Source organism: Cetorhinus maximus, unplaced genomic scaffold (genome assembly GCF_964194155.1).
Source record: "Cetorhinus maximus unplaced genomic scaffold, sCetMax3.hap1.1 HAP1_SCAFFOLD_105, whole genome shotgun sequence".
Classification (NCBI taxonomy): Eukaryota; Metazoa; Chordata; class Chondrichthyes; order Lamniformes; family Cetorhinidae; genus Cetorhinus; species Cetorhinus maximus.
This window is the reverse complement of record NW_027596119.1, coordinates 1,113,837-1,258,015: the sequence shown is the minus strand read 5'-3', so window position 1 is coordinate 1,258,015 and position 144,179 is coordinate 1,113,837.

The window sequence follows — 144,179 nt, the reverse complement described above, 5'->3', positions numbered from 1 at the left end:
ATGGTAGTGGTCGTGGGTTTGGAAGGTTCTGTCTGAGGAGGCTTGGTGAGCTCCTGCAGTGCATCTTGTAGCTGGTACACACACCGCTACTACTGTCTGTCGGTGCTGGAGGGAGTGGACGTTTGTGGATGGGGTGCCGATCAAGTGGGGCTGCTTTGCCCTGGACGGTGTCGAGCTTCTTGAGTGATGAGGGAGCTGCACTCATCCAGGCAAGTGGGGAGTATTCCATCACACTCCTGACTGGTGTCTTGTAGATGGTAGACAGTCTTTGGGGAGTCAGGAGGTGAGTTACTCTCTGCAGGATTCCTAGCCTCTGACCTGCTCTTGTAGCCACAGTATTTATATGGCTGGTCCAGTTCAGTTTCTGGTCAAATGGTAACCCCCAGCATGTTGATAGTGGGGGATTCAGTGATGGTAATGCCATTGAACATCAAGGGGCAATGATTAGAATGTTATTTACCAGTTGCTCAGACAGATGGAGAGATTTTGCAGTCGAAACACATTGATGGATTCTAAGAGGAGTTAGTTCTAGTTCTCCGCACTGTAGTGGATCCCCAGGTTCGCTTGTTAAAGAGCGTACAGAAGATTGTGCGGACAAAGGGTTGTCAAGGAGCCTTTGACAGTGTGGAGGCTGGACTGAGCACTGTAACAGTTTTAGCAGAGCTGAATTAGGGGAAGGCATTGAAATCGCCTGTTGATGCTAGTGAGGTGGGTGTCTGTGCAGTTCTGTGACAGGGATTTGAGATGGGGAACAATGGGCCAGTTAGTTACTATTCTTGGAGACTGAACCCTCGCCTGCAAATGTTCCCAACTGTGGGAATAAAGACATGGATTTCGATGTTGCCTCTACAACATTTTGAAATCTACATATCTCAAAACTCTGCAGAGACTATTTTTGATACCGACGAATAATCCTCTTACCCTCTTTATTAATGTTTCATCCCAAAAATCTGAGAGGATTTGACTGGAGTTTCGTGTTACAGCCGCATCATTTGGAAATTATTTTTGAAGCAGGAAGAGGTAAAATCGTAGCGGCTGCTTTGTTATAGATATTATACAGCCCCGGCCATGTATTTACCCTCACTCAACATGTCTAAAGTGCATTGCATCCTCTTAAAATCCCCCTCACCGCTCATGTTCCCACCTAGTTTGGTGATATCAGCAAACTTGGAATGATCACATTTGGCTCCCTCAACCAAATAATTAATAAATATTGTGAGTAGCTGGGGCCCAAATATTGATCCCTGCGGTAACCCACGGAACACTGTCTGCCACTCAGAAAAAGACCCATTTATTCCTACTCTCTGTTCCCTGTCTGCTAGCAAATTCTCAATCCATGTCAATATGTTACCCCCATCCCATGTGCTTGAACTTTGCACATTATCCTCTTATGTGGGTCTTTCTCAAAAGCTGTGTGAAAATCCAAATACACCACATCCACTGGTTATCCCTTAGCAATTCTGCTATTTATCCCCTCAAAAACTCTGGTAGGTTTGTCAAACATCATTTCCCTTTCATAAACCTATGTTGACTGTGACTTGATTTAGGTGTACTAAATGATGAGGGGAATAGATAGAGCGGACAGGATAACATTGTTTCCCTTGGTGGAGAGTTCGAGAACCAGGGGACATTGATTCAAGATAAGTGGCAGAAGGTGTAGGGGGGACATGAGGAAGAACTTCTTTTATGCAGAGGGTAGTGAGTATCTGGAATGCACTGCTCAAGTTGGTGGTAGAGGCAGAAACTGTAAACTGTTTTAAAAAGTACCTGGATCTGCACCTTAAGTGCTGTAAGCTGCAGGGCTATGGGCCGGGTGCAGGAATGTGGGATTAGAAATGGCACCTGGGTCTCCTCGGGCTGGCAGGGACAAGATGGGCCGAATGGACTCTTCCTGTGCTGTACCTTTTCTATGGTTCTATGGTTCTAAGAGAGAGAGATTGGGCAAGAGGGAAAGAGAAAGAAGGAGACAGGACAAGAGAGAAAAAGAGAGCGAGAGCAGGAGTGAGAGAAGGAAACCCTCTTTAAGTACCGTGGGATGTAGATTATCAGGCCCTGGAGGTTCATTAGTTTTCACTCCCATTCATTTCTCCAGTACTATTGCTTTAGTCATACTAATTCCCTTCAATTCCTCCTTCTCACTAGACCCTTGGTTATCCAGTATTTTTGGGAAGATACTTGTGTCTTCCTGGGGAAGTTGTTTAATTGCTCTGCCATTTTCTAGTTCTCTGTTATAAATCCTCCTGTTCCAGACTGCAAGGGACCTGCATTTGTCTTCACCAATTTTTTCTCTTCTTACATACTTATTGAAGCTTTTTACAGTGCTCTTTTATGTTCCTTGCATGTTTACCCTCATACTCTATTTTTCCTCTCTTAATCAACCTCTTGGTCCTCCTTTTCTGTATTTTAAACTGCTACCAATCCTCAGGCATGCTATTTTTTTCTAACAACTTTATATGGCTCCTCTTTGGATCTAATACTACCCTTAATATATTTTGTATGCCCTGGTTTGGCCACTTTTCCTGCTGTGTTTTTTTTGTGCCAGGGAGAAATGTGTAGCTGTTGCAATGCATATATTTGCTCCTTAAATATTACCCATTGCCCATCATGACTTTAAAGATGTTCCCCAATCTACCTTAGGCATCCCACGCCTCATACCTTCCTGGTTTCCTCTGTTCAGATTTAGGAACCCAGTTTCCAATTGGTCCACTTCACTTCCAATCCCGATGAAGAATTCGATCAAGTTATGGTCACTGTTCCCCACAGGACCGGCAGAATAATGACTGACCAACCGCTTCTCTTTGTACAATACCAAGCCGGGGAACACCTGCTCCCCAGTTGTTTCCTGGGCATACTGGTGTAAAGAAAACATCTCGTACACACTTCAGGAATTCATTTGCACGCAGTATTATTGTTAATTTGTTTTGCCCAGTCTATATGTAAATTAAATTCACAAATTTAATTGAATTATGTAAATTGAATTCAATTTGAAGTCACACTCTCTGTATTAGTAGCTCTGTGACGTACTGACTCATCAGCAGGAGAGTGGCTGGATTTCTTGGTACGATATTGACATCAGCTTTTTCTCTCGATGTTATTTCTCGTCAGTTCGTCCCACTCTCGCTGTGTAATCTGTACAACTATCAAATGTCAAGCTTGCAAGGGTCACATGTTTGTCTTATCATCCATTGACAGGGTGGAATGAGCCAAGGTCAACTCAAACGAAACAAACCATATATCAAAGTCACTAAGTGAAGTCCACATCATGTTCATTTGCTGCTAGTGATCATCAGCACAATATTTGACGCCCTGTTATCTACCAAGTCCATGGGCCGCAGTTTGAAAAATGCTGCCTTCAGTGGGTTTGTTGCGTTCGCTCTCACCTCAGCCCAGCTGACATTATGCTCCTCATCCATGTCTTTATCTGGTGCAGACTCAGCTATGATAATGTGCACCTAGGAGACAATCATCACTCTTTCCGTTATTGATCCAAAGCCCTGATTCCCTTACCAATTTTTTTTTAGGAAATTACTGATCTCCTTAATCACCTACATTTTATGGAGCATACTGAAAGCATCGCATTTTATTTTACTCCTTCCCTGTATTTAAAACACAGGAGGTACTATCCCGTCCTACATACAGTACCTATTCTCTTGATACTGTAATCCTTCACATTATTGCTTCCTGGTCAGTCTCAGTGTTGCAATTCTCAGTTGATGGCAGTTTTTTGTACAGTACCTTATAACCTCTGTGCGAATCTACAGTTTCTAACGTCTGATCATTTAAGAAATAATGTGATCCGTCTATTTTCAGTAGAAAGTAGACGACATTACACGTTAAAAAAAAAATTATGCACTCTAAGTGTCGCTGGCCAGGTCATGATAACTTGTCATTTTCGAAAACAATATAAAATAAAGTTACAATTCGAAAGATTATGCAGCTACACCGTGACCTTTCTGTACATATGCACTAATTCGTGGGGAATTTGGAAAGGGGTTGAAAAGGCTTAATAGCTCATGATGTTTATAACTAGAGGGAAACGTGGGAATATTCTTCATGAAGTAATTGCCGGCCTCAAATGGTGTTTTGCATCCAATTCCTCTCCAAACTTATAAAAGAGTAGAAGGGAAAGCAGATTGAAACCATTTGAGCTGAGATTAATCCCTACGGATCAAAAGGTGCAATCTCTTTTGGTCCCGACAGATATAGTTCCCAACATGAATATTTCGACCTTTATTTAATTCTCTATGCCTGATTGCAGCGAATATTCTTTTAAAGCCCGCATCTCAGCGGGCAATCTTGTCCATTGCTATTTCCTAAAGCCCTTTCCCTGCGAAATTAATCATTGCACTGAATGTTTTATTGAGCATCTCAATGTAATTAGTTTTTTACTGTATAAATCCACCCTTTGCTAATATTATTCCATCTTAATGGCTGATTGAATTGTGTGTATTTTTGAGTCACCTGGTTTTAATCCTTTTCTGATACTTGCATTTTTTGGCCACGATTAAAGATTTAATCGCTATTCTTTCCGAAATCACGTTTGCCAAAGCTGGATTTGAACAGGCGATAGGCCACTACAACTGCTTAGCTCTGTCTGTCACCATAGTGTTAACCGTGTGGTCTGAATTTTTGTAGGTCGCAGGGACATTAATACAATCAGTAATGCATCTACTTATCCTTTTTTCCAGCTTTCCCTTTAACTATATCCATCTTGTGGTAAATTGTGGTTAAGTATTATTTCTCCCTACATTTCAGTTCCTGAACTACAGATTCCACATAGTTTTACCTCTAATTTTTTTTTTTCCCCCTGACCATGATCATCATAAGATTCTTTTGAGGGCATGTTCTCTCTTGGCTTGATCGTTTATAATGTTTCCTTGCTCTTTAGGCAGTATTAACTACTCCGTGTCAATGAGGATCTATGTCTCCTGATCTTTGCTTATCTCCCCTGTGCAGTTCCAATGTCGCAGCTGATGGCCAGATTATCAAATTCAGTTCCCTTAAAAGAGTTTGTATATTGTGTCCTCTTTCCCTAACTCTCTCTCCTACTTGCCTTATTCCATTTTACCCATACAACAGACTACAATCTTATCTTGTTCCGATCTGCGGGGAGAATTTAAAATCCAGTAAAGTATTCTCATAATAGTTTTAAAGCAGAAATCGGGCATTCACATGTTTTGGTTACTTATCTTCTTCTCAAAAATCATTTTATTGTCCCAAACGTAAATCACTAAATTATGTTTAGCCCGTTTCCATTAGAATTATCACAGATTCTTTAACTCGGTCAAAAATTGGATTTCTGCCAAACTATTTCAAGGCCTTGAGCTTATCTTCATATTTTGGGAATAGACTAAAAAATACAAAAGTCCGCAGGATTTGAATCAGTGCCAATTGTTGTCAAACCTTTCAAACTAATAGGGTGCAAAATGTTAATACAGGCCTTGAAACTAATACAGAGTATATGACTAATGTAGACGCTGAAACCCAGAGAGCCGATGACACAAGTGTGTCGCTGAAATATTGCAGACAAGGAAACTGATATGGACCATGTAATTAATACAGGTCCAGAAACTTATAGCGCCAATGAATCACTTACAGACCATGAATCTAATACGGCTACTTAAACTAGCACAGGCACTTAAACCAACACAGAGTTAAACTAATATACTCCATGTTAGGAAATAGAGATAGTTTAAGTATGTTATATTTTAATTTGTGGAGGTTAGGATGAGTTTTAGCATTAAAGTTTAATTCTGATATGTATTTCTGTATCTGTGTGTTTTAATGAGGTCAAATGGACGGTTTAGTTACACTTTAAAAGGTTGCTTGCATTTCAAACCTGGAGTTTATGTCTGCTCTAATTTAAAGTTAGAGACAGAAGATTAGAAAAACAATGCTGTTGTGTAGCACCAGGGAGCCAGCTAGACAGGATCCTCCCACAGACATACACACAGAAATAAAGAAACAGCAGTTTAAAGTGCAGTTGAAGCCAGGACCCCAGAGAGACTGGGCACCGGGAGAGGGAGCTGCAGGTTCCCCAGAAGAACAAAAATGTAGGAAGCAAAAGTAAAATCCCCAAAAGCCGGGAGAGTGAATGACAGAAAGACCAAAGGAGAGGTTATAGCCAAAGGAACTTGTGGAACCAAGGAAACGGTCCTGTTAATCATAGTTAAGAGTGAGGGGCAGAGAGGAAGGCTCCAAGATTTAGATTTAAAGTGAGAGAACTTTGCAAAAAAAAAGTTTCAAAGAGACAACTGAAAGTCTGTAAATCTCTGCTATGAGCATGTGAAGCAGTGATGTACTGTTAAAGTTGAGCATGTGAGAGAGATGGCATGGAAAACAGCTTGAAAGCATGTGGTGACCAAGGGCAGAGGAACATTGAAAGTATTGTTCTAAGCCTTGGAGGTGAACCATTGTCGAAAGTTTCTGAGATAAAACGCCAATTTGGGAGAAGATTCCAAGGCGAGGGATTGGAGATTGAAGATGTGAAACCCTCGTCAAAAGGACAGAATTCAGTGAGACTAGTTGGCTCACGCAGTAACAAGTGTCTGGGGGGAGTTGATGAGGGAAACATAGCATCTGGTTGAGAAATCATCTATCACATGAGGTCAGAGTGTGGTCTGCCTGACCACAGGGCGCCTCAGGTTTACATGGACTGAGTAATTACTGTGCGCATTAAAGCATAAGATAGCTATTTTCAACTTCTGTTATCTTCATAAATCTATACTAATCTTAAAGCTATAGTTGTGGGTGAAGGTGTAGTGTAGTATGGTTCATCTTTTCTTGTTGAATAAATGTTTCATTCAATTGTTGAATGATCATCAGCTGGCTCCTGTGACTCTGTTTAGTAGCTACTCTCCACATATATAAACAAACAATTAAATTACGATCGATCAATCTGTGCTCCACACTGGGATCACGCTTATCCACGGGAAACCTTGGCAAGGGATCATAACACACCCTGATACGAGGACCAAGCATGTACCTAAATTAGAAACTGAATGTAAAATAGACACTGATCCCAGTATAGGGTCTGAAAACTAAGAAACGAACTCTGAGCCCGAAACAGATTCTGAAACTATTTCAGTCTCTGTAACAAATACAGAGCTCCAGCGCATGTCCATATATCTCCTCGTTCCCCCATTAATCTCATACAAACGCTGCCCCGGGGCAACTTGCATATTCCCCCCAACTTTGCCCTGTAAACGTAAACCTCCCTCTGTCCCCGAGGTATATCAACAACCTCCCCAGTGCACATCGCACAACAACCCCTCTCCTGGTGTAGCTGGTACATTTATCCTTGCCCCTCTATACCTGCTATATCAACCTCCCTTGCACTCCCTCCGAAATTAATCGCGCCTCCCTGCTGCTCCCGTGTACCTGGCCTATTCCTCACCAGGACCGAGTATGTACCTTGTATATCACTCTGCTCCATTCCTACAGCTGGTATATCTCTCCCTTTCCAAGATTCAACTGCAATATCCACACCGCCCCCCAGCTTCGCTCTCTCCCAGAGTGCCTGGCATATCACCTCCTTCCCCCGCCTATCTGGTCTACAACTAACGATGCGTGTACCTCTTCAGTCTACCTCCTGGCCTCGGTGAATTTGGTATACACCCCCAACCATAATGCAGCATGTATATCGGCCTTCTCAATGGGGGTCATGAACATCCTCCCACCCAGTGAAGCTGGTGCACCTCCCCCTATGCGAATCCCTGTGATATCAACACTCCTCCCATGTCCCTGTGACATCAGCGCCTGCCTGCTCGTGTTCTGGTTGGACTCCTTTCCTGGTTTCTATGGATACCATACTTGGAGGGGCAGCTTATGATCACGTGGCCGAGAAGGGCTGTTCCACTCTGCTTCAAAAGGTGAGCACTCAACCCATATCCACACCCACTATCTCACTGCAACAACAGGCCACGCCGAACAGTGACATCACAATGGCCGTGCCCGACACCTCGCTGACAAAGGTAGAACAGGCTCCGCCCCCGCTATGAAAATGAGGCTACAGACCGCGCCCCCATTCTGAGAATGCAGCAACAATCCCCGCCCCCGTTCTGAGAATAGAGCAACAGGTCCCGCCCCCGCTCTGACCATGGAGCAACAGACCGAGCCCCCGCTCTGACAATTCAGCAACAGGCTCCGCCCTGCTCTAAAATTGAGGTAACAGGCCCCGCCCCCTCTGACAAGACAGCAACATACCACGCCTGCGATTAAAGGAATGCATGCCCAACCTAAGCTGGCAGCTCATCGCCACTACTGCTCTTTGCCAGACTCAGAGAAGTTCAGTTACTGCATGTCTGCATCTGTAAGCAGATTAATGAAGTGTGAATATTTAACATTACAATAAGGGATTGAAGTTTGCAGCAGGGTGCACAGTTCACTCGGGTGGGGCATTCGCTCTTCTACCAACTGACCCTGTACATGAACTTTCTCCTCATTCTCCATTGGAGATATTGGCTGGAGATGGTAGTTTGTGAATATTCCAGACAGCAATGTACACATTCGATATAGTTATCAGACACTAATCCCATTCAGAATGGGAGTAGATGAACTTTGCTGTGCTCTGTAATTCCTCTGCAATATTTTGTCAATGTTCAAACAGACACATTGCATCTTGCTAAAAGTTTCTATTTGTTTCCAAGATCGTTTTCTCAATTCCTCACATTGATTATTTGGCTGTAGAAAATATATTGAAATCACAAACAATATATGGGACAGAATTTAGTGTTACATTTATTTTTATAATAATCACCCAGTGATGCAGCTGTTCACACACCCCATTCCACCAATTTCCTGCTATGTTTCACTCTGCCTCAGAAAAATTCAGTAGAAGCAAGTTCGCGCAGTCTACCTGGTTTGACATCCCCACTTGCTTTTCTTATTTCTCTGCAGGCCGACGGTGGCATTACCCCCAATCCCCACCCCCATTCCATCCAGGCTCCAATTTTTGAGGGCCCAAATGGGAGGCAGCGGACGCCAGGATTGGGATTAGGCTACGCAAATGATGACAGGTGCTAGATTGGCTCTGTCTCCAGAGAGGGAGCGCCCTTCCCATTTTGTTACCATGGTCAGAGACTCCGCTCGCCACCCACCAACACCACCCCCCCCCACCCCCCCCCCACACACACCTCTGTCAAAAGAGCTAGACGGAATGCCTCGCTCTGCCCACCTCAGCGACAGGCCCTGCCCCTCACTGACACCAGAGCGCCAGGCTCAATTCACTCGTCGTTTCCTCTGCAAAGCCACGAGCCTCTTTGTCCCCATGGCCGCAGGGCCCTCCCCACTCTCTAACCATAGTCACAGGATCCATCATCCCCTCTGTCACCAGGGCGATAGTCGGCAGCCCGCTCTGCCGTGACAGGGACACGCACTGGCCCCCACATTTTACAATGGGGACAGGGCTGGTCCCCACTCTGACACAACAGAGGCAGCCAACCGCCCCGCTGGAAGAGTGATATTAAATTGAAGAAAAGTAGAAACACTCACAGATTAATTTCTTCAAATCATCGAAAGCATCGAAGAATTGGAGTAAAGGGATATTTCAGCACATTCATCAACTGCTCCATGAAATTAGTCTGGGTCACAGCGTAAATCCCAGTGTTTGTGCAGCAGCTCAGGAGCTGCAACGTGAAGCCCAATTCCTGCACATAGTTATCCATCCATACGGAATAAGCCTCCATATAAATCATTCGCCTGCAGATAGAATACACCATTAATATCGCCCACAACAGAATGAAATTGGCCGAGATAACAAACAGTAAAATTATAGATTTTCTCCGACTCGCCATCTCTGGGTCTCTGGGACTATCCCCACTGCTGTGAGCGCGGAGTCTCCTGCTGGCTCTGGTGCTCATTAAAATGTGTCTGACGGTGAGCACATTGAGCAGCAGAATCAGGACAAATGGGACACAGGCAGTAAGAATGTGATGGAAGAATTCGATGATTATCCAGATCGGAGTATCCTGAACTTTGAATGTTACAAAACAAAACCAGGGTTTGTTCCTCAGCGTATACAAACCTGATAGTATAAAATACCAGAAAATATTCTTTAAGAAGCTCAGCACAGACACTGACCCTAGAACCACAACGGCCGTTTTCTCAAATCAATATTTACTTTTTAGCATCTGGAAACAAATGGCCACAAACCGATCAAAAGTGAAAGTGACCGTGAACCAGACAGAACAGTAAGTGGGAGCATAAAGCAGGACGTCATGGATATTACACATCATGGATATTACACACACGCATGGCCTGCAGGAAATTAAAATATTCCCAATAAGCAATAGGAATGTGCCTCAATAACAGGTCCAAGTTAATGACCAGTAGATTCCCTGCTGCCATGGACACCAGGTAGTGAGTGACACAGTTGGAGAGACCACAATTTCCCTTAGTTAAGATCACAATTGTCACGACGTTCGCTGTAAGGAACAGAGAAAACAGTGGAATTATGCATCAAGATTAAAGGAAAAATAATATCAGCTTGGCTGTAGGAGCTGAATTGATCCATGATATTGTTGCATCCAGTGAATTATTGAAATTGCTGTACATGCGACAATAACTTGAAATGTCTGTGATATGGTGGAAGAAAGCAGATATTAAACAGGAATACATATGATACTGACATTTCTGAACAAGTTGTTAATCATTGAACTGTCGCCCCAGCTCTCTTGGACTAGTTAAGACAAATTTGCAAACTCGAAACAACTCTAATTTTGGTGAAGAAGATTAATGCTGTTAAACATGGCTTATAAAATTGAAGGTCGGACACAATAAGACTTACAAGGGACGCCAATAATACCGAGGATCGGATAGTAAAATGACAGAATAAGCTGGATTGCCCAATAGATCCGGTAATTTAATGGAATTCAATTATAAAACGTGGAAAGCTCATAAAGTGCTTCCGATAAACTCCTGCTTATTGTTGTAACATTCCAACATGTTGTTCTCAGGTTCTGATCCATTGTTGTAACTTTCCAATCCATTGCTCTCAGATTCTGAGATCGCCTCTCCCTCTCTTGAAATTGTAATTCCCTGTTAGTGACAGGCCCAGGCTCGCGCTGACAATGTCAGGTAACGCCTTGAAGGGACTCCCTGATAAACATGAGTGGGAAGCTCTCCATGTAGACAATTAGGGGACATGGAGACTGCCATTAATTCCAGCCACAGAACAAACAGCTTCACATAACCCTTTCAATACAATTATTCTTGCACCAATCTAAAGGGGTAAAGTTTACCCTCGTCCAGTTGAGATGTACGATGGTTTCAGAGGGACGGAATATTGTAAATAGAGGAGTGTAAGGTAGAAACATTTTGGCACTGCCCAACAATAAGTTCTGCAGATATAAGCAAATCATTGAAGAAGGTAGAAAAAGCTTTTTAGTGCATTAAAACAACAATTCGTGTTTATTGATCAAGAGAATCAGAGTTTATAAAAATAAGAATTTCAGACAAAGGATGCATAAATCATAAAACCTTGGTGAGGCTTGGTGAGTATAATGCCTAATTCTGTTGTGCGCATTTCAGGAAGGATGTTATAGTCTTGGAGAGGGCGCAGAGGAATTGTACTGGAATTGAAACAGGGCTGAGGGATTTGAATTGCGTGGAGAGGCTGCAGAAGCTGTGGTTGTTTTCCTTCGAGCAGAGCAGGCAAAGGGGAGGTTTAATAGTGTGATTTAAACTCACGATGGGTTTTGATAAGGTAAATAACAAGGAACTGGTGATCCTGGAATATGGGCCAGTCATGCGCTGACAGAGTTTTAAAGGGATGAACAAAGAAGCAGAAAAGGAATGAAGAATTGTTGGTTCAAAAAATTCTGCAATGTACTGTATTAAACTAATACAGATCCAGAAACTAATACAGATCCTGAAAATAATACAGATCCTTAAACCAATACAGATCTTTAATTTAATACAGATCTTTAAATTAATACAGTCCTTTAATTTATAACAGATCCTGAAACTAATAGAGATGTTTAAATTAATGCAGATCTTTAATGTAATACAGATCCTGAAACTAATACACGGTCTGGAATTAATACTGACCCTGAAACTAATACATGGTCTGGAATTAATACAGACCCTGAAACTAATACATGGTCTGGAATTAATACTGACCCTGAAACTAATACACGGTCTGGAATTAATACAGACCCTGAAACTAATACACGGTCTGGAATTAATACTGACCCTGAAACTAATACACGGTCTGGAATTAATACTGACCCTGAAACTAATACATGGTCTGGAATTAATACTGACCCTGAAACTAATACACGGTCTGGAATTAATACAGACCCTGAAACTAATACACGGTCTGGAATTAATACAGACCCTGAAACTAATACACGGTCTGGAATTAATACTGACCCTGAAACTAATACATGGTCTGGAATTAATACTGACCCTGAAACTAATACATGGTCTGGGATTAATACAGACCCTGAAACTAATACACGGTCTGGAATTAATACTGACCCTGAAACTAATACATGGTCTGGGATTAATACAGACCCTGAAACTAATACATGGTCTGGAATTAATACTGACCCTGAAACTAATACATGGTCTGGGATTAATACAGACCCTGAAACTAATACACGGTCTGGAATTAATACTGACCCTGAAACTAATACATGGTCTGGGATTAATACAGACCCTGAAACTAATACATGGTCTGGAATTAATACTGACCCTGAATCTAATCCAGGCCCAGAAACCAATGCAGACCCAACACTAATACTGGACCCGGAATTAATAGAGACTATGAAAAAAATGCAGACCTGGATTAAATAATCTAGTTCCAGAATCGAAATCGGGCATTGAAACTAATGGAGCCCCTGAGACTAGGATTCACCATGAAACTCATTTTGGCCCTGATCATTAGACGGTGCCTGAAACTATTACTGAGCCAAAAAATGAATCTGCTCCCTGAAATTACAATGACACAAGGGCAAATACAGACCTTGAAATTTATTCAATCACTGAAACTAACAGAATCCCTCAAATCCAATATTAAACACTGAAACCCACACGGGCCGTGAAATAAATATTCATAGAGGCCATTAAAGTAATACAGACACGATGGGCATGATGCCTCTCCCGCCGATGTATGAATTGTTGGGTGTGAGCTAACAGAGGCCAGCGGAGGCCTGAGGCCTAACAGAAGCCGGGGGCCCTTATGTCTTGGTTAAGGTTGTGCTGAACAGTTTCTTTGTGCCAGAGGCTGATCCTCCTTGGGCGGTAATAAATCAAAAGCAGAAACAAATCCACCCAGCGACAACTGAATCCCCCCCAAACTGATCAAAACCATCAAACAAAGACAGGCCCCCAATCTAATAGAGACCCTGAAAATAATGCAGAATTGATACCGTTAAAGGATAATGATCCAGGCCGTGAATCGAATGCAGACCCTGTGAGTGTTACAGGCCCTGAAACTATCACTGAGTAAGAGTGAGCAGAGATAAGAGAGGCAGGAAGAGGTGGAGGGATTGAACTCGATGGGATTAGATTGGGCTCTCTGCAGCACCGTGTCTCAACCTGGATACCCCTGAGTAAAACCCCCATTCCCCAAACCCCACCCCCCCACCGACACTGAACCCAATCGTCGGTGTGAAAATTCCACACGTCCTTTCTCCGGGTATAAGAATGAGCGACAAAGGCACGGACACATTTTTATTATTTTTCTCTCCGGTTACAGCTCTTGTCCGAGGATTCCTCGCGGCAAATCGATTCTCTCTCTGCATCGTCCGAGCTGCAGCTGCCAAATCCATTCTCCTTGGGGGGGAGAGGGAAAGAGAGAGAGAGAAATGGAAATTGATTAAAATAAAGCACAGAATTTTAAAACACAAGACACAGCAAGATCCCAGGGCTCTTCTCACTCACTCACAACCACAATCTCAATCAAAAGAGGGAGGTGGGCGTGTGGGGCCTTTACTCTGAGGCTGGGGCTGTGACTAAACACTGGAGACCACCCCAGTGCCTCCCCTGTCCCCCCAACTCCCAGAGGCTGCGTCTCTCCCTCTGTCTTTAACCTGCCAGCTCCAGCTGTTTTACTGCCTCATTGTAAAAACCACACAAACACTGATCATTCCCCTCTCGCCGTCCCTCTCCCATTCACTGTCCTCACCCCCTCTACCTGCTCACTCCAGGGCTGCTGCTGTTTGCACACTAAATATTCACATTGCACTTTCCGATTCTAACACTGTCACCTCTCTCCCTCTCTCTCTCTCCCCCTCCCTCTGTACCTATCTAGCCTCCTCTCTATCTCTGCTCATCTTTACCTCTCTAATCTGTCGCTATCTCTCTTCCTTTTCTTTACCTCAGGATCAATCTTGACTGAAATGCGCTCAGAAAAGCTTCTTTCTGACCATTTGAAATAATGATGCACTGTGGCCATGTTTTATATTTATCCAGGGTTTACTGAGAGAAATGACAGGGGGGGCGGCGGGAAATGGGAGCAATCCTCAATCAGCCCGTCACTGAACTGAATTCAGGGGGAGGGCAGCCACAGGGTTGCAGTGCAGGACAGGCTGCGGGTTGGACACGCACAGCAAGATCCCACAAGCAAGGTGATGTTAGCCAGGTATCCTTCCGCCACCCCCTATTCCCAGAAAATCTTCCTCTTTAAAACTGGGCCCGGGGTTGGGAACTAATTGATTTACAAAATATATGAAAACTGCAGAGAAATCAGTGATGGGGATTCAAGCCCCCACCCTCCCTCCCCCAGTCCAATTCATCATCTGGCCTTCCACACAGGAACTAGAACAATAAATAAGCAACATAAAAATAACAGGCCTTTACGCAGCCTCACATTTAGAAATTCAATTCCAGGACCTCCGAAAGTCAACACATCAATGTTTACAATTGCAGCGCACAGCAGGATCCCACAAACAGCCCCACGAGGGACATGGACTGGACAAACCCCAGATCCTGTCTGTCTCTCTCCCTCATGACCGTCCCCTCCCACCATCTGTTAACCTCCCCACTCAATAGTTCCCTCAATCTTTCCTCTTTCCCACCTCTCCCTCTCCCTCCCTCCCTCTCTCCCTGTGTCTCTCTCTCTCTCTCTGTTTCTCCCATGCCAGAATATAGAGGCAGAGAGAGAGAAAACCACAATCAGGGCCTCAATAAACTCAATTCAAAATGATTAAAATAAAGCAAACATTACTGAAACAAAAAAGACACAGCAAGATCCCAGGGCTCTTCTCACTCACTTACATCCACAATCTCAGAGGGGCGGTGGAGTGGGGGTAGAGGCATCATTTAGTAAACACACCCCCTGTTAGTAAACACAGACAATGGGAACAGATTTGAAATGAGATGACGGTGTAAATGCCTCGTGACCAGCCCTCTCCCTCTGTGTTTAACCTGCGAGCTCCAGCTGTTTTACTGCCTGATTGTAACCTCCCCATGATCTCACCCTCTTTCCCTTTAACCCTCCCGTGATCTCATTCCCTGTCCCTTTAACCTCCCCGTGATCTCACCCTCTGTCCCTATAACATCCCCGTGATCTCACTCTCTGTCCCTTTAACCTCCACGTGATCTCACTCTCTGTCCCTTTAACCTCACCGTGATCTCACTCTCTGCCCCTTTAACCTCACCGTGATCTCACTCTCTGTCCCTTTAACCTCGCTTTGATCAAACTCTCTGTCCCTTTTACCTCCCCGTGATCTCACTGTCTGTCCCTTTAACCTCCCCGTGATCTCACTGTCTGTCCCTTTAACCTCCCCGTGATCTCACTGTCTGTCCCTTTAACGTCCCCGTGATCTCACACTCTGTCCCTTTAACCTCGCCGTGATCTCACTCTCTGTCCCTTTAACCTTCCCGTGATCTCACTCTCTATCCCTTTAACTCCCCGTGATCTCACTCTCTGTCCCTTTAACCTTCCCGTGATCTCACTCTCTGTCCATTTAACATCCCCGTGATCTCACTCTCTGTTCCTTTAACCTCACCGTGATCTCACTCTGTGTACGTTTAACCTCCCCGTCATCTAACACTCTGGCCCTTTAACCGCCCAGTGATCTCACTCTCTGTCTCTTTAACCTCCCCATGTTCTCAATCTCTGGCCTTTTAACCTCCCCTTAACTCACTCTCTGTCCCTTTAACCTCCCCGTGATCGCAATCTCTGTCCCTTTAACAGTCCCTGTTCTCACTTTCTGTCCTTTTGACTGTCCCCGATCTCAATCTCTGTCCCTATAACATCCCCGTGATCTCAGGGGGAGGGCAGCCACAGGGTTGCAGTGCAGGACAGGCTGCAATTTGGACACGCACAGCAAGATCCCACAAGCAAGGTGATGTTAGCCAGGTATCCTTCCGCCACCCCCTATTCCCAGAAAATCTTCCTCTTTAAAACTGGGCCCGGGGTTGGGAACTAATTGATTTACAAATTATATGAAAACTTCAGAGAAATCAGTGACGGGGATTCAAGCCCCCAACCTCCCTCCCCCCCAGTCCAATTCATCATCTGGCCTTCCACACAGGAAATAGAACAATAAATAAACAACATAAAAATAACAGGCCTTTACGCAGCCTCACATTTAGAAATTCAATTACAGGACCTCCGAAAGTCAACACATCAATGTTTACAATTGCAGCGCACAGCAGGATCCCACAAACAGCCCCATGAGGGACATGGACTGGACAAACCCCAGATCCTGTCTGTCTGTCTCTCCCTCATAACCGTCGCCTCCCACCATCTGTTAACCTCCCCACTCAATAGTTCCCTCAATCTTTCCTCTTTCCCTCCTCTCTCTCTCCCTCCCTCCCTCTCTCCCTCTCTCTCTCTCTCTCTGTTTCTCCCATGCCAGAATATAGAGGCAGAGAGAGAGAAAACCACAGTCAGGGCCTCAATAAACTCAATTCAAAATGATTAAAATAAAGCAAACATTACTGAAACAAAAAAGACACAGCAAGATCCCAGGGCTCTTCTCACTCACTTACATCCACAATCTCAGAGGGGCGGTGGAGTGGGGGTAGAGGCATCATTTAGTAAACACACCCCCTGTTAGTAAACACAGACAAATGGAACAGATTTGAAATGAGATGACGGTGTAAATGCCTCGTGACCAGCCCTCTCCCTCTGTCTTTAACCTGCGAGCTCCAGCTGTTTTACTGCCTGATTGTACATAACACACAAACACTGATCATCCCCACCTCACCGTCCCTCTCCCATTCACTGTCCTCACCCCCTCTACCTGCTCACTCCAGGGCTGCTGCTGTTTGCACACTAAATATTCACATTGCACTTTCCGATTCTAACACTGTCCACCTCTCCCTCTCCCTCTGTCTCTCTCCCCCTCCCTCTGTACCTATCCAGCCCACCCCATCCCTGCTCATCTTTCCCTCTCTCTCTCTCTCTCTCTCCCACTTGATAATCTGTCGCTATCTCTGTTCTTTTCCCCTTCCTCAGGATGGAACTTGATTGAAAACCACTCTGAAAAGTCTCTGTCTGACCATTTGAAATAATGATGCAGTGTGGCCATGTTTTACATTTATCGATGATTTACGGAGAGAAATGGGGGTGGGGGGTGGTGGGAAATGGGAACAATCCTCAATCAGCCCGTCAGTAAACTGAACTCGGGGAGGGTAACCATGGTTGCAGTGCAGGCCAGACAAGCACAGCAAGATCCCACAAGCCAGGTGATGTTAGCCAGGTATCCTTCCTTCCCTCACCCCCAGAAAAGTCTAATCTACCTCTTTTAAACTGGGGTCGGCTGGGTGGAACTGATTGTATTGCAACTTTTTGAAGGCTTGAGAGAAATCACTGGAATTAAACACCCCACTCCCCACCCCTGTCCAATTCCTCATCTGGCCTTCAACACAGGGAATTATAACAATAAACAAACAATATCAAACTAACAAGCACAGCCTCACATTTAGACATTCCATTCAAGAAGCTCAAACATTCGAAAATCAATGTTTAAAATAGCAGTGCACAGCAGGATCCCACAAACAGCCCCACGAGGGATATAACCATAAGACATAGGAGCAGAAATTAGGCCATTTGGCCCATCGAGTCTGCTCCGCCATTCAATCATGGCTGATAAGTTTCTCAACCCCATTCTCCCGCCTTCTCCCCATAATCTTTGATCCCCTTATCAATCAAGAACCTATCTATCTCGGTCTTAAATACATTCAATGACCTGGCCGCAACAGCCTTCTGTGGCAACGAATTCCATAGATTCACCACTCTCTAGCTAAAGAATTTTCTCCTCATCTCGGTTCTAAAAGGTTTTCCCTTTACTCTGAGGCTGTGTCCTCGGGTCCTGGTCTCTCCTGCTAATGGAAACATCTTCCCCACGTCCACTCTATCCAGGCCTTTCAGTATTCTGTGAGTTTCAATCAGATCCCCCCTCATCCTTCTAAACACCATCGAGTATAGACCCAGAGTCCTCAAACATTCCTCATATGTTAAGCCTTTCATTCCTGGTATCGTTCTCGTGAACCTCCTCTGGACCCTCTCCAGGGCCAGCACATCCTTCCTGAGATACGGGGCCCAAAATTGCTCCCAATATTCTAAATGTGGTCTGACCAGAACCTTATAAAGCCTCTGCAGCAAATTCCCTGCTTTTATATTCTAGTACTCTCGAAATAAATGCCAACATTGCATTTGCCTTCCTAACTACCGACTCAACCTGCAAGTTAACCTTAAGAGAATCCTGGACTCGGACTCCCAAGTCCCTTTGCGCTCCAGATTTCTGAATTCTCTCCCCATTTAGAAAATATCTATGCCTCTATTCTTGCTACCAAAGTGCATGACCTCACACTTCCCCACGTCCAACCAGGCTGCAGGTTGCATACGCACAGCAAGATCCCACAAGCAAGGTGATGTTAGCCAGGTATCCTTCCCCCACCCCCTATTCCCAGAAAATCTTCCTCTTTAAAACTGGGCCCGGGGTTGGGAACTAATTGATTTACAAAATATATGAAACAAAAAAGACACAGCAAGATCCCAGGGCTCTTCTCACTCACTTACATCCACAATCTCGGAGGGGCGGTGGAGTGGGGGTAGAGGCATCATTTAATAAACACACCCCCTGTTAGTAAACACAGACAATGGGAACAGATTTGAAATGAGATGACGGTGTAAATGCCTCGTGACCAGCCCTCTCCCTCTGTGTGTAACCTGCGAGCTCCAGCTGTTTTACTGCCTGATTGTACATAACACACAAACACTGATCATCCCCACCTCACCGTCCCTCTCCCATTCACTGTCCTCACCCCCTCTACCTGCTCACTCCAGGGCTGCTGCTGTTTGCACACTAAATATTCACATTGCACTTTCCGATTCTAACACTGTCCACCTCTCCCTCTCCCTCTGTCTCTCTCCCCCTCCCTCTGTACCTATCCAGCCCACCCCATCCCTGCTCATCTTTCCCTCTCTCTCTCTCTCTCCCGCTTGATAATCTGTCGCTATCTCTGTTCTTTTCCCCTTCCTCAGGATGGAACTTGATTGAAAAACACTCTGAAAAGTCTCTGTCTGACCATTTGAAATAATGATGCACTGTGGCCATGTTTTACATTTATCGATGATTTACGGAGAGAAATGGGGGTGGGGGATGGTGGGAAATGGGAACAATCCTCAATCAGCCCGCCAGTAAACTGAACTCGGGGAGGGTAACCATGGTTGCAGTGCAGGCCAGACAAGCACAGCAAGATCCCACAAGCCAGGTGATGTTAGCCAGGTATCCTTCCTTCCCTCACCCCCAGAAAAGTCTAATCTACCTCTTTTAAACTGGGGTCGGCTGGGTGGAACTGATTGTATTGCAACTTTTTGAAGGCTTGAGAGAAATCACTGGAATTAAACACCCCACTCCCCACCCCTGTCCAATTCCTCATCTGGCCTTCAACACAGGGAATTATAACAATAAACAAACAATATCAAACTAACAAGCACAGCCTCACATTTAGACATTCAATTCAAGAAGCTCAAACATTCGAAAATCAATGTTTAAAATAGCAGTGCACAGCAGGATCCCACAAACAGCCCCACGAGGGATATAACCATAAGACATAGGAGCAGAAATTAGGCCATTTGGCCCATCGAGTCTGCTCCGCCATTCAATCATGGCTGATAAGTTTCTCAACCCCATTCTCCCGCCTTCTCCCCATAATCTTTGATCCCCTTATCAATCAAGAACCTATCTATCTCTGTCTTAAATACATTCAATGACCTGGCCGCAACAGCCTTCTGTGGCAACGAATTCCATAGATTCACCACTCTCTAGCTAAAGAATTTTCTCCTCATCTCGGTTCTAAAAGGTTTTCCCTTTACTCTGAGGCTGTGTCCTCGGGTCCTGGTCTCTCCTGCTAATGGAAACATCTTCCCCACGTCCACTCTATCCAGGCCTTTCAGTATTCTGTGAGTTTCAATCAGATCCCCCCTCATCCTTCTAAACACCATCGAGTATAGACCCAGAGTCCTCAAACATTCCTCATATGTTAAGCCTTTCATTCCTGGTATCGTTCTCGTGAACCTCCTCTGGACCCTCTCCAGGGCCAGCACATCCTTCCTGAGATACGGGGCCCAAAATTGCTCCCAATATTCTAAATGTGGTCTGACCAGAACCTTATAAAGCCTCTGCAGCAAATTCCCTGCTTTTATATTCTAGTACTCTCGAAATAAATGCCAACATTGCATTTGCCTTCCTAACTACCGACTCAACCTGCAAGTTAACCTTAAGAGAATCCTGGACTCGGACTCCCAAGTCCCTTTGCGCTCCAGATTTCTGAATTCTCTCCCCATTTAGAACATAGTCTATGCCTCTATTCTTGCTACCAAAGTGCATGACCTCACACTTCCCCACGTCCAACCAGGCTGCAGGTTGGATACGCACAGCAAGATCCCACAAGCAAGGTGATGTTAGCCAGGTATCCTTCCCCCACCCCCTATTCCCAGAAAATCTTCCTCTTTAAAACTGGGCCCGGGGTTGGGAACTAATTGCTTTACAAAATATATGAAAACTTCAGAGAAATCAGTGTTGGGAATTCATCACAGGAAATAGAGCAATAAATAAGCAACATAAAAATAACAGGCCTTTACGCAGCCTCACATTTAGAAATTCAATTCCAGGACCTCCGAAAGTAAACACATCAATGTTTACAATTGCAGCGCACAGCAGGATCCCACAAACAGCCCCCCGAGGGACATGGACCGGACAAACCCCAGATGCTGTCTGTCTCTCCCTCATAACCGTCCCCTCCCACCATCTGTTAACCTCCCCACTCAATAGTTCCCTCAATCTTTCCTCTTTCCCTCCTCTCTCTCTCTCTCTGTATCTCTCTCTCTCTCTCTCTCTCTCTGTTTCTCCCATGCCAGAATATGGAGAGGCAGAGAGAGAGAAATCCACAGTCAGGGCCTCAATAAACTCAATTTAAAATGCTTCCCGCACATTTCATTCAAGCCTCGATTCATCGCAGTGTCTAATACAGCAGCATTATTCGGGGAAACAGCCTCACTTGAACAAGTTTCACTTCAGGCCCTCCCGCCTGCTTCACCAGTCGGGGAATTAATTTTCAAAGTGTGCTCCCTGGTGGTCATTTGGGAAAACCTGTTTGGTATTTGCGCACAGAAAGATCCCACACACTGCAGTGTGCTCACAGTCAGATCAAATTGGTTTAGACTGAGAATCGATGGAAAAGGCAAAGGCAGAGAAATATCTTGAAACAAACTGGCACAGATTGGCCCCTCAGTGACACAGTTTCTTTTCACTAATCCAAACTTCTGGGAGGCTGGGAGTGAGGGTCTTTTCTCCAGAGGCTGGGAGCTGGGCAGTGACTGCACGCCGGAGACCCCCAGATCCTCGTCTCTCCCCTCCCTGTCCCCCTCTCTCCCTGTTTCCCTCCCTCTCCCCTTTCTCTCTCCCTCCCTCCCTGATAACTCACAATCGAGAGAGAGAGAGAGAGAGACAGCAGGAAAACGCACAATCACATCCTCAATCAAATGAATTCAAGAGGCTGCTGCACATTTTGTTTCACCGTCACATTCATGGCCTGAAACACGGGCCTTTATTGGGGAGTTCAGCCAATGCACAGACCCTCCCGAGGGGCCTGAAATGAGGCCGTGAATTGGGCCTAGTCGCAGAGGCTGCATTAAAGCTCAGGGACAGGAAGAGGCCCCAGTCTAACAGAACATTCCTCTCCCTCCACAGCTCAGCCCAAACCTCACAGGCAGGGCTGGAAGGAGTGAGAGGGAAATGGGACCCACTCCCCCTTAACCCCCCCCAATTCAAATATCGACAAATCACATTATGACTTTCCTGTCAGTTTACTACAAGATGAAGCAGAGAACGAAATGTCTGGAAAGAGAGAGGGAGAGAGAAAGCTGGAGTGACAGAGACAGGGAAATGCCACCCCCTCCCCCAGAAACGTCGTGTGTTCCCTGTTGCAGTTTAGGAAAAGCAGCAGGCCGTTTCTGCACAGGGGGATCCCACAGGCAGCAATGTAATGCTATCCGGATGGGAACAGGGAGACACATTTCCTTCCCCATCCTCATGCCTGCTGTAACCCTCCCTCTTCCCCCTCTCTCCCCCGCCCACGGGCACCATGTGTGCTCGGAGTCCGGACACATCCCCAGAAAGGCCTAAACTCCTTCTCTTCAAACCGGGAAAAAGCTGCTGCTTCCTGGGGGAGACTTTTTGAAATCTCCGTCCCAGCATCGATTTTTACAAACCAGGCGTCCCCGGGAGGGTGTGACTGAGGCTTTTCTGCAGAGACTGGGAGCTGGGCACTGACTCCACACTGGAGATCCTCCCCTAACCCCCACCCCCCCAGACCCTGTGTCTCTTCCTCACCCCCAACCCCCTGCCTCTGTTTCACTGTCTTTTCCTGTTTCCCTCAATCTCCCCCCTCTCTCTCTGTTGTAACGTAGGGACACATCCTAGAGAGACTGAATTCAAATGACTGTTCCACCTCCCAATTCATCGCCCTGCCTAAAACACCAGCATTATTCAGGAATTAGCACAAACTTTTACACACTCTCACAGTTAGGACTTGGTAAAGGGCTCCTGAGGGACAGGAAATGAGTCCAATCAGCACTTTTTTAATAAATTAACTGGTTGTGGCACAGTATGGAGAGGGACTAAGACAGTGAAGACCCCCGACCCCTTCAAAACCTCAGAAAGACTGAGCGCTTTGCAGTGAAAGAATGAATGTTTAAAATGCTCTCATTGTTAGTGAGTCACTTGCTTCACTGTCCCTGGATTCATTTTCGCAATTCGGCCTTTTCTAAAAGATGTGACTGGGAGCTGGGCAGATTCTACACATTGGAGACCCCCAGATCCTGTGTCTATTCACACCCCCTCCTCTTGTTTTGCAATCTCAGCCCCTCTGTTTCACCTCACTCACTCCCCCCTTACTCTCTCTCTCTCTCTTCCCCCATTGGAGAGACCGAGGGGGAGAGAGGAGACTGAGAATTTGACAGTCAGAGATCGGTGAAGTGAATTAAATTGGCTGCCGGGCCTTTACCTTTCACCGTGACATGAATTGCTCTCAGACACGGGCCCTGTGCTCTTGGTGAATTAGACCCGGGTACAAGTTCCGGCCTTTTTAATTCCCCGCCCCTGTGAGTGCTGGATAGAAAGGGCACTCTGTAAAGTTCCTGTCTCACCATCGACAAAAAACCACACCACACTGGCCATCTTTTACATTTATAGTTCCACAATCACATCCCCCAGTCAATCAAATAGTTACTAGAGTTGCAACTAAGACAATTTGCACAGCAGGATCCCACGAGCGGTCCCACAATGGAGGGGGAGACCCCCAGACCCTGTGTCTCCTTCCCCTGCCCCCGAGGCCCCAACATCCCCACCCCCTCTCTGTCGAAGTCTCCCTCATTCTGTTCCTCTTTCTCTCTCTCTGCCCCCATCACTCCTCCCTCTGCACCCACCTCTCTCTCTGCCCCCATGTGTACACAGCAAGATCCCACTCCCCACCTGCTCATGACCGGTTAAAAATGTATTGGCTGAGGATAGCGGGACAGTGAGTGGGGAATGGGCCTCACCCCCTCTCTCTCTCCCCCTCCAACACCCTCCCCCACCCCCAATCAAAGTAACGACAAATCACATTGGTGTTTTTATACATTTTATTGAAAGATGAATTATGGACAGAATTGGCTGGAGAGAGAGAGGGAGAGAGGGAACAAGCTGGAGAGACAGAGACTGGGGGCTGCTCTCTCCCCACCCTCACCACCAGCCCGCACCCTCAGATCTACATTAAACTCAATTGAAATGGCTGCTGCCCCTTCCATTTAACCCAGGAAAGCCCGTGGCCCGGCCTGTCTAACACACACCGACATGACTCTGGGGGGTGAGAAGAAGCCTTCGCACAGGCTCCAGGTTCTCATTTCAGGCCCTCTCCCTCTCCCTCTCTCTCTCTCTCTGTGTCCGACTGCTTCACCCTCCATGAACCCATTTCTATCAAGTGTGGTCACTGATGCAGTTCAGGAAAGGCTGGCGGCCTCTTTGTTTTATTTTTTTACACAGCAGGATCCCATGACTTTCCCTATCTCCACACCTGCTGTGAAAGCCTCTCTCTCCCAATCTTCCCCGTGGGAATTCCCCAGTCTGGGGGCCATCCCCTCAGTTCCCTCCCTCCCCACCACCACAACCCCCTGAAAGGGCTGAAACTCAAACTGGGGAGCAGCTGGATTCTCTCAGGAGACATTTTCAAATCACGGCCTCGGGATTTCAGTTGGGGGTCAAATCCCACTTTTTGGAAGGCCCTGACTGGGAGCTGGGCAGTGACTGCACACGAGGAGCCCTCTCTCTCTCCCCCCGGACCCTGTGTCTTCTCACCTACCCACACCATCTCCGCTCTGTTTTGTTATCTCTCCCCTCTTTCCCCTGACCTCTCCTTTCTCTCTCTCTCATGTGGGGAAAGGCCACAGGCCCCTGTGGGCACAGCAAGATCAGGAGAATGGAGAGAGAGAGAGAAATCCACACACAGAAGCTGCGTAAACTGAATTAAAATGGTTCCCCCTGTCCCACCCATCAGTCTCCAGAAGGTGCTAAACTCCCTCTCTTATTTTGGAATTATAACAAGCTTCTAAACAGCTTCAGATTTCAGATTTTCAATCTCCTCTTTGTCACACACCAAAGGGTTAATGTGTTTGTGACTAATCGCAAGGCTGGGATATTTTAACCCCAGGCTTTCAAAATCCAGCACCCCATCATCTAACAGAAAACGCTTCATCGATGAACCAAAAACCAGGGTCCCTCCCAGATTAAAATTAAACCTCGGGGTCATAAAGAGACACAACTCACGTGGGTGGGTGGGGGGTGTGGAACAGGCCTGAGTCCATCCATCCAAGCTGGGGAAAAGCTCCTGCCCATGGATTCATAGTCACATTGCAGTCTTCAAACTCCAAATTCCTGGGGAAAAGAGAGAGAGAAAAGAATTGTCTAAAACACAAAGCAAGAACATTTCTAAACAAAATAGCACAGCAAGAGCCCAGGATTAAACACCCCCCTCCTCCCCTCCCCTCCCCTTCACAATTACACAATCTCTTAGCAACATCCAAATACAAAAATATCTCAGTTATAAACCAGAGGCTAAAACAGATTGAGAGACCTTTCCCATCCCCTGTGTTTCTCTCTGTATCTCTCTTCCTATCTCACTCACATCTCTGTCCCCCTCAATCTCTCTCTATCTCTCTCTGTCTCTCAGAGATGAAAATTAAACCTCGATTGGGGAAATAAACAGACACAACTCATGTGGGTGAAGCCTGTGGACCAGGCCTCAGACTATCCCCCTCTGGAAGAAGCTCCTTGTCCTTGTCCCAGACTTTCCCTCTATGGATCCTCACCTTCCAGTTTTCAGAATACAAATTTCTCAGGAGAAAAAGAGGTAAAATTGGTTAAAAAGACAAAAGCAAGGACATTTAACTGCATAAATTGAATTAAAATGGTTCCCTTTGTCACCCCATCAGTCTCCAGAAGGTGCTAAACTCCCTCTTTCAGTTTGGGAAGGGGCTGCACATTCCTTTGGGACACTTTTTAAAATTACCATCCCAGGATTTAATTTAAAATCTCATTCTATCTCAGAGGATGTGAGTGGAGGTGGCTTGTGACTACACACTGGAGACCATCAGACCCTGTCTCTCTTTCCCACACCCCCTCCTGTTTTTACACCTCCACTCGCGTCGGCTTCCCTCTCTCTCTGTTTCAATCACTCCCTCCCTTTTCTCTCTCTGCTCCCGTCTCTCACATTCAGGGTAAAGATGGATGCTCCTATCTAGGCCCTTGTCCCTGTCCTCTCTTTCTCCATCCCTCTTTCTCGCTCGTTCTCTCTGTCCATCTTTCTATTTTCCTTCCCTCTGTCTCATGTGCTCTGCATTGAAATGAGAGATGAAATGTTCCTGTCTCCCCATTTAAAATAATGACAAATCACATTGCTGTTTCTGGTCAGTTTTTGTTGATTAAAGTTTAAAATGGGCACAACGAGAGCTGGAGAAAGAGAGAGAGAGAGAGAGAAAAGCTGGAGGGAGAAAGACACAGAAAATCACACAGGTAAAACTAAAGTCAGAATGTCAGTAAACTGAACAGTAATGGCCCCTGTGAATCTGATTGAACAGATTCCACTTCATCGCACTGTCTCCCCACCTGTCTTATTTTGGAATTATAACAAGCTTTTAAACAGCTTCAGATTTCAGATTTTTAATCTCCTCTTTGTCACACACCAAAGGGTTAATGTGTTTGTGACTAATCGCAAGTCCGGGATATTATAACCCCAGGGTTTCAAAATCCAGCACCCCATCATCTAACAGAAACCGCTTCATCGATGCACCAAAAACCAGGGTCCCTCCGAGATTAAAATTAAACCTCGGGGTCATAAAGAGACACAACTCACGTGGGTGGGTGGGGGGTGTGGAACAGGCCTGAGACCATCCATCCAAGCTGGGGAAAAGCTCCTGCCCATGGATTCATAGTCACATTGCAGTCTTCAAACTCCAAATTCCTGGGGAAAAGAGAGAGGGAAAAGAATTAACTAAATACACAAAGCAAGAACATTTCTAAACAAAATAGCACAGCAAGAGCCCAGGATTCCACCCCCCCTCCTCCCCTCCCCTTCACAGTTACACAATCTCTTAGCAACATCCAAATACAAAAATATCCCAGTTATAAACCAGAGGCTAAAACAGATTGAGGACCTTTCCCATCCCCTGTGTTTCTCTCTGTATCTCTCTTCCTATCTCACTCACATCTCTGTCCCCCTCACTAACTTACTCTCACTCTGTGTCTCAGAGATGGAAATTAAACCTCGATTGCGGTAATAAACAGACACAACTCACGTGGGTGAAGCCTGTGGACCAGGCCTCAGTCTATCCCCCTCCCTCCGCACCCTCCTCTCTCTCTGACCCCATCACCCCTCCCTCCGCACTCTCCTTTCCCTCAACTTTTATTTTGAAAGTGTTGTCACTGTTGTGGGGGGCAAGGAACAGGGCGGGGGGGGCGGTGGAGACCATGTGTACACAGCAAGATCCCACTCCCCACCTGCTCATGACCAGTTAAAAATGTATTGGCTGAGGATAGCGGGACAGTGAGTGGGGAATGGGCCTCACCCCCTCTCTCTCCCCCACACCCAACACCCTCCCCCACCCCCAATTAAAGTAACGACAAATTACATTGGTTTTCTTAAACATTTTATAGAAAGATGAATTATGGACAGAATTGGGTGGAGAGAGAGAGGGAGAGAGGGAACAAGCTATAGAGACAGAGACTGGGGCTGATCTCTCCCCACCCTCACCACCAGCCCGCACCCTCAGATCTACATTAAACTCAATTGAAATGGCTGCTGCCCTTTCCATTTAACCCAGGAAAGGCCGTGGCCCGGCCTGTCTAACACACACCGACATTACTCTGGGGGGTGAGAAGAAGCCTTCGCACAGGCTCCAGGTTCTCATTTCAGGCCCTCTCCCTCTCCCTCTCCCTCTCCCTCTGTGTCCGACTGCTTCACCCTCCATGAACCCATTTCTATCAAGTGTGGTCACTGTTGCAGTTCAGGAAAGGCTGGCGGCCTCTTTGTTTTATTTTTTTACACAGCAGGATCCCATGACTTTCCCTATCTCCACACCTGCTGAGAAAGCTTCTCCCTCCCTGTCTTCCCCATGGGAGTTCCCCAGTCTGGGGGCCATCCCCTCAGTTCCCTCCCTCCCCACCACCACAACCCCCTGAAAGGGCTGAAACTCAAACTGGGGAGCAGCTGGATTCTCTCAGGAGACATTTTCAAATCACTGCCTCGGGATTTCAGTTGGGGTCAAATCCCACTTTCTGGAAGGCCCTGACTGGGAGCTGGGCAGTGACTGCACACGAGGAGCCCTCTCTCTCTCCCCCCGGACCCTGTGTCTTCTCACCTACCCACACCATCTCCGCTCTGTTTTGTTATCTCTCCCCTCTTTCCCCTGACCTCTCCTTTCTCTCTCTCTCATGTGGGGAAAGGCCACAGGCCCCTGTGGGCGCAGCAAGATCAGGAGGATGGAGAGAGAGAGAGAAATCCACACACAGAAGCTGCGTAAACTGTATTAAAATGGTTCCCCCTGTCCTCCCATCAGTCTCCAGAAGGTGCTAAACTCACTGTCTTATTTTGGAATTATAACAAGCTTCTAAACAGCCTCAGGTTTCAGATTTTTAATCTCCTCTTTGTCACACACCAAAGGGTTAATGTGTTTGTGACTAATCGCAAGGCCGGGATATTTTAACCCCAGGCTTTCAAAATCCAGCACCCCATCATCTAACAGAAACCGCTTCATCGATGAACCAAAAACCAGGGTCCCTCCCAGAGTAAAATTAAACCTCGGAGTCATAAAGAGACACAACTCACGTGGGTGGGTGGGTGGGGGGGTGTGGAACAGGCCTGAGTCCATCCATCCAAGCTGGGGAAAAGCTCCTGCTCATGGATTCATAGTCACATTGCAGTCTTCAAACTCCTAATTCCAGGGGAAAAGAGAGAGGGAAAAGAATTGTCTAAAACACTAAGCAAGATCATTTCTAAACAAAATAGCACAGCAAGAGCCCATCCACCCCCACCCCCACCCCCTCTTTCACAGTTACACAACCTCTTAGCAACATCCAAATACAAAAATATCTCAGTTATAAACCAGAGGCTAAAACAGATTGAGAGACCTTTCCCATCCCTTGTGTTTCTCTCTGTATCTCTTTTCCTATCTCACTCACATCTCTGTCCCCCTCACTCATTCACTCTCTCACTCTGTGTCTCAGAGATGGAAATTAAACCTCGATTGGGGTAATAAACAGACACAACACACGTGGGTGAAGCCTGTGGACCAGGCCTCAGTCTATCCCCCTCTCTCCGCACACTCCTCTATCTCTGCCTCCATCATCCCTCCCTCCGGACCCTCCTCTTTTCCTTCAATCTTTTATTTTGAAAGTGTGGTCACTCTTGTGGGGGGCAAAGAACAGGGCGCTGGTGGAGACCATGTATACACAGCAAGATCCCTCTACACATCTGCTCATGACCAGTTAAAAATGTATTGGCTGAGGATTGCGGGACAGTGAGTGGGGAATGGGCCTCACCCCCATTCTCTCTCCCACCCCCCCACCCTCTCTCCCCACCCCCCACCCCCCCAACACCCTCCCCCAACCCCAATTAAAGTAACAACAAATCACAATTGAGAGGGAACAAGCTGGAGAGGCAGAGACTGGGGGCTGCTCTCTCCCCACCCTCACCACACCACACTGGCCATGTTTTACATTTATAGTTCCCCCTGTCCACCCATCAGTCTCCAGAAGGTGCTAAACTGTCTTATTTTGGAATTATAACAAGCTTTTAACAGCCTCAGGTTTCAGATTTTCAATCTCCTCTTTGCCACACACAAAAGGGTAAATGTGTTTGTGACTAATCGCAAGGCCGGGATATTTTAACCCCAGGGTTTCAAAATCCAGCACCCCATCCTCTAACAGAAACCGCTTCATCGATGCACCAAAAACCAGGGTCCCTCCGAGATTAAAATTAAACATCGGGGTCATAAGGAGACACAACTCACGTGGGTGGGTGGGGGGGATGTGGAACAGGCCTGAGACCATCCATCCAAGCTGGGGAAAAGCTCCTGCCCATGGATTCATAGTCACATTGCAGTCTTCAAACTCCAAATTCCTGGGGAAAAGAGAGAGGGAAAAGAATTGACTAAAACACAAAGCAAGATCATTTCTAAACAAAATAGCACAGCAAGAGTCCAGGATTCCACCCCCACCCCCACCCCCTCTTTCACAGTTACACAACCTCTTAGCAACATCCAAACACAAAAATATCTCAGTTATAAACCAGAGGCGAAAACAGATTGAGAGACCTTTCCCATCCCCTGTGTTTCTCTCTGTATCTCTCTTCCTATCTCATTCACATCTCTGTCCCCCTCACTCATTCACTCTCTCACTCTGTGTCTCAGAGATGGAAATTAAACCTCGATTGGTGTAATAAACAGACACAACTCACGTGGTTGAAGCCTGTGGACCAGGCCTCAGTCTATCCCCCTCCCTCTGCACCCTCCTCTATCTCTGCCTCCATCATCCCTCCCTCCGCAACCTCCTCCTTTCCCTCAATCTTTTATTTTGAAAGTGTGGTCACTCTTGTGGGGGGCAAAGAACAGGGCGGGGGTGGAGACCATGTGTACACAGCAAGATCCCACTACCCACCTGCTCATGACCAGTTAAAAATGTATTGGCTGAGGATTGCGGGACAGTGAGAGGGGAATGGGCCTCACCCCCTCTCTCTCTCTCTTTCCCCCCAACACCCTCCCCCAACCCCAATTAAAGTAACGACAAATCACATTGAGAGGGAACAAGCTGGAGAGGCAGAGACTGGGGGCTGCTCTCTCCCCACCCTCACCACACCACACTGGCCATGTTTTACATTTACAGTTCCATTTATAGTTCCCCCTGTCCACCCATCAGTCTCCAGAAGGTGCTAAACTCCCTTTCTTATTTTGGAATTATAACAAGCTTTTAACAGCATCAGGTTTCAGATTTTTAATCTCCTCTTTGCCACACACAAAAGGGTAAATGTGTTTGTGACTAATCGCAAGGCCGGGATATTTTAACCCCAGGGTTTCAAAATCCAGCACCCCATCATCTAACAGAAACCGCTTCATCGATGCACCAAAAACCAGGGTCCCTCCGAGATTAAAATTAAACATCAGGGTCATAAGGAGACACAACTCACGTGGGTGGATGGGGGGATGTGGAACAGGCCTGAGACCATCCATCCAAGCTGGGGAAAAGCTCCTGCCCATGGATTCATAGTTACATTGCAGTCTTCAAACTCCAAATTCCTGGGGAAAAGAGAGAGGGAAAAGAATTGACTAAAACACAAAGCAAGATCATTTCTAAACAAAATAACACAGCAAGAGCCCAGGATTCCATCCCCCCCCATACCGACCCCTTCACAGTTACACAACCTCTTAGCAACATCCAAATACAAAAATATCCCAGTTATAAACCAAAGGCTAAAACAAATTCAGAGACATTTCCCATCCCCTGTGTTTCTCTCTGTATCTCTCTGTATCTCACTCACATCTCTGTCCCCCTCTCTCTCTCTCTCTCTGTCTCTCAGAGATGAAAATTAAACCTCGATTGGGGTAATAAACCGACACAATTCATGTGGGTGAAGCCAGTGGACCAGGCCTCAGACTATCCCCCTCTGGAAGAAGCTCCTTGTCCTAGTCCCAGACTTTCCCTGTATGGATCCTCACCTTCCAGTTTTCAGAATACAAATTTCTCAGGAGAAAAAGAGATAAACTTTGTTGAAAGGACAAAAGCAAGGACATTTAACTGCATAAATTGAATTAAAATAGTTCCCCCTGTCCCCCCCGCCATCAGACTCCAGAACGTGCTAAACTCCCTCTTTCAGTTTGGGAAGGGGCTGCTCATTCCTTTGGGACACTTTTTAAAATTACCGTCCCAGGATTTATTTTAAAATCTCACTCTATCTCAGAGGATGTGAGTGGAGGTGGCTTGTGACTACACACTGGAGACCATCAGACCCTGTCTCTCTTTCCCACACCCCCTCCTGTTTTTACACCTCCACTCCCGTCGGCCTCCCTCTCTCTCTCTGTTTCAATCACTCCCTCTCTTTTCTCTCTCTGCTCCTGTCTCTCACATTCAGGGTAAAGATGGATGCTCCTATCGAGGCCCTTGTCCCTGTCCTCTCTTTCTCCATCCCTCTTTCTCGCTCGTTCTCTCTGTCCATCTTTCTATTTAACTTCCCCCTGTCTCATGTGCTCTGCATTGAAATGAGAGATGAAATGTTCCTGTCTCCCCATTTAAAATAATGACAAATCACATTGCTGTTTCTGGTCAGTTTTTGTTGATTAAAGTTTAAAATGGGCACAAAGACAGCTGGAGAGAGAGAGAGAGGGAGAGAGAAAAGCTGGAGGGAGAAAGACACAGAAAATCACACAGGTAAAACTAAAGTCAGAATGTCAGTAAACTGAACAGTAATGGCCCCTGTGAATCTGATTGAACAGATTCCACTTCATCGCACTGTCTCCCCACCTGTCTTATTTTGCAATTATAACAAGCTTTTTAACAGCTTCAGATTTCACATTTTTAATCTCCTCTTTGTCACACACCAAAGGGTTAATGTGTTTGTGACTAATCGCAAGGCCGGGATATTTTAACCCCAGGGTTTCAAAATCTAGCACCCCATCATCTAACAGAAACCGCTTCATCGATGCACCAAAAACCAGGGTCCCTCCGAGATTAAAATTAAACCTCGGGGTCAGAAAGAGACACAACTCACGTGGGTGGGTGGGGGGTGTTGAACAGGCCTGGGACCATCCATCCAAGCTGGGGAAAAGCTCCTGCCCATGGATTCAAAGTCACATTGCAGTCTTCAAACTCCAAATTCCTGGGGAAAAGAGAGAGGGAAAAGAATGGACTAAAACACAAAGCAAGATCATTTCTAAACAAAATAGCACAGCAAGAGCCCAGGATTCCACCCCCACACCCACCCCCTCCCCTTCAAAGCTACACAACCTCTTAGCAACATCCAAATACCAAAATATCCCAGTTATAAACCAGAGGCGAAAACAGATTGAGGACCTTTCCCATCCCCTGTGTTTTTCTCTGTATCTCTCTTCTTATCTCACTCACACCTCTGCCCCCCTCACTCATTCACTCTCTCACCCTGTGTCTCAGAGATGGAAATTAAACCTCGATTGCGGTAATAAACAGACACAACTCACGTGGGTGAAGCCTGTGGACCAGGCCTCAGTCTATCCCCCTCCCTCCACACCCTCCTCTATCTCTGCCTTCATCATCCCTCCCTCCGCACCCTCCTCCTTTCCCTCAATCTTTTATTTTGAAAGTGTTGTCACTCTTGTGGGGGGCAAAGAACAGGGCGGGGGGGTGGAGACCATGTGTACACAGCAAGATCCCACTACCCACCTGCTCATGACCAGTTAAAAATGTATTGGCTGAGGATTGCGGGACAGTGAGAGGGGAATGGGCCTCACCCCGTCTCTCTCTCCCCTCCCAACACCCTCCCCCAACCCAATTAAAGTAACGACAAATCACATTGAGAGGGAACAAGCTGGAGAGGTAGAGACTGGGGGCTGTTCTCTCCCCACCCTCACCACACCACACTGGCCATGTTTTACATTTATAGTTCCCCCTGTCCACCCATCAGTCTCCAGAAGGTGCTAAACTCCCTGTCTTATTTTGGAATTATAACAAGCTTTTAAACAGCCTCAGGTTTCAGATTTTTAATCTCCTCTTTGCCACACACAAAAGGGTTAATGTGTTTCTGACTAATCGCGAGGCCGGGATATTTTAACCCCAGGGTTTCAAAATCCAGCACCCCATCATCTAACAGAAACCGCTTCATCGATGAACCAAAAACCAGGGTCCCTCCCAGATTAAAATTATAACTAGGGGTCATAAAGAGACACAACTCACGTGGGTGGGTGGGGAGTGTGGAACAGGCCTGAGTCCATCCATCCAAGCTGGGGAAAAGCTCCTGCCCATGGATTCATAGTCACATTGCAGTCTTCAAACTCCAAATTCCTGGGGAAAAGAGAGAGGGAAAAGAATTGACAAAAACACAAAGCAAGAACATTTCTAAACAAAATAGCACAGCAAGAGCCCAGGATTCCATCCCCCCCATACCGACCCCTTCACAGTTACACAAGCTCTTAGCAACATCCAAATACAAAAATATCCCAGTTATAAACCAGAGGCTAAAACAAATTCAGAGACATTTCCCATCCCCTGTGTTTCTCTCTGTATCTCTCTTCCTATCTCACTCACATCTCTGTCCCCCTCTCTCTCTCTCTCTCTCTGTCTCTCAGAGATGAAAATTAAACCTCGATTGGGGTAATAAACAGACACAATTCATGTGGGTGAAGCCTGTGGACCAGGCCTCAGACTATCCCCCTCTGGAAGAAGCTCCTTGTCCTTGTCCCAGACTTTCCCTCTATGGATCCTCACCTTCCAGTTTTCAGAAAACAAATTTCTCAGGAGAAAAAGGGATAAATTTTGTTGAAAGAACAAAAGCAAGGACATTTAACTGCATAAATTGAATTAAAATGGTTCCCTCTGTCTCCCCTCCATCAGTCTCCAGAAGGTGCTAAACTCCCTCTTTCAGTTTGGGAAGGGGCTGCTCATTCCTTTGGGACACTTTTTAAAATTACCGTCCCAGGATTTATTTTAAAATCTCATTCTATCTCAGAGGATGTGAGTGGAGGTGGCTTGTGACTACACACTGGAGACCATCAGACCCTGTCTCTCTTTCCCACACCCCCTCCTGTTTTTACACCTCCACTCCCGTCGGCTTCCCTCTCTCTCCCTGTTTCAATCACTCCCTCCCTTTTCTATCTCTGCTCCCGTCTCTCACATTCAGGGTAAAGATGGATGCTCCTATCTAGGCCCTTGTCCCTGTCCTCTCTTTCTCCATCCCTCTTTCTCGCTCGTTCTCTCTATCCATCTTTCTATTTTCCTTCCCCCTGTCTCATGTGCTCTGCATTGAAATGAGAGATGAAATGTTCCTGTCTCCCCATTTAAAATAATGACAAATCACATTGCTGTTTCTGGTCAGTTTGTGTTGATTAAAGTTTAAAATGGGCACAAAGAGATCTGGAGAGAGAGAGAGGGAGAAAAGCTGGAGGGAGAAAGACACAGAAAATCACAAAGGTAAAACTAAAGTCAGAATGTCAGTAAACTGAACAGTAATGGCCCCTGTGAATCTGATTGAACAGATTCCACTTCATCGCACTGTCTCCCCACCTGTCTTATTTTGCAATTATAACAACCTTTTAAATAGCTTCAGATTTCAGATTTTTAATCTCCTCTTTGTCACACACCAAAGGGTTAATGTGTTTGTGACTGATCGCAAGGCCGGGATATTTTAACCCCAGGCTTACAAAATCCAGCACCCCATCATCTAACAGAAACCGCTTCATCGATGAACCAAAAACCAGGGTCCCTCCCAGATTAAAATTAAACCTCGGGGTCATAAAGAGACACAACTCACGTGGGTGGGTGGGGGGTGTGGAACAGGCCTGAGTCCATCCATCCAAGCTGGGGAAAAGCTCCTGCCCATGGATTCATAGTCACATTGCAGTCTTCAAACTCCAAATTCCTGGGGAAAAGAGAGAGAAAAGAATTGACTAAAACACAAAGCAAGAACATTTCTAAACAAAATAGCACAGCAAGAGCCCAGGTTTCCACCCCACCTCCCCCCCCCTTCACAGTCTCACAATCTTTTAGCAACATCCAAATACAAAAATATCCCAGTTATAAACCAGAGGCTAAAACAGATTGAGAGACCTTTCCCATCCCCTGTGTTTCTCGCAGTATCTCTCTTCCTATCTCACTCACATCTCTGTCCCCCTCACTCTCACTCTCTCACCCTGTGTCTCAGAGATGGAAATTAAACCTTGATTGGGGTAATAAACAGACACAACTCACGTGGGTGAAGCCTGTGGACCAGGCCTCAGTCTATCCCCCTCCCTCCACACCCTCCTCTATCTCTGCCTTCATCATCCCTCCCTCCGCACCCTCCTCCTTTCCCTCAATCTTTTATTTTGAAAGTGTTGTCACTCTTGTGGGGGGCAAAGAACAGGGCGGGGGGGTGGAGACCATGTGTACACAGCAAGATCCCACTACCCACCTGCTCATGACCAGTTAAAAATGTATTGGCTGAGGATTGCGGGACAGTGAGAGGGGAATGGGCCTCACCCCGTCTCTCTCTCCCCTCCCAACACCCTCCCCCAACCCAATTAAAGTAACGACAAATCACATTGAGAGGGAACAAGCTGGAGAGGTAGAGACTGGGGGCTGTTCTCTCCCCACCCTCACCACACCACACTGGCCATGTTTTACATTTATAGTTCCCCCTGTCCACCCATCAGTCTCCAGAAGGTGCTAAACTCCCTGTCTTATTTTGGAATTATAACAAGCTTTTAAACAGCCTCAGGTTTCAGATTTTTAATCTCCTCTTTGCCACACACAAAAGGGTTAATGTGTTTCTGACTAATCGCGAGGCCGGGATATTTTAACCCCAGGGTTTCAAAATCCAGCACCCCATCATCTAACAGAAACCGCTTCATCGATGAACCAAAAACCAGGGTCCCTCCCAGATTAAAATTATAACTAGGGGTCATAAAGAGACACAACTCACGTGGGTGGGTGGGGAGTGTGGAACAGGCCTGAGTCCATCCATCCAAGCTGGGGAAAAGCTCCTGCCCATGGATTCATAGTCACATTGCAGTCTTCAAACTCCAAATTCCTGGGGAAAAGATAGAGGGAAAAGAATTGACAAAAAAAAAAACAAAAACATTTCTAAACAAAATAGCACAGCAAGAGCCCAGGATTCCATCCCCCCCATACCGACCCCTTCACAGTTACACAAGCTCTTAGCAACATCCAAATACAAAAATATCCCAGTTATAAACCAGAGGCTAAAACAAATTCAGAGACATTTCCCATCCCCTGTGTTTCTCTCTGTATCTCTCTTCCTATCTCACTCACATCTCTGTCCCCCTCTCTCTCTCTCTCTCTCTGTCTCTCAGAGATGAAAATTAAACCTCGATTGGGGTAATAAACAGACACAATTCATGTGGGTGAAGCCTGTGGACCAGGCCTCAGACTATCCCCCTCTGGAAGAAGCTCCTTGTCCTTGTCCCAGACTTTCCCTCTATGGATCCTCACCTTCCAGTTTTCAGAAAACAAATTTCTCAGGAGAAAAAGGGATAAATTTTGTTGAAAGAACAAAAGCAAGGACATTTAACTGCATAAATTGAATTAAAATGGTTCCCTCTGTCCCCCCTCCATCAGTCTCCAGAAGGTGCTAAACTCCCTCTTTCAGTTTGGGAAGGGGCTGCTCATTCCTTTGGGACACTTTTTAAAATTACCGTCCCAGGATTTATTTTAAAATCTCATTCTATCTCAGAGGATGTGAGTGGAGGTGGCTTGTGACTACACACTGGAGACCATCAGACCCTGTCTCTCTTTCCCACACCCCCTCCTGTTTTTACACCTCCACTCCCGTCGGCTTCCCTCTCTCTCCCTGTTTCAATCACTCCCTCCCTTTTCTATCTCTGCTCCCGTCTCTCACATTCAGGGTAAAGATGGATGCTCCTATCTAGGCCCTTGTCCCTGTCCTCTCTTTCTCCATCCCTCTTTCTCGCTCGTTCTCTCTATCCATCTTTCTATTTTCCTTCCCCCTGTCTCATGTGCTCTGCATTGAAATGAGAGATGAAATGTTCCTGTCTCCCCATTTAAAATAATGACAAATCACATTGCTGTTTCTGGTCAGTTTGTGTTGATTAAAGTTTAAAATGGGCACAAAGAGATCTGGAGAGAGAGAGAGGGAGAAAAGCTGGAGGGAGAAAGACACAGAAAATCACAAAGGTAAAACTAAAGTCAGAATGTCAGTAAACTGAACAGTAATGGCCCCTGTGAATCTGATTGAACAGATTCCACTTCATCGCACTGTCTCCCCACCTGTCTTATTTTGCAATTATAACAACCTTTTAAATAGCTTCAGATTTCAGATTTTTAATCTCCTCTTTGTCACACACCAAAGGGTTAATGTGTTTGTGACTGATCGCAAGGCCGGGATATTTTAACCCCAGGCTTACAAAATCCAGCACCCCATCATCTAACAGAAACCGCTTCATCGATGAACCAAAAACCAGGGTCCCTCCCAGATTAAAATTAAACCTCGGGGTCATAAAGAGACACAACTCACGTGGGTGGATGGGGGGATGTGGAACAGGCCTGAGTCCATCCATCCAAGCTGGGGAAAAGCTCCTGCCCATGGATTCATAGTCACATTGCAGTCTTCAAACTCCAAATTCCTGGGGAAAAGAGAGAGAAAAGAATTGACTAAAACACAAAGCAAGAACATTTCTAAACAAAATAGCACAGCAAGAGCCCAGGTTTCCACCCCACCTCCCCCCCCCTTCACAGTCTCACAATCTTTTAGCAACATCCAAATACAAAAATATCCCAGTTATAAACCAGAGGCTAAAACAGATTGAGAGACCTTTCCCATCCCCTGTGTTTCTCGCAGTATCTCTCTTCCTATCTCACTCACATCTCTGTCCCCCTCACTCTCACTCTCTCTCTGTCTCAGGTATGAAAATTAAACCTTGATTGGGGTAATAAACAGACACAACTCACGTGGGTGAAGCCTGTTGACCAGGCCTCAGACTATCCCCCTCTGGAAGAAGCTCCTTGTCCTTGTCCCAGACTTTCCCTCTTTGGATCCTCACCTTCCAGTTTTCAGAATACAAATTTCTCAGGAGAAAATGAGATAAAATTGGTTAAAAAGACAAAAACTAGGACATTTAAAAAAAAACACAACATAGCACAGCAAGATCCCAGAGTTACCACTCTCAAGTCAGTCTCTCAGCAACTTCCCAACACAAGCAAATCACAGTTCAAAAGCAGGTTGAGACACACAGAAACACACACACACACTGAACCAGAGTGGGGAGAGTGTTCACTCTCTCCATAGAGAGAGTGCACAGGGAGTTTGTTGGTTTGGGACTGGTTTGGGAATATCCTGATCCTTATTTATCCTGAGTGAGCTGGATACAGACCCCACCCCCTGATTCTCGCACATGTTTGGAATGTCACTCACTCTATCCCCTAGGAGCCCTGTCCATTGAATGTTAATCAGCGGACAGGACCCCTTGCTGATCCTGTCCTTTGAATGTTAATCCCCGGACAGGACCCCTTGCTGATCCTGTCCTTTGAATGTTAATAACAGGACAGGACCCCTTGCTGCTCCTTTCCACTGAGGGTTAACTCCAGGACAGACATGGTTTCAACAAGGGCCTGTCTTTATTTTTGGCTTAATAATACATCTATATTTCTTTCCCCTGTTGGTTGTGTTACTCCAGTTACAAACCCTGATCTCACACAAAATCCCAAAACACTGGCAGTAATCGCAGTCCCCAACCCACTCTCACTCTCACCTCAACCCACTCTTCCTCTCTTTCCAGAGTATAGAATCTGTTATTCTATATATCAACTCCCCAAACCCCTCGATTAGATTCCAGTCTGTAACATACTCTCGTGTATCTATGATTCTATATATAAACCCTCTGAACACCTCGATTATATTCCAGACTGTAACTCACTCCCGGGTAACTGTTATTCTATATATAAAACCCCCGAACCACTCGATGAGATTCCAGTCTGCAACTCAAGCCCGGGAATCTATTATTCAATATATAAACCCCCGAAACCCTCGATTGCATTCCACTCTGTAACTCAATCCCGGGAATCAATTATTCTACATATAAACCCCCTGAACCCCTCGATTAGATTCCAGTCTGTAACACAATCCCCCGGATCAATTATTCTACATATATACCCCCTGAACCCCTCGTTTAGATTTCAGTCTGTAACTCACTCCGGGGAATCTGTTATTCTATATATAAACCACCCCGAACCCCTCAATTAGATTCCAGTCTGTAACATACTCTCGGATATCTATGATTCTATATATAAACCCTCTGAGCCCGTCGATTATATTCCAGTCTGGGACTCACTGGGAGTGTTTGATGTAGACAGTGTAGAGGGAATTTTATTCTGTATCTAAACCCGTGCTGTACCAGCCCTGGGAGTGTATGATGTCCACAGTGTAGGGGGAGCTTTACTCTGTATTTAACCCCGTGCTGTACCAGTCCTGGGACTGTTTGATGGGGAGAGTATAGAGGGAGGTTTACTCTGTATCTAACCCTGTCCTGTTCCTGTCCAGGAGTGTTTGATTGGGACAGTGCAGAGGGAGCTTTACTCTGTGTCTAACCCCGTGCTGTAACTGTCCTGGGAGTATTGATGGGGACAGTATAGAGGGAGCTTTACTCTAAATCTACCCCGTGCTGTACCTGTCCTGGGAGTGTTTCATGGGTACAGTATCGAGGGATCTTTACTCTGTATCTAACCCCGTGCTGTTCCTGTCCTAGGAGTGTTTGATGGGTACAGTATTGAGGGAGCTTTACTCTGTATCTAACCCCGTGCTGTACCTGTCCTGGGAATGTTTGATGGGGACAGTATCGAGGGAGCTTTAATCTGTATCTAACCCCGTGCTTACCTGTCTTGGGAGTGCTTGATGGGGACAGTATCGAGGGAGCTTTACTCTGTATCTAACCCCGTGCTGTACCTGTCCTGGGAGTGCTTGATGGGGACAATATCGAGGGAGCTTTATCCATATCTAACCCCGTGCTGTACCTTTCCTGGGAGTGTTTGATGGGGACAGCATCGAGGGAGCTTTACTATGTATCTAACCCCGTGCTGTACCTGTCCTGGGAGTGTTTGATGGGGACAGTATCGAGGGAGCTTTACTCTGTATCTAGCCCCTGCTGCATCCTTTCTGGGAGTGTTTGTTGGCAACATTGTCGCCCAAAACAAAAACAATCCACAAATCAGGCCTAATAAATTGAACATCAGTTTCCTTGTTTGATTCTCCCTGGTCTGTTCTGATTCTCTGATAGATTCCTCATGTTTACCCTCCACATGAGCAGTCATCCTAATCCCGTCTACCTGTCCTGCTCCCAACGCGGCATCCGACTACAATAAGGCCAGTGATACAGGAGCGTCTCAGCGAGTGAGACAGGTGAGTCTTGAACCTGACCTGGGTGTATGTGAGTGACCCGGGTTAATCCGACACTCCAGGGACAGTTTAGACAGTTCGAGTGCATCACAGCTTTGCCAGAATGAGACCTGGATTCCAAGGGTTAAATTGCAAAGTGAGATTGCACCAACTCGGGTTGTATTCCCTGAAATTTAGTAGCATCAGGGGTGACTTGATCAAATTATCAAATCCTGAGAGGAACTGGGTGGGGAGATTAGGGGAATGTATGAGCTCTTGTCCTGAGTAACAATCTTTGTGAGGCATCTTATCGAATCCCTTTTGAACAGACAAGTATCCACCTGTCACTACAGGTTACCTGTATGTTGCAAAGTTATTCTGATAATTTTCATCCCACAGAGTCAAAATTTCTGCGATTCTGTGTCTGAGTCAGAACTTCAAATAGTTCAGATTCACTGTTTAAAATAAGCAGTCACTTTTCTGTGGTGGTTTTTGAGATTGAGTATGGATCTCAGAATCTGTCAGTGGAAGGGAGTTTCTACAGAGATAGGAAATGGGATTGATGAATAAAGGTGCAGGATTTTGATCACTGCATAAGATTGTGTCTGTTGCAGTTTCTAGACAATCACAGAATTGAAGTTGTGGGGCCCTCTCCTGTTTCAGAATGTCAGTTTTGATGTTTAACTGTGTGAAACTTGGTTAATGATTCTTAAAGCAGAAAGTTCCAATCCAATCTGTAACCTGCACTTCAAATTCCAAAGAGATATGTACACCTTAAGTGAATGAGTGAAATAGTGAAAGATGGATTTCATTATAGGCAAATGTGTGGCTGCCCACTTTAAAAAGGATGGAACAGGTTACATTATAAATGGTGAAAAGCTGCAAACAGTGAGGGTCCAAAGAGTCCCTATCCATTTGTGTCAAGACTAAGAAAACATCAAACAGTTCCAATGAGAAATTAAATTTGATATTTGGGATAAAGCTGGTTAAAAATTCACACTACCCATTCCATGAATCAGCCTCTGTAACCTGCACTTCAGCACATCACAAGAAAAATGATATTTTCAACTGTTCTTGATTCCAGTCTGTAACTCAATCCCGGATATCTATTATTCTCTATATAAACCCACTGAACCCTTCAATTAGATTGCAGTCTGTAACTCAATCCCAGGTATTTATTATTCTATATATAAACCCCCTGAACCCCTCGATTAGATTCCAGTCTGTAACTGACTCCCGGGTAACTGTTATTCTATATATAAACCACCCCGAACCCCTCCATTAGATTCCAGTCTGTAACTCACTCCCGGGTAACTGTTATTCTATATATAATCCCCCTGAACCCCTCGATGAGATTCCACTCTGTAACTCACTCCCGTTGTGTTATTCTATGTATAAACCATACCAAATCCCTCCATTAGATTCTGTTCTGTAACTCACTCCCGGGTATCTGTTATTCAAAATAAAAACCAACCCAACCCCCTCTTTTAGATTCCAGTCTGTAACTCACTCCCGGGTGCCTGTTGTTCTATATATAAACCACCCCAAACTCTTCGATTTGATTCCAGTGTGTAACTCACACCCGGGAAGCTGTTATTCTACGTATAAACCCCCCGAAACTCTCGATGAGATTCCAGTCTGTAACTCACTCCCGGGTACCTGTTATTCTATATATAAACCCCCTGAACCCCTCGATTAGATTCCAGTCTGTAACTCACGCCCGGGTATCTGTTATTCTATATATAAACTCCCCGAACCCCTCGATTAGATTCCAGTCTGTAACTCACTCCCGGGTTTCTGTTATTCTATATATAAACCCCCTGAACCCCTCGATTAGATTCCAGTCTGTAACTCACTCCCGGGTTTCTGTTATTCTATATATAAACCCCCAGATCTCCTCGATTAGATTCCAGTCTGTAACTCACTCCCGGGTATCTGTTATTCTAAATATAAACCAACCCGAACCCCTCAATTAGATTCCAGTCTGTAACTCCCTCCGGGGGAATCTGTTATTCTATATATAAACCCCCTGAACCCCTCGATTAGATTCCAGTCGGTAACTCATTCTCACCAATCTGATTATCTATATTTAAACCATCCCGAAAAGCACTGTTAGATTCGAATTTGTAGCTCACTCCCGGGTATCTGTTAGCCTATATAAAAACACCCCACACTCCTCAATTAGAATCCAGTCTGTAAATCACACCCGGGTATCTGTTATTCTATATATATATATCTGTTATTCTATATATATATATATCTGTTATTCTATATATTCTATATATAGGGAGCTTTACTCTCTATCTAGCCCCGTGCTGTACCTGCCCTGGGAGTGTTTGATGGGGACCGTGTAGAGGGAGCTTTACTCTGTATCTAACCCCGTGCTGCACTTGTCCTGGGAGTGTTTGATGGGGACAGTGTAGGGGGAGCTTTACTCTGTATCTAACCCCGTGCTGTACCAGTACTGGGAGTGTTTGATGGGGATAGTATAGAGGGAGCTTTACTCTGTATCTAACCCTGAGCTGTACCATTCCTGGGAGTGTTTGATGGAGACAGTGCAGAGGCAGCTTTACTCTGTACCTAACCCCATGCTGTACCTGCCCTGGGAGTGTATGATGGCCACAGTGTCGGGGTAGATTTACTCTGTATCTAAACCCGTGCTGTACCAGTCCTGGGAGTGTTTGATGGGGAGAGTATAGAGGGAGGTTTACACTGTATCTAACCCTGTGCTGTACCGGACATGGGAGTGTTTGATGCAGACAGTGTAGAGGGAGCTTTACTCTGTATCTAACCCAGTGCTTTTCCTTCCCTGGGAGTGTTTGATGGAGAAAGTGTAGAGGTAGCTTTACTCTGTATCTAACCCTGTCCTGTTCCTGTCCTGGGAGTGTTTGATGGGGACAGTATAGATGGAGCTTTACTCTGTAACTAACCCAGTGCTGTACGTGCCCTGGAAGTGTTTAATGATGAAAGTCCATTGGGACCTTTATTCTGTATCTAAACCCGTGCTGTACCTGGCCTGGGAGTGTTTGATGGGGACGGTGTAGAGGGAGCTTTACTCTGTATCTAACCCTGTGCTGTACCTGTCCTGGGAGGGTTTGATTGGGACAGTTTAGAGTGAGCTTTACTCTGTATATAACCCTGTCCTGTAGCTGCCCTGGGAGTGCTTCATGGGGACTGTGTAGAGGGAGCTTTAATCTGAATCTTACCCCGGGCAGTACCAGTCCTGGGAGTTTTAGATGGGGACAGGTTATAGGGAGATTTACTCTGTATCTAACCCTGTGCTGTAACTGCCGTGGGAGTGTATGATGGGCACAGTGTAGGGGGAGTTTTTCTCTGTTTCTGACCCCGAGCTGTACGAGTCCTGGGAGTGTTTGATGGGCAAAATATCGAGGGATCTTTACTCTGTATCTAACCCCTTGCTGTACCAGACCTGGGAGTGTTTGATGGGGACAGTGTAGAGGAAGTTTTACTCTGTATCTAACCCCGTAATGTACCTGCAATGTGAGTGTTTGATGGGGACGGTGTAGAGGGAGCTTCACTCTGTATCTAACCCTGTGCTGTACCTGTACTGGGAATTTTAGATGGATACATTATAGAGTGAAATTTTCTCTGCATCTAACCCCGTGCTGTACCTGTCCTGGGAGTGTTTGATGGAGACAGTATCGAGGAAGTTTAACTCTGTACCTAACCCCGTGCTGTACCTGTCCTGGGAGAGTTTGATGGGGACAGTGTAGAGAAAGCTTTACTCTGTATCAAACCCTCTACTGTATCTGCCCTGGGATTGTTTGATGGGGATGGTGTAAGGTAGATTTACTCTGCATCTAACTCTGTCCTGTACCTGCCCTGTGAGTGCTTGATGGGGACAGTGAAGACTGAGCTTTACTCTGTATCTAACTCTGTGCTGCACCAGTCCTGGGAGTGTTTGATGGGGACAGTTTAGAGGGAAATTTAGACAGTATCTAACCCCGTGCTGTACTTTCCCTGGGAGTGTACGATGGGCACAGTGTGGGGGGAGCTTGACTCTGTATCTAACCCCGTGCTGTACAAGTCATGGGAGTGTTTGATGGGGTCAGTATAGCGGGAGCTTTACTCTGTATCTAACCCCGTGCTGTACCAGTCCTGGGAGTGTTTGATGGCGATAGTGTAGAGGGAGCTTTACTCTGTATCTAACCCCTTGCTGTAACAGTCCTGGGAGTGTTTGATGGGGAAAGTATAGAGGGAGTTTTACACTGTATCTAACCCTGTGCTGTACCGGACCTGGGAGTGTTTGATGGGGACAGTGTAGAGGGAGCTTTACTTTGTATCTAACCGCGTGCTGTACATGTCCTGGGAGTGTTTGATGGGGACAGCTTAGAGGGAAATTTAGACAGTATCTAACCCCGTGCTGTACTTTCCCTGGGAGTGTACGATGGGCACAGTGTGGGGGGAGCTTGACTCTGTATCTAACCCCGTGCTGTACCAGTCATGGGAGTGTTTGATGGGGTCAGTATAGCGGGAGCTTTACTCTGTATCTAACCCCGTGCTGTACCAGTCCTGGGAGTGTTTGATGGCGATAGTGTAGAGGGAGCTTTACTCTGTATCTAACCCCTTGCTGTAACAGTCCTGGGAGTGTTTGATGGGGAAAGTATAGAGGGAGTTTTACACTGTATCTAACCCTGTGCTGTAGGGGACCTGGGATTGTTTGATGGAGTCAGTGTAGAGGGAGCTTTACTCTGTATCTAACCCAGTGCTTTTCCTGCCCTGGGAGTGTTTGATGGGGAAAGTGTAGAGGTAGCTTTACACAGTATCTGACCCTGTCTTGTTCCCGTCGTGGGAGTGTTTGATGGGGACAGTATAGAGGGAGCTTTACTCTGTATCTAAACCAGTTCTGTTCCTGTCCAGGGAGTGTTTGAAGGGGACAGTGCAGAGGGAGCTTTACTCTGTATCTAACCCTGTGCTGTACCTGTCCTGGGAGTGTTTGATGGGGACAGTATAGAGGGAGCTTTACTCTGTATCTAACCCTGTGCTGTACTTGCCCTGGGAGTGTTTGATGATGACAGTGCAGTATGACCTTTATTCTGTATATAAACCCGTGCTGTACCTGGCCTGGGAGTGTTTGTTGGGGACGGTATAGTGGGAGATTTACTCTGTATCTAACACCGTGCTGTACCTGTCCTGGGAGTGTTTGATGGGGACAGTGTAGAGGAAGTTTTACTCTGTATCTAACCCCGTGATGTACCTGCACTGGGAGTGTTTGATGGGGATGGTGTAGAGGGAGCTTTACTCTGTATCTAACCCTGTGCTGTACCTGTCCTGGGAGGGTTTGATGGGGAAGTTTAGAGGGAGCTTTACACTGTATCTAACCCCGTGCTGTACCAGTCTTGTGAGAGTTTGATGGGGAGAGTATAGATGGAGGTTTACCCTGTATCTAACCCTGTGCTGTAGCGGACCTGGTAGTGTTTGATGGAGACAGTGTAGAGGGAGCTTTACTCTTTATCTAACCCGATGCTTTTCCTGCCCTGGGAGTGTTTCATGGGGAAAGTGTAGAGGGAGCTTTACTCTGTATCTAACCCTCTTCTGTTCTTGTCCAGGGAGTGTTTTATGGGAACAGTATTGAGGGAGCTTTACTCTGTATCTAACCCAGTGCTGTACGTGCCCTGGGAGTGTTTGATGATAACAGTGCAGTGGGCCCTTTATTCAGTATCTAAATCCGTGCTGTAGCAGGCCTGGGAGTTTTTGATGGGAACGGTGTAGTGGGATATTTACTTTGTCACTAAAACCTTGCTGTACCTGTCCTGGGAGTGTTTGATGGGGACAGTGTAGAGGAAGTTTTACTCTGTATCTAACCCCGTAATGTACCTGCACTGTGAGTGTTTGATGGGGACGGTGTAGAGGGAGCTTTACTCTCTATCTAACCCCGTGCTGCACCTGTCCTGGGAGGGTTTGATGGGGACAGTTTAGAGTGAGCTTTACTCTGTATATAACCCTGTCCTGTAGCTGCCCTGGGAGTGCTTCATGGGGACTGTGTAGAGGGAGCTTTACTCTGAATCTTACCCCGGGCAGTACCAGTCCTGGGAGTTTTAGATGGAGACAGGTAAAGGGAGATTTACTCTATATCTAACCCTGTGCTGTAACTGCCGTGGGAGTGTATGATGGGCACAGTGTAGGGGGAGTTTTTCTCTGTTTCTAACCCCGGGCTGTACTAGTCCTGGGAGTGTTTGATGGGTACAGTGTCGAGGGAGTTTTACTCTGTATCTAACCCTGTGGTGTACCTGTACTGGGAATTTTAGATGATAACATTATAGAGGGAAATTTTCTCTGGATCTAACCCCGTGCTGTACCTGTCCTGGGAGTGTTTAATGGGGACAGTGTAGCGGAAGCTTTACTCTGTATCAAACCATCTACTTTATCTGCCCTGGGAGTGTTTGATGGGGACGGTGTAGAGGTAGATTTACTCTGCATCTAACTCTGTCCAGTACCTGCCCTGTGAGTGCTTGATGGGGACAGTGTAGACTGAGCTTTACTCTGTATCTAACTCTGTGCTGCACCAGTCCTGGGAGTGTTTGATGGGGACAGTATAGAGGGAGCTTGACTCTGTATCTAACCCCGTGCTGTACCAGTCCTGGGAGTGTTTGATGGCGATAGTGTAGAGGGAGCTTGACTCTGTATCTAACCCCTAGCTGTACCAGTCCTGGGAATGTTTGATGGGGAGAGTATAGAGGGATGTTTACACTGTATCTAACCCTGTGCTGTACCGGACCTGGGAGTGTTTGATGGGGACAGTGTAGAGGGAGCTTTACTCTGTATCTAAGCCCGTGCTGTACCTGTCCTGGGAGTGTTTGATGGGCACAGATTAGTGGGAAATTTTCTCTGCATCTAACCCCGTGCTGTACCTGCCCTGTGTGTGTATGTTGGGCACAGTGTAGGGGGCGCTTTACTCGGTATCTAAACCCGTGCTGTACCTGCCCTGGGATTGTTGGATGGGGAGAGTATAGTGGGAGGTTTACACTGTATCTAACCCTGTGCTGTAGGGGACCTGGGAGTGTTTGATGGAGACAGTGTAGAGGCAGCTTTACTCTGTATCTAACCCTGTCCTGTTCCTGTCCTGGGAGTTTTTGATAGGGAAAGTGTAGAGGTAGCTTTACTCTGTATCTGACCCTGTCCTGTTCCTGTCCTGGGAGTTTTTGATGGGGAAAGTGTAGAGGTAGCTTTACTCTGTATCTGACCCTGTCCTGTTCCCTTCCTGGGAGTGTTTGATGGGGACAGTATCGAGGGAGCTTTACTCTGTATCTAACCCTGTTCTGTTCCTGTCCAGTGAGTGTTTGATGGGGAAAGTATCGAGGGAGCTTTACTCTGTATCTAGCCCCTGCTGCATCCTTTCTGGGAGTGTTTGTTGGCAACATTCTCGCCCAAAACAAAAACAATCCAAAAATCAGGCCTAATAAATTGAACATCAGTTTCCTTGTTTGATTCTCCCTGGTCTGTTCTGATTCTCTGATAGATTCCTCGTGTTTACCCTCCACATGAGCAGTCATCCTAATCCCGTCTACCTGTCCTGCTCCCAACGCGGCATCCGACTACAATAAGGCCAGTGATACAGGAGCGTCTCAGCGAGTGAGACAGGTGAGTCTTGAACCTGACCTGGGTATATGTGAGTGACCCGGGTTAATCCGACACTCCAGGGACAGTTTAGACAGTTCGAGTGCATCACAGCTTTGCCAGAATGAGACCTGGATTCCAAGGGTTAAATTGCAAAGTGAGATTGCACAAAGTCGGGTTGTATTCCCTGAAATTTAGTAGCATCAGGGGTGACTTGATCAAATTATCAAATCCTGAGAGGAACTGTGCGGAGAGATTAGGGGAATGTATGAGCTCTTGTCCTGAGTAACAAGCTTTATGAGGCATCTTATCGAATCCCTTTTGAACAGACAAGTATCCTCCTGTCACTACAGGTTACCTGTATGTTGCAAAATTATTCTGATAATTTTAATCCCACAGAGTCAAAATTTCTGCAATTCTGTGACTGAGTCAGAACTTCAAAAAGTTCAGATTCACTCTTTAAAATAAGCAGTCACTTTTCTGTGGTGGTTTTTGAGATTGAGTATGGATCTCATAATCTGTCAGTGGAAGGGAGTTTCTACAGAGATAGGAAATGGGATTGATGAATAAAGGTGCAGGATTTTGATCACTGCATAAGATTGTGTCTGTTGCAGTTTCCCAGGAGTTTATATTTTCATGGGAAAGGGATGATTATCCAATGTCAACAATCCAATTTCTTCAGACAGGTGAAAACGCAAGAGAAAGAGGGAATATACCAACACTGGAACAAACAGGCAACTGTATGAGGAAGGTTTCAATTCTCTGCATGTTTTAAAGTGAATTCCTGAGCTAAAGATTGAAATAAACAGGAGTTTAAATCTCACACTGAGATGCCGTACAATTTGAGTCCTGTTATCCCAAAATTAAAAATAAAAATCTACAATTAGCTGGAGCTGGAAATCTGTCAGTTGATGAATGTTGTCTTGAAAATTTCACCCTGAATAGTGTGAGCCTTAGTATTGTGGCAACGTGTGAAGAAAGTGTTTGCATTCACACATTCCTACATTGTGAAATGTAAGTTAGCTTTGAAACAATAGGATGTAGGGCCAGGGAGTCTGAGTGGGCAAAAGGATTTGGATGATTAAAGAGTGAATTTTAATGATGTCCTTTGAAGGAGCCGTTTACTGTAAATGTCCCAAGACAATGAAATGCTTCAAAGGAAATATCTCGATTGACAGAAATTTTTCCCCAATGTCTGAAACATCTCTCAAGTCTTCAGAGACATGAAGGGGGCAGACATATTGTAAGATACAGATCATGAGGTGCTAGAGAATCACAGAATTGAAGTTGTGGGGCCCTCTCCTGTTTCAGAATGTCAGTTTTGATGTTTAACTGTGTGAAACTTGGTTAATGATTCAGAAAGCAGAAAGTTCCAATCCAATCTGTAACCTGCACTTCAAATTCCAAAGAGATATGTACACCTTAAGTGAATGAGTGAAATAGTGAAAGATGGATATCATTATAGGCAAATGTGTGGCTGCCCACTTTAAAAAGGATGGAACAGGTTACATTATAAATGGTGAAAAGCTGCAAACAGTGAGGGTCCAAAGGGTCCCTATACATTTGTGTCAAGACTAATAAAACATCAAACAGTTCCAATGAGAAATTAAATTTGATATTTGGGATAAAGCTGATTAAAAACTCACACTACCCATTCCATAAATCAGCCTCTGTAACCTGCACTTCAGCACATCACAAGAAAAATGATATTTTCAACTGTTCTTGATTCCAGTCTGTAACTCAATCCCGGGTATCTATTATTCTCTATATAAACCTTCTGCACCCCTCAATTAGATTCCAGTCTGTAACTCACTCCCGGCTATCTATTATTCTCTATATAACCCACTGAACCCCTCGATTAGATTGCAGTCTGTAACTCAATCCCAGGTATTTATTATTCTATATAAAAACCCCCTGAACCCCTCGATTAGATTCCAGTCTGTAACTCAATCCCGGGTATCGATTATTCTATATATAAACCCCCTGATCCCTTCGATTAGATTCGAGTCTGTAACTCAATCCCGGGCATCGATTATTCCCTATATAAACCCCCTGCACCCCTTAATTAAATTCCAGCCTGTAACTCAATCCCGGGTATCTATGATTCTATATATAAACCCCCGGAAGCACTCGATTAGATTCCTGTCTGTAACTCACTCCCGGGTATCGATTATTCTATATATAAACGCCCTGAACCCCTCGATTAGATTCCAGTCTGTAACTCACTCCCGGGTATCTATTATTCTGTATATAAAACCACTGCACCCTTCAATTAGATTCCAGTCTGTAACTCTCTCCCATATCTATTATTATATATAAACCACCCCAAACCCCTCCGTTAGATTCCTGCCTGTAACTCACTGCCGGGTGTCTGTTATTCTATAAATAAACCACCCCAAACCCCTCCGTTAGATTCCTGTCTGAAATTCACTGCCGGGTGTCTGTTATTCTATATATAAACAAACCCAAGCCCCTCCGTTAGATTCCAGTCTGTAACTCAATCTCGGGTATCTGTTATTCTATATATAAACCACCCCGAACTCCTCGATAAGATTCCAGCATGTAACTCACTCCCGGGAATCTGTTATTCTATATAAAGACCACCCCAAACCCCTCGATTAGATTCCAGTCTGTAACTCATTTCCGTCTAACTGTTATTCTGTATATAAATGTCCCAAACCGCTCGACTAGATTTCAGTATGTTACTCATTCCCGGTCTTCTGTTAATCTATATATATTACATTCATATGATTTATATATAAACACCCCGAACCCATCGATTTGTTTCCAGTCTGTAACTCACTCCCGGGTATCTGTTATTCTATATATAAATTCCCCAAAGCCCTCGATTAGATTCCAGTCTGTAACTCACTCTCGGGTATCTGTTATTCTATATATAAATCCCTCAAACCCCTCGATTTGATTCCAGTCTGTAACTCACTCCCAGGTATCTGTTATTCTAAATATAACCCCCCTGAACCCCTCGATTAGATTCCAGTCTGTAACTCACTCCCGGGTATCTGTTATTCTATATATAAACCCACCAAACCCCTCGATTAGATTCCAGTCTGTAACTCACTCCCGGGTATCTGTTATTCTGTATATAAACCACCCCAAACCCCTCGATTAGATTCCAATCTTTAACTCAATCCATGGTATCTATTATTCAATATATAAACCCCACAAACCCCACGATTAGATTCCAGTCCACAACGCACACCCGGGTATCGGTTATTCTGTATATAAACCACCCCGAACCCCTCGATTAGATTCCAGTCCGCAAACTCACTCCCGAGTATCTGTTATTCTCTATATAAACCACCCCGAACCCCTCGATTAGATTCCAGTCTTTAACTCAATCCATGGTATCTATTATTCTATATATAAACTCCACAAACCCCACGATTAGATTCCAGTCAGCAACGCACTCCCGGGTATCTGTTATTCTATATATAAACCACCCCGAACCCCTCGATTAGATTCCAGCACTTCCACATCACAAGTTGAGGAAGGGGTGTCCCCCCATTTTGAAGTTGGTTAAAGGCTCTCCCGCCAATTTTAAGATGGAGAAGGGATGTCTCACAGGATATTGTCCTTTACACTTAATAATGTTAACACATTTTTGAATATTTTCAGTTTCGCACTACACTTTCTCATTCTCTCATCCTGTCTCGTTCCTTCTCTCCCTCTCCCACCCCATCTCTCTGCCACACTATACATTTCTCTGTTTCTCACTCTCACCCCATATCTTTATCCTACACTCGCTCCCCTCTCTTCATCTCTCTCTCTCAACTCATCCCTTTTTTATCGCTTGATCTCCTCTCTCTATCTCACTCGCTTACCCAGCTCTCTATCCCTCTCTCCCTACCTCTCTTCCTCTGAGAATCTAGTCTACAAACACCAGGCAGCCATTTTAGGTTTGTTCACAGTGGCCATTATATGTCCCCACAGCAATGGGACACTTAGGACAGAGTTGACTCATGTAATATTAATATTTTAAACGTGACAGAGACACAGGTATGGAGACATGACTTCCCTGTGTATTCCCTGGAATATTGAAGGATCCGGGCGTTCAGTCCCACACTTTGCTGCTGTGAATTTGAATTCTGAATTTTCTAAAACTGAATCTGGAAGTAAAAACCCACGGGATGGAATGATTCACATTCTTTCTGCTGCTGCAAAGCCCGTGTCTGTGTCTGTTTCTCAGTATTTATTAACAATTTAAGATAATAGTTTAGAATGCCACAAGTTTGCCATAATGTCTGGAAAGAGGGTTGAAACAGAGGGGCTGAGGTAGCAAAACAAGAGGAGGGGGTGTGAATAGACACAGGATCTGGGGGTCTCCAATGTGTAGACTCTGCCCAGCTCCCAGTCACATCTTTTAGAAAAGGCTGAATTGCGAAAATGAATCCAGGGAAATTGAAGCAAGTGACTCACTAACAATGAGAGCATTTTAAACATTCATTCATTCACTGCAAAGCGCTCAGTCTTTCTGAGGTTCTGAAGGGGTCGGGGGTCTTCACTGTACCTGTCCTGGGAGTGTTTGATGGGGACAGTGTAGAGGGAGCTATACTCTGTACCTAACCCAGTGCTGTAAAAGTCCTGGGAGTGTTTGATAGGAACAGTGTAGAGGAAGCATTACTCTGTATCTAACCCTGTGCTTTAACTGCCCTGGGAGTGTTTGATGGGGACGGCGTAGAGGCAGATTTACTCTGAATCTAACCCTGTGCTGTACCTGTCTTTGGAGTGTTTGATGGGGACAGTAGAGAGGGAGCTTTACTCTGTATCTAACCCCGTGCTGTACTTGCCCTGGGAGTGTTTGATGGGGACAGCGCAGAGGGAGCTTTATTCTGTATCTAAACCCGTGCTGTACCTGCCCTGGGAGTGTTTGATGGTCACAGTGAAGAGGGAGCTTTATTCTTTATCTAAAACCATGCTGTACAGGTCCTGGGACTGATTGATGGGGACAGTGTAGAGGGAGCTTTACTCTGTATCTAACACCGTGCTGTACCTGTCCTGGGAGTGTTTGATGGGGACGGTGTAGAGGAAGCTTTACTCTGTATCTAACACAGTGCTGTACCTGCCCTGGGAGGTTTGATGGGAAAAGTGCAGAGGGAGCTTTACTCTCTATCTAAACCCGTGCTGTACCTGTCCTGCGAGTGTTTGATGGGGACAGTATCGAGGGAGCTTTACTCCTTATCTAACCATGTCCTGTTCCTGTCCTGGGAGTGTTTGATGGGGACAGTGTAGAGTGAGCTTTACTCTGTATCTATCCCAGTGCTGTACCTGTCCATGGAGGGTTTTTGGGGACATTGTAGAGGAAGCTTTACTCTGTATCTAACCCTTTGCTGTACCTATCCTGGGAGTGTTTGATGGGGACAGTATAGAGGGAGCATTAATCTGTATCTAACCCAGTGCTGTACGTGCCCTGGGAGTGTTTGATGATGACATTGCAGTGGGACCTTTATTCTGTATCAAAACCAGTGCTGCACCTGGCCTGGGAGTGTTTGATCAGGACGGTGTAGTGGGAGATTTACTCCGTATCTCACACCGTGCTGTACCTGTCCTGGGTGTGTTTGATGGGGACAGTGTAGAGGAAGTTTTGCTCTGTATCTAACCCCGTAATTTACCTGCACTGGGAGTGTATGATGGGGACGGTGTAGAGGGAGCTTTACTCTGTATATAACCCTGTCCTGTAGCTGCCCTGGGAGTGCTTCATGGGGACTGCGTAGAGGGAGCTTTACTCTGAATCTTACCCCGGGCAGTACCAGTCCTGGGAGTTTTAGATGGGGACAGGTTAGAGGGAGATTTACTCTGTATCTAACACTGTGCTGTAAATGCCGTGGGAGTGTATGATGGGCACAGTGTAGGGGGAGTTTTTCTCTGTTTCTACCCCGGGCTGTACTAGTCCTGGGAGTGTTTGATGGGTACAGTATCGAGGGAGCTTTACTCTGTATCTATCCCCGTGCTGCACCAGTCCTGGGAGTATTTGATGGGGACAGCTTAGAGGGAAATTTAGACTGTATCTAACCCCGTGCTGTTCATGCCCTGGGAGTGTTTCATGGGGACAGTATAGAGGGAGCTTTAGTCTGAATCTAACCCCGTGCTGTACCAGTCCTGGGAGTGGTTGATGGCGATAGTGTAAATGGAGATTTACTCTCTATCTAACCCCGTGCTGTACCAGTCCTGGGAGTGTTTGATGGGGAGAGTATTGAGGGAGGTTTACTCTGTATCTAACCCCGTGCTGTACCAGTCCTGGGAGTGTTTGATGGGGAGAGTATAGAGGGAGGTTTACACTGTATCTAACCCTGTGCTGTAGGGGACCGGGGAGTGTTTGATGGAGACAGTGTAGAGGGAGCTTTACTCTGTATCTAACCCAGTGCTTTTCCTGCCCTGGGAGTGTTTGATGGGGAAAGTGTAGAGGAAGCTTTACTCTGTATCTCACCCAGTTCTGTTTTTGTCCAGGGAGTGATTGATGGGAACAGTGCAGAGGGAGCTTTACTCTGTATCTAACCCTGTCTTGTTCCTGTCTTGGGAGTGTTTGATGGGGACAGTATCGAGGGAGTTTTACTCTGTATCTAACCCAGTTCTGTTTTTGTCCAGGGAGTGATTGATGGGAACAGTGTAGAGGGAGCTTTACTCTGTATCTAACCCTGTGCTGTACCTGTCCTGGGAGTGTTTGATGGGGACAGTATAGAGGGAGCTTTACTCTGTATCTAACCCATTGCTGTACTTGCCCTGGGAGTGTTAGGTGATGACAGTGCAGTGTGACCTTTATTCTGTATATAAACCCGTGCTGTACTTGCCCTGGGAGTGTTTGATGGGGAAGGTATAGTGGGAAATTTACTCTGTATCTAACACCGTGCTGTACCTGTCCTGGGAGTGTTTGATGGGGACAGTGTAGAGGAAGTTTTACTCTGTATCTAAACCCGTAATGTACCTGCACTGGGAGTGTTTGATGGGGATGGTGTAGAGCGAGCTTTACTCTGTATCTAACCCCGTGCTGTACCAGTCCTGGGAGGGTTTGATGGGGAAGTTTAGAGGGAGCTTTACTCTGTATCTAACCCCGTTCTGTACCAGTCCTGTGAGAGTTTGATGGGGAGAGTATAGAGGGAGGTTTACCCTGTATCTAACCCTGTGCTGTAGCGGACCTGGTAGTGTTTGATGGAGACAGTGTAGAGGGAGCTTTACTCTGTATTTAACCCTGTCCTGTTGCTGTCCTGGGAGTGTTTGATGGGGACAGTATAGAGGGAGCTTTACACTGTATCTAACCCTGTTCTGTTCCTGTCCAGGGAGTGTTTTATGGGAACAGTACAGAGGGAGTTCCACCTTGTATCAAACCCTGTGCTGTACCTGTCCTGGGGGTGTTTGATGGGGACAGTATTGAGGGAGCTTTACTCTATATCTAACCAAGTGCTGTGCGTGCCCTGGGAGTGTTTGATGATGACAGTGCAGTGGGACCTTTATTCTGTATCTAAACCCGTGCTGTACCTGGCCTGGGAGTGTTTGATGGGGACGGTGTAGTGGGATATTTACTCTGTATCTAACACCGTGCTGTTCCTGTCCTGGGTGTGTTTGATGGGGACAGTGTAGAGGAAGTTTTACTCTGTATCTAACCCCGTAATGTACCTGCACTGGGAGTGTTTGATGGGGACGGTGTAGAGGGAGCTTTACTCTGTATCTAACCCCGTGCTGTACATGTCCTGGGAGGGTTTGATGGGGACAGTTTAGAGTGAGCTTTACTCTGTATATAACCCTGTCCTGTACCTGCCCTGGTAGTGCTTCATGGGGACTGTGTAGAGGGAGCTTTACTCTGAATCTTACCGCGGGCAGTACCAGTCCTGGGAGTGTTTGATGGGGACAGTGTAGAGGAAGCTTTACTCTGTACCAAACCCGGTACTGTACCTGCCCTGGGAGTGTTTGATGGGGACGGTGTAGGGGGCATTTTTCTCTGTTTCTAACCCCGGGCTGTACCTGCCTGGGAGTGTTTGATGGGGACTGTATCGAGGGAGCTTTACTCTGTATCTAACCCCGTTCTGTACCTGTCCTGGGAGTGTTTGATGGGGACAGTAGCGAGGGAGCTTTATTCTGTATCTAACCCCGTGGTGTACCTGTCCTGGGAGTGTTTGATGGGGACAGTGTAGAGGAAGCATTACTCTGTACCAAACCTGGTACTGTACCTGCCATGGGAGTTTTTGATGGGGACGGTGTAGAGGGAGATTTTCTCTGCTTCTAACTCTGTGCTGTAACTGCCCTGGGAGTGTATGATGGGCACCGTGTAGGGGGAGTTTTTCTCTGTTTCTAACCCCGGGCTGTACCTGTACTGGGAATTTTAGATGGATACATTATCGAGGGAACTTTTCTCTGCATCTAACCCCGTGCTGTACCTGTCCTGGGAGTGTTTGATGGGGACAGTATCGAGGGAGCTTTACTCTGTATCTAACCCCGTGCTGTACCTGTCTTGGGAGTGTTTGATGGGTACAGTAGCGAGGGAGCTTTACTCTGTATCTAAGCCCGTGGTGTACCTGTACTGGGAATTTTAGATGGATACATTATGAAGGGAAAATTTCTCTGCATGTAACCCCGTGCTGTACCTGTCCTGGGAGTGTTTGATTGGGACAGTATCGAGGGAGCTTTACTCTGTATCTAACCCCGTTCTGTACCTGTCCTGGGAGTGTTTGATGGGGACAGTAGCGAGGGAGCTTTATTCTGTATCTAACACCGTGGTGTACCTGTCCTGGGAGTGTTTGATGGGGACAGTTTAGAGGAAGCTTTACTCTACCAAACCCGGTACTGTACCTGCCCTGGGAGTTTTTGATGGGGACGGTGTAGAGGGAGATTTTCTCTGCATCTAACTCTGTGCTGTAACTGCCCAGGGAGTGTATGATGGGCACCGTGTAGGGGGAGTTTTTCTCTGTTTCTAACCCCGGGCTGTACCTGTACTGGGAATTTTAGATGGATACATTATCGAGGGAACTTTTCTCTGCATCTAACCCCGTGCTGTACCTGTCCTGGGAGTGTTTGATGGGGACAGTATCGAGGGAGCTTTACTCTGTATCTAACCCCGTGCTGTACCTGTCTTGGGAGTGTTTGATGGGTACAGTAGCGAGGGAGCTTTACTCTGTATCTAAGCCCGTGGTGTACCTGTACTGGGAATTTTAGATGGATACATTATGAAGGGAAAATTTCTCTGCATGTAACCCCGTGCTGTACCTGTCCTGGGAGTGTTTGATTGGGACAGTATCGAGGAAGTTTTACTCTGTACCTATCCCCGTGCTGAACCTGTCCTGGGAGTGTTTGATGGGCACAGTATTGAGGGGGCTTTACTCTGTATCTAACCCCGTGCTGTACCTGTCCTGGGAGTGTTTGATGGGGACAGTGTAGAGGAAGCTTTACTCTGTATCAAACCCTGTATGTACCTGCCCTGGGAGTGTTTGATGGGGACGGTGTAGAGGGAGATTTAATCTGCATCTAACTCTGTCCTGTACCTGCCCTGTGAGTGCTTGATGGGGACAGTGAAGACTGAGCTTTACTCTGTATCTAACCCCGTGCTGCACCAGTCCTGGGAGTGATTGATGGGGACAGCTTAGAGGGAAATTTAGACTGTATCTAACCCCGTGCTGTACGTGCCCTGGGAGTGTACGATGGGCACAGTGTAGGGGGAGCTTTACTCTGTATCTAACCCCGTGCTGTACCAGTCCTGGGAGTGTTTGAAAGCGATAGTGTAGAGGGAGATGTACTCTCCATCTATCCCCGTGCTGTACCAGTCCAGGGAGTGTTTGATGGGGAGAGTATAGAGGGAGGTTTACACTGTATCTAACCCAGTGCTGTACCTAACCTGGGAGTGTTTGATGGGGACAGTGTAGAGGGAGCTTTACTCTGTATCTAACCCCGTGCTGTAGCTGTCCTGGGAGTGTTTGATGGGGACAGATTAGAGGGAAATTTACTCTGTATATAACCCCGTGCTGTACCAGTCCTGGGAGTGTTTGATGGGGAGAGTATAGAGGGAGGTTTACACTGTAGCTAATCCTGTGCTGTAGGGGATCTGGGAGTGTTTGATGGGGATGTTGTAGAGGGAGCTTTACTCTGTATCTAACCCCGTGCTGTACCAGTCCTGTGAGAGTATGATGGGGAGAGTATAGAGGGAGGTTTACCCTGTATCTAACCCAGTGCTGTAGCGGACCTGGTAGAGTTTGATGGAGACAGTGTAGAGGGAGCTTTACTCTGTATCTAACCCTGTTCTGTTCCTGTGCAGGGACTGTTTTATGGGAACAGTACAGAGGGAGCTTCACCTTGTATCAAACGCCGTGCTGTACCTGTCCTGGGAGTGTTTGATGGGGACATTATTGAGGGAGCTTTACTCTGTTTCTTACCCAGTGCTGTACGTGGCCTGGGAGTGTCTGATGATGACAGTGCAGTGTGACCTTTATTCTGTATCTAAACCCGTTCTGTTCCTGGCCTGGCAGTGCTGGATGGGGACGGTGGAGTGGGATTTTTACTCTGTATCTAACACCGTGCTGTTCCTGTCCAGGGAGTGTTTGATGGGGACAGTGTAGAGGATGTTTTACTCTGTATCTAACCCCGTAATGTACCTGCACTGGGAGTGTTTGATGGGGACGGTGTAGAGGCAGCTTTACTCTGTAACACCGTGCTGTTCCTGTCCTGGGAGTGTTTGATGTGGACAGTGTAGAGGAAGTTTTACTCTGTATCTAACCCCGTAACGTACCTGCACTGGGAGTGTTTAATGGGGACTGCGTAGAGGGAGCTTTACTCTGAATCTTACCCCAGGCAGTACCAGTCCTGGGAGTTTTAGATGGGTCAGGTTAAAGGGAGATTTACTCTGTATCTAACCCTGTGCTGTAACTGCCGTGGGAGTGTATGATGGGCACAGTGCAGGGGGAGTTTTTCTCTGCTTCTAACCCCAGGCTGTACTAGTCCTGGCAGTGTTTGATCGGTACAGTATCGAGGGAGCTTTACTCTGTATCTAACCCCGTGCTGTAACTGCCGTGGGAGTGTATGATGGGTACAGTGTAGGGGGAGTTTTTCTCTGTTTCTTACCTCGGTCTGTACTAGTCCTGGGAGTGTTTGATGGGTACAGAATCGAGGGAGCTTTACTTTGTACCTAACCCCGTGCTGTACCTGTACTGGGAATTTTAGATGGATACATTATGGAGGGAAATTTTCTCTGCATCTAACCCCGTGCTGTACCTGTCCTGGGAGTGTTTGATGGGGACAGTATCGAAGGAGCTTTACTCTGTATCTAACCCTGTGCTGTACCTGTCCTGGGAGTGTTTGGTGGGTTCAGTATCGAGGGAGCTTTACTCTGTATCTAACCCTGTGGTGTACCTGTACTGGGAATTTTAGATGGATACATTATAGAGGAAAATTTTCTCTGCATCTTACCCCGTGCTGTACCTGTCCTGGGAGAGTTTGATGGGGACAGTGTAGAGGAAGCTTTACTCTGTATCAAATCCTCTACTGTATCTGCCCTGGGAGTGTTCGATGGGGACGGTGTAGAGGTAGATTTACTCTGCATCTAACTCTGTCCTGTACCTGCCCTGTGAGTACTTGATGGAGTCAGTGAAGACGGAGCTTTACTCTGTATCTAACTCTGTGCTGCACCAGTCCAGGGAGTGTTTGATGGGGACAGCTTAGAGGGTAATTTAGACAGTATCTAACCCCGTGCTGTACCTTCCCTGGGAGTGTACGATGGGCACAGTGTAGGGAGAGCTTTACTCTGTATCTAAGCCCGTGCTGTACCAGTCCTGGGAGTGTTTGATGGGGACAGTATAGAGGGAGCTTTACTCTGTATCTAACCCCGTGCTGCACCAGTCCTGGGAGTGTTTGATGGCGATAGTGTAGAGGGAGCTTTACTCTGTATCTAACCCCTTGTTGTACGAGTCCTGGGAGTGTTTGATGGGGAGAGTATAGAGGGAGGTTTACACTGTATCTAACCCTGTGCTGTACCGGACCTGGGAGTGCTTGATGGGGACAGTGTAGAGGGATCTTTACTCTGTATCTAACCCCGTGCTGTACCTGTCCTGGGAGTATTTGATGGGGACAGATTAGAGGGAAATTTACTCTGTATCTAACCCTGTCCTGTTCCCGTCCTGGGAGTGTTTGATGGGGAAAGTGTAGAGGTAGCTTTACTCTGTATCTGACCCTGTCCTGTTCCCGTCCTGGGAGTGTTTCATGGGGACAGTATCGAGGGAGCTTTAATCTGTATCTAGCCCCTGCTGCATCCTTTCTGGGAGTGTTTGTTAGCAACATTCTCTCCCAAAACAAAAACAATCCACAAATCAGGCCTAATAAATTGAACATCAGTTTCCTTGTTTGATTCTCCCTGGTTTGTTCTGATTCTCTGATAGATTCCTCGTGTTTACCCTCCACATGAGCAGTCATCCTAATCCCGTCTACCTGTCCTGCTCCCAACGCGGCATCCGACTACAATAAGGCCAGTGATACAGGAGCGTCTCAGCGAGTGAGACAGGTGAGTCTTGAACCTGACCTGGGTGTATGTGAGTGACCTGGGTTAATCCGACACTCCAGGGACAGTTTAGACAGTTCGAGTGCATCACAGCTTTGCCGGAATGAGACCTGGATTCCAAGGGTTAAATTGCAAAGTGAGATTGCACAAACTCGGGTTGTATTCCCTGAAATTTAGTAGCATCAGGGATGACTTGATCAAATTGTCAAATCCTGAGAGGAACTGGTTGGGGAGATTAGGGGAATGTATGAGCTCTTGTCCTGAGTAACAAGCTTTGTGAGGCATCTTATCGAATCCCTTTTGAACAGACAAGTATCCTCCTGTCACTACAGGTTACCTGTATGTTGCAAAGTTATTCTGATAATTTTCCTCCCACAGAGTCAAAATTTCTGCGATTCTGTGACTGAGTCAGAACTTCAAATAGTTCAGATTCACTGTTTAAAATAAGCAGTCACTTTTCTGTGGTGGTTTTTGAGATTGAGTATGGATCTCAGAATCTGTCAGTGGAAGGGAGTTTCTACAGAGATAGGAAATGGGATTGATGAATAAAGGTGCAGGATTTTGATCACTGCATAAGATTGTGTCTGTTGCAGTTTCCCAGGAGTTTACATTTTCATGGGAAAGGGATGATTATCCAATGTCAACAATTCAATTTCTTCAGACAAGTGAAAAAGCAAAGGAAAGAGGGAATATACCAACACTGGAACAAACAGGCAACTGTATGAGGAAGGTTTCAATTCTCTGTATGTTTTAATGTGAATTCCTGAGCTAAAGATTGAAATAAACAGGAGTTTAAATCTCACACTGGGATGCCGTACAATTTCAGTCCTGTTATCCCAAAATTAAAAATAAAAATCTACAATTAGCTGGAGCTGGAAATCTGTCAGTTGATGAATGTTGTCTTGAAAATTTCACCCTGAATAGTGTGAGCCTTAGTATTGTGGAAACGTGTGAAGAAAGTGTTTGCATTCACACATTCCTACATTGTGAAATGTAAGTTAGCTTTGAAACAATAGGATGTAGGGCCAGGGAGTCTGAGTGGGCAAAAGGATTTGGATGATTAAAGAGTGAATTTTAATGATGTCTTTTGAAGGAGCCATTTACTGTAAATGTCCCAAGACAATGAAATGCTTCAAAGGAAATATCCCGGTTGACAGAAATGGTTCCCCAATGTCTGAAACATTTCCCAAGTCTTCAGAGACATGAAGGGGGCAGACATATTGTAAGATACAGATCATGAGGTGCTAGAGAATCACAGAATTGAAGTTGTGGGGCCCTCTCCTGTTTCAGAATGTCAGTTTTGATGTTTAACTCTGTGTAACTTGGTTAATGATTCTTAAAGCAGAAAGTTCCAATCCAATCTGTAACCTGCACTTCAAATTCCAAAGAGATATGTACACCTTAAGTGAATGAGTGAAATAGTGAAAGATGGATTTCATTATAGGCAAATGTGTGGCTGCCCTCTTTAAAAAGCATGGAACAGGTTACATTATAAATGGTGAAAAGCTGCAAACAGTGAGGGTCCAAAGAGTCCCTATCCATTTGTGTCAAGACTAAGAAAACATCAAACAGTTCCAATGAGAAATTAAATTTGATAGTTGGGATAAAGCTGCTTAAAAACTCACACTACCCATTCCATGAATCAGCCTCTGTAACCTGCACTTCAGCACATCACAAGAAAAATGATATTTTCAACTGTTCTTGATTCCAGTCTGTAACTCAATCCCGGGTATCTATTATTCTCTATATAAACCCCCTGCACCCCTCAATTAGATTCCAGCCTGTAACTCACTCCCGGGTATCTATTATTCTCTATATAACCCACTGAACCCCTCGATTAGATTGCAGTCTGTAACTCAATCCCAGGTATTTATTATTCTATATATAAACCCCCTGAACCCCTCGATTAGATTCCAGTCTGTAACTCAATCGCTGGTATCTATGATTCTATATATAAACCCCCCGAACCCCTCGATTAGATTCCAGTCTGTAACTCAATCCCGGGTATCTATGATTCTATATATAAACCCCCTGATCCCTTCAATTAGATTCGAGTCTGTAACTCAATCCCGGATATCGATTATTCTCTATATAAACCCCCTGCACCCCTTAATTAGATTCCAGTCTGTAACTCACTCCCGGGTATCTATGATTCTATATATAAACCCCCGGAAGCACTCGATTAGATTCCAGTCTGTAACTCTCTCCCGTTATCTATTATTCTATATATAAACCCCTCATTCCCCTCGATGAGATTCCGTTCTTTAACTCATTCCCGGATATCTTTTATTCGATATATATTATATCTACATGATTTATATATAAACCACCCCAACCCCTCAATTAAATTTCAGCCCGTAACTCACTCCCGGGCATCTGTTAATCTATATATAAACCACCCCAAACCCCTCTGTTAGATTCCTGCCTGTAACTCACTGCCGGGTGTCTGTTATTCTATATATAAACCACCCCAAACCCCTCCGTTAGATTCCTGTCTGTAACTCACTCCCGGGTATCTGTTATTCTATATATAAACCACCACGAACCCCTCCGTTAGATTCCTGTCTGTAACTCAATCTCGGGCATCTGTTGTGATTAATATCATTCTTTCATCGTCTGCCTGTTCATCCCCTCTCACTCTGTGTCTCGCTCTTTAACATTCCCTCATTCCGCGTCTGCTCTCTCTCTCTCTCTCTCTCCCCCCCTGTCAGATTCTGTAAGAAATTTCCCCAAACTCCAGGCGTCCATTTTAGGTTTGTTCACAGTGGCCATTTTATGTGCCCACAGCACTGGGACATTTATGACAGAGTTGACTACTCACGAATGTTAAATTAGTCCTTTCAATGTGACAGAGACACAGATATCTCCCTCCATTTTAAAGATGGAGAAACTCTGTTTATCACTCAATAGGCCCTGTCTTTACTTGGTATCTAACCCTGTGCTGCCCCTTCCCTGGGCCTGTTTGATGGGACAGAGCAGAGGGAATGTTACTCTCTATCGAACCCCATACTGTATTTGGTTTGGGTGTGTTTGTTAAACAGAGTGGATGAAGCTTTACACTGGAATTTAGGTGAGGGGGTGATTTGATGTTCTTTATACTCAATAATGTTAACAAATTTTTGAACATTATCAGTTTCCCCCTACACTTTCTCTTTCTCTCATCCTGTCTCGTTCCTTCTCTCCCCCTCCCATCCCATCTGTCTGCCACTCTATATATTTCTCTGTTTCTCTCTCTCACCCCATCAATTTACCCTACACTCGCTCCCCTCTCTTCATCTCTCTCTCTCAACTCATCCCTTTTTCTTTTTCTCGATCTCCCCTCTCTATTTCACTCGCTTACCCAGCTCTCTTTCCCTCTCACCCTGTCTCTCTGCCCCTCTGTCTCTCTATCTGTCGTTCCGTCTTTCTCTCTCTCACTCACTCCTTTCCTCCGTTACTCTGCTACTCTCTCTGTCGCACCCATCGCTCTCCCTTTTACCTTGTCTCTCTGTTGCTCTCTTTCTATCTCTGTACCTCTTTCATCCCATCTATCTCACCGTCTATCTCTCTCTCTCTCTTTCTCTCCCAGGAAAACAGAGAATACACACAATCTCACACACACATACATTCTTCCTCACACACAAACACACACACACACATATATACATTCTCTCTCTCTCATGTACACACAAAGACACGCACACACTTGCACAGATATATACTTTCTCATAGACGCAGGCACACACACATAAAAACCAGGATCGCATTGAATGTCAGAACAGGGTTGGAGGGTTAAATGGCCTCTTGCTCTTTCCATGTGCTATGACCAATATCCTTTATTCACTGTCTGGCTCTCAGTCACCCACTTGGTCTGAGAGTCTCTATTTCTCATTCACTCGATCTGTGTCTTCTCTCCCTGTCTCTCTTCCTCTGAGAATCTAGTCTACAAACACCAGGCAGCCATTTTAGGTTTGTTCACAGTGGCCATTTTATGTCCCCACAGCAATGGGACGTTTAGGACAGAGTAAACTCATGTAACATTAGTATTTTAAACGTGACAGAGACACAGGTATGGAGACATAAATTCCACGTGTATTCCCTGGAATATTGAAGGATCCGGGCGTTCAGTCCCACACTTTGTTGTTGTGAATTTGAATTCTGAATTTTCTAAAAGCGAATCTTGAAGTAAAAACCCCCGGGATGGAATGATTCACATTCTTTCTGCTGCTGCAAAGCCCGTGTCTGTGTCTGTTTCTCAGTATTTATTAACAATTTAAGATAATAGGATAGAATGCCACTAGTTTGCCATAATTCAACTCAGTCAGAAATGTCCCAATGTTATGACCGATATCATTCTTTGATCGTCTGCCTGTTCATCCCCTCTCACTCTGTGTCTCTCTCTTTAACATTCCCTCATTCCGCGTCTGCTCTCTCTCTCTCTCTCTCTCCCCCTGTCAGATTCTGTAAGAAAAATCCCCAAACACCAGGCAGCCATTTTAGATTTGTTCACAGTGGCCATTTTATGTTCCCACAGCACTGGGACATTTATGACAGAGTTGACTCCTCACGAATGGTAAAATAGTCCTTTCAACGTGACAGAGACACAGATATCTCCCTCCATTTTAAAGATGGAGAAACTCTGTTTATCACTCAATAGGCCCTGTCTTTACTTGGTATCTAACCCTGTGCTGCCCCTTCCCTGGGCCGGTTTGATGGGACAGAGCAGAGGGAATGTTACTCTCTATCGAACCCCATACTGTATTTGGTTTGGGTGTGTTTGTTGAACAGTGTGGATGAAGCTTTACACTGGAATTTAGGTGAGGGGGTGATTTGATGAAATATTTCAGGATAATAATGGAAGTAGAGGTTTGAAAAAGACTAACTATTCCCGCTGGTTTGGGGAGTCTCGGCCTTGGGGTCATGGTTTTTCAACTATGTTTAGAATTTTAGAATTTCAGGAGGGAAACTAAGAAACATTTTAAAACACCAAGTGTGGTATTAGTTTGGATCTCTCTCACATGAACGGAAATTGATGCTGAGCCACTATTGCATGTTTAAAACTGAGGCTGATAGATTTCTGTTAGCTAACACGCTGCAGAGATATGAGACCAAGGGGTTCAGTCACAGATCAGCCAGGATCTCATTGAATGTCAGAACAGGGTTGGAGGGTTAAATGGCCTCTTGCTCTTTCCATGTGCTATGACCAATATCCTTTATTCACTGTCTGGCTCTCAGTCACCCACTTGGTCTGAGAGTCTCTATTTCTCATTCACTCGATCTGTGTCTTCTCTCCCTGCCTCTCTTCCTCTGAGAATCTAGTCTACAAACACCAGGCAGACATGTTAGGTTTGTTCACAGTGGCCATTTTATGTCCCCACAGGAATGGGACATTTAGGACAGAGTTGACCCCTCTCTCATGTAACATTAATATTTTAAACGTGACAGAGACACAGGTATGGAGACATGAATTCCCTGTGTATTCCCTAGAATATTGAAGGATCTGGGCGTTCAGTCCCACACTTTGCAGCTGTGAATTTGAATTCTGAATTTTCTATTACTGAATCTGGAAGTAAAAACCCCCGGGATGGAATGATTCACATTCATTCTGCTTCTACAAAGCCCGTGTCTGTGTCTGTTTCTCAGTATTTATTAACTATTTAAGATAAGCCTGTCTCTTTCTCCATCGCTCTCTTTCTCGCCTCGCCTTTCACTGTCTCTCTCTCACTACAACACCCTGCCCCTCTCTCTTGCTCGCCCTGTCTCTCTCTCTCTCTTGGCGAGTTTTGTCTCTCTCTCTCTATCTCAATCTGTCTCTCTCTCACCATCTCTCTGCCTCTCTCTCTCTCTCACTCCATCAGCCTCCCCCTCTCCCCACCATCCCCAATTTCCCTTTTCAGCAAATTTTGGGTGTGAAGCTGAAGGGAAAATATTTTCAGGCTTTCGGGGAAAGGGCGGATGAGTGAGACCAGTTAAACTTTCCTTGCAGAGTGTCGAAAGTAGTTTGATGGGCTGAATGGCCTCTTCGATTAGATTCCAGTCGCTAACTCACTTCCGGATATCTGTTATTCTATATATAAACCCCCTGAACCCCTCGATTTGATTCCAGTTTGTAACTCACTCCCGGATATCTGTTATTCTATAGATAAACCCCCTGTACCCCTCGATTAGATTCCAGCCTGTAACTCACTCCCGGGTATCTGTTATTCTATATATAATCCACCCCTAACCCCTCGATTAGATTCAGCCTGTAACTCACTCCCGGGCATCTGTTATTCTATATATAAACCAGCCCAAACCCCTCGATTAGATTCCAGTCTGTAACTCACTCCCGGGCATCTGTTATTCTATATATAAACCAACTCGAACCCCTCGATTAGATTCCAGTCTGTAAGTCACTCCCTGGTATTTGTTATTCTGTATATAAACCACCCCGAACCCCTCGATTAGATTCCAGTCTGTAACTCACTCCCGAGTATCTGTTATTCTATATATAAACCAACCCGAACCCCTCGATTAGATTCCAGTCTGTAACTCACTCCCGGGTATGTTTTTCTATATATAAACCACCCCGAACCCCTCTATTAGATTCCAGCACTTCCACATCACAAATTGAGGAAGGGGTCCCCCCCATTTTAAAGTTGGTTAAAGGCTCTCCCTCTAATTTAAAGATGGAGAAGGGATGTCTCACAGGATATTGTTCTTTACACAATAATGTTAACAAATTTTTGAACATTTTCAGCTTCCCCCTACACTTTCTCTTTCTCTTACCCTGTCTCGTTCCTTTTCTCCCTCTCCCACCCTATCTCTCTGCCACCCTATATATTTCTCTGTTTCTCTCTCTCACCCCATATCTTTACCCTACACTCGCTCCCCTCTCTTCATCTCTCTCTCTCAACTCATCCCTTTTTTATCGCTTGATCTCCTCTCTCTATCTCACTCGCTTACCCAGCTCTCTTTCCCTCTCTCCCTGTCTCTCTTCCTCTGAGAATCTAGACTACAAACACCAGGCAGCCATTTTAGGTTTGTTCACAGTGGCCATTTTATGTCCCCACAGCAATGGGACATTTAGGACAGAGTTGACTCATGTAACATTAATATTTTAAACGTGACAGAGACAGAGGTATGGAGACATAAATTCCACGTGTATTCCCTGGAATAGTGGAGGATCCGGGCGTTCAGTCCCACACTTTGCTGCTGTGAATTTGAATTCTGAATTTTCTAAAACTGAATCTGGAAGTAAAAACCCCCGGGATGGAATGATTCACATTCTTTCTGCTGCTGCAAAGCCCGTGTCTGTGTCTGTTTCTCAGTATTTATTAACAATTTAAGATAATAGGATAGAATGCCACTAGTTTGCCATAATTCAACTCAGTCAGAAATGTCCCAATGTTATGACCGATATCAATCTTTCATCGTCTGCCTGTTCATCCCCTCTCACTCTGTGTCTCTCTCTTTAACATTCCCTCATTCCGCATCTGCTCTCTCTCTCTCTCTCTCTCCCTCTCTCAGATTCTGTAAGAAAAATCCCCAAACACCAGGCAGCCATTTTAGGTTTGTTCACAGTGGCCATTTTATGTCCCCACAGCAATGGGACATTTATGACAGAGTTGACTCCTCACGAATGGTAAATTAGTCCTTTCAACGTGACAGAGACACAGATATCTCCCTCCATTTTAAAGATGGAGAAATTCTGTTTATCACTCAATAGGCCCTGTCTTTACTTGGTATCTAACCCTGTGCTGCCCCTTCCCTGGGCCTGTTTGATGGGACAGAGCAGAGGGAATGTTACTCTCTATCGAACCCCATACTGTATTTGGTTTGGGTGTGTTTGTTGAACAGTGTGGATGAAGCTTTACACTGGAATTTAGGTGAGGGGGTGATTTGATGCAATATTTCAGGATAATAATGCAAGTGGAGGTTTGAAAAAGACTAACTATTCCCGCTGGTTTGGGGAGTCTGGGCCTTGAGGCCATGGTTTTTCAACTATGTTTAGAATTTTAGAATTTCAGGAGAGAAACTAAGAAACACTTTAAAACGCCAAGTGTGGTATTAGTTTGGATCTCTCTCACATGAACGGAAATTGATGCTGAGCCACTATTCCATGTTTAAAACTGAGGCTGATAGATTTCTGTTAGCTAACACGCTGCAGAGATGTGAGACCAAGGGCTTCAATCACAGATCAGCCAGGATCTCATTGAATGTCGGAACAGGGTTGGAGGGTTAAATGGCCTCTTGCTCTTTCCATGTGCTATGACCAATATCCTTTATTCACTGTCTGGCTCTCAGTCACCCACTTGGTCTGAGAGTCTCTATTTCTCATTCACTCGATCTGTGTCTTCTCTCCCTGTCTCTCTTCCTCTGAGAATCTAGTCTACAAACACCAGGCAGACATGTTAGGTTTGTTCACAGTGGCCATTTTATGTCCCCACAGCAATGGGACATTTAGGACAGAGTTGACTCATGTAACATTAGTATTTTAAACGTGACAGAGACACAGGTATGGAGACATGAATTCGCTGTGTATTCCCTAGAATATTGAAGGATCTGGGCGTTCAGTCCCACACCTTGCAGCTGTGAATTTGAATTCTGAATTTTCTATTACTGAATCTGGAAGTAAAAACCCCCGGGATGGAATGATTCACATTCATTCTGCTTCTACAAAGCCCGTGTCTGTGTCTGTTTCTCAGTATTTATTAACTGTTTAAGATAAGCCTGTCTCTTTCTCCATCGCTCTCTTTCTCGCCTCGCCTTTCACTGTCTCTCTCTCACTACAACACCCTGCCCCTCTCTCTTGCTCGCCCTGTCTCTCTCTCTCTCTTGGCGAGTTTTGTCTCTCTCTCTCTATCTCAATCTGTCTCTCTCTCACCATCTCTCTGCCTCTCTCTCTCTCTCACTCCATCAGCCTCCCCCTCTCCCCACCATCCCCAATTTCCCTTTTCAGCAAATTTTGGGTGTGAAGCTGAAGGGAAAATATTTTCAGGCTTTCGGGGAAAGGGCGGATGAGTGAGACCAGTTAAACTTTCCTTGCAGAGTGTCGAAAGTAGTTTGATGGGCTGAATGGCCTCTTCGATTAGATTCCAGTCGCTAACTCACTTCCGGATATCTGTTATTCTATATATAAACCCCCTGAACCCCTCGATTTGATTCCAGTCTGTAACTCACTCCCGGATATCTGTTATTCTAAACCCCCTGTACCCCTCGATTAGATTCCAGCCTGTAACTCACTCCCGGGTATCTGTTATTCTATATATAATCCACCCCGAACCCCTCGATTAGATTCAGCCTGTAACTCACTCCCGGGCATCTGTTATTCTATATATAAACCAGCCCAAACCCCTCGATTAGATTCCAGTCTGTAACTCACTCCCGGGCATCTGTTATTCTATATATAAACCAACTCGAACCCCTCGATTAGATTCCAGTCTGTAAGTCACTCCCTGGTATTTGTTATTCTGTATATAAACCACCCCGAACCCCTCGATTAGATTCCAGTCTGTAACTCACTCCCGAGTATCTGTTATTCTATATATAAACCAACCCGAACCCCTCGATTAGATTCCAGTCTGCAACTCACTCCCGGGTATGTTTTTCTATATATAAACCACTCCGAACCCCTCTATTAGATTCCAGCACTTCCACATCACAAATTGAGGAAGGGGTCCCCCCCATTTTAAAGTTGGTTAAAGGCTCTCCCTCTAATTTAAAGATGGAGAAGGGATGTCTCACAGGATATTGTTCTTTACACAATAATGTTAACAAATTTTTGAACATTTTCAGTTTCCCCCTACACTTTCTCTTTCTCTTACCCTTTCTCGTTCCTTCTCTCCCTCTCCCACCCCATTTCTCTGCCACCCTATATATTTCTCTGTTTCTCTCTCTCACCCCATATCTTTACCCTACACTCGCTCCCCTCTCTTCATCTCTCTCTCTCACCTCATCCCTTTTTTATCGCTTGATCTCCTCTCTCTATCTCACTCGCTTACCCAGCTCTCTTTCCCTCTCTCCCTGTCTCTCTTCCTCTGAGAATCTAGACTACAAACACCAGGCAGCCATTTTAGGTTTGTTCACAGTGGCCATTTTATGTCCCCATAGCAATGGGACACTTAGGACAGAGTTGACTCATGTAACATTAATATTTTAAACGTGACAGAGACACAGGTATGGAGACATAAATTCCACGTGTATTCACTGGAATAGTGGAGGATCCAGGGGTTCAGTCCCACACTTTGCTGCTGTGAAATTGAATTCTGAATTTTCTAAAACTGAATCTGGAAGTAAAAACCCCCGGGATGGAATGATTCACATTCTTTCTGCTGCTGCAAAGCCCGTGTCTGTGTCTGTTTCTCAGTATTTATTAACAATTTAAGATAATAGGATAGAATGCCACTAGTTTGCCATAATTCAACTCAGTCAGAAATGTCCCAATGTTATGACCGATATCATTCTTTGATCGTCTGCCTGTTCATCCCCTCTCACTCTGTGTCTCTCTCTTTAACATTCCCTCATTCCGCGTCTGCTCTCTCTCTCTCTCTCTCCCTCTCTCAGATTCTGTAAGAAAAATCCCCAAACTCCAGGCAGCCATTTTAGGTTTGTTCACAGTGGCCATTTTATGTGCCCACAGCACTGGGACATTTATGACAGAGTTGACTCCTCACGAATGGTAAATTAGTCCTTTCAACGTGACAGAGACACAGATATCTCCCTCCATTTTAAAGATGGAGAAATTCTGTTTATCACTCAATAGGCCCTGTCTTTACTTGGTATCTAACCCTGTGTTGCCCCTTCCCTGGGCCTGTTTGATGGGACAGAGCAGAGGGAATGTTACTCTCTATCGAACCCCATACTGTATATGGTTTGGGTGTGTTTGTTGAACAGTGTGGATGAAGCTTTACACTGGAATTTAGGTGAGGGGGTGATTTGATGCAATATTTCAGGATAATAATGCAAGTGGAGGTTTGAAAAAGACTAACTATTCCCGCCGGTTTGGGGAGTCTGGGCCTTGAGGCCATGGTTTTTCAACTATGTTTAGAATTTTAGAATTTCAGGAGAGAAACTAAGAAACACTTTAAAACGCCAAGTGTGGTATTAGTTTGGATCTCTCTCACATGAACAGAAATTGATGCTGAGCCACTAGTCCATGTTTAAAACTGAGGCTGATAGATTTCTGTTAGCTAACACGCTGCAGAGATGTGAGACCAAGGGCTTCAATCACAGATCAGCCAGGATCTCATTGAATGTCGGAACAGGGTTGGAGGGTTAAATGGCCTCTTGCTCTTTCCATGTGCTATGACCAATATCCTTTATTCACTGTCTGGCTCTCAGTCACCCACTTGGTCTGAGAGTCTCTATTTCTCATTCACTCGATCTGTGTCTTCTCTCCCTGGCTCTCTTCCTCTGAGAATCTAGTCTACAAACACCAGGCAGACATTTCAGGTTTGTTCCCAGTGGCCATTTTATGTCCCCACAGCAATGGGACATTTAGGACAGATTTGACTCCTCACGAATGGAAAATTAGTACTTTCAACGTGACAGAGACACAGATATCTCCCTCCATTTTAAAGATTGAAAAGGGAACTCCCTCCGTTTTAACGGTGGAGAAGTTATCTGCCTCCATTTTAAATATTGAGAATGGTTCTCGCCCCATTTCGTCAGGTCTCTCTTCCCTACCGCTTTTTCCTTCCCTCGACTCGTCTCTCTGAGGATCTCTCTCATCCCATCGCTATTTCGGACACTCACTCCCCTCTCTCTGCCTCTCCCTCACCCCACCCATTTTTCTTTCATTCAATCGCCTCTCTCTATCTCTCTTTCTCGCCCTCTCTCTCTTTCTCCCTCAGCCCATCTCATTGTCGCTATCTCCCTCTCTCTCGCCCCATCTCTCTCCCCTTCACCCTCTCTGTCTTTCATTTTATCTCACTGTCATTCTCTGACCCTCTCTCTCTCGCCCTCTCTCTCTTTCTTTCTCACCCCATCTCACTCTCACTATTTCCCGCTCTCTCTCTCTCTCGCGCTCTCTCTCTTTCTTTCTCACCCCATCTCACTCACTATTTCCCTCACTCTCTCTCTCTCATCCTATCTCTCTTTCTTTCTCACCCCATCTCACTCTCACTATTTCCCGCTCTCTCTCTCTCTCGCGCTCTCTCTCTTTCTTTCTCACCCCATCTCACTCACTATTTCCCTCACTCTCTCTCTCTCATCCTATCTCTCTTTCTTTCTCACCCCATTTCACTCTCACTATTTCCCTCTCTCTCTCTCTCTCTCTCTCTCGCGCTCTCTCTCTTTCTTTCTCACCCCATCTCACTGTAACTATTTCCCTCTCTCTCTCACCCCATCTCTCTGCCCTTCACCCTCTCTCTCTCACCCCATCTCACTCTCACTAATTCCATCTCTCTCTCTCTCTCGCGCTCTCTCTCTTTCTTTCTCACCCCATCTCACTGTAACTATTTCCCTCTCTCTCTCACCCCATCTCTCTGCCCTTCACCCTCTCTCTCTGTCTCTCATTCTATCTCTGTCATTCTCTGACCCTCTCTCTATCGCCCCGTCTCTATCCCTATCACCACCTCTCTCTGTCGCTCTCTCTCCCTCGCTCTGCCACTGACTCTCTGTCACATTCGTTCTCTCCCACGCCTGTCTCTTTCTCCATCGCTCTCTTTCTCGCCTCGCCTTTCACTGTCTCTCTCTCACTACAACACCCTGCCCCTCTCTCTATCTCGCCCTGTCTCTCTATCTCTCTTGGCGAGTTTTGTCTCTCTTTCTCTATCTCAATCTGTCTCTCTCTCACCATCTCTCTGCCTCTCTCTCTCTCTCACTCTCTCTCTCACTCCATCAGCCTCCCCCTCTCCCCACCATCCTCAATTTCCCTTTTCAGCAAATTTTGGGTGTGAAGCTGAAGGGAAAATATTCTCAGGGTTTCGGGGAAAGGGCGGACGAGTCAGACCAGTGAAACTTTCCTTGCAGAGTGTCGAAAGTAGTTTGATGGGCTGAATGGCCTCTTCGATTAGATACCAGTCTATTACTCAATCGGAGGTATCTGTTATTCTATATATAAATCCCCTGAACCCCTCGATTAGATTCCAGTCTGTAACTCAATCGCGGATATCTATTATTCTATATATAAACCCCCTGAACCCCTCGATTAGATTCAAGTCTGTAACTCACTCCCGGGTATCTGTTATACTAAATATGAACCCAACGAACCCTTCGATTAGATTCCAGCCTGTAACTCAATCCCGGGAATCTGTTATTCTATATATAAACCACCCCGAACCCCTCGATTAGATTCCAGTCTGTAACTCCCTCCCGGGTATATGTTATTCTATATATAAACCACCCCGAACCCCTCGATTAGATTCCAGCCTGTAACTCACTCCCAGGTATCTGTTATTCTGTATATAATCCACCCCGAACCCCTCGATTAGATTCCAGTCTGTAACTCACTCCCGGTTATCTGTTATTCCATATATAAAGCCCCTGAACCCCTCGATTAGATTCCAGCCTGTAACTCACTCCCGGGAATCTGTTATTCTATATATAAACCACCCCGAACCCCTTGATTAGATTCCAGTCTGTAACTCACTCCCGGGTATCTGTTATTCTATATATAAACCACCCCGAACCCCTTGATTAGATTCCAGTCTGTAACTCACTCCCGGGTATCTGTTACTATATAAATAAACCCCCTGAAACCCACGATTAGATTCCAGTCTGTAACTCACTCCTGGGTATCTATTATTCTGTATATAATCCACCCCGAACCCCTTGATTAGATTCCAGTCTGTAACTCACTCCCGGGTATCTGTTATTCTATATATAAACCCCCTGAACCCCACGATTAGATTCCAGTCTGTAACTCACTCACGGGTATGTTATTCTATATATAATCCACCCCGAATCCCTCGATTAGATTCCAGTCTGTAACTCACTCCCAGGTATCTATTATTCTATATATAAACCCACCGAACCCCTCGATTAGAATCCAGCCTATAACTCAATCCCGGGTATCTGCTATTCCATATATAATCCACCCCGAACCCCGCGATTAGATTCCAGTCTGTAACTCATTCCCGGGTATCTGTTATTCTATATATAAACAACCCCGAACCCCTCGATTAGATTCCATTTTCTAACTCACTCCCGGGTATCTGTTATTCTATATATAAATCCCCCAAACCTCTCGAATTGATTCCAGTCTGTAACTTCATCTCGGGAATCTGTGATTGTATCTATAAAACCCTCAAACCCCTCAATTAGATTCCAGTCTGTAACTCAATCTCGGGCATCTGTGATTGTATAAATTAAACCCCGAATCTCTCGATTAGATTTCAGCTTGTAACTCACTCTCCTCCATCAGTGATTCTATATATAAACCCACCAAACACCTCTATTAGATTCCAGTCTGTAACTCACTCGCGGGTCTCTGTTATTCTATATATAAACCACCTCGAACACCTCGATTTGATTCCAGTCTGTAACTCACTCCCGGGTATCTGTTATTCTATATATAAACCACCACAAAACCTTCGATTTGATTCCAGTCATACTCACTCTTGGTTATCTGTGATTCTATATTTAAACCCCCTGAACACCTCGATTAGATTCCAGTCTGTAACTCATTCTCACCTATCTGATTATCTATATTTAAACCATCCCGAAAACGTCTATTAGATTCTAATCTGTAACTCACTCCCGGGTATCTGTTAGCCTATATAAATACACCCCACTCTACTCAATTAGAATCTAGTCTGTAACTCACTCCCGGGTATCTGTTATTCTATATATAAACCACCCCGAACCCCTCGATTAGATTCCAGTCTGTAACATACTCCCGGGTATCTGTTATTCTATATATAAACCACCCCTAACCCCTCGATTAGATTCCAGTCTGTAACTCACTCCCGGGTATCTGTTATTCTATATATAAACCCCCGGAACCCCTCGATTAGATTCCAGTCTGTAACTCACTCCCAGGTATCTGTTATTCTGTATATATACCACCCCGAACCCCTCGATTAGATTCCAGTCTGTAACTCACTCCTGGGTATCTGTTATTCTATATTTCAACCCGCTGAACCCCTCGATTAGATTCCAGTCTTTAACTCACTCCCGGGTATGTTATTCTACATATAAACCACCCCGAACCCCTCGATTAGATTCCAGTCTGTAACTCACTCCCGGGTATGTTATTCTATATATAAACCACCCCGAACCCCTCGATTAGATTCCAGTCTGTAACTCACTCCCGGGTATGTTATTCTATTTTAAACCACCCCGAACCCCTCAATTAGATTCCAGTCTGTAACTCACTCCCGGGTATCTGTTATTCTATTTTAAACCACCCCGAACCCCTCGATTAGATTCCAGTCTGTAACTCACTCCCGGGTATGTTATTCTATATATAAACCACCCCGAACCCCTCGATTAGATTCCAGCACTTCCACATCACAAGTTGCGGAAGGGGTCCCCCCCATTTTAAAGTTGGTTAAAGGCTCTCCCTCTAATTTAAAGATGGAGAAGGGATGTCTCACAGGATATTGTCCTTTACACTCAATAATGTTAACAAATTTTTGAACATTTTCAGATTCCGCCTACACTTTCTCTTTCTCTCATCCTATCTCATTCCTTCTCTCCCTCTCCCACCCCATCTCTCTGCCACTCTATACATTTCTCTGTTTCTCTCTCTCACCCCATATCTTTACCTTACACTCGCTCCCCTCTCTTCATCTCTCTCTCTCAACTCATCCCTTTTTCTTTCGCTCGATCTCCCCTCTCTATTTCACTCGCTTACCCAGCTCTCTTTCCCTCTCACCCTGTCTCTCTGCCGCTCTGTCTCTCTATCTGTCGTTCCGTCTTTCTCTCTCTCTCTCACTCAGTACTTATCTCTGTTGCTCTGCTACTCTCTCTGTCGCTGCCATATCTCTCCCTTTCGCCTTGTCTCTCTGTTGCTCTCTTTCTATCTCTGTACCTCTTTCATCCAATCTATCTCTCCGTCTATCTCTCTCTCTCTCTTTCTCTCCCAGGAAAACAGAGAGTAATGGTTCATGGGAATTTTTCCGGCTGGATGTAGGATTGTAGTGGAGTTCCCCAGGGGTCAGTATTGGAACCCTGGATTTCCCTGATGTATATAAATGATTGAGATATTGGTGTGCAGGGGACCATTTCAGAGTTTGTGGATGGCACAAAACTTGGGAGAATGATAAACAGAGAGGGGGACAGTGTAGAGCATCAAAAGGACATTTACAAGTTGGGAGAGTGGGCAGATAGGTGGCCAATGATGTTCAATGTGGAGACGTTTGATGTGATGCATTTTGGTAGGAGAAACATGGACATGAAAAACAAAATTAGGGGTGTAATTTTGAAGGGGGTGCAGGAGCAGAAAGACCTGGGTGAAGATGTGCATATTTCATTGAAGGTTGCAGGACAGGTTGAGCGAGTGGTTCATAAAGCATATTGTATCCTGGGCTTTACTAATAGGGGCTTAGAGTACAAGAGCAGGGAGGTTCTGCTGAATTTATATAAGACGCTAGTTAGACCTCAGATGGAGTATTGTGTACAGTCCTGGGAGCCACACTATAGGAAGGATATGATTCCCGGGGCAGTGTGATTACGTGGGATGGAATTGAGATTTACACTCCTTCTGTGTTTGATGTTGGAATCAGCTTCATTTGAGGTGTGCTGTGTTTTGTAGACATTTTCAGATCTTTTTAAATAATTCCCTTTTTTTATAGACTGCATCACTGAGTGTGAATTGGAGCTTAGCATCCATTTTTTAAATTGTTTGAAAATAGTTTTAAACTTCGCCCCTAGTTCCAAACTCTCCCACAAGGGGAAACATCTTCTCCACATCCACCCTGTTAAGACCCCTCAGCAACTTACATCTTTCACTAAGATCACCTCTCCAAATTCTAAACTCCAATGGATACAAGCCCAGCCTGTCCAACCTTTCCTAATAAGAAAATCAGAATCCTTTCCTCATAAGGTCAGAGATGATGCGAAATGCCTCACACAATTGGCCTTGTCCTTGTCTTCATTGGCTTCTGAGCAACAACCTTCAATAACAATTATAATAATTTTGGGGAAAGGGCAGACGAGTGAGACCAGTGAAATTTTCCTTGCAGAGTGTCGAAAGTAGATTGATGGGCTGAATGTCCTCCTTCTGTGTTGTAAACTTTCTGTGTTACACACGCAGGTTAACATTTCATTCTCGAATAAGCTTCACTCTTTCCTCCATTGTAGGTTCCAGCACCTCCACATCACAAGTTGGGCAATGGATCTCCCTCCATTTTAAAGATGGGAATGGATCTTCCTCCACTTTAAAGATGGAGAAGACGTAGCCTAGTGGGACATAAGCAAGGCTTTTGGTAAGGTCCCACAAGGGAGAACGAAAGCGAAGGTAAGATCCCATGGGATCCAAGGCAATTTTTCAATTTGGATCCAGAATTGGCTGAGTGGCAGGAAGCAGAGGGTGATGGTCAAGGGGTGTTTTTGTGACTGAATCCCTGTGTCCAGTGGGGTTCCCCTGGGGTCGGTGTTGGGTCCCTTGCTGTGTGTGGTACGTATAAACAATTTAGACTTCAATGTAGGAGGGTTGATCAGCAAGTTTGTGGATGACACGATAATTGGTGGTGTGGTAAATAGTGAGGAGGAGAGCCTTAGATTACAGGCGGATATAGACGGACTGGTCAGTGGTTCAAGGACTTTAATCCGGATAAGTGTGAGGTGATGCACTTGGGCAGGACACACAAGGCACAGGAATATATGATGAATGGTAGGACCCTGGGATCTAATGCGCATTAGAGAGACCTTGGTGTGTATGTCCACTGGTCCCTTAAGGTAGTGGGACAGGTAAATAAGGTGTTTAAGAAGGCATATGAGATACTTTCCTTTATTAGCCGAGACATAGAATATAAGAGCAGGGAAGTCATGCTGGAACTGCATAAAACGCTGGTTAGGCCACAGCTAGAGTATTGCGTGTAGTTCTGGAGTCCGCATTGTAGGAAGGATGTGATTGCACTAGAGAGAGAGCAGAGGAGATTTACCAGGATGTTGCCTGGGCTGGAGAATGTAAGATATGAGGAGAGATAGGATAGACTTGGATTATTTTCCCATGAGCAGAGGAGATTGAGGAAGGACATGATTGAGGTGAATAAAATAATGAGGGGCATTGATAGGGTAGAGAGGAAGGAACTTTTCCCCTTGGTGGAGGGAACAATAACCACGGAGCATAGATTTAAGGCAGGGGGCAGGAGGGTTAGAGGGGAAGTAGGGAAGGATTTTTTCACCCAGAGGGTGGTGGGAATCTGGAACTCACTGCCTGAAAGGGGGTTAGAGGCAGAAACCCTCATAACATTTAAGAATATTTGGATGTGCACTTGCGATGCCTTGGCATAGAAGGCTGTGGGCCTAGTGCTGTAAAATAGGATTAGAATTGTTAGGTTCTTGTTCGATCGGCACAGACTTGATGGGCCAAAAGGCCTTTTTCTGTGCTGTTGACCTCTGTGACTCTATGACAGAGATATCCCTGCATTTTAAAGACGGAGAAGGGATCTACCTCAATTTTAAAGATTGAGAAAACATCTCCCTCCATTTTAATGACGGAGAAGGGATCTACCAACATTTTAAAGATGGAAAAGGGACCTCACTCTATTTTTAAGATGTAGGAGGTATCGCCCTCCATTTAAAATATATAGAAGGGATCTCCGTACAATTTAAAATGGGGAAGGGATCCCCCTCCATTTTAATGATGTGGAAGGAATCCACTACATTTCAATTTGGACACAAACGCTCTCAAACACACAAACACACAATTGCACAGATATATTCTTTCTCATAAACGCAGACACACTCACACATCCTCTCACACACAGACACACTCACGCACATATATTCTCTATTTCACACATACATACACACACACATTCTCTCTCACACTCACGCTACACAGATATATTATTCCTCATAGACACACACTCTCTCTCACACACTCACAAAGACATATTCTTTCTCATACACATGCTCACACAGACATAGTCACAATCACACAGATGTATTCTCAAACGCACACACATCCTCTCTCACACAGACACTGATTCTCTATCTCACCGATTCACACACAGACTCGTAGATCTATTCATTCTCATACACGCAAACACACACAATCTCACACACACATATATTCTTCCTCACACACAAACACACACACACACACCAACTCACACACATACACGCTGTCTCACACACACACACATATATACATTCTCTCTCTCTCATGTACACACAAAAACACGCACACACTTGCACAGATATTTACTTTTTCATAGACGCAGGCACACACACATAAAAACCAGGATCGCATTGAATGTCAGAACAGGGTTGGAGGGTTAAATGGCCTCTTGCTCTTTCCATGTGCTATGACCAATATCCTTTATTCACTGTCTGGCTCTCAGTCACCCACTTGGTCTGAGAGTCTCTATTTCTCATTCACTCGATCTGTGTCTTCTCTCCCTGTCTCTCTTCCTCTGAGAATCTAGTCTACAAACACCAGGCAGCCATTTTAGGTTTGTTCACAGTGGCCATTTTATGTCCCAACAGCAATGGGACATTTAGGACAGAGTTGACTCATGTAACATTAGTATTTTAAACGTGACAGAGACACAGGTATGGAGACATAAATTCCATGTGTATTCCCTGGAATATTGAAGGATCCGGGCGTTCACTCCCACACTTTGCTGCTGTGAATTTGAATTCTGAATTTTCTAAAACTGAATCTGGAAGTAAAAACCCCCGGGATGGAATGATTCACATTCTTTCTGCTGCTGCAAAGCCCGTGTCTGTGTCTGTTTCTCAGTATTTATTAACAATTTAAGATAATAGGATAGAATGCCACTAGTTTGCCATAATTCAACTCGGTCAGAAATGTCCCAATGTTATGACCGATATCATTCTTTGATCGTCTGCCTGTTCATCCCCTCTCACTCTGTGTCTCTCTCTTTAACATTCCCTCATTCCGTGTCTGCTCTCTCTCTCTCTCTCTCTCTCTCTCTCCCCCTCTCAGATTCTGTAAGAAAAATCCCCAAACTCCAGGTGTCCATTTTAGGTTTGTTCACAGTGGCCATTTTATGTGCCCACAGCACTGGGACATTTATGACAGAGTTGACTACTCACGAATGGTAAATTAGTCCTTTCAACGTGACAGAGACACAGATATCTCCCTCCATTTTAAAGATGGAGAAACTCTGTTTATCACTCAATAGGCCCTGTCTTTACTTGGTATCTAACCCTGTGCTGCCCCTTCCCTGGGCCTGTTTGATGGGACAGAGCAGAGGGAATGTTACTCTCTATCGAACCCCATACTGTATATGGTTTGGGTGTGTTTGTTGAACAGTGTAGATGAAGCTTTACACTGGAATTTAGGTGAGGGGGTGATTTGATGAAATATTTCAGGATAATAATGGAAGTAGAGGTTTGAAAAAGACTAACTATTCCCGCCAGTTTGGGGAGTCTGGGCCTTGAGGCCATGGTTTTTCAACTATGTTTAGAATTTTAGAATTTCAGGAGAGAAACTAAGAAACACTTTAAAACACCAAGTGTGGTATTAGTTTGGATCTCTCTCACATGAACGGAAATTGATGCTGAGCCACTAGTCCATGTTTAAAACTGAGGCTGATAGATTTCTGTTAGCTAACACGCTGCAGAGATATGAGACCAAGGGGTTCAATCACACATCAGCCTGGATCTCATTGAATGTCGGAACAGGGTTGGAGGGTTAAATGGCCTCTTGCTCTTTCCATGTGCTATGACCAATATCCTTTATTCACTGTCTGGCTCTCAGTCACCCACTTGGTCTGAGAGTCTCTATTTCTCATTCACTCGATCTGTGTCTTCTCTCCCTGCCTCTCTTCCTCTGAGAATCTAGTCTACAAACACCAGGCAGACATGTTAGGTTTGTTCCCAGTGGCCATTTTATGTCCCCACAGGAATGGGACATTTAGGACAGATTTGACTCCTCACGAATGGAAAATTAGTACTTTCAACGTGACAGAGACACAGATATCTCCCTCCATTTTAAAGATTGAAAAGGGAACTCCCTCCGTTTTAACGGTGGAGAAGTTATCTGCCTCCATTTTAAATATTGAGAATGGTTCTCGCTCCATTTCATCAGGTCTCTCTCTCCCTACCGCTTTTTCCTTCCCTCGACTCGTCTCTCTGAGGATCTCTCTCATCCCATCGCTATTTCGGACACTCACTCCCCTCTCTCTGCCTCTCCCTCACCCCACCCATTTTTCATTCACTCAATCGCCTCTCTCTATCTCTCTCCCTCGCCCTCTCTCTATTTCTCCCTCAGCCCATCTCATTGTCGCTATCTCCCTCTCTCTCTCCCCATCTCTCTCCCCTTCACCCTCTCTGTCTATCATTTCATCTCTCTGTCATTCTCTGACCCTCTCTCTCGCCCTCTCTCTCTTTCTTTCTCACCCCATCTCACTCTCACTATTTCCCTCTCTATCTCGCGCCCTCTCTCTTTCTTTCTCACCCCATCTCACTGTCACTATTTCCCTCTCTCTCTCACCCCATCTCTCTGCCCTTCACCCTCTCTCTCTGTCTCTCACTCTATCTCTGTCATTCTCTGACCCTCTCTCTATCGCCCCGTCTCTATCCCTGTCACCACCTCTCTCTGTCGCTCTCTCTCTCCCTCGCTCTGCCACTGTCTCTCTGTCACATTCGTTCTCTCTCACGCCTGTCTCTTTCTCCATCGCTCTCTTTCTCGCCTCGCTTTTCACTGTCTATCTCTCACTACAACACCCTGCCCCTCTCTCTATCTCGCCCTGTATCTCTCTCTCTCTTCACGTGTTTTGTCTCTCTTTCTCTATCTCAATCTGTCTCTCTCTCACCATCTCTCTGCCTCTCTCTCTCTCTCACTCTCTCTCTCACTCCATCAGCCTCCCCCTCTCCCCACCATCCCCAATTTCCCTTTTCAGCAAATTTTGGGTGTGAATCTGAAGGGAAAATATTTTCAGGGTTTCGGGGAAAGGACGGACGAGTGAGACCAGTGAAACTTTCCTTGCAGAGTGTCGAAAGTAGTTTGATGGTCTGACTGGCCTCCTCGATTAGATTCCAGCCTGTTACTCAATCGCGGGTATCTATTATTCTATATATAAAACCCCAAACCCCTCGATTAGATTCCAGTCTGTTACTCAATCCCGGGTATCTATTATTCTATGTATAAACACCCTGAACCCCTCGATTAGATTCCAGTCTGTACCTCACTCCCGGGAATCTGTTATTCTATATATAAACCAGCCCGAACCCCTTGATTAGATTCCAGTCTGTAACTCATTCCCGGGTATCTGTTATTCTATATATAAACCCCCTGAACCCCTCGATTAGATTCCACTCTGTAACTCACTCCCGTTGTGTTATTCTATGTATAAACCATTCCAAATCCCTCCATTAGATTCTGTTCTGTAACTTACTCCCGGGTATCTGTTATTCAATATATAATCCACCCCAATGCCCAATTTTAGATTCCAGTCTGTAACTCACTCCCGGGTGTCTGTTGTTCTATATATAAACCACCCCAAAACGCTCGATTTGATTCCAGACTGTAGCTCACACCCGGGTAACTGTTATTCTATGTATAAACCCCCCGAAACTCTCGATGAGATTCCAGTCTGTAACTCACTCCCGGGTACCTGTTATTCTGTATATAAACCACCGCGAACCCCTTGATTAGATTCCGGTCTGTAACTCAGTCCCGGTTATCTGTTAATCTGTATATAATCCACCCCGAACCCCTCGATTATATTCCAGTCTGTAACTCACTCCCGGGTATCTGTTATTATATACATAAACTACCCCGAACCCCTCAATTAGATTCCAGTCTGTAACTCACTCCCGGGTATGTTGTTCTGTATATAAATCCCCAAAATCCCTCGATTAGATTCCATGGATAAACGATATGACAGGACAATGTTGTTTATACCCAGGCACATTGAAAAATAATTGGAGCTTTTCCATTTTCTCCAGCTGATGAACTTTTAATTTGAACACTGTATTTATTTTGAAATCTAATTCAAAGGAGAATGAGGCTTTTTAACAGCATAACTCAAGTGTTGAGGGAGCTTTACTCTGTATCAAACCCCATGCTGTACCTGTCCTGGGAGTGTTTGATGGGGACAGTATCGAGGGAGCTTTACTCTGTACCTAACCCCGTGCTGTACCTGTCCAGGGAGTGTTTGATGGGGACAGTTTCGAGGGAGCTTTACTCTGTATCTAAAACAGTGCTTTACCTGCCCTGGGAGTGTTTGACGGGGAAAGTGTAGAGGTAGCTTTAGTCTGTATCTAACCCTGTCCTGTTCCTGTCCTGGGAGTGTTTGATGGGGACAGTATAGAGGGAGCTTAACTCTGTATCTAACCCTGTTCTGGGAGTGTTTAATGGGAACAGTGTAGAGGGAGCTTTACTCTAATTCTAACCCAGTGCTTTACCTATCCTGGGAGTGTTTGATGAACACAGTGTAGAGGGAGCTTTACTCTATATCTAACCCCATGCTGTACGTGCTCTGGGAGTGTTTGATGGGCACAGTGTAGAGGGAGCTTTACTCTGTATCTAACCCTTTTGCTGTACCTATCCTTGGAGTGTTTGATGGGGACAGTAACGAGGGAGCTTTACTCTGTATCTAACCCCGTGCTGTACCTGTCCTGGGAGTGTTTGATGGGGACAGCTTAGAGGGAAATTTACTCTGTATCTAACCCCGTGCTGTACCTGCCCTGGGAGTGTATGTTGGGCACAGTGTAGGGGGAGCTTTACTCTGTATCTAACCCCGTGCTGTACCAGTCCAGGGAGTGTTTGATGGGGAGAGTATAGAGGGAGGTTTACACTGTATCTAACCCTGTGCTCTACCGGACATGGGAGTGTTTGATTGAGACAGTGTAGAGGGAGCTTTACTCTGTATCTAACCCAGTGCTTTTCCTGCCCTGGGAGTGTTTGATGGGGAAAGTGTAGAGGAAGCTTTACTCTATCTAACACTGTCCTGGGAGTGTTTGATGAGGACAGTATCGAGGGAGCTTTGCTCTGTATATAACCCTGTTCTGTTCCTGTCCAGGGAGTGTTTGACGGGGACATTGCAGAGGGACCTTTACTCTGTATCTAAACCTGTGCTGTACCTGTCCTGGTAGTGTTTGATGGGGACGGTGTAGAGGGAGATATACTCTGTGTCTAACACCGTGCTGTACCTGCCCTGGGAGTGATTGATGGGGACAGTGTAGAGGGAGCGTTACTCTGTATTTAACCCCGTGCTGTACCTGTCCTGGGAGGGTTTGATGGGGACAGTTTAGAGAGAGCTTTACTCTGTATATAACCCTGTCCTGTACCTGCCCTGGGAGTGCTTCATGGGGACAGTGTAGAGGGAGCTTTAATCTGTATCTTACCCCGGGCAGTACCAGTCCTGGGACTGTTTGATGGGGACAGGTTAGCGGGAGCTTTACTCTGTATCTAACCCCGTGCTGTACCTGCCCTGGGAGTGTATGATGGGCACAGTGTAGGGGGAGATTTACTCTGCATCTTACCCCGTACTGTACCTGCCCTGGGAGTGTATGATGGGCACAGTGTAGGGGGAGCTATAGTCTGTATCTAAACCCGTGCTGTACCAGACCTGGGAGTGTACGATGGGGACAGTATAGAGGGAGCTTTACTCTGTATCTAACCCTGAGCTGTACCAGTCCTGGGAGTGTTTGATGTAGACAGTGTAGAGGGAGCTTTACTCTGTATCTAACCCCGTGCTGTACCTGTACTGGTAGTGTTCGATTGGGACAGTATAGAGGGAGCTTTTTTCTGTATCTAACCCTGAGCTGTACCAGTCCTGGGAGTGTTTGATGTAGACAGTGTAGAGGGAATTTTATTCTGTATCTAACCCCGTGGTGTACCTGCCCTGGGAGTGTATGATGTCCAAAGTGTAGGGGGAGCTTTACTGTGTATTTAACCCCGTGCTGTACCAGTCCTGGGAGTGTTTGATGGGGAGAGTATAGAGGGAGTTTTACTCTGTATCTAACCCTGTCCGGTTCCTGTCCAGGGAGTGTTTGATTGGTACATTATCGAGGGAGCTTTACTCTGTATCTAACTCCGTGCTGTACCTGTCCTGGGAGTGTTTCATTGGTACAGTATCGAGGGAGCTTTACTCTGTATCTAACCCTGTGCTGTACCTGTCCTGGGAGTGTTTGATGGGGACAGTATAGAGGGAGCTTTACTCTGTATCTAGCCCCTGCTGCATCATCTCTGGGAGTGTTTGTTGGCAACATACTCGCCCAAAACAACAACAATCCACAAATCAGGCCTAATAAATTGAACATCAGTTTACTTGTTTGATTCTCCCTGGTCTGTTCTGATTCTCTGATAGATTCGTCGTGTTTACCCTCCACATGAGCAGTCATCCTAATCCCGTCTACCTGTCCTGCTCCCAACGCGGCATCCGACTACAGTAAGGCCAGTGATACAGGAGCCTCTTGAGTGAGACAGGTGAGTCTTGAACCTGACCTGGGTATATGTGAGTGACCTGGGTTAATCCGACACTCCAGGGACAGTTTAGACAGTTTGAGTGCATCACATCTTTGCCAGAATGAGACCTGGAATCCAAGGGTTAAATTGCAAAGTGAGATTGCACAAACTCGGGTTGTATTCCCTGAAATTTAGTAGCATCAGGGGTGACTTGATCAAATTATCAAATCCTGAGAGGAACTGAGGGGGGAGATTAGGGGAATGTATGAGCTCTTGTCCTGAGTAACAAGCTTTGTGAGGCATCTTATCGAATCCCTTTTGAACAGACAAGTATCCACCTGTCACTACAGGTTACCTGTATGTTGCAAAGTTATTCTGATAATTTTCATCCCACAGAGTCAAAATTTCTGCGATTCTGTGACTGAGTCAGAACTTCAAATAGTTCAGATTCACTGTTTAAAATAAGCAGTCACTTTTCTGTGGTGGTTTTTGAGATTGAGTATGGATCTCAGAATCTGTCAGTGGAAGGGAGTTTCTACAGAGATAGGAAATGGGATTGATGAATAAAGGTGCAGGATTTTGTTCACTGCATTAGATTGTGTCTGTTGCAGTTTCCCAGGAGTTTACATTTTCATGGGAAAGGGATGATTATCCAATGTCAACAATTCAATTTCTTCAGACAAGTGAAAACGCAAGAGAAAGAGGGAATATACCAACACTGGAACAAACAGGCAACTGTATGAGGAAGGTTTCAATTCTCTGCATGTTTTAATGTGAATTCCTGAGCTAAAGATTGAAATAAACAGGTGTTTAAATCTCACACTGGGATGCCGTACAATTTGAGTCCTGTTATCCCAAAATTAAAAATAAAAATCTACAATTAGCTGGAGCTGGAAATCTGTCAGTTGATGAATGTTGTCTTGAAAATTTCACCCTGAATAGTGTGAGCCTTAGTATTGTGGAAACGTGTGAAGAAAGTGTTTGCATTCACACATTCCTACATTGTGAAATGTAAGTTAGCTTTGAAACAATAGGATGTAGGGCCAGGGAGTCTGAATGGACAACACGATTTGGATGATTAAAGAGTGAATTTTAATGATGTCCTTTGAAGAAGCCGTTTACTGTAAATGTCCCGAGACAATGAAATGCTTCAAAGGAAATATCCCGGTTGACAGAAGTGGTTCCCCAATGTCTGAAACACTTTCCCAAGTCTTCAGAGACATGAAGGGGGCAGAGATATTGTAAGATACAGATCATGAGATACCAGTGAATCACAGAATTGAAGTTGTGGGGCCCTCTCCTGTTTGAGAATGTCAGTTTTGATGTTTAACTCTGTGAAACTTGGCTAATGATTCAGAAAGCAGGAAGTTCCAATCCAATCTGTAACCTGCACTTCAAATTCCAAAGAGATATGTACACCTTATGTGAATGGGTGAAATAGTGAAAGATGGATTTCATTATAGGCAAATGTGTGGCTGCCCACTTTAAAAAGGATGGAACAGGTTACATTATAAATGGTGAAAAGCTGCAAACAGTGAGGGTCCAAAGAGTCCCTATCCATTTGTGTCAAGACTAAGAAAACATCAGACAGTTCCAATCAGAAATTAAATTTGATATTTGGGATAAAGCTGATTAAAAACTCACACTACACATTCCATGAATCAGCCTCTGTAACCTGCACTTCAGCACATCACAAGAAAAATGATATTTTCAACGGTTCATGATTCCAGTCTGTAACTCAATCCCGGGTATCTATTATTCTATATATAAACCCCCTGAACCCCTCGATTAGATTCCAGTCTGTAACTCAATCCCGGGTATCTATTATTCTCTATATAAACAACCTGAACCCTTTATTTAGATTCCAGTCTGTAACTCAATCCCGGGTATCAATTATTCTACATATAAACCCCCTGAACCCCTCGATTAGATTCCAGTCTGTAACTCAAACCCGGGAATCAATTATTCTACATATAAACCTCCCAAAACCACTCGATTAGATTCTACTCTGTAACTCACTCCGGGGAATCTGTTATTCTATATATAAACCACCCGGAAGCACTCGATTAGATTCCAGTCTGTAACTCACTCCGGGGAAGCTGTTGTTCTATATATACACCACCCCAAACCCCTCGATTAGATTCCAGTCTGTAACATACTCTCGGGTATCTATGATTCTATGTTTAAACCCTCTGAACCCCTCGATTATATTCCAGTCTGTAACTCACTCCCGGGTAACTGTTATTCTATATATAAAAGCCCCGAACCCCTCGATGAGATTCCAGTCTGTAACTCACTCCCGGGTATCTGTTATTCTATATAATTATAAACCACCTCGAACCCCTCGATGAGATTCCAGTCTGTAACTCGCTCCCGGGAAACTGTTATTCTATATATAAAAACCCCGAACCCCTCGATGAGATTCCACTCTGTAACTCACTCCCATTATGTTATTCTATGTATAAACCATCCCAAATCCCTCCATTAGATTCTGTTCTGTAACTCACTCCCGGGTATCTGTTATTCAAAATATAAACCACTCCAACCCCTCAATTAGATTCCAGTCTGCACCTCACTCCCGGGTGTCTGTTATTCTATGTAAAAACCACCCCAACCCCCTCTTTTGGATTCCAGTCTGTAACTCACTCCTGGGTGTCTCTTATTCTATATGTAAACCACCCCATACCCCTCGATTAGATTCCAGTCTGAAACTCACTCCCGGGTGTCTGTTATTCTATATATAAACCACCCCATACCCCTGGATTGGATTCCAGTCTGTAACTCACTCCCGGGTAACTGTTATTCTTATATAAACCTCCCCAAACCCCTCGATTTGATTCCAGTATGTAACTCATTCCCGGGTATCTGTTATTCTATATATAAATCCCCCGAACCCCTCGATGATATTCCAGTCTGTAACTCACTCGCGGGTATCTGTTGTTCTATATATAAACCACCACGAACACCTCAATTAGATTCCAGCCTGAAAATCACTCCCGGGTATCTGTTATCCTATATATAAACCACCACAAAACCTACGATTTGATTCCAGTCTAACTCACTCTTGGTTATCTGTGATTCTATATTTAAAACCCCTAAACCCCTCGATTAGATTCCAGTCTGTAACTCACTCCCGGGAATCAATTATTCTACATATAAACCCCCTGAACACCTCGATTAGATTCCAGTCTGTAACTCACTGAAGGGAATCTGTTATTCTATATATACACTCCCCAAACCCCTCGATTAGATTCCAATCTTTAACATACTCTCGGGTATCTATGATTCTATATATAATCCACCCCGAACCCCTCGATTTGATTCCAGTCTGTAACTCAGTCCCGGGTACTGTTATTCTATGTATAAACACCCCGAAACCCTCGATGAGATTCCAGTCTGTAACTCACTCCCGGGTAACTGTTATTCTATATATAAACCCCCGAACCCCTCGATGAGATTCCACTCTGTAACTCACTCCCTTTGTGTTATTCTATGTATAAACCATTCCAAATCCCTCCATTAGATTCTGTTCTGTAACTCACTCCCGGGTATCTGTTATTCTATGTAAAAACCACCCCAAACCCCTCTTTTAGATTCCAGTCTGTAACTCACTCCCGGGTGTCTCTTATTCTATATATAAACCACCCCAAACCCCTCGATTTGATTCCAGTCTGTAAATCACACCCGGGTAACTGTTATTCTAAGTATAAACCCCCCCCCCGACACCCAGGATGAGATTCCAGTCTGTAACTCACTCCCGGGTATCTGTTATTCTATATATAAATCCCCCGAACCCCTCAATGAGATTCCAGTCTGTAACTCACTCCCGGGTATCTGTTATTCTATATATAAACCACCCCGACCCCCTCGATTAGATTCCAGTCTGTAACTCACTCGCAGGTATCTGTTATTCTATATATAAACCACCACGAACACCTCAATTAGATTCCAGCCTGAAAATCACTCCCGGGTATCTGTTTTCCTATATATAAACAACCACAAAACCTACGATTTGATTCCAGTCTAACTCACTCCCGGGAATCAATTGTTCTACATATAAACCCCCTGAACCCCTCGATTAGATTCCAGTCTGTAACTCAATCCCGCGAATCAATTATTCTACATATAAATCCCCTGAACCCCTCGATTAGATTCCAGTCTGTAACACAAGGCTGGGAATCAATTATTCTACATATAAACCACCTGAACCCCTCGATTAGATTCCAGCCTGTAACTCAATCCCGCGAATCAATGATTCTACATATAAACCCCCTGAAGCCCTCGATTAGATTCCAGTCTGTAACTCAATCCCGCTAATCAATTATTCTACATATAAACCCCCTGAACCCCTCGATTAGATTCCAGTCTGTAACACAAGCCCAGGAATCTATTATTCTATATATAAACCCCCTGAACCCCTCGATTAGATTCCAGCCTGGAACTCAATCCAGCGAATCAATTATTCTACATATATACCCCCCGAACCCCTCGATTAGATTCCAGTCTGTAACTCACTTTCGGGTAACTGTTATTCTATAAATAAACCCCCTGAAGTCCTCGATTAGATTCCAGTCTGTAACTCACTCCCGGGTATCTGTTATTCTATATATAAACCACCCCGAACCCCGCGATTAGATTCCAGTCTGTAACTCACTCCAGGGTATTTGTTATTCTGTATATAAACCACCCCGAACCCCTCGATTAGATTCCAGTCTGTAACTCACTCCCGGGTATCTGTTATTCTATATATAAACCACCCCGAACCCCTCGATTAGATTCCAGCAATTCCACATCACAAATTGAGGAAGGGGTCTCCCCCCATTTTAAAGTTGTTTAATAGCTCTCCTAATTTAAAGATGGAGAAGGGATGTCTCACAGGATATTGTTCTTTATACTCAATAAAGTTAACAAATTTATGATCATTTTCAGTTTCCCCCTACACTTTCTCTTTCTCTCACCCTGTCTCGTTCCTTCTCTCCCTCTCCCACCCCATCTCTCTGCCACCCTATATATTTCTCTGTTTCTCAATCTCACCCCATATCTTTACCCTACACTCGCTCCCCTCTCTTCATCTCTCTCTCTCACCTCAACCCTTTTTTATCGCTTCATCTCCTCTCTCTATCTCACTCGCTTACCCAGCTCTCTTTCCCTCTCTCCCTGTCTCTCTTCCTCTGAGAATCTAGTCTACAAACACCAGGCAGCCATTTTAGGTTTGTTCACAGTGGCCATTTTATGTCCCGACAGCAATGGGACACTTAGGACAGTGTTGACTCATGTAACATTAGTATTTTAAACGTGACAGAGACACAGGTATGGAGACATAAATTCCACGTGTATTCCCTGGAATATTGAAGGATCCGGGCGTTCACTCCCACACTTTGCTGCTGTGAATTTGACTTCTGAATTTTCTAAAACTAAATCTGGAAGTAAAAACCCACGGGATGGAATGATTCACATTCTTTCTGCTGCTGCAAAGCCCGTGTCTGTGTCTGTTTCTCAGTATTTATTAACAATTTAAGATAATAGTTTAGAATGCCACAAGTTTGCCATAATGTCTGGAAAGAGGGTTGAAACAGAGGGGCTGAGGTAGCAAAACAAGAGGAGGGGGTGTGAATAGACACAGGATCTGGGGGTCTCCAATGTGTAGACTCTGCCCAGCTCCCAGTCACATCTTTTAGAAAAGGCTGAATTGCGAAAATGAATCCAGGGACATTGAAGCAAGTGACTCACTAACAATGAGAGCATTTTAAACATTCATTCGTTCACTGCAAAGCGCTCAGTCTTTCTGAGGTTCTGAAGGGGTCGGGGGTCTTCACTGTCTTAGTCCCTCTCCAACTTGCTGCCTCTCTCTCTCTGTGTAAATATTGCCCCATTTAAAAAGTGCTGAACAGAGCTGACTGCACCCTGTGGGATCTTGCTGTGCACAAATTCCCTGCAGTGTTTCATACTGTGCCACAACCAGTTAATTTATTAAAAATGTGCTGATTGGACTCATTTCCTGTCCCTCAGGAGCCCTTTACCAAGTCCTAACTGTGAGAGTGTGTAAAAGTTTGTGCTAATTCCTGAATAATGCTGGTGTTTTAGGCAGGGCGATGAATTGGGAGGTGGAACAGTCATTTGAATTCAGTCTCTCTAGGATGTGTCCCTACGTTACAACAGAGAGAGAGGGGGGAGATTGAGGGGAACAGGAAAAGACAGTGAAACAGAGGCAGGAGTTGGGGGTGAGGAAGAGACACAGGGTCTGGGGGGGGTTAGGGGAGGGTCTCCAGTGTGCAGTCAGTGCCCAGCTCCCAGTCTCTGCAGAAAAGCCTCAGTCACACCCTCCCGGGGACGCCTGGTTTGTAAAAATCGATGCTGGGACGAAGATTTCAAAAAGTCTCCCCCAGGAAGCAGCAGCTTGTTCCCGGTTTGAAGAGAAGGAGTTTAGGCCTTTCTGGGGATGTGTCCGGACTCAGAGCACACATGGTGCCCGGGGTGGGGGGGAGAGGGGGAAGAGGGAGGGTTACAGCAGGCATGAGGCTGGGGAAGGAAATGTGTCTCCCTGTTCCCATCCGGATAGCAATACATTGCTGCCTGTGGGATCCCCCTGTGCAGAAACGGCCTGCAGCTTTTCCTGAACAGCAACAGGGAACACACGACGTTTCTGGGGGAGGGGGTGAAATTTCCCTGTCTCTGTCACTCCAGCTTTCTCTCTCCCTCTCTCTTCCCAGACAGGACCCCTTGCTGCTGCTGTCCATTGAATGTTAATAACAGGACAGGACCGCTGTTTCTTGGGGAAAGTATAGAGGGTGCTTTACTCTGTATCTAACCCTGTCCTGTTCCTGTCCTTGGAGTGTTTGATGGGGACAGTGTAGAGGGAGCTTTACTCTGTATCTAACCCCGTGCTGTACCTGTCCTGGGAGTATTTGATGGAGGCAGTGTAGAGGGAGCTTTACTCTCTGTGTAACCCAGTGCTTTACCTGTCCTGGGAGTGTTTGATGGGTACAGAATAGAGGGAGCTTTACTCTGTATCTACAAGTGCTGTACTTGCCCTGGGAGTGTTTGATGGGGACAGTGCAGAGGGAGCTTTATTCTGTATCAAACCACGTGCTGTACCGGCCCTTGGAGTGTTTGATGGGCACAGTGTAGAGGAAACTTTACTCTGTATCTAATTCCGTGCTTTACCTGCCCTGGTAGTGTTTGATGGATACGGTGTATGGGGAGATTTACTCTGTATCTAACCCCGTTCTGGACCTGTCCTGGGAGTGTTTGATGGGGACAAGATAGACGGAGCTTTACTCTGTATCTAACCCTGTCCTGTTCCTGGCCTAGGAGTGTTTGATGGGGACAGTGTAGAGGAAGCTTTACTCTGTATCTAACCCCGTGCTGTACGTGTCCTGTGAGTGTTTGATGGGGACAGTTTAGAGGGAGCTTTACTCTTTATATAACCCTGTCCTGTACCTCCCCTGGGAGTGTTTGATGGGGACAGTATAGCAGGAGCTTTACTCTGTATCTAACCCCGTGCTGTACCTGTCCTGGGACTGTATGATGGGCACAGTGTAGAGGGAGCTTTATTCTGTATCTAACCCAGTGCTTTACCTGTCCTGGGTGTGTTTGATGGGATCAGTGTAGAGGAAGATTTACTCTGTATCTAACCCTGTGCTGTACTTGCCCTGGGAGTGTTTGATGGGGACAGTGCAGAGGGAGCTTTATTCTGTATCTAACCCCGTGCTGTACCTGCCCTGTGTGTGTTTGATGGGGACATTGTAGAGGGAGCTTTACTCTGTATTTAACCCCGTGCTGTACCTGTCCTGGGAGTTTTTGATGGGGACAGTATCGAGGGAGCTTTACTCAGTATCTAACCCCGTGCAATACCTGTCCTGGGAGTGTTTGATGGGGACAGTATCGAGGGAGCTTTACTCTGTATCTAACCCAGTGCTTTACATGCCCTGGGAGTGTTTGATGGGCACAGTGTAGTGGGAGCTTTACTCTGTATCTAACCCTGTCCTGTTCCTGTCCTGGGAGTGTTTGATGGGTCAGTGTAGTGGGAGATTTACTCTGTATCTAACCCAGTGCTTTACCTGTCCTGGGAGTGTTTGATGGGGTCAGTGTAGCGGAAGATTTACTCTGTATCTAACCCCGTGCTGTACGTGCCCTGCGAGTGTTTGATGGGGACTGTAAAGAGGGAGCATTATTCTTTATCTCAACCCGTGCTGTATCTGCCCTGGGAGTGTTTGATGGGCACAGTGTAGAGAGAGCTTCACTCTGTATCTAACCCTGTGCTGTAGCGGTACTGGGAGTGTTTGATGGAGACATTGTAGAGGGAGCTTTACTCTGTATCTTACCCATTGCTTTACCTGCCCTGGGAGTGTTTGATGGGAAAAGTGTAGGGGTTGCTTTGCTCTGTATCTCAACCCGTGCTGTTCCTGTCCTGGGAGTGTTTGATGGGGACAGTATTGATGGAGCTTTACTCTGTATCTAACCCTGTCCTGTTCCTGTACTGGGAGTGTTTGATGGGGACAGTGTAGAGGGAGCTTTACTCTGTATCTAACCCCGTGCTGTACCTGTCCTGGGAGTGTTTGATGGCGACAGTGTAGATGGAGCTTTACTCCTTATCTAACTCTGTGCTGTACCTGTCCTGGGAGTGTTTGATGGGGACAGTATAGAGGGAGCTTTACTCTGTATCTAACCCCGTGCTGTGATTGCCCTGGGAGTGTTTGATGGGGATAGTGCAGAGCGAGCTTCATTCTGTATCTAACCCCTTGTTGTACCTGCCCTGGGTGTGTTTGATGGACACAGTGAAGAGGGAGCTTTACACTGTATCTAACCCTGTCCTGTTCCTGTCCTGGGAGTGTTTGATGGGGACAGTGTAGAGGGAGCTTTACACTGTATCTAACCCCGTGCTGTAACAGGCCTGGGAGTGTTTGATGGCGACAGTATCGAGCGAGCTTTACTCTGTATCGAATCCCGTGCTGTACCTTGTCTGGGAGCGTTTGATGGTGACATTATCGAGGGAGATTTAATCTGTATCTAGCCCCGTGCTGTACCTGCCCTGGGAGTGTTTGATGGGGACATTGTAGAGGGAGCTTTACTCTATATCTAACCCCGTGCTGTAACTGTCCTGGGAGTGTTTGATGTAGACAGTGTCGAGAGAACTTTACTCTGGATCTAACGCAGTGCTTTACCTGCCCTGGGATTGTTTGATGGGGAAAGTGTAGCGGTAGCTTTTACTCTGTATCTAAACCTGTCCTGTTCCTGTCCTGGGAGTGTTTTATGGGGACAGTGTAGAGGGAGCTTTACTCTGTATCTAACCCCGTGCTGTAACTGTCCTGGGAGTGTTTGATGGGACAGTGCAGTGGGAGCTTTACTCTGTATCTAACTCTGTGATGTACCTGTCCTGGTAGTGTTTGATGGGGACAGTATAGCAGGAGCTTTACTCTGTATTTAACCCCGTGCTGTACTTTCCCTTTTGAGTGTTTGATCGGGACAGTGCAGTGGGACCTTTATTCTGTGTCTACCCCCGTGCTGCACCATATCCTGGGAGTGTTTGATGGTGACAGTATCGAGGGAGCTTTATTCTGTATCTAGCCCCGTGCTGTACCTGCCCTAGGAGTGTTTGAGGGGGACAGTGTAGAGGGAGCTTAACTCTGTATCTAACCCCGTGCTGTACCTGTCCTGGGATTGTTTGAAGGGTACAGTATCGAGGGAGCTTTACTCTGTATCTAACCCTGTGCTGTACCTGTCCTGGGAGTGTTTGATGGGCACAGTGTAGAGGGAGCTTTACTCTGTATCTAACCCTGTCCTGTTCCTGTCCTGGGAGTGTTTGATGGGGACAGTTTAGAGGAATCTGTACTCTGTAATTAACGCAGTGCTTTACCTGCACTGGGAGTGTTTGATGGGGAAAGTGTAGAGGTAGCTTTACTCTGTATCTAACCCTGTCCTGTTCCTGTCCAGGGAGTGTTTGATGGGGACAGTGTAGAGGGAGCTTTACTCTGTATCTAACCCTGACCTGTTCCTGTCCAGGGAGTGTTCGGTGGGGACAGTGCAGAGGGAGCTTTACTCTGTATCTAACCCTGTGCTGTACTTGCCCTGGGAGTGTTTGATGGGGACAGTGCAGAGGGAGCTTTATTCTGTTTCTAACCCCGTGCTGTACCTGTCCTGGGAGTGTTTGATGGGGACAGTGTAGAGGGAGCTATACTCTGTATCTAACCCCGTGCTGTACCTGCCCTGGGAGTGTTTGATGGGGACAGTGTAGAGGGAGCTTTACTCTGTATCTAACCCTGTGCTGTAACTGTCCTGGGCGTGTTTGATGGGGACGGTATAGACGGAGCTTTACTCCATATCTTAAGCAGTGCTTTACCTGCCCTGGGAGTGTTTGACGGGGAAAATGTAGCGGTAGCTTTACTCTGTATCTAACCCTGTCCTGTTCCTGTCCTGGGAGTGTTTGATGGGGACATTATAGAGGGAGCTTTGCTCTGTATCTAACCTCGTCCTGTTCCTGTCCTGGGAGTGTTTGATGGGGACAGTGTAGAGGGAGCTTTACTGTGTATCTAACCCCTTGCTGTACCTGTCCTGGGAGTGTTTGATGGGGACAGTATAGAGGGAGCTTTACTCTGTATCTAACCCTTTTCTTTCCTGTCCAGGGAGTGTTTGATGGGGAAAGTGTAGAGGAAGCTTTACTCTGTATCTAACCCTGTGCTGTACCTGTCCTGGGAGTGTTTGATCGGGACACTATAGAGGGAGTTTTACTCTGTGTCTAATCCCGTGCTGTGCCTGTCGTGAGAGCGTTTAATGGTGACAGTATCGAGGGGTCTTTACTCTGTATCTAGCCCCTGCTGCATCATCTCTGAGAGTGTTTGTTGGCAACATTCTCGCCCAAAACAAAAACAATCCACCAATCAGGCCTAATAAATTGAACATCAGTTTACTTGTTTGATTCTCCCTGGTCTGTTCTGATTCTCTGACAGATTCCTCGTGTTTACCCTCCACATGAGCAGTCATCCTAATCCCGTCTACCTGTCTTGCTCCCAACGCGGCATCCGACTACAATAAGGCCAGTGATACAGGAGCGTCTCAGTGAGTGAGACAGGTGAATCTTGAACCTGACCTGGGTGTATGTGAGTGACCCGGGTTAATCCGACACTCCAGGGGCAGTTTAGACAGTTCGAGTGCATCACAGCTTTGCCAGAATGAGACCTGGTTTCCAAGGGTTAAATTGCAAAGTGAGATTGCACAAAGTGTTTGATTGTGACAGTATCGAGGGAGCTTTACTCTGTATCTAACCCTGTGCTGTACCTGTCCTGGGAGTGTTTGATGGGGACGGTGTAGAGGGAGCTTTACTCTGTATCTAAACCCGGGCTGTACCTCCCCTGGGAGTGTTTGATGGGGACGGTGTAGATGGAGATTTACTCTATATCTAACCCTGTCCTGTACCTGCCCTGTGAGTGCATGATGGGGACAGTGTAGAGGGAGCTTTACTCTGTATCTAACCCTGTGCTGCACCAGTCCTGGGAGTGTTTGATGGGGACAGCCTAGAGGGAGCTTTACTCTGTATCTAACCCCGTTCTGTACCAGTCCTGGGAGTGTTTGATGGTGAGAGTATAGAGGGAGGTTTACACTGTATCTAAGCCTGTGCTGTACCTGTCCTGGGAGTGTTTGATGGAGACAGTGTAGAGGGTCCTTTATTCTTTATCTAAGCCCGTGCTGTACCTGCCCTGGGAGTGTTTGATTGGCACAGTGTAGAGGGAGCTTTACTCTGCATCGAACCCATTGCTTTACCTGCCCTCGGTGTGTTTGATGGGGAAAGTGTAGAGGTAGCTTTACTCTGTATCTAACTGTGTCCTGTTGCTGCCCTGGGAGTGTTTGATGGGGACGGTGTAGAAGGAGATTTACTCTTTATCTAACACCGTGCTGTAGCTGTCCTGGGAGTGTTTGATGGGGACAGTGTAGAGGAAGCTTTACTCTGTATCTAACCCCGTAATGTACCTGCCCTGGGACTGTTTGTTTGGGATGGTGGAGTGGGTGCTTTACTCTGTATCTAAACCCTTGCTGTACCTGTCCTGGGAGTGTTTGATGGGGACTGTTTGGATGGAGCTTTACTCCGTATGTAACCCTGTCCTGTACCTGCCCTGGGAGTGCTTGATGTGGACAGTGTAGAGGGAGCTTTACTCGGTATCTAACCCCGTGCTGTACCTGTCCTGGGAGTGTTTGATGGGGACAATGTAGAGGGATCTTTACTCTGTATCTAATCCAGTGCTTTACCTGTCCTGGGAGTGTTTGATGCGGACAGTGCAGAGGGAGCTTTATTCTGAATCTAACCCCGTGCTGTTCCTGTCCTGGGAGTGTTTGATGGGGACAGCATAGAGGGAAATTTACTCTGTATGTAACCTCGTGCATGCTGTACCTGCCATGGGATTTTATGTTGGGCACAGTGTAGGGGGACCTTTACTCTGTATCTAACCCTGAGCTGTACCATTCATGGGAGTGTTTGATGGAGACAGGTGTAGAGGGAGTTTACTCTGCATCTAACCCCGTGCTGTACCTGCCCTGGGAGTGTTTGATGGGGAGAGTATAGAGGGAGGTTTACACTGTATCTAACCCTGTGCTGTACTGGACATGGGAATGTTTGATGGGGAAAGTGTAGAGGGAGCTTTACTCTGTATTTAACCCCGTGCTGTACCAGTCCTGTGAGTGTTTGATGGGGAGAGTATAGAGGGAGGTTTACTCTGTATATAACCCTGTCCTGTTCCTGTCCAGGGAGTGTTTGATTGGAACAGTGCAGAGGGAGCTTTACTCTGTGTCTAACTCTGTGCTGTACCTTTCATGGGAGTGTTTGATGGGTCAGTATAGAGGGAGCTTTACTCTATATCTAACCCCGTGCTGTACCTGTCCTGGGAGTGTTTGATGGGTACAGTATCGAGGGAGCTTTACTCTGTATCTAACCCCGTGCTAACCTGTCTTGGGAGTGCTTGATGGGAACAGTACCGAGGGAGCTTTATCCGTATCTAACCCCGTGCTGTTCTGTCCTGAGAGTTTCTGATGGGGACAGTATAGAGGGAGCTTTACTCTGTATCTAACCCCGTGCTGTACCTTTCCTGGGAGTGCTTGATGGGGACAGTATCGAGGGAGCTTTATCCGTATCTAACCCCGTGCTGTACCTGTCCAGGGAGTGTTTGATGGGGACAGTATAGAGGGAGCTTTACTCTGTATCTAACCCCTTGCTGTACATGTCCTGGGAGTGTTTGATGGGGACAGTATCGAGGGAGCTTAACTCTGTATCTAACCCAGTGCTTTACCTGCCCTGGGAGTGTTTGATGGGGACAGTGTAGAGGGAGATTTATTCTGTATCTAACCCCGTGCTGTACGTGTCCTGTGAGTGTTTGATGGGGTCAGAGTAGAGGAAGATTTACTCTGTATCTAACCATGTGCTGTACAAGTCCTGGGAGTGTTTGATGGGGAAAGTGTAGAGTTAGCTTTACTCTCGATCTAAACCTGTCCTGTTCCTGTCCTGGGAATGTATGATGGGGACAGTATAGACGGAGCTTTAATCTGTTTCTAACTCTGTGCTGTACCTGTCCTGGGAGTGTTTGATGGGGACTGTGCAGAGGGAGCTTTATTCTGTATCTTAACCCGTGCTGTACCAGCCCTGGGAGTGTTTGATGGGCACAGTGTAGAGAGAGCATCACTCTCTATCTAATCCCGTGCTGTACCTTGTCTGGGAGCGTTTGATGGTGACATTATCGAGGGAGATTTAATCTGTATCTAGCCCCGTGCTGTACCTGTCCTGGGAGTGTTTGATGGGGACAGTATCGAGGGAGCTTTACTCTGTATCTAGCCCCTGCTGCTTCCTTTCTGGGACTGTTTGTTGGCAACATTCTCGCCCAAAACAATAACAATCCACAAATCAGGCCTAATAAATTGAACATCAGTTTCCTTGTCTGATTCTCCCTGGTCTGTTCTGATTCTCTGATAGATTCCTCGTGTTTACCCTCCACATGAGCAGTCTTCCTAATCCCGTCTACCTGTCCTGCTCCCAACGCGGCATCCGACTACAATAAGGCCAGTGATACAGGAGCGTCTCAGTGAGTGAGACAGGTGAGTCTTGAACCTGACCTGGGTATATGTGAGTGACCCGGGTTAAGCCGACACTCCAGGGACAGTTTAGACAGTTCGAGTGCATCACAGCTTTGCCAGAATGAGACCTGGATTCCAAGGGTTAAAGTGCAAAGTGAGATTGCACAAACTCGGGTTGTATTCCCTGAAATTTAGTAGCATCAGGGGTGACTTGATCAAATTGTCAAATCCTGAGAGGAATGGAGGGGGGAGATTAGGGGAATGTATGAGCTCTTGTCCTGAGTAACAATCTTTGTGAGGCATCTTATCGAATCCCTTTTGAACAGACAAGTATCCACCTGTCACTATAGGTTATCTGTATGTTGCAAAGTTATTCTGATAATTTTCATCCCACAGAGTCAAAATTTCTGCGATTCTGTGTCTGAGTCAGAACTTCAAATAGCTCAGATTCACTGTTTAAAATAAGCAGTCACTTTTCTGTGGTGGTTTTTGCGATTGAGAATGGATCTCAGAATCTGTCAGTGGAAGGGAGTTTCTACAGAGATAGGAAATGGGATTGATGAATAAAGGTGCAGGATTTTGTTCACTGCATAAGATTGTGTCTGTTGCAGTTTCCCAGGAGTTTACATTTTCATGGGAAAAGGATGATTATCCAATGTCAACAATTCAATTTCTTCAGACAAGTGAAAACGCAAGAGAAAGAGGGAATATACCAACACTGGAACAAACAGGCAACTGTATGAGGAAGGTTTCAATTCTCTGCATGTTTTAATGTGAATTCCTGAGCTAAAGATTGAACTAAACAGGAGTTTAAATCTCACACTTGGACAATTTGAGTCCTGTTAACCAAAAATTAAAAATAAAAACCTACAACTAAAAATTTCTTGGGTTAGAGCAGAGGTAATTTGACTCTGTATCGAACCCCATACTATATTTGGGTTGGGAGTGTTTGATGAACAGTGTAGCCAAAGCTTTAGTTTGAAACAATTTTCTGCAAACGGTAATTGACGCAAAGTCTCTTGTTCATGTTTCAATTTGAGGCTGATAGATTTTTGTTAGGCAAAGGTGTAAAGAGATATGGAGGAAGATCAGAGATCAGCCAGGATCTCATTGAATGTCGGAAACAGGGTGCGGGGAGAAATGGAATCTTCCTCTTCCAATGTACTATGATAAATATCCTTCCTTCAATCTCTGTCTCTTGATCTCCCTCTCGATGTGAGTCTCTCTCTTCTCACTCGCTCGGTCTCTCTCTCTCTCTCTCTTCCTCTCTCTCAGAATCTAAATAAATGACACAAACAGCAGTCAGCCTTTTAGGTTTGTTCACAGAGGCCATATTATGTCCCCAAAGCACTGGGACATTTCTGACAGAGTTGACGCCACAGGAATGTGACATTGGCACTATATATAAACCCACCAAACACCTCTATTAGATTCCAGTCTGTAACTCACTCCCAGGTGTCTGTTATTTTATATATAAACTACCCCGCACCCCTCGATTAGATTCCAGTCTGTAACTCACTCCCGGGTATGTTATTCTGTATATAAATCCCCAAAATCCCTCGATTAGATTCCATGGATAAACGATATGACAGGACAATGTTGTTTATAGCCAGGCACGTTGAAAAATATTTGGAGCTTTACCCTTTTCTCCAGCTGATGAACTTTTAATTTGAACACTGTGTTTATTTTGAAATCTAATTCAAAGGAGAATGAGGCTTTTTAACCTCATAACTCTACTGTTGAGGGAGCTGTACTCTGTATCAAACCCCATGCTGTACCTGTTCTGGGAGTGTTTGATGGGGACAATTTAAGAACAACTTTAATTCCTATCTAACCCCGCGCTGTCCAATAACGGATGCAGATTCAGATAAATCAGATGTTTCGTTTCTGTGCCACTTTCTGTATCTTGAAGCTTCTATTTGGAGCTGGAAATCTGTCAGTTGATGAATGTTGTCTTGAAAATTTCACCCTGAATAGTGTGAGCCTTAGTATTGTGGAAACGTGTGAAGAAAGTGTTTGCATTCACACATTCCTACATTGTGAAATGTAAGTTAATTGTGAAACAATAGGATGTAGGGCCAGGTAGTCTGAATGGACAACAGGATTCGGTTGATTAAAGAGTGAATGTTAATGATGTCCTTTGAAGAAGCCGTTTACTGTAAATGTCCCGAGACAATGAAATGCTTCAAAGCAAATATCCTGGTTGACAGAAATGGTTCCCCAATGTCTGAAACACTTTCCCAAGTCTGCAGAGACATGAAGGGGGCAGAGATATTGTATGATACAGATCATGAGATACCAGGGAACCACAGAATTGAAGTTGTGGGGCCCTCTCCTGTTTGAGAATGTCAGTTTTGATGTTTAACTCTGTGAAACTTGGCTAATGATTCAGAAAGCAGAAAGTTCCAATCCAATCTGTAACCTGCACTTCAAATTCCAAAGAGATATGTACACCTTAAGTGAATGAGTGAAATAGTGAAAGATGGATTTCATTGTAGGCAAATGTGTGGCTGCCCACTTTAAAAAGGAAGAAACAGGTTACATTATAAATGGTGAAAAGCTGCAAACAGTGAGGGTCCAAAGAGTCCCTATCCATTTGTGTCAAGACTAAGAAAACATCAAACAGTTCCAATGAGAAATTAAATTTGATATTTGGGATAAAGCTGGTTAAAAACTCACACTACCCATTCCATGAATCAGCCTCTGTAACCTGCACTTCAGCACATCACAAGAAAAATGATATTTTAAACTGTTCTTGATTCCAGCCTGTAACTCAAACCCGTGTATTTATTATTCTATATATAAACCCCCTGATCCCCTCTATTAGATTCCAGTCTGTAACTCACTCCCGGGTATCTATGATTCTATATATAAACCCCCTGAACCCCTCGATTAGATTCCAGTCTGTAACTCAATCCCGGGTATCGATAATTCTATATATAAACCCCCTGAATCCCTCAATTAGATTCCAGTCTGTAACTCACTCCCCGGTATCTGTTATTCTATATATAGACCACCCCAAACCCCTCGATTTGATTCCAGTCTGTAACTCATTCCCGTCTAACTGTTATTCTGTATATAAATGTCCCAAACCCCTCGACTAGATTTCAGTCTGTTACTCATTCCCGGGCTTCTGTTATTCTATATATATTATATTCATATCATTTATATATAAACCCCCCGAACCCCTCGATTTGATTCCAGTCTGTAAATCACTCTCGGGTATCTGTTATTCTATATATAAATCCCCCAAAACCCTCGATTAGATTCCAGTCTGTAACTCAATCCCGGGTATCTGTTATTCTATATATAAACCCCCTGAACCCCTCGATTAGATTCCGGTCTGTAACTCAATCCCGCGTGGCTATTATTCTATATATAAACCCCCTGAACCCTTCGATCAGATTCCAGCCTGTAACTCACTCCCGGGTATCTATGATTCTATATATAAATCCCCTGAACCCCTCGATTAGATTCCAGTCTGTAACTCACTCCCGGGTATCTATTATTCTATATATAAACCCCCTGCACCCCTCAATTAGATTCCAGTCTGTAACTCAATCCCGGGTATCTATTATTTTATATATAAACCCTTCAATCCCCTCGCTGAGATTCCGTTATGTAACTCACTCCCGGATATCTTTTATTCGATATATATTATATCTACATGATTAATATATAAACCACCCCGATCCCCTCGATTAAATTGCAGCCTGTAACTCACTCCCGGGCATCTGTTATTCTATATATAAACCACCCCAAACCCCTCCATTAGATTCCAGTCTGTAACTCTCTCCCGGGTATCTGTTATTCTATATATAAACCACCAAGAACACCTCGATCAGATTCCAGTCTGTAACACACTGCCGGGCGTCTGTTATTCTATATATAAACCACCCCAAACCCCTCCGTTAGATTCCAGTCTGTAACTCTCTCCCGGGTATCTGTTATTCTTTATATAAACCACCAAGAACACCTCGATTAGATTCCAGTCTGTAACACACTGCCGTGTATCTGTTATTCTATATATAGACCGCCCCAAACCCCTCGATTTGATTCCAGTCTGTAACTCATTCCCGTGTAACTGTTATTCTGTATATAAATGTCCCAAATCCCTCGACAAGATTTCAGTCTGTTATCATACCCGGGGTTCTGTTATTCTATATATATTATATTCATATGATTTATATATAAACCCCCCGAACCCCTCGATTTGATTCCAGTATGTAACTCACTCTCGGGTATCTATTAATCTATATATAAATCCCCCAAACCCCTCGATTTGATTCCAGTCTGTATCTCACACTCGGGTATCTGATTCTAAATATAAACCCACCAAACCCCTCGATTTGATTCCAGTCTGTAACTCACTCCCGCGTATCAGTTATTCTACATGTAAACCCCCCAAACCCCTTGATTAGGTTCCAGTCTGTAACTCACTCTCGGGTATCTGTGATTCTATATATAAATCCCCGAAACTCTCGATTAGATTCCAGTCTATAACTCACTCTCAGGTATCTGATTTTCTATATTTAATCCATTCCAAAAATCCTCCATTAGATTCGAATCTGTAACTCATTCCCGGTATCTGTTAGCCTATATATATATATATATATATATATACCCTCCAAACTCAACAATTCGATTCCAGTCTGTAACTCCATCACGGGTATCTGTTATTCTATATATAATCCACCTCGAACCCCTCGGTTAGATTCCAGCTTGTAACTCACTCCCAGGTATCTGTTATTATATATATGAACCACCCCTAACCCCTCGATTAGATTCCAGTCTGTAACTCACTCCTGGGTATCTGTTATTCTATAAATAAACCCCCGGAAGTCCTCGATTAGATTCCAGCTTGTAACTCACTCCCGGGTATCTGTTATTATATATATAAACCACCCCGAACCCCTCGATTAGATTCCAGTCTGTAACACAATCCCGGGTAACTGTTATTCTATATATATAATCCACCCCGAACCCCTCGATTAGATTCCAGTCTGTAACTCACTCCCGGGTATCTGTTATTCTATATATAAACCACCCCGAACCCCTCGATTATATTCCAGTCTGTAACTCACTCCCGGGTGTCTGTTATTCTATATATAAGCCACCCCGAACCCTTCGATTAGATTCCAGTCTGTAAATCACTCCCGGTTATCTGTTATTCTATATATAATCCACCCCGAACCCCTCTATTAGATTCCAGTCTGTAACTCACTCCCGGGTATTTTTTATTCTGTATTTAAACCACCCCGAACCCCTCGATTAGATTCCAGTCTGTAACTCACTCCCGGTATGTTATTCTATATATAACCACCCCAAACCCCTCGATTAGATTCCAGCACTTCCACATCACAAGTTGAGGAAGGGGTCTCCCCCCATTTTAAAGTTGGTTAAAGGCTCTCCCTCTATTTTAAAGAAGGAGAAGGGATGTCTCACAAGATATTGTTCTTTACCCTCAATAATGTTAACACATTTTTGAACATTTTCAGTTTCCCCCTACAATTTCTCTTTCTCTCACCCTGTCTCGTTCCTTCTCTCCCTCTCCCACCCCATCTCTCTGCCACCCTATATATTTCTCTGTTTCTCTCTCTCACCCCATATCTTTACCCTACACTCGCTCCCCTCTCTTCATCTCTCTCACTCAACTCATCCCTTTTTTATCGCTTGATCTCCTCTCTCTATCTCACTCGCTTACCCAGCTCTCTTTCCCTCTCTCCCTGCCTCTCTTCCTCTGAGAATCTAGACTACAAACACCAGGCAGCCATTTTAGGTTTGTTCACAGTGGCCATTTTATGTCCCCACAGCAATGGGACATTTAGGACAGAGTTGACTCATGTAACATTAATATTTTAAACGTGACAGAGACACAGGTATGGAGACATAAATTCCACGTGTATTCCCTGGAATAGTGGAGGATCCGGGCGTTCAGTCCCACACTTTGCTGCTGTGAAATTGAATTCTGAATTTTCAAAAACTGAATCTGGAAGTAAAAACCCCCGGGATGGAATGATTCACATTCTTTCTGCTGCTGCAAAGCCCGTGTCTGTGTCTGTTTCTCAGTATTTATTAACAATTTAAGATAATAGGATAGAATGCCACTAGTTTGCCATAATTCAACTCAGTCAGAAATGTCCCAATGTTATGACCGATATCAATCTTTCATCGTCTGCCTGTTCATCCCCTCTCACTCTGTGTCTCTCTCTTTAACATTCCCTCATTCCGCATCTGCTCTCTCTCTCTCTCTCTCCCTCTCTCAGATTCTGTAAGAAAAATCCCCAAACTCCAGGCGTCCATTTTAGGTTTGTTCACAGTGGCCATTTTATGTTCCCACAGCACTGGGACATTTATGACAGAGTTGACTCCTCACGAATGGTAAATTAGTCCTTTCAACGTGACAGAGACACAGATATCTCCCTCCATTTTAAAGATGGAGAAATTCTGTTTATCACTCAATAGGCCCTGTCTTTACTTGGTATCTAACCCTGTGCTGCCCCTTCCCTGGGCCTGTTTGATGGGACAGAGCAGAGGGAATGTTACTCTCTATCGAACCCCATACTGTAGTTGGTTTGGGTGTGTTTGTTGAACAGTGTGGATGAAGCTTTACACTGGAATATAGGTGAGGGGGTGATTTGATGCAATATTTCAGGATAATAATGCAAGTAGAGGTTGGAAAAAGAGTAACTATTCCCGCCGGTTTGGGGAGTCTGGGCCTTGGGGTCATGGTTTTTCAACTATGTTTAGAATTTTAGAATTTCAGGAGGGAAACTAAGAAACATTTTAAAACACCAAGTGTGGTATTAGTTTGGATCTCTCTCACATGAACGGAAATTGATGCTGAGCCACTATTCCATGTTTAAAACTGAGGCTGATAGATTTCTGTTAGCTAACACGCTGCAGAGATATGAGACCAAGGGGTTCAATCACAGATCAGCCAGGATCTCATTGAATGTCAGAACAGGGTTGGAGGGTTAAATGGCCTCTTGCTCTTTCCATGTGCTATGACCAATATCCTTTATTCACTGTCTGGCTCTCAGTCACCCACTTGGTCTGAGAGTCTCTATTTCTCATTCACTCGATCTGTGTCTTCTCTCCCTGTCTCTCTTCCTCTGAGAATCTAGTCTACAAACACCAGGCAGCCATTTTAGGTTTGTTCACAGTGGCCATTTTATGTCCCCACAGGAATGGGACACTTAGGACAGAGTTGACCCCTCTCTCATGTAACATTAATATTTTAAACGTGACAGAGACACAGGTATGGAGACATGAATTCCCTGTGTATTCCCTGGAATATTGAAGGATCTGGGCGTTCAGTCCCACACCTTGCAGCTGTGAATTTGAATTCTGAATTTTCTATTACTGAATCTGGAAGTAAAAACCCCCGGGATGGAATGATTCACATTCATTCTGCTTCTACAAAGCCCGTGTCTGTGTCTGTTTCTCAGTATTTATTAACTGTTTAAGATAAGCCTGTCTCTTTCTCCATCGCTCTCTTTCTCGCCTCGCCTTTCACTGTCACTCTCTCACTACAACACCCTGCCCCTCTCTCTTGCTCGCCCTGTCTCTCTCTCTCTCTTGGCGAGTTTTGTCTCTCTCTCTCTATCTCAATCTGTCTCTCTCTCACCATCTCTCTGCCTCTCTCTCTCTCTCACTCTCTCTCTCACTCTATCAGCCTCCCCCTCTCCCCACCATCCCCAATTTTCCTTTTCATCAAATTTTGGGTGTGAAGCTGAAGGGAAAATATTTTCAGGGTTTCGGGGAAAGGGCGGATGAGTGAGACCAGTTAAACTTTCCTTGCAGAGTGTCGAAAGTAGTTTGATGGGCTGAATGGCCTCTTCGATTAGATTCCAGTCGCTAACTCACTTCCGGATATCTGTTATTCTATATATAAACCCCCTGAACCCCTCGATTTGATTCCAGTCTGTAACTCACTCCCGGGTATCTGTTATTCTATAGATAAACCCCCTGTACCCCTCGATTAGATTCCAGCCTGTAACTCACTCCCGGGTATCTGTTATTCTATATATAATCCACCCCGAACCCCTCGATTAGATTCAGCCTGTAACTCACTCCCGGGCATCTGTTATTCTATATATAAACCACCCCAAACCCCTCGATTAGATTCCAGTCTGTAACTCACTCCCGGGCATCTGTTATTCTGTATATAAACCAACTCGAACCCCTCGATTAGATTCCAGTCTGTAAGTCACTCCCTGGTATTTGTTATTCTGTATATAAACCACCCCGAACCCCTCGATTAGATTCCAGTCTGTAACTCACTCCCGAGTATCTGCTATTCTATATATAAACCAACCCGAACCCCTCGATTAGATTCCAGTCTGCAACTCACTCCCGGGTATGTTTTTCTATATATAAACCACCCCGAACCCCTCTATTAGATTCCAGCACTTCCACATCACAAATTGAGGAAGGGGTCCCCCCCATTTTAAAGTTGGTTAAAGGCTCTCCCTCTAATTTAAAGATGGAGAAGGGATGTCTCACAGGATATTGTTCTTTACACAATAATGTTAACAAATTTTTGAACATTTTCAGTTTCCCCCTACACTTTCTCTTTCTCTTACCCTGTCTCGTTCCTTCTCTCCATCTCCCACCCCGTCTCTCTGCCACCCTATACATTTCTCTGTTTCTCTCTCTCTCCCCATATCTTTACCCTACACTCGCTCCCCTCTCTTCATCTCTCTCTCTCACCTCATCCCTTTTTTATCGCTTGATCTCCTCTCTCTATCTCACTCGCTTACACAGCTCTCTTTCCCTCTCTCCCTGCCTCTCTTCCTCTGAGAATCTAGTCTACAAACACCAGGCAGCCATTTTAGGTTTGTTCACAGTGGCCATTTTATGTCCCCACAGCAATGGGACATTTAGGACAGAGTTGACTCATGTAACATTAATATTTTAAACGTGACAGAGACACAGGTATGGAGACATAAATTCCACGTGTATTCCCTGGAATAGTGGATGATCCGGGCGTTCAGTCCCACACTTTGCTGCTGTGAATTTGAATTCTGAATTTTCAAAAACTGAATCTGGAAGTAAAAACCCCCGGGATGGAATGATTCACATTCTTTCTGCTGCTGCAAAGCCCGTGTCTGTGTCTGTTTCTCAGTATTTATTAACAATTTAAGATAATAGGATAGAATGCCACTAGTTTGCCATAATTCAACTCAGTCAGAAATGTCCCAATGTTATGACCGATATCAATCTTTCATCATCTGCCTGTTCATCCCCTCTCACTCTGTGTCTCTCTCTTTAACATTCCCTCATTCTGCATCTGCTCTCTCTCTCTCTCTCTCCCTCTCTCAGATTCTGTAAGAAAAATCCCCAAACTCCAGGCAGCCATTTTAGGTTTGTTCACAGTGGCCATTTTATGTTCCCACAGCACTGGGACATTTATGACAGAGTTGACTCCTCACGAATGGTAAATTAGTCCTTTCAACGTGACAGAGACACAGATATCTCCCTCCATTTTAAGGATGGAGAAATTCTGTTTATCACTCAATAGGCCCTGTCTTTACTTGGTATCTAACCCTGTGCTGCTCCTTCCCTGGGCCTGTTTGATGGGACAGAGCAGAGGGAATGTTACTCTCTATCGAACCCCATACTGTATTTGGTTTGGGTGTGTTTGTTGAACAGTGTGGATGAAGCTTTACACTGGAATTTAGGTGAGGGGGTGATTTGATGAAATATTTCAGGATAATAATGCAAGTAGAGGTTTGAAAAAGACTAACCATTCCGCCGGTTTGGGGAGTCTGGGCCTTGGGGTCATGGTTTTTCAACTATGTTTAGAATTTTAGAATTTCAGGAGGGAAACTAAGAAACATTTTAAAACACCAAGTGTGGTATTAGTTTGGATCTCTCTCACATGAACGGAAATTGATGCTGAGCCACTAGTCCATGTTTAAAACTGAGGCTGATAGATTTCTGTTAGCTAACACGCTGCAGAGATATGAGACCAAGGGCTTCAATCACACATCAGCCAGGATCTCACTGAATGTCAGAACAGGGTTGGAGGGTTAAATGGCCTCTTGCTCTTTCCATGTGCTATGACCAATATCCTTTATTCACTGTCTGGCTCTCAGTCACCCACTTGGTCTGAGAGTCTCTATTTCTCATTCACTCGATCTGTGTCTTCTCTCCCTGTCTCTCTTCCTCTGAGAATCTAGTCTACAAACACCAGGCAGCCATTTTAGGTTTGTTCACAGTGGCCATTTTATGTCCCCACAGGAATGGGACATTTAGGACAGAGTTGACCCCTCTCTCATGTAACATTAATATTTTAAACGTGACAGAGACACAGGTATGGAGACATGAATTCCCTGTGTATTCCCTAGAATATTGAAGGATCTGGGCGTTCAGTCCCACACCTTGCAGCTGTGAATTTGAATTCTGAACTTTCTATTACTGAATCTGGAAGTAAAAACCCCCGGGATGGAATGATTCACATTCATTCTGCTTCTACAAAGCCCGTGTCTGTGTCTGTTTCTCAGTATTTATTAACTGTTTAAGATAAGCCTGTCTCTTTCTCCATCGCTCTCTTTCTCGCCTCGCCTTTCACTGTCTCTCTCTCACTACAACACCCTGCCCCTCTCTCTTGCTCACCCTGTCTCTCTCTCTCTCTCGGCGAGTTTTGTCTCTCTCTCTCTATCTCAATCTGTCTCTCTCTCACCATCTCTCTGCCTCTCTCTCTCTCTCACTCCATCAGCCTCCCCCTCTCCCCACCATCCCCAATTTCCCTTTTCATCAAATTTTGGGTGTGAAGCTGAAGGGAAAATATTTTCAGGGTTTCGGGGAAAGGGCGGATGAGTGAGACCAGTTAAACTTTCCTTGCAGAGTGTCGAAAGTAGTTTGATGGGCTGAATGGCCTCTTCGATTAGATTCCAGTCGGTAACTCACTTCCGGATATCTGTTATTCTATATATAAACCCCCTGAACCCCTCGATTTGATTCCAGTCTGTAACTCACTCCCGGATATCTGTTATTCTATATATAAACCCCCTGAACCCCTCGATTAGATTCCAGCCTGTAACTCACTCCCGGGTATCTGGTATTCTATATATAATCCACCCCGAACCCCTCGATTAGATTCCAGTCTGTAACTCACTCCCGGGCATCTGTTATTCTATATATTAAACACCCCAAACCCCTCGATTAGATTCCAGTCTGTAACTCACTCCCGGGCATCTGTTATTCTATATATAAACCAACTCGAACCCCTCGATTAGATTCCAGTCTGTAAGTCACTCCCTGGTATTTGTTATTCTGTATATAAACCACCCCGAACCCCTCGATTAGATTCCAGTCTGTAACTCACTCCCGAGTATCTGTTATTCTATATATAAACCAACCCGAATCCCTCGATTAGATTCCAGTCTGCAACTCACTCCCGGGTATGTTTTTCTATATATAAACCACCCCGAACCCCTCTATTAGATTCCAGCACTTCCACATCACAAATTGAGGAAGGGGTCCCCCCCATTTTAAAGTTGGTTAAAGGCTCTCCCTCTAATTTTAAGATGGAGAAGGGATGTCTCACAGGATATTGTTCTTTACACAATAATGTTAACAAATTTTTGAACATTTTCAGTTTCCCCCTACACTTTCTCTTTCTCTTACCCTGTCTCGTTCCTTCTCTCCCTCTCCCACCCCATCTCTCTGCCACCCTATATATTTCTCTGTTTCTCTCTCTCACCCCATATCTTTACCCTACACTCGCTCCCCTCTCTTCATCTCTCTCTCTCACCTCATCCCTTTTTTATCGCTTGATCTCCTCTCTCTATCTCACTCGCTTACCCAGCTCTCTTTCCCTCTCTCCCTGTCTCTCTTCCTCTGAGAATCTAGACTACAAACACCAGGCAGCCATTTTAGGTTTGTTCACAGTGGCCATTTTATGTCCCCACAGCAATGGGACACTTAGGACAGAGTTGACTCATGTAACATTAATATTTTAAACGTGACAGAGACACAGGTATGGAGACATAAATTCCACGTGTATTCCCTGAAATATTGAAGGATCCGGGCGTTCACTCCCACACTTTGCTGCTGTGAATTTGAATTCTGAATTTTCTAAAACTGAATCTGGAAGTAAAAACCCCCGGGATGGAATGATTCACATTCTTTCTGCTGCTGCAAAGCCCGTGTCTGTGTCTGTTTCTCAGTATTTATTAACAATTTAAGATAATAGGATAGAATGCCACTAGTTTGCCATAATTCAACTCAGTCAGAAATGTCCCAATGTTATGACCGATATCAATCTTTCATCGTCTGCCTGTTCATCCCCTCTCACTCTGTGTCTCTCTCTTTAACATTCCCTCATTCCGCATCTGCTCTCTCTCTCTCTCTCTCTCTCCCTCTCTCAGATTCTGTAAGAAAAATCCCCAAACTCCAGGCAGCCATTTTAGGTTTGTTCACAGTGGCCATTTTATGTTCCCACAGCACTGGGACATTTATGACAGAGTTGACTCCTCACAATTGGTAAATTAGTCCTTTCAACGTGACAGAGACACAGATATCTCCCTCCATTTTAAAGATGGAGAAATTCTGTTTATCACTCAATAGGCCCTATCTTTACTTGGTATCTAACCCTGTGCTGCCCCTTCCCTGGGCCTGTTTGATGGGACAGAGCAGAGGGAATGTTACTCTCTCTCGAACCCCATACTGTATTTGGTTTGGGTGTGTTTGTTGAACAGTGTGGATGAAGCTTTACACTGGAATTTAGGTGAGGGGGTGATTTGATGAAATATTTCAGGATAATAATGCAAGTGGAGGTTTGAAAAAGAGTAACTATTCCCGCTGGTTTGGGGAGTCTGGGCCTTGGGGTCATGGTTTTTCAACTATGTTTAGAATTTTAGAATTTCAGGAGAGAATCTAAGAAACACTTTAAAACGCCAAGTGTGGTATTAGTTTGGATCTCTCTCACATGAACGGAAATTGATGCTGAGCCACTAGTCCATGTTTAAAACTGAGGCTGATAGATTTCTGTTAGCTAACACGCTGCAGAGATATGAGACCAAGGGGTTCAGTCACAGATCAGCCAGGATCTCATTGAATGTCAGAACAGGGTTGGAGGGTTAAATGGCCTCTTGCTCTTTCCATGTGCTATGACCAATATCCTTTATTCACTGTCTGGCTCTCAGTCACCCACTTGGTCTGAGAGTCTCTATTTCTCATTCACTCGATCAGTGTCTTCTCTCCCTGTCTCTCTTCCTCTGAGAATCTAGTCTACAAACACCAGGCAGACATGTTAGGTTTGTTCCCAGTGGCCATTTTATGTCCCCACAGGAATGGGACATTTAGGACAGATTTGGCTCCTCACGAATGGAAAATTAGTACTTTCAACGTGACAGAGACACAGATATCTCCGTCCATTTTAAAGACGGAAAAGGGAACTCCCTCCGTTTTAACGGTGGAGAAGTTATCTGCCTCCATTTTAAATATTGAGAATGGTTCTCGCCCCATTTCGTCAGGTCTCTCTCTCCCTACCGCTTTTTCCTTCCCTCGACTCGTCTCTCTGATACTCTCTCTCATCCCTTCGCTATTTCGGACACTCACTTCCCTCTCTCTGCCTCTCCCTCACCCCACCCATTTTTCTTTCATTCAATCGCCTCTCTCTATCTCTCTCTCTTGCCCTCTCTCTCTTTCTCCCTCAGCCCATCTCATTGTCGCTATCTCCCTCTCTCTCGCCCCATCTCTCTCCCCTTCACCCTCTCTGTCTTTCATTTTATCTCTCTGTCATTCTCTGACCCTCTCTCTCTCGCCCTCTCTCTCTTTCTTTCTCACCCCATCTCACTCTCACTATTTCCCGCTCTCTCTCTCTCTCGCGCTCTCTCTCTTTCTTTCTCACCCCATCTCACTCACTATTTCCCTCACTCTCTCTCTCTCATCCTATCTCTCTTTCTTTCTCACCCCATCTCACTCTCACTATTTCCCTCTCTCTCTCTCTCTCTCTCGCGCTCTCTCTCTTTCTTTCTCACCCCATCTCACTGTAACTATTTCCCTCTCTCTCTCACCCCATCTCTCTGCCCTTCACCCTCTCTCTCTCACCCCATCTCACTCTCACTAATTCCATCTCTCTCTCTCTCTCGCGCTCTCTCTCTTTCTTTCTCATCCCATCTCACTGTAACTATTTCCCTCTCTCTCTCACCCCATCTCTCTGCCCTTCACCCTCTCTCTCTGTCTCTCATTCTATCTCTGTCATTCTCTGACCCTCTCTCTATCGCCCCGTCTCTATCCCTATCACCACCTCTCTCTGTCGCTCTCTCTCCCTCGCTCTGCCACTGACTCTCTGTCACATTCGTTGTCTCCCACGCCTGTCTCTTTCTCCATGGCTCTCTTTCTCGCCTCGCCTTTCACTGTCTCTCTCTCACTACAACACCCTGCCCCTCTCTCTCTCTCGCCCTGTCTCTCTCTCTCTCTTGGCGAGTTTTGTCTCTCTTTCTCTATCTCAATCTGCCTTTCTCTCACCATCTCTCTGCCTCTCTCTCTCACATACTCTCTCTCTCACTCCATCAGCCTCCCCCTCTCCCCACCATCCCCAATTTCCCTTTTCAGCAAATTTTGGGCGTGAAGCTGAAGGGAAAATATTTTCAGGGTTTCGGGGAAAGGGCGGACGAGAGAGACCAGGGAAACTTTCCTTGCAGAGTGTCGAAAGTAGTTTGATGGGCTGAATGGCCTCCTCGATTAGATTCCAGTCTGTTACTCAATCGGAGGTATCTGTTATTCTATATATTATCCACCCCGAACCCCTCAATAAGATTCCAGCCTGTAACTCACTCCCGGGTATCTGTTATTCTACATATAAACCACCCCGAACCCCTCGATTAGATTCCAGTCTGTAAGTCACTCCCGGGCATCTGTTATTCTATATATAAACCACCCCGAACCCCTCGGTTAGATTCCAGTCTGTAACTCACTCCTGTTATTTGTTATTCTGTATATGAACCACCCCGAACCCCTCGATTAGATTCCAGCCTGTAACTCACTCCCGGGTATATGTTATTCTATATATAAACCATCCCGAATCCCTCGATTAGATCCAGTCTGTAACTCACTCCCGGGTATGTTATTCTATATAGAAACCACCCCCAACCCCTCGATTAGATTCCAGTCTGTAACTCACTCCCGGGTATGTTATTCTATATATAAACCACCCCCAACCCCTCGATTAGATTCCAGCACTTCCACACCACAAGTAGAGGAAGGGGTCTCCCCCATTTTAAAGTTGGTTAAAGGCTCTCCCTCTAATTTTAAGATGGAGAAGGGATGTCTCACAGGATATTGTCCTTTACACTCAATAATGTTCACAAATTTTTGAACATTTTCAGTTTCCCCCTACACTTTCTCTCATCCTGTCTCGTTCCTTCTCTCCCTCTCCCACCCCATCTCTCTGCCACCCTATATATTTCTCTGTTTCTCTCTCTCACCCCATATCTTTACCCTACACTCGCTCCCCTCTCTTCATCTCTCTCTCTCAACTCATCCCTTATTTATCGCTTGATCTCCTCTCCCTATCTCACTCGCTTACCCAGCTCTCTTTCCCTCTCTCCCTACCTCTCTTCCTCTGAGAATCTAGTCTACAAACACCAGGAAGCCATTTTAGGTTTGTTCACAGTGGCCATTTTATGTCCCCACAGCAATGGGACATTTAGGACAGAGTTGACTCCTCACTCATGTAACATTAGTATTTTAAACGTGACAGAGACACAGGTATGGAGACATGAATTCCCTGTGTATTCCCAGGAATATTGAAGGATCCGGGCGTTCAGCCCCACACTTTGCTGTTGTGAATTTGAATTCTGAATTTTCTATTACTGAATCTGGAAGTAAAAACCCCCGGGATGGAATGATTCACATTCATTCTGCTTCTACAAAGCCCATGTCTGTGTCTGTTTCTCAGTATTTATTAACTGTTTAAGATAAGCCTGTCTCTTTCTCCATCGCTCTGTTTCTTGCCTCGCCTTTCACTGTCTCTCTCTCACTACAACACCCTGCCCCTCTCTCTATCTCGTCCTGTCCCTCTCTCTCTCTCGGTGAGTTTTGTCTCTCTTTCTCTATCTCAATCTGTCTCTCTCACCATCTCTCTGCCTCTCTCTCTCATTTACTCTCACTCTCACTCCATCAGCCTTCCCCTCTCCCCACCATCCCGAATTTCTCTTTTCAGCAAATTTTGGGTGTGAAGCTGAAGGGAAAATATTTTCAGTGTTTCGGTGAAAGGGCGGACGAGTGAGACCAGTGAAACTTTTCTTGCAGAGTGTCGAAAGTAGTCTGATGGGCTGAATGGCCTCCTCGATTAGATTCCAGTCTGTAACTCACTCCCGGGTATCTGTTATTCTATATATAATCCACCCCGAACCCCTCGATTAGATTCCAGCCTGTGACTCACTCCCGGGTATCTGTTATTCTATATATAATCCACCCCGAACCCCTCGATTAGATTCCAGCCTGTGACTCACTCCCGGGTATCTGTTATTCAATATATAAACCACCCCGAACCCCTCGATTAGATTCCAGTCTGTAACTCACTCCCGGGTATGATATTCTATATATAAGCCCCCCCGAACCCCTCGATTTGATTCCAGCACTTCCACATCACAAATTGAGGAAGGGGTCTGCCCCCATTTTCAAGTTGGTTAAAGGCTCTCCCTCTAATTTAAAGATGGAGAAGGGATGTCTCACAGGATATTGTTCTTTACACTCAATAATGTTAACACATTTTTGAATATTTTCAGTTTCCCCCTACACTTTCTCTTTCTCTCATCCTGTCTCGTTTCTTCTCTCCCTCTCCCAGCCCATCTCTCTGCCACTCTATACATTTCTCTGTTTCTCTCTCTCACCCCATATCTTTACCCTACACTCGCTCCCCTCGCTTCATCTCTCCCTCTCTCAACTCATCCCTTTTTTATCGCTTGATCTCCTCTCTCTATCTCACTCGCTTACCCAGCTCTCTTTCCCTCTCTGCCCGCCTCTCTTCCTCTGAGAATCTAGTCTACAAACACCAGGCAGCCATGTTAGGTTTGTTCACAGTGGCCATTTTATGTCCCCACAGCAATGGGACATTTAGGACAGAGTTGACTCATGTAACATTAGTATTTTAAACGTGACAGAGACACAGGTATGGAGACATAAATTCCACGTGTATTCCCTGGAATATTGAAGGATTCGGGCGTTCACTCCCACACTTTGCTGTTGTGAATTTGAATTCTGAATTTTCTAAAACTGAATCTGGAAGTAAAAACCCCCGGGATGGAATGATTCACATTCTTTCTGCTGCTGCAAAGCCCGTGTCTGTGTCTGTTTCTCAGTATTTATTAACAATTTAAGATAATAGTTTAGAATACCACAAGTTTGCCATAATGACTGGAAAGAGGGTTGAAACAGAGGGGCTGAGGTAGCAAAACAAGAGGAGGGGGTGTGAATAGACACAGGATCTGGGGGTCTCCAATGTGTAGACTCTGCCCAGCTCCCAGTCACATCTTTTAGAAAAGGCTGAATTGCGAAAATAAATCCAGGGACAGTGAAGCAAGTGACTCACTAACAATGAGAGCATTTTAAACATTCATTCTTTCACTGCAAAGCGCTCAGTCTTTCTGAGGTTCTGAAGGGGTCGGGGGTCTTCACTGTCTTAGTCCCTCTCCAACTTGCTGCCTCTCTCTCTCTGTGTAAATATTTCCCCATTTAAAAAGTGCTGAACAGAGCTGGTTGCACCCTGTGGGATCTTGCTGTGCACAAATTCCCTGCAGTGTTTCATACTGCGCCACAACCAGTTAATTGATTAAAAATGAGCTGATTGGACTCATTTCCTGTCCCTCAGGAGCCCTTTACCAAGTCCTAACTGTGAGAGTGTGTAAAAGTTTGTGCTAATTCCTGAATAATGCTGGTGTTTTAGGCAGGGCGATGAATTGAGAGGTGGAACAGTCATTTGAATTCAGTCTCTCTAGGATGTGTCCCTACGTTACAACAGAGAGAGAGGGGGGAGAGCGAGGGAATCAGGGAAAGACAGTGAAACAGAGGCAGGGGGTTGGGGGTGAGGAAGATACAAAGGGTCTGGGGGGGGTTAGGGGAGGGTCTCCAGTGTGGAGTCAGTGCCCAGCTCCCAGTCTCTGCAGAAAAGCCTCAGTCACACCCTCCCGGGGACGCCTGGTTTGTAAAAATCGATGCTGGGACGGAGATTTCAAAAAGTCTCCCCCAGGAAGCAGCAGCTTGTTCCCGGTTTGAAGAGAAGGAGTTTAGGCCTTTCTGGGGATGTGTCCGGACTCAGAGCACACATGGTGCCCGGTGAGGGGCTGAGAGGGAAGAGGGAGGGTTACAGCAGGCATGAGGCTGGGGAAGGAAATGTGTCTCCCTGTTCCCATCTGGATAGCATTACATTGCTGCCTGTGGGATCCCCCTGTGCAGAAACGGCCTGCAGCTTTTCCTGAACTGCAACAGGGAACACACGACGTTTCTGGGGGAGGGGGTGGCATTTCCCTGTCTCTGTCATTCCAGCTTTCTCTCTCCCTCTCTCTTTCCAGACAGGACCCCTTGCAGCTCCTGTCCATTGAATGTTAATACCAGTCCTGGGAGTGTTTGATGGGGACAGTGTAGAGGGAGGTTTACTCCTTATCTAACGCCGTGCTGTACCAGCACTGGGAGTGTATGATGGCCACAGTGTAGGGGGAGCTTTACTCTGTATTTAACCCCGTGCTGTACCAGTCCTGGGAGTGTTTGATGGGGGGAGTATAGATGCAGGTTTACTCTGTATCTAACCCTGTCCAGTTCCTGTCCAGGGAGTGTTTGATGGGGACAGTGCAGAGGGAGCTTTTCTCTGTATCTAACCCAGTGCTTTAACTGCCCTGGGAGTGTTTGATGGGGCAAGTGTAGAGGTAGCTATACTCAGTATCTAACCCTGTCCTGTTCCTGTCCTGGGAGTGTTTGATGGGGAAGGTATAGAGGGTGCTTTACTCTGTATCTAACCCTGTTCTGTTCCTGTCCAGGGAGTGTTTGATGGGGACAGTGCAGAGGGAGCATTACTCTGTATCTAATCCTGTCCAGTACCAGTCCTGAAAGTGTTTTATTGGGAGAGAATAGAGCGAGCTTTACTCTGTATCTAGCCCTGTCCTGTTCCTGTCCTAGGTGTGTTTGAGGGGGACTGTGTAGAGGGAGCTTTACTTTGTATCTAACCCCGAGCTTTACCTGTCTTGGGAGTGTTTGATGGGGACAGTGTAGAGGAAGCTTTACTCTGTATCTAAATTGTGCTGTACCTGTACTGGGAGTGTTTGATGTGGACAGTATAGAGGGAGATTTACTCTGCATCTAATCCCATGCTGTATGTGGCCTGGGAGTGTTTGATGGGGACAATGCAGAGGGAGCTTTATTCTGTATCTAACCCCTTGCTGTACCTGCCCTGGGAGTGTGTGATGGGCAGAGTGTAGAGGGAGCTTTACTCTGTATCAAAGCCCGTCCTGTACCTGTCCAGGGAGTGTTTGATGGGGACAGTATTGAGGATGCTTTACTCTGCATCCAGCCCCGTGCTGTACCTGCCCTGGGAGCGTTTGATGGAGACAGTGTAGAGGGAGCATTACTCTGTATTTAACACGTTGCTTTAGCTGCCCTGGGAGGGTTTGATGGGGAAAGTGTAGAGGTAGCTTTACTCTGTATCTAATCCTGTCCAGTTCCTGTCCTGGGAGTGTTTGATGGGGACAGTGCAGAGGTTGCTTTATTCTGTATCTAACCCCGTGCTGTACCTGTCCTGGGAGTGTTTGATGAGGACAGCATCGAGGGAGCTTTACTCTGTATCTAGCCCCGTGCTGTACCTGTCCTGGGAGTGTTTGATGGGGACAGTATCGAGGGAGATTTACTCTGTATCTAACGCCGTGCTGTACATGTCCTGGGAGTGTTTGATGGGGACGGTGAAGAGGGAGCTTTACTCTGTATCTAACCCAGTGCTTTACCTGCCCTGAGAGTGTTTGATGGGGACAGTTTAGAGGGAGCTTTAATCTGTATCTAACCCCGTGCTGTACCTGTCCTGGGAGTGTTTGGTGAGGACCGTGTAGAATAAGCTTTAGTCTGTATCTAACCCCGTACTGTACCTGCACTGGGAGTGTTTGATGGTTACAGTGTAGAGGGATATTTACTCTGTATCTAACACCGTGCTGTACCTGTCCTGGGAGTGTTTGATGGGGACAGTTTAGTGGGAGCTTTACTCCGTATATAACCCTGTCCTGTACCTGCCCTGGGAGTGCTTGATGGGGACAGTGTAGAGGGAGCTTTACTCTGTATCTTATCCTGTCCAGTTCCTGTCCTGAGATTGTTTGATGGGGACAGTGTAGAGGATGCATTACTCTGTATCTAACCCCGCGCTGTACCTGTCCTGGGAGTGTTTGATGGGGACAGTATCGAGGGGTCTTTACTCTGTATCTAGCCCCTGCTGCATCATCTCTGGGAGTGTTTGTTGGCAACATTCTCACCCAAAACAAAAACAATCCACAAATCAGGCCTAATAAATTGAACATGAGTTTCCTTGTTTGATTCTCCCTGGTCTGTTCTGATTCTCTGATAGATTCCTCGTGTTTACCCTCCACATGAGCAGTCATCCTAATCCCGTCTACCTGTCCTGCTCCCAACGCGGCATCCGACTACAATAAGGCCATTGATACAAGAGCGTCTCAGCGAGTGAGACAGGTGAGTCTTGAACCTGACCTGGGTGTATGTGAGTGACCCGGGTTAATCCGACACTCCAGGGACAGTTGAGACAGTTCAAGTGCATCACAGCTTTGCCAGAATGAGACCTGGATTCCAAGGGTTAAATTGCAAAGTGAGATTGCACAAACTCGGGTTGTATTCCCTGAAATTTAGTAGCATCAGGGGTGACTTGATCAAATTATCAAATCCTGAGAGGAACTGGTTGGGGAGATTAGGGGAATGTATGAGCTCTTGTCCTGAGTAACAAACTTTGTGAGGCATCTTATCGAATCCCTTTTGAACAGACAAGTATCCTCCTGTCACTACAGGTTACCTGTATGTTGCAAAGTTATTCTGATAATTTTCATTCCACAGAGTCAAAATTTCTGCGATTCTGTGACTGAGTCAGAACTTCAAATAGTTCAGATTTACTGTTTAAAATAAGCAGTCACTTTTCTGTGGTGGTTTTTGAGATTGAGTATGGATCTCAGAATCTGTCAGTGGAAGGGAGTTTCTACAGAGATAGGAAATGGGATTGATGAATAAAGGTGCAGGATTTTGATCACTGCATAAGATTGTGTCTGTTGCAGTTTCCCAGGAGTTTACATTTTCATGGGAAAGGGATGATTATCCAATGTCAACAATTCAATTTCTTCAGACTAGTGAAAACGCAAGAGAAAGAGGGAATATACCAACACTGGAACAAACAGGCAACTGTATGAGGAAGGTTTCAATTCTCTGCATGTTTTAATGTGAATTCCTGAGCTAAAGATTGAAATAAACAGGAGTTTAAATCTCACACTGGGATGCCGTACAATTTCAGTCCTGTTATCCCAAAATTAAAAATAAAAATCTACAATTAGCTGGAGCTGGAAATCTGTCAGTTGATGAATGTTGTCTTGAAAATTTCACCCTGAATACTGTGAGCCTTAGTATTGTGGAAAGGTGTGAAGAAAGTGTTTGCATTCACACATTCCTACATTGTGAAATGTAAGTTAGCTTTGAAACAATAAGGATGTAGGGCCAGGGAGTCTGAATGGGCAAAAGGATTTGGATGATTAAAGAGTGAATTTTAATGATGTCCTTTGAAGGAGCCGTTTACTGTAAATGTCCCAAGACAATGAAATGCTTCAAAGGAAATATCCCGATTGACAGAAATGGTTCCCCAATGTCTGAAAGACTTTCCCAAGTCTTCAGAGACATGAAGGGGGCAGACATATTGTAAGATACAGATCATGAGGTGCTAGAGAATCACAGAATTGAAGTTGTGGGGCCCTCTCCTGTTTCAGAATGTCAGTTTTGATGTTTAACTCTGTGAAACTTGGTTAATGATTCTTAAAGCATAAAGTTCCAATCCAATCTGTAACCTGCACTTAAAATGCCAAAGAGATATGTACACCTTAAGTGAATGAGTGAAATAGTGAAAGATGGATTTCATTATAGGCAAATGTGTGGCTGCCCACTTTAAAAAGGATGGAACAGGTTACATTATAAATGGTGAAAAGCTGCAAACAGTGAGGGTCCAAAGAGTCCCTATCCATTTGTGTCAAGACTAAGAAAACATCAAACAGTTCCAATGAGAAATTAAATTTGATATTTGGGATAAAGCTGGTTAAAAACTCACACTACCCATTCCATGAATCAGCCTCTGTAACCTGCACTTCAGCACATCACAAGAAAAATGATATTTTCAACTGTTCGTGATTCCAGTCTGTAACTCAATCCCGGGTATCTATTATTCTCTATATAAACCCCCTGCACCCCTCAATTAGATTCCAGTCTGTAACTCACTCCCGGGTATCTATTATTCTCTATATAAACCCACTGAACCCCTCGATTAGATTGCAGTCTGTAACTCAATCCCAGGTATTTATTATTCTATATATAAACCCCCTGAACCCCTCGATTAGATTCCAGTCTGTAACTCAATCCCAGGTATCGATTATTCTATATATAAACCCCCTGATCCCTTCGATTAGATTCGAGTCTGTAACTCAATCCCGGGCATCGATTATTCTATATATAAACCCCCTGCACCCCTTAATTAAATTCCAGCCTGTAACTCAATCCCGGGTATCTATGATTCTATATATAAACCCCCGGAAGCACTCGATTAGATTCCTGTCTGTAACTCACTCCCGGGTATCGATTATTCTATATATAAACGCCCTGAACCCCTCGATTAGATTCCAGTCTGTAACTCACTCCCGGGTATCTATTTTTCTGTATATAAAACCACTGCACCCTTCAATTAGATTCCAGTCTGTAACTCTCTCCCGTTATCTATTATTCTATATATAAACCCCTCATTCCCTTCGATGAGATTCCGTTCTTTAACTCACTCCCAGATATCTTTTATTCGATACATATTGTATCTACATGATTTATATATAAACCACCCCGAACCCCTCGATTAAATTTCAGCCCGTAACTCACTCCCGGGCATCTGTTAATCTATATATAAATCACCCCAAACCCCTCCGTTAGATTCCTGCCTGTAACTCACTGCCGGGTGTCTGTTATTCTATATATAAACCACCCCAAACCCCTCCGTTAGATTCCTGTCTGAAACTCACTGCCGGGTGTCTGTTATTCTATATATAAACCACCCCGAACTCCTCGATAAGATTCCAGCATGTAACTCACTCCCAGGAATCTGTTATTCTATATTAAGACCACCCCAAACCCCTCGATTAGATTCCAGTCTGTAACTCATTTCCGTCTAACTGTTATTCTGTATATAAATGTCCCAAACCGCTCGACTAGATTTCAGTCTGTTACTCATTCCCGGTCTTCTGTTAATCTATATATATTATATTCATATGATTTATATATAAACACCCCGAACCCATCGATTTGTTTCCAGTCTATAACTCACTCCCGGGTATCTGTTATTCTATATAAAAATTCCCCAAAGCCCTCGATTAGATTCCAGTCTGTAACTCACTCTCGGGTATCTGTTATTCTATATATAAATCCCTCAAACCCCTCGATTTGATTCCAGTCTGTAACTCACTCCCAGGTATCTGTTATTCTAAATATAACCCCCCTGAACCCCTCGATTAGATTCCAGTCTGTAAATCACTCCCGGGTATCTGTTATTCTATATATAATCCACCCCGAATCTCTCGATTAGATTCCAGTCTGTAACTCACTCCCGGGTATTTGTTATTCTGTATATAAACCACCCCGAACCCCTCGATTAGATTCCAGTCTGTAACTCACTCCCGGGTATCTGTTATTCTATATATAAACCCACCAAACCCCTCGATTAGATTCCAGTCTGTAACTCACTCCCGGGTATCTGTTATTCTGTATATAAACCACCCCGAACCCCTCGATTAGATTCCAATCTTTAACTCAATCCTTGGTATCTATTATTCAATATATAAACCCCACAAACCCCACGATTAGATTCCAGTCCGCAACGCACACCCGGGTATCGGTTATTCTGCATATAAACCACCCCGAACCCCTCGATTAGATTCCAGTCCATAAACTCACTCCCGAGTATCTGTTATTCTCTATATAAACCACCCCGAACCCCTCGATTAGATTCCAGTCTTTAACTCAATCCATGGTATCTATTATTCTATATATAAACTCCACAAACCCCACGATTAGATTCCAGTCTGCAACGCACTCCCGGGTATCTGTTATTCTATATATAAACCACCCCGAACCCCTCGATTAGATTCCAGCACTTCCACATCACAAGTTGAGGAAGGGGTGTCCCCCCATTTTGAAGTTGGTTAAAGGCTCTCCTGCCAATTTTAAGATGGAGAAGGGATGTCTCACAGGATATTGTCCTTTACACTTAATAATGTTAACACATTTTTGAATATTTTCAGTTTCGCACTACACTTTCTCATTCTCTCATCCTGTCTCGTTCCTTCTCTCCCTCTCCCACCCCATCTCTCTGCCACTCGATACATTTCTCTGTTTCTCACTCTCACCCCATATCTTTACCCTACACTCGCTCCCCTCTCTTCATCTCTCTCTCTCAACTCATCCCTTTTTTATCGCTTGATCTCCTCTCTCTATCTCACTCACTTACCCAGCTCTCTATCCCTCTCTCCCTACCTCTCTTCCTCTGAGAATCTAGTCTACAAACACCAGGCAGCCATTTTAGGTTTGTTCACAGTGGCCATTTGATGTCCCCACAGCAATGGGACACTTAGGACAGAGTTGACTCATGTAATATTAATATTTTAAACGTGACAGAGACGCAGGTATGGAGACATGACTTCCCTGTGTATTCCCTGTAATATTGAAGGATCGGGGCGTTCACTCCCACACTTTGCTGCTGTGAATTTGAATTCTGAATTTTCTAAAACTGAATCTGGAAGTAAAAACCCCCGGGATAGAATGATTCACATTCTTTCTGCTGCTGCAAAGCCCGTGTCTGTGTCTGTTTCTCAGTATTTATTAACAATTTAAGATAATAGTTTAGAATGCCACAAGTTTGCCATAATGTCTGGAAAGAGGTTTGAAACAGAGGGGCTGAGGTAGCAAAACAAGAGGAGGGGGTGTGAATAGACACAGGATCTGGGGGTCTCCAATGTGTAGACTCTGCCCAGCTCCCAGACACATCTTTTAGAAATGGCCGAATTGCGAAAATGAATCCAGGGACAGTGAAGCAAGTGACTCACTAACAATGAGAGCATTTTAAAGATTCATTCATTCACTGCAAAGCGCTCAGTCTTTCTGAGGTTCTGAAGGGGACGGGGGTCATCACTGTACCTGTCCTGGGAGTGTTTGATGGTGACAGTGTAGAGGGAGCTAAACTCTGTATCTAACCCAGTGCTGTAAAAGTCCTGGGAGTGTTTGATAGGAACAGTGTAGAGGAAGCATTACTCTTTATCTAACCCTGTGCTTTACCTGCCCAGGGAGTGTTTGATGGGGACGGCATAGAGGGAGATTTACTCTGAATCTAACCCTGTGCTGTAGCAGTCCTGGGAGTGTTTGATGGGGAAAGTGTAGAGGTAGCTTTACTCTGTATCTAACCCTGTCCTGTTCCTGTCCTGGGAGTGTTTGATGGGGACAGTATAGAGGGAGCTTTACTCTGTATCTAACCCTGTCCTGGGAGAGTTTGATGGAGACAGTGTAGAGGTAGCTTTACTCTGTATCTAACCCCGTGCTGTTCTTGTCCTGGCAGTGTTTGATGGGGACAGTATAGAGGGAGCTTTACTCTGTATCTAACCCTGTGCTGTACCTGTCCTGGGAGTGTTTGATGGGGACAGTTTAGATGGAGCTTTACTCTGTATCTAACCCAGTGCTGTACTTGCCCTGGGAGTGTTTGATGATGACAGTGCAGTGGGACCTTTATTCTGTATATAAACCCGTGCTGTACCTGGCCTGGAGGTGTTTGATGGGGACGGTGTAGTGGGAGATTTACTCTGTATCTAACACTGTGCTGTACCTGTCCTGGGATTGTTTGATGGGGACAGTGTAGAGGAAGTTTTACTCTGTATCTAACCCCCTAATGTACCGGCACTGGGAGTGTTTGATGGGGACCGCGTAAAGGGAGCTTTACTCTGTATCTAACCCCGTGCAGTACCTGTCCAGGGAGGGTTTGAAGGGGACAGTTTAGAGGGAGCTTTACTCTGTATATAAACCTGTCCTGTACCTGCCCTGGGAGTGCTTCATGGGGACAGTGTAGAGGGAGCTTTACTCTGAATCTTACCCCGGGCAGTACCAGTCCTGGGAGTGTTTGATGCGGACAGGTTAGAGGGATATTTTCTCTGTATCTAACCCCGTGCTGTGCCAGTCCTGTGAGTGTTTGATGGGGAGAGTATAGAGGGAGATTTACACTGTATCTAACCCTGTGCTGTAGGGGGCCTGGGAGTGTTTGATGGAGACAGTTTAGAGGGAGCTTTACTTTGTATATAAACCTGTCCTGTACCTGCCCTGGGAGTGCTTCATGGGGACAGTGTAGAGGGAGCTTTACTCTGAATCTTACCCCGGGCAGTACCAGTCCTGGGAGTGTTTGATGCGGACAGGTTAGAGGGAGATTTTCTCTGTATCTAACCCCGTGCTGTGCCAGTCCTGTGAGTGTTTGATGGGGAGAGCATAGAGGGAGATTTACACTGTATCTAACCCTGTGCTGTAGGGGGCCTGGGAGTGTTTGATGGAGAGAGTGTAGAGGGAGCTTTACTCTGTATCTAACCCAATGCTTTTCCTGCCCTGGGAGTGTTTGATGGGGAAAGTGTAGAGGTAGCTTTACTCTGTATCTAACCCTGTCCTGTTCCTGTCCTGGGAGTGTTTGATGGGGACAGTATAGAGGGAGCTTTAATCTGTATCTAACCCTGTTCTGTTCCTGTCCAGGGTGTGTTTTATGGGAACAGTGCAGAGGGAGCTTTACCTTGTATCAAACCCTGTGCTGTACCTGTCCTGGGAGTGTTTTATGGGGACAGTATAGAGGGAGCTTTAATCTTTATCTAACCCAGTGCTGTACCTGCCCTGGGAGTGTTTGATGATGACAGTGCAGTGGGACATTTATTCTGTATCTAAACCCGTGCTGAACCTGGCCTGGGAGTTTTTTATTGGGGACGTTGTAGTGGGAGAATTACTCTGTATCTCACACCGTGCTGTACCTGTCCTAAGAGTGTTTGATGGGGACAGTGTAGAGGAAGTTTTACTCTGTATCTAACCCCCTAATGTACCTGCACTGGGAGTGTTTGATGGGGACGGTGTAGAGGGAGCTTTACTCTGTATCTAACCCCGTGCTGTACCTGTACTGGGAGGGTTTGATGGGGACAGTTTAGAATGTGCTTTACTCTGTATATAACCCTGTCCTGTACCTGCCCTGGGAGTGCTTCATGGGGACTGTGTAGAGGGAGCATTACTCTGAATGTTACCCCGGGCAGTACCAGTCCTTGGAGTTTTAGAATGGGACAGTTTAGAGGGAGATTTACTCTGTATCTAACCCTGAGCTGTAACTGCCATGGGAGTGTATGATGGGCACAGTGTAGGGGGAGTTTTTCTCTGTTTCTAACACCGGGCTGTACTAGTCCTGGGAGTGTTTGATGGGTACAGTATCGAGGGAGCTTTACTCTGTATCTAACCCCGTGCTGCACCAGTCCTGGGAGTGTTTGATGGGGACAGCTTAGAGGGAAATTTAGACTGTATCCAACCCCGTGCTGTACCTGCCCTGGGAGTGCACGATGGGCACAGTGTAGGGGGAGCTTTACTCTGTATCTATCCCCGTGCTGTACCAGTCCTGGGAGTGTTTGATGGGGACAGTATAGAGGGAGCTTTACTCTGAATCTAACCCCGTGCTGTACCAGTCCTGGGAGTGTTTGATGGCGATAGTGTAGAGGGAGCTTTACTCTCTATCTAACCCCGTGCTGTACCAGTCCTGGGAGTGTTAGATGGGGAGTGTATAGAGGGAGTTTTACACTGTATCTAAACCCGTGCTGTACCTGCCCTGGGAGTGTACGATGGGCACAGTGTAGGGGGAGCTTTACTCTGTATCTAACCCCGTGCTGTACCAGTCCTGGAAGTGTTTGATGGGGAGAGTATTGAGGGAGGTATACACTGTATCTAACCCTGTGCTGTAGGGGACCTGGGAGTGTTTGATGGAGACAGTGTAGAGGGAGCTTTACTCAGTATCTCACCCAGTGCTTTTCCTGCCCTGGGAGTGTTTGATGGGGAAAGTGTAGAGGAAGCTTTTCTCTGTATCGGATCCTGTCATGTTCCCGTCGTGGGAGTGTTTGATGGGGCCAGTATCGAGGGAGCTTTACTCTGTATCTTACCCAGTTCTGTTCCTGTCCAGGGAGTGTTTGAAGGGGACAGTGCAGAGGGAGCTTTGCTCTGTATCTAACCCTGTGCTGTACCTGTCCTGGGAGTGTTTGATGGGGACAGTATAGAGGGAGCTTTAATCTTTATCTAACCTAGTGCTGTACGTGCCCTGGGAGTGTTTGATGATGACAGTGCAGTGTGAACTTTATTCTGTATATAAACCCGTGCTGTACCTGTCCTGGGAGTGTTTGGTGGGGACAGTGTAGAGGAAGTTTTATTCTGTATCTAACCCCGTAATGTACCTGCACTGGGAGTGTTTGATGGGGATGGTGTAGAGGGAGCTTTACTCTGTATCTAACCCCGTGCTGTAGCGGACCTGGTAGTGTTTGATTGAGACACTGTAGAGGGAGCTTTACTCTGTATCTAACCCTGTCCTGTTCCTGTCCTGGGAGTGTTTGATGGGGACAGTATAGAGGGAGCTTTACTGTTTATCTAACCTTGTTCTGTCCCTGTCCAGGGAGTGTTTTATGGGAACAGTGCAGAGGGAGCTTCACCTTGTATCAAACCCTGTGCTGTACCTGTCCTGGGAGTGTTTGATGGGGACAGTATTGAGGGAGCTTTACTCTGTATCTAACCCAGTGCTGTACGTGCCCTGGGAGTGTTTGATGATGACAGTGCAGTGGGACCTTAATTCTGTATCTAAACCCGTGCTGTACCTGGCCTGGGACTGTTTGATGGGGACGGTGTAGTGGGAGATTTACTCTGTATCTAACACCGTGCTGTACCTGTCCTGGGAGTGTTTGATGGGGACAGTGTAGAGGAAGTTTTACTCTGTATCTAACCCCGTAATGTACCTGCACTGGGAGTGTTTGATGGGGACGGTGTAGAGGGAGCTTTACTCTATATATAACCCTGTCCTGTACCTGCCCTGGGAGTGCTTCATGGGGACTGTGTAGAGGGAGCTTTACTCTGAATCTTACCCCGGGCAGTACCAGTCCTGGGAGTTTTAGATGGGGACAGGTTATTGGGAGATTTACTCTGTATCTAACCCTGTGCTGTAACTGCCATGGGAGTGTATGATGGGACAGTGTAGAGGGAGTTTTTCTCTGTTTCTAACCCCGGGCTGTACCAGTCCTGGGAGTGTATGATGGGACAGTATCGAGGGAGCTTTACTCTGTATCTTACCCCGTGCTGTACCTGTACTGGGAATTTTAGATGGATACATTATCGAGGAAGCTTTACTGTATATCTAACCCTGTGGTGTACCTGTACTTGGAATTTTAGATGGATACATTATAGAGGGAAATTTTCTCTGCATCTAACCCCGTGCTGTACCTGTCCTGGGAGTGTTTGATGGGGACAGTATCGAGGAAGTTTAACTCTGTACCTAACCCCGTGCTGTACCTGTCCTGCGAGAGTTTGATGGGGACAGTGTAGAGGAAGCTTTACTTTGTATCAAACCCTGTCCTGTACCTGCCCTGTGAGTGCTTGATGGGGACAGTGAAGACTGAGCTTTACTCTGTATCTAACTCTGTGCTGCACCAGTCCTGGGAGTGTTTGATGGGGACAGCTTAGAGGAAAATTTAGACTGTATCTAACCCCGTGCTGTACCTGCCCTCGGAGTGTACGATGGGCAGAGTGTAGAGGGAGCTTTACTCTCTATCTAACCCCGTGCTGTACCAGTCCTGGGAGTGTTAGATGGGGAGAGTATAGAGGGAGTTTTACACTGTATCTGAACCCGTGCTGTACCTGCCCTGGGAGTGTACGATGGGCACAGTGTAGGGAGAGCTTTACTCTGTATCTAACCCCGTGCTGTACCAGTCCTGGGAGTGTTTGATGGGGAGAATATTGAGGGAGGTATACACTGTATCTAACCCTGTGCTGTAGGGGACCTGGGAGTGTTTGATGGAGACAGTGTAGAGGGAGCTTTACTCAGTATCTCACCCAGTGCTTTTCCTGCCCTGGGAGTGTTTGATGGGGAAAGTGTAGAGGTAGCTTTTCTCTGTATCTGACCCTGTCATGTTCCCGTCGTAGGAGTGTTTGATGGGGCCAGTATCGAGGGAGCTTTACTCTGTATCTTACCCAGTTCTGTTCCTGTCCAGGGAGTGTTTGAAGGGGACAGTGCAGAGGGAGCTTTGCTCTGTATCTAACCCTGTGCTGTACCTGTCCTGGGAGTGTTTGATGTGGACAGTATAGAGGGAGCGTTACTCTTTATCTAACCTAGTGCTGTACGTGCCCTGGGAGTGTTGGATGATGACAGTGCAGTGGGAACTTTATTCTGTATATAAACCCGTGCTGTACCTGTCCTGGGAGTGTTTGATGGGGGCCGTGTAGTGGGAGATTTACTCTGTATCTAACACCGTGCTGTACATGTCCTGGGAGTGTTTGATGGGGACAGTATAGAGGGAGCTTTACTGTTTATCTAACCTTGTTCTGTCCCTGTCCAGGGAGTGTTTTATGGGAACAGTGCAGAGGAAGCTTCACCTTGTATCAAACCCTGTGCTGTACCTGTCCTGGGAGTGTTTGATGGGGACAGTATTGAGGGAGCTTTACTCTGTATCTAACCCAGTGCTGTACGTGCCCTGGGAGTGTTTGATGATGACAGTGCAGTGGGACCTTAATTCTGTATCTAAACCCGTGCTGTACCTGTCCAGGGACTGTTTGATGGGGATGGTGTAGTGGGAGATTTACTCTGTATCTAACACCGTGCTGTACCTGTCCTGGGAGTGTTTGATGGGGACAGTGTAGAGGAAGTTTTACTCTGTATCTAACCCCGTAATGTACCTGCACTGGGAGAGTTTGATGGGGACAGTGTAGAGGGAGCTTTACTCTGTATCAAACCCCGTGCTGTACCTATCCTGGGAGTGTTTGATGGGGACAGATTAGTGGGAAATTTACTCTATATCTAACCCCGTGCTGTACCTGTCCTGGGAGTGTTTGATGGGGACAGTATCGAGGGAGCTTTACTCTGTATCTAACCCCGTGCTGTACCTGTCCTGGGAGTGTTTGATGGGTACAGTATCGAGGGAGCTTTAGTCTGTATCTAACCCTGTGGTGTACCTGTACTGGGAATTTTAGATGGATACATTATAGAGGGAAATTTTCTCTGCATCTAACCCTGTGCTGTACCTGTCCTGGGAGTGTTTGATGGGGACATTATCGAGGAAGTTTAACTCTGTACCTAACCCCGTGCTGTACCTGACCTGGGAGAGTTTGATGGGGACAGTGCAGTGGAAGATTTACTCTGTATCAAACCTTCTACTGTATCTGCCCTGGGAGTGTTTGATGCGGACGGTGTAAGGTAGACTTACTCTGCATCTAACTCTGTCCTGTACCTGCCATGTGTGTGCTTGATGGGGACAGTTTAGACTGAGCTTTACTCTGTATCTAACTCTGTGCTGCACCTGTCCTGGGAGTGTTTGATGGGGACAGCTTAGAGGAAAATTTAGACTGTATCTAACCCCGTGCTGTACCTGCCCTGGTAGTGTACGATGGGCACAGTGTAGGGGGAGCTTTACTCTGTATCTAACCCCGTGCTGTACCAGTCCTGGGAGTGTTTGATGGGGACAGTATAGAGGGAGCGTTACTCTGTATCTAACCCCGTGCTGTACCAGTCCTGGGAGTGTTTGATGGCGATAGTGTAGAGGGAGCTTTACTCTGAATCTAACCCCTTGCTGTACCAGACCTGGGAGTGTTTGATGGGGAGAGTATAGAGGGAGGTTTACACTGTATCTAACCCTGTGCTGTACCGGACCTGGGAGTGCTTGATGGGGACAGTGTAGAGGGAGCTTTACTCTGTATCTAACCCCGTGCTGTACCTGTCCTGGGAGCGTTTGATGGGGACAGATTAGAGGGAAATTTACTCTGTATATAACCCCGTGCTCTCCCTGCCCTGGGTGTGTATGTTGGGCACAGTGTAGGGGGCGCTTTACTCGGTATCTAACCCCGTGCTGTACCTGCCCTGGGAGTGTATGATGTCCACAGTGTAGGGGCAGCTTTACTCTTTATGTAACCCCGTGCTGTACCAGTCCTGGGAGTGTTTGATGGGGAGAGCATAGAGGGAGGTTTACACTGTATCTAACCCTGTGCTGTACCAGACCTGAGAGTGTTTGATGGAGACAGTGTAGAGGGAGCTTTACTCTCTATCTAACCCAGTGCTTTTCCTGCCCTGGGAGTGTTTGATGGGGAAAGTGTAGAGGTAGCTTTACTCTGTATCTGATCCTGTCCTGTTCCCGTCCTGGGAGTGTTTGATGGGGACAGTATCGAGGGAGCTTTTCTCTGTATCTAGCCCCTGCTGCATCCTTTCTGGGAGTGTTTGTTGGCAACTTTCTCGCCCAAAACAAAAACAATCCACAAATCAGGCCTAATAAATTGAACATCAGTTTCCTTCTTTGATTCTCCCTGGTCTGTTCTGATTCTCTGATAGATTCCTCGTGTTTACCCTCCACATGAACAGTCATCCTAATCCCATCTACCTGTCCTGCTCCCAATGCGGCATCCGACTACAATAAGGCCAGTGGTACAGGAGCGTCTCAGCGAGTGAGACAGGTGAGTCTTGAACCTGACCTGGGTATATGTGAGTGACCCGGGTTAATCCGACACTCCAGGGACATTTTAGACAGTTCGAGTGCATCACAGCTTTGCCAGAATGAGACCTGGATTCCAAGGGTTAAATTGCAAAGTGAGATTGCACAAACTCGGGTTGTATTCCCTGAAATTTAGTAGCATCAGGGGTGACTTGATCAAATTGTCAAATCCTGAGAGGAACTGGGTGGGGAGATTAGGGGAATGTATGAGCTCTTGTCCTGATTAACAAGCTTTGTGAGGCATCTTATCGAATCCCTTTTGAACAGACAAGTATCCTCCGGTCACTACAGGTTACCTGTATGTTGCAAAGTTATTCTGATCATTTTCATCCCACAGAGTCAAAATTTCTGCGATTCTGTGACTGAGTCAGAACTTCAAATAGTTCAGATTCACTGTTTAAAATAAGCAGTCACTTTTCTGTGGTGGTTTTTGAGATTGAGTATGGATCTCAGAATCTGTCAGTGGAAGGGAGTTTCTACAGAGATAGGAAATGGGATTGATGAATAAAGGTGCTGGATTTTGATCACTGCATAAGATTGTGTCTGTTGCAGTTTCCCAGCAGTTTACATTTTCATGGGAAAGGGATGATTATCCAATGTCAACAATTCAATTTCTTCAGACAAGTGAAAACGCAAGAGAAAGAGGGAATATACCAACACTGGAACAAACAGGCAACTGTATGAGGAAGGTTTCAATTCTCTGCATGTTTTAATGTGAATTCCTGAGCTAAAGATTGAAATAAACAGGAGTTTAAATCTCACACTGGGATGCCGTACAATTTGAGTCCTGTTATCCCAAAATTAAAAATAAAAATCTACAATTAGCTGGAGCTGGAAATCTGTCAGTTGATGAATGTTGTCTTGAAAATTTCACCCTGAATAGTGTGAGCCTTAGTATTGTGGAAACGTGTGAAGAAAGTGTTTGCATTCACACATTCCTACATTGTGAAATGTAAGTTAGCTTTGAAACAATAGGATGTAGGGCCAGGGAGTCTGAATGGGCAAAAGGATTTGGATGATTAAAGAGTGAATTTTAATGATGTCTTTTGAAGGAGCCGTTTACTGTAAATGTCCCAAGACAATGAAATGCTTCAAAGGAAATATCCCCATTGACAGAAATGGTTCCCCAATGTCTGAAACATTTTCCAAGTCTTCAGAGACATGAGGGGGGCAGACATATTGTAAGATACAGATCATGAGGTGCTAGAGAATCACAGAATTGAAGTTGTGGGGCCCTCTCCTGTTTCAGAATGTCAGTTTTGATGTTTAACTCTGTGTAACTTGGTTAATGATTCTTAAAGCAGAAAGTTCCAATCCAATCTGTAACCTGCACTTCAAATTCCAAAGAGATATGTACACCTTAAGTGAATGAGTGAAATAGTGAAAGATGGATTTCATTATAGGCAAATGTGTGGCTGCCCACTTTAAAAAGGATGGAACAGGTTACATTATAAATGGTGAAAAGCTGCAAACAGTGAGGGTCCAAAGAGTCCCTTTCCATTTGTGTCAAGACTAAGAAAACATCAAACAGTTCCAATGAGAAATTAAATTTGATATTTGGGATAAAGCTGCTTAAAAACTCACACTACCCATTCCATGAATCAGCCTCTGTAACCTGCACTTCAGCACATCACAAGAAAAATGATATTTTCAACTGTTCTTGATTCCAGTCTGTAACTCAATCCCGGATATCTATTATTCTCTATATAAACCCCCTGCACCCCTCAATTAGATTCCAGTCTGTAACTCACTCCCGGGTATCTATTATTCTCTATATAAACCCACTGAACCCCTCGATTAGATTGCAGTCTGTAACTCAATCCCAGGTATTTATTATTCTATATATAAACCCCCTGAACCCCTCGATTAGATTCCAGTCTGTAACTCAATCCCGGGTATCTATGATTCTATATATAAACCCCCTGATCCCTTCAATTAGAATCGAGTCTGTAACTCAATCCCGGGTATCGATTATTCTCTATATAAACCCCCTGCACCCCTTAATTAAATTCCAGCCTGTAACTCAATCCCGGGTATCTATGATTCTGTATATAAACCCCCGGAAGCACTCGATTAGATTCCTGTCTGTAACTCACTCCCGGGTATCTATTATTCTATATATAAACCCCTCATTCCCCTCGATGAGATTCCGTTCTTTAACTCACTCCCGGATATCTTTTATTCGATATATATTATATCTACATGATTTATATATAAACCACCCCGAACCCCTCGATTAAATTTCAGCCCGTAACTCACTCCCGGGCATCTGTTATTCTATATATAAACCACCCGAAACTCCTCCGTTAGATTCCTGCCTGTAACTCACTGCCGGGTGTCTGTTATTCTATATATAAACCACCCCAAACCCCTCCGTTAGATTCCTGTCTGAAACTCACTGCCGGGTGTCTGTTATTCTATATATAAACAAACCCAAACCCCTCCGTTAGATTCCAGTCTGTAACTCAATCTCGGGTATCTGTTGTGATTAATATCATTCTTTGATCGTCTGCCTGTTCATCCCCTCTCACTCTGTGTCTCGCTCTTTAACATTCCCTCATTCCGCGTCTGCTCTCTCGCTCTCTCTCTCTCCCCCTCTCAGATTCTGTAAGAAATTTCCCCAAACTCCAGGCGTCCATTTTAGGTTTGTTCACAGTGGCCATTTTATGTCCCCACAGCACTGGGACATTTATGACAGAGTTGACTACTCACGAATGGTAAATTAGTCCTTTCAATGTGACAGAGACACAGATATCTCCCTCCATTTTAAAGATGGAGAAACTCTGTTTATCACTCAATAGGCCCTGTCTTTACTTGGTTTCTGACCCTGTGCTGCCCCTTCCCTGGGCCTGTTTGATGGGACAGAGCAGAGGGAATGTTACTCTCTATCGAACCCCATACTGTATTTGGTTTGGGTGTGTTTGTTAAACAGAGTGGATGAAGCTTTACACTGGAATTTAGGTGAGGGGGTGATTTGATGTTCTTTATACTCAATAATGTTAACAAATTTTTGAACATTATCAGTTTCCCCCTACACTTTCTCTTTCTCTCATCCTGTCTCGTTCCTTCTCTCCCCCTCCCATCCCATCTGTCTGCCGCTCTATATATTTCTCTGTTTCTCTCTCTCACCCCATCAATTTACCCTACACTCGCTCCCCTCTCTTCATTTCTCTCTCTCAACTCATCCCTTTTTCTTTTTCTCGATCTCCCCTCTCTATTTCACTCGCTTACCCAGCTCTCTTTCCCTCTCACCCTGTCTCTCTGCCCCTCTGTCTCTCTATCTGTCGTTCCGTCTTTCTCTCTCTCACTCACTCCTTTCCTCCGTTACTCTGCTACTCTCTCTGTCGCACCCATCGCTCTCCCTTTTACCTTGTCTCTCTGTTGCTCTCTTTCTATCTCTGTACCTCTTTCATCCCATCTATCTCACCATCTATCTCTCTCTCTCTCTCTTTCTCTCCCAGGAAAACAGAGAATACACACAATCTCACACACACATACATTCTTCCTCACACACAAACACACACACACACATATATACATTCTCTCTCTCTCATGTACACACAAAGACACGCACACACTTGCACAGATATATACTTTCTCATAGACGCAGGCACACACACATAAAAACCAGGATCGCATTGAATGTCAGAACAGGGTTGGAGGGTTAAATGGCCTCTTGCTCTTTCCATGTGCTATGACCAATATCCTTTTTTCACTGTCTGGCTCTCAGTCACCCACTTGGTCTGAGAGTCTCTATTTCTCATTCACTCGATCTGTGTCTTCTCTCCCTGCCTCTCTTCCTCTGAGAATCTAGTCTACAAACACCAGGCAGCCATGTTAGGTTTGTTCACAGTGGCCATTTTATGTCCCCACAGCAATGGGGCATTTAGGACAGAGTTGACTCCTCACTCATGTAACATTAGTATTTTAAACGTGACAGAGACACAGGTATGGAGACATGAATTCCCTGTGTATTCCCTGGAATATTGAAGGATCCGGGGGTTCAGTCCCACACCTTGCAGCTGTGAATTTGAATTCTGAATTTTCTATTACTGAATCTGGAAGTAAAAACCCCCGGGATGGAATGATTCACATTCATTCTGCTTCTACAAAGCCCGTGTCTGTGTCTGTTGCTCAGTATTTATTAACTGTTTAAGATAAGCCTGTCTCTTTCTCCATCGCTCTCTTTCTCGCCTCGCCTTTCACTCTCTCTCTCTCACTACAACACCCTGCCCCTCTCTCTTGCTCGCCCTGTCTCTCTCTCTCTCTTGGCGAGTTTTGTCTCTCTCTCTATCTCAATCTGTCCCTCTCTCACCATCTCTCTGCCTCTCTCTCTCTCTCACTCCATCAGCCTCCCCCTCTCCCCACCATCCCCAATTTCCCTTTTCAGCAAATTGTGGGTGTGAAGCTGAAGGGAAAATATTTTCAGGGTTTCGGGGAAAGGGCGGATGAGTGAGACCAGTTAAACTTTCCTTGCAGAGTGTCGAAAGTAGTTTGATGGGCTGAATGGCCTCTTCAATTAGATTCCAGTCGGTAACTCACTTCCGGATATCTGTTATTCTATATATAAACCCCCTGAACCCGTCGATTTGATTCCAGTCTGTAACTCTCTCCCGGATATCTGTTATTCTATAGATAAACCCCCTGTACCCCTCGATTAGATTCCAGCCTGTAACTCACTCCCGGGTATCTGTTATTCTATATATAATCCACCCCGAACCCCTCGATTAGATTCAGCCTGTAACTCACTCCCGGGCATCTGTTATTCTATATATTAACCACCCCAAACCCCTCGATTAGATTCCAGTCTGTAACTCACTCCCGGGCATCTGTTATTCTATATATAAACCAACTCGAACCCCTCGATTAGATTCCAGTCTGTAAGTCACTCCCTGGTATTTGTTATTCTATATATAAACCAACCCGAACCCCTCGATTAGATTCCAGTCTGCAACTCACTCCCGGGTATGTTTTTCTATATATAAACCACCCCAAACTCCTCTATTAGATTCCAGCACTTCCACATCACAAATTGAGGAAGGGGTCCCCCCCATTTTAAAGTTGGTTAAAGGCTCTCCCTCTAATTTAAAGATGGAGAAGGGATGTCTCACAGGATATTGTTCTTTACACAATAATGTTAACAAATTTTTGAACATTTTCAGTTTCCCCCTACACTTTCTCTTTCTCTTACCCTGTCTCGTTCCTTCTCTCCCTCTCCCACCCCATCTCTCTGCCACCCTATATATTTCTCTGTTTCTCTCTCTCACCCCATATCTTTACCCTACACTCGCTCCCCTCTCTTCATCTCTCTCTCTCACCTCATCCCTTTTTTATCGCTTGATCTCCTCTCTCTATCTCACTCGCTTACCCAGCTCTCTTTCCCTCTCTCCCTGTCTCTCTTCCTCTGAGAATCTAGACTACAAACACCAGGCAGCCATTTTAGGTTTGTTCACAGTGGCCATTTTATGTCCCCACAGCAATGGGACACTTAGGACAGAGTTGACTCATGTAACATTAATATTTTAAACGTGACAGAGACACAGGTATGGAGACATAAATTCCACGTGTATTCCCTGGAATAGTGGAGGATCCGAGCGTTCAGTCCCACACTTTGCTGCTGTGAATTTGAATTCTGAATTTTCTAAAACTGAATCTGGAAGTAAAAACCCCCGGGATAGAATGATTCACATTCTTTCTGCTGCTGCAAAGCCCATGTCTGTGTCTGTTTCTCAGTATTTATTAACAATTTAAGATAATAGGATAGAATGCCACTAGTTTGCCATAATTCAACTCAGTCAGAAATGTCCCAATGTTATGACCGATATCAATATTTCATCGCCTGCCTGTTCATCCCCTCTCACTCTGTGTCTCTCTCTTTAACATTCCCTCATTCCGCATCTGCTCTCTCTCTCTCTCTCTCCCTCTCTCAGATTCTGTAAGAAAAATCCCCAAACTCCAGGCAGCCATTTTAGGTTTGTTCACAGTGGCCATTTTATGTGCCCACAGCACTGGGACATTTATGACAGAGTTGACTCCTCACGAATGGTAAATTAGTCCTTTCAACGTGACAGAGACACAGATATCTCCCTCCATTTTAAAGATGGAGAAACTCTGTTTATCACTCAATAGGCCCTATCTTTACTTGGTATCTAACCCTGTGCTGCCCCTTCCCTGGGCCTGTTTGATGGGACAGAGCAGAGGGAATGTTACTCTCTATCGAACCCCATACTGTATTTGGTTTGGGTGTGTTTGTTGAACAGTGTGGATGAAGCTTTACACTGGAATATAGGTGAGGGGGTGATTTGATGCAATATTTCAGGATAATAATGCAAGTAGAGGTTGGAAAAAGAGTAACTATTCCCGCCGGTTTGGGGAGTCTGGGCCTTGGGGTCATGGTTTTTCAACTATGTTTAGAATTTTAGAATTTCAGGAGGGAAACTAAGAAACATTTTAAAACACCAAGTGTGGTATTAGTTTGGATCTCTCTCACATGAACGGAAATTGATGCTGAGCCACTAGTCCATGTTTAAAACTGAGGCTGATAGATTTCTGTTAGCTAACACGCTGCAGAGATATGAGACCAAGGGGTTCAGTCACAGATCAGCCAGGATCTCATTGAATGTCGGAACAGGGTTGGAGGGTTAAATGGCCTCTTGCTCTTTCCATGTGCTATGACCAATATCCTTTATTCACTGTCTGGCTCTCAGTCACCCACTTGGTCTGAGAGTCTCTATTTCTCATTCACTCGATCTGTGTCTTCTCTCCCTGTCTCTCTTCCTCTGAGAATCTAGTCTACAAACACCAGGCAGCCATTTTAGGTTTGTTCACAGTGGCCATTTTATGTCCCCACAGGAATGGGACATTTAGGACAGAGTTGACCCCTCTCTCATGTAACATTAATATTTTAAACGTGACAGAGACACAGGTATGGAGACATGAATTCCCTGTGTATTCCCTAGAATATTGAAGGATCTGGGCGTTCAGTCCCACACCTTGCAGCTGTGAATTTGAATTCTGAATTTTCTATTACTGAATCTGGAAGTAAAAACCCCCGGGATGGAATGATTCACATTCATTCTGCTTCTACAAAGCCCGTGTCTGTGTCTGTTTCTCAGTATTTATTAACTGTTTAAGATAAGCCTGTCTCTTTCTCCATCGCTCTCTTTCTCGCCTCGCCTTTCACTGTCTCTCTCTCACTACAACACCCTGCCCCTCTCTCTTGCTCACCCTGTCTCTCTCTCTCTCTCGGCGAGTTTTGTCTCTCTCTCTCTATCTCAATCTGTCTCTCTCTCACCATCTCTCTGCCTCTCTCTCTCTCTCACTCCATCAGCCTCCCCCTCTCCCCACCATCCCCAATTTCCCTTTTCAGCAAATTTTGGGTGTGAAGCTGAAGGGAAAATATTTTCAGGGTTTCTGGGAAAGGGCGGATGAGTGAGACCAGTTAAACTTTCCTTGCAGAGTGTCGAAAGTAGTTTGATGGGCTGAATGGCCTCTTCGATTAGATTCCAGTCGGTAACTCACTTCCGGATATCTGTTATTCTATATATAAACCCCCTGAACCCCTCGATTTGATTCCAGTCTGTAACTCACTCCCGGATATCTGTTATTCTATATATAAACCCCCTGAACCCCTCGATTAGATTCCAGCCTGTAACTCACTCCCGGGTATCTGGTATTCTATATATAATCCACCCCGGACCCCTCGATTAGATTCCAGTCTGTAACTCACTCCCGGGCATCTGTTATTCTATATATTAAACACCCCAAACCCCTCGATTAGATTCCAGTCTGTAACTCACTCCCGGGCATCTGTTATTCTATATATAAACCAACTCGAACCCCTCGATTAGATTCCAGTCTGTAAGTCACTCCCTGGTATTTGTTATTCTGTATATAAACCACCCCGAACCCCTCGATTAGATTCCAGTCTGTAACTCACTCCCGAGTATCTGTTATTCTATATATAAACCAACCCGAACCCCTCGATTAGATTCCAGTCTGCAACTCACTCCCGGGTATGTTTTTCTATATATAAACCACCCCGAACCCCTCTATTAGATTCCAGCACTTCCACATCACAAATTGAGGAAGGGGTCCCCCCCATTTTAAAGTTGGTTAAAGGCTCTCCCTCTAATTTAAAGATGGAGAAGGGATGTCTCACAGGATATTGTTCTTTACACAATAATGTTAACAAATTTTTGAACATTTTCAGTTTCCCCCTACACTTTCTCTTTCTCTTACCCTGTCTCGTTCCTTCTCTCCCTCTCCCACCCCATCTCTCTGCCACCCTATATATTTCTCTGTTTCTCTCTCTCACCCCATATCTTTACCCTACACTCGCTCCCCTCTCTTCATCTCTCTCTCTCACCTCATCCCTTTTTTATCGCTTGATCTCCTCTCTCTATCTCACTCGCTTACCCAGCTCTCTTTCCCTCTCTCCCTGTCTCTCTTCCTCTGAGAATCTAGACTACAAACACCAGGCAGCCATTTTAGGTTTGTTCACAGTGGCCATTTTATGTCCCCACAGCAATGGGACACTTAGGACAGAGTTGACTCATGTAACATTAATATTTTAAACGTGACAGAGACACAGGTATGGAGACATAAATTCCACGTGTATTCCCTGGAATATTGAAGGATCCGGGCGTTCACTCCCACACTTTGCTGCTGTGAATTTGAATTCTGAATTTTCTAAAACTGAATCTGGAAGTAAAAACCCCCGGGATGGAATGATTCACATTCTTTCTGCTGCTGCAAAGCCCGTGTCTGTGTCTGTTTCTCAGTATTTATTAACAATTTAAGATAATAGGATAGAATGCCACTAGTTTGCCATAATTCAACTCAGTCAGAAATGTCCCAATGTTATGACCGATATCAATCTTTCATCGTCTGCCTGTTCATCCCCTCTCACTCTGTGTCTCTCTCTTTAACATTCCCTCATTCCGCATCTGCTCTCTCTCTCTCTCTCTCTCTCCCTCTCTCAGATTCTGTAAGAAAAATCCCCAAACTCCAGGCAGCCATTTTAGGTTTGTTCACAGTGGCCATTTTATGTGCCCACAGCACTGGGACATTTATGACAGAGTTGACTCCTGACAATTGGTAAATTAGTCCTTTCAACGTGACAGAGACACAGATATCTCCCTCCATTTTAAAGATGGAGAAATTCTGTTTATCACTCAATAGGCCCTATCTTTACTTGGTATCTAACCCTGTGCTGCCCCTTCCCTGGGCCTGTTTGATGGGACAGAGCAGAGGGAATGTTACTCTCTCTCGAACTCCATACTGTATTTGGTTTGGGTGTGTTTGTTGAACAGTGTGGATGAAGCTTTACACTGGAATTTAGGTGAGGGGGTGATTTGATGCAATATTTCAGGATAATAATGCAAGTGGAGGTTTGAAAAAGAGTAACTATTCCCGCTGGTTTGGGGAGTCTGGGCCTTGGGGTCATGGTTTTTCAACTATGTTTAGAATTTTAGAATTTCAGGAGAGAATCTAAGAAACACTTTAAAACGCCAAGTGTGGTATTAGTTTGGATCTCTCTCACATGAACAGAAATTGATGCTGAGCCACTATTCCATGTTTAAAACTGAGGCTGATAGATTTCTGTTAGCTAACACGCTGCAGAGATATGAGACCAAGGGCTTCAATCACAGATCAGCCAGGATCTCATTGAATGTCAGAACAGGGTTGGAGGGTTAAATGGCCTCTTGCTCTTTCCATGTGCTATGACCAATATCCTTTATTCACTGTCTGGCTCTCAGTCACCCATTTGGTCTGAGAGTCTCTATTTCTCATTCACTCGATCTGTGTCTTCTCTCCCTGTCTCTCTTCCTCTGAGAATCTAGTCTACAAACACCAGGCAGACATTTCAGATTTGTTCCCAGTGGCCATTTTATGTCCCCACAGGAATGGGACATTTAGGACAGATTTGACTCCTCACGAATGGAAAATTAGTACTTTCAACGTGACAGAGACACAGATATCTCCCTCCATTTTAAAGACGGAAATGGGAACTCCCTCCGTTTTAACGGTGGAGAAGTTATCTGCCTCCATTTTAAATATTGAGAATGGTTCTCGCCCCATTTCGTCAGGTCTCTCTCTCCCTACCGCTTTTTCCTTCCCTCGACTCGTCTCTCTGAGGATCTCTCTCATCCCATCGCTATTTCGGACACTCACTCCCCTCTCTCTGCCTCTCCCTCACCCCACCCATTTTTCTTTCATTCAATCGCCTCTCTCTATCTCTCTTTCTCGCCCTCTCTCTCTTTCTCCCTCAGCCCATCTCATTGTCGCTATCTCCCTCTCTCTCGCCCCATCTCTCTCCCCTTCACCCTCTCTGTCTTTCATTTTATCTCACTGTCATTCTCTGACCCTCTCTCTCTCGCCCTCTCTCTCTTTCTTTCTCACCCCATCTCACTCTCACTATTTCCCGCTCTCTCTCTCTCTCGCGCTCTCTCTCTTTCTTTCTCACCCCATCTCACTCACTATTTCCCTCACTCTCTCTCTCTCATCCTATCTCTCTTTCTTTCTCACCCCATCT